The 144,179-nt window shown below is 40.9% G+C and overlaps 5 protein-coding genes, 1 non-coding gene and 2 pseudogenes across 12 annotated transcripts in view; 4 read left to right on the top strand and 4 right to left on the bottom strand.

The window, feature by feature from the left end:
- YES1 (YES proto-oncogene 1, Src family tyrosine kinase) overlaps positions 1-39,635 on the top strand; it is a 79,660-nt gene extending 40,025 nt beyond the window's left edge. For all 4 annotated transcript variants that reach the window (XM_032603205.1, XM_032603204.1, XM_032603206.1 and 1 more), the window contains exons 2-12: positions 11,623-11,895; positions 16,356-16,455; positions 20,398-20,496; positions 22,537-22,640; positions 22,728-22,877; positions 23,845-24,000; positions 24,169-24,348; positions 30,207-30,283; positions 31,477-31,630; positions 35,277-35,408; positions 36,244-39,635. In XM_032603205.1, coding sequence (XP_032459096.1) covers positions 11,631-11,895; positions 16,356-16,455; positions 20,398-20,496; positions 22,537-22,640; positions 22,728-22,877; positions 23,845-24,000; positions 24,169-24,348; positions 30,207-30,283; positions 31,477-31,630; positions 35,277-35,408; positions 36,244-36,452 — 1,626 coding nt within the window. In that variant the 5' untranslated portion in view covers positions 11,623-11,630 and the 3' untranslated portion in view covers positions 36,453-39,635. The remainder of the gene's footprint in view (positions 1-11,622; positions 11,896-16,355; positions 16,456-20,397; positions 20,497-22,536; positions 22,641-22,727; positions 22,878-23,844; positions 24,001-24,168; positions 24,349-30,206; positions 30,284-31,476; positions 31,631-35,276; positions 35,409-36,243) is intronic.
- Positions 25,623-26,080, bottom strand: LOC116739094 (annotated as a pseudogene).
- LOC116739093 (40S ribosomal protein S25-like) lies at positions 33,126-33,612 on the top strand. The gene has a single exon (XM_032603207.1). It carries the CDS (start codon positions 33,175-33,177, stop codon positions 33,550-33,552), a length of 378 nt encoding a protein of 125 aa, XP_032459098.1. The 5' UTR covers positions 33,126-33,174; the 3' UTR covers positions 33,553-33,612.
- An 11,356-nt stretch (positions 39,636-50,991) lies between the features above and the next one.
- ENOSF1 (enolase superfamily member 1) lies at positions 50,992-73,112 on the top strand. Of its 4 annotated transcripts, none has more exons than XM_032602838.1 (16): positions 50,992-51,163; positions 54,590-54,698; positions 58,597-58,712; positions 60,628-60,714; positions 61,043-61,069; positions 63,311-63,383; positions 63,493-63,531; positions 63,927-64,009; positions 64,790-64,824; positions 66,737-66,824; positions 68,284-68,418; positions 69,232-69,273; positions 70,081-70,210; positions 70,440-70,539; positions 72,056-72,137; positions 72,757-73,112. In XM_032602838.1, exons 1-16 carry the CDS (start codon positions 51,080-51,082, stop codon positions 72,856-72,858), a joined length of 1,332 nt encoding a protein of 443 aa, XP_032458729.1. In that variant the 5' UTR covers positions 50,992-51,079; the 3' UTR covers positions 72,859-73,112. The 4 variants fall into 4 exon arrangements, with proteins under 4 accessions (XP_032458729.1, XP_032458732.1, XP_032458731.1 ...); XM_032602840.1 differs by lacking the exons at positions 50,992-51,163; positions 54,590-54,698 and adding exons at positions 54,776-54,791; positions 59,088-59,258; XM_032602839.1 differs by lacking the exons at positions 50,992-51,163; positions 54,590-54,698 and adding exons at positions 54,776-54,791; positions 59,088-59,258 and having other exon boundaries at positions 60,628-60,841.
- Positions 73,113-73,614: 502 nt separating this feature from the next.
- TYMS (thymidylate synthetase) lies at positions 73,615-85,424 on the bottom strand. The gene is made up of 7 exons (XM_032602842.1): positions 85,158-85,424; positions 83,267-83,340; positions 80,712-80,886; positions 78,384-78,485; positions 77,511-77,686; positions 76,691-76,762; positions 73,615-74,155 (listed from the first exon to the last, which is right to left on the bottom strand). Exons 1-7 carry the CDS (start codon positions 85,369-85,371, stop codon positions 74,018-74,020), a joined length of 951 nt encoding a protein of 316 aa, XP_032458733.1. The 5' UTR covers positions 85,372-85,424; the 3' UTR covers positions 73,615-74,017.
- An 8,719-nt stretch (positions 85,425-94,143) lies between these two features.
- Positions 94,144-120,129, bottom strand: CLUL1 (clusterin like 1). The gene is made up of 7 exons (XM_032603393.1): positions 120,018-120,129; positions 118,717-118,865; positions 113,704-113,871; positions 111,357-111,789; positions 107,110-107,247; positions 98,321-98,535; positions 94,144-94,332 (listed from the first exon to the last, which is right to left on the bottom strand). The coding sequence occupies exons 1-7, from the start codon at positions 120,121-120,123 to the stop codon at positions 94,144-94,146; spliced, it is 1,398 nt and encodes a 465-aa protein (XP_032459284.1). The 5' UTR covers positions 120,124-120,129.
- Positions 120,130-121,233: 1,104 nt separating this feature from the next.
- On the bottom strand, positions 121,234-121,344 carry LOC116739396. Its single transcript, XR_004345571.1, has one exon. It is a non-coding gene; the product is annotated as a U6 spliceosomal RNA (small nuclear RNA).
- Positions 121,345-132,305: 10,961 nt separating this feature from the next.
- LOC116739229 lies at positions 132,306-132,746 on the top strand (annotated as a pseudogene).
- The last annotated feature ends 11,433 nt before the right edge of the window (positions 132,747-144,179 follow it).

Raw genomic sequence — 144,179 nt, 5'->3', positions numbered from 1 at the left:
TGGCTGGGGGAGTTTGAGGAAACCTGGAATAGACCATAAATGAATCAAAATTTATGAGTAAATAGGGGTTAGAAGTAGGGAACTGTTATCCCAGTAGAGAGTGAAATAGTTGGTTGAAGCATCAGGGGTATGGAAATAGAGATGCTGAATCCACGTTATAGAAGGGAAGCAATAAGCTCCTAACAATAAAGCAATGATTACCCAGTATCAAGACCTGCATTCAAACTTGAACACCATCAGCCTTTTGGGATTAATCTGTATAATTAGATTGTTCTGTAGTTTATGGTTTTTATGAGACTCTTGCCTCTTCCCTATTACCGTTTTTATGTTTAGAATAAAAACTTTCTGGAGTCCAAAAGAGCCTAACTCATTAAGCTGAGTATAAATTTTAGACTTAGCAAGTGGGTACATAAATGCTACCTTAAAAATTATTTCTTGAAATTAAAAATACTACAGAGCACTTCAATTATAGTAAAACACTTAAAATGTTAATTTGTTTGAAAGTGATGATGATGATGATGATGATGATTCTTTTGGCCATGTGGAGTGACATGTGGGATCTTAGTTTCCCGACCAGGGATCGAACCCACACCCCCTGCAGTGGAAGCGCAGAGTCTCAACCACTGGACCGCCAGGGAAGTCCCTGAAAGTGGTTATTGTTAAGGAATAAGGCCATTATCTGTTATATAAACTGACTTAATTTTATTTAGAAATAATACTCTCTGCACTTTAATGATATTAAAACCAAGGAATGAAATGTTTTTTTAGGGATTAATTTTAAGAACTTTTTTTTTTTTTGGCCGTGCCTCGCAGCATGTGGAACCCTAGTTTCCCGACCAGGGATCGAACCCATGCTCCCTGCATTGGAAGCGTGGAGTCTTAACCACTGGACTGCCAGGGAAGTCCCTTTTAAGAACATTTAAAGTGGCCATGATGGATTTACTGTGATGGATTTACCACTCCCCCCAAAACCAAAAACTGAAAATCTGGACAAAGTATATGAAACAATTGTTTTCAGACATTGAACAACAGCAATACAGGACTGTGATCCCTGAAAGACAGGAAACAAATGAGGTAAGCTGGACAGTCACCTAATCACCCCAGCTTTCTCTAGAGGTTTGGTCTGAATTGCAGAGCAGGGATAGGGATCTTGGACAAAGGAGGGTGGTTCTTTTTTTTTCTTTTCTTTTTTAAAAAATTAACTTTATTTATTTATTTTTGGCTGCATTGGGTCTTCATTGCTGTGCGTGGGCTTTCTCTAGTTGTGGCGAGCGGGGTGGGGGCTGCTCTTTGTTGCGGTGTGCAGGCTTCTCATTGCGGTGGCTTGTCTTGTTTCAGAGCACGGGCTCTAGGCGTGTGGGCTTCAGTAGTTGTGGCACGTGGGCTCAGTAGTCGTGGCTCACAGGCTCTAGAGCGCAGGCTCAGTAGTTGTAGCGCACAGGCTTAGTTGCTCCACAGCACGTGGGATCTTCCCAGACCAGGGCTTGAACCTGTGTCCCCTGAGTTGTCAGGTGGATTCTTAACTACTGCGCCACCAGGGAAGCCTGAGAGTAGTCTTAATAAGTCGAGGAGATCAGAATTCATGGAGGCCAAGGCAGCTGGAAATTGCAGGGGAGAATTCCAGCAGAAAGACCACTGTTTAGAAAAATAACGCTAACAATCTGCAAAGGAGTCTCTCTGATTTTTTGCTGAATTCTGGAAGGTACCTGCAGAGTGTGAAACTGTAAAGCCAGGCAAAGAGCAGTTTGTTGTTGTGAGCTGGTGGCCCTTTGAGATCACGGAGGGTTGGGAGACATTTGAGGTTTTACCAACTGGAGGGGAAAAAGTCCTTGTTGATTACTCTGGACTTCTAATAGAAACCTTGAAAGGGCTGTGGTGCTAGACTAGATTAATAAAGGAATATTATGAACAACTTTATGCTAATATAAATTTAATAACTTGGGTGAATTGGACAAATCTTGAAAAAGTTACCAAAGTAACACAAGAAAAATCAAATATGAGTAGCCCTGTATGTTAAATTTGTAATTGAAAACTCAAGGCCCAGATGGCTTCACTGGTGAATTCTTTTGAACATTTTAGAAGTAATACTAATTTTAACTCTTTAAAATAATAGAGGAGGAAGGGAGCATTTCCCAACTTATTTCATGAGGCCAAAATTATCCTGATACCAAACACAGACAAATTACAAGAGAATAAAAGAGCAATATCTCTTTGACTATAGACATAAAAATATTGAACAAAATATTAGCCTTTAGGAATATATTAAAAGGGTAATATATCATAACCAAATGGGTTTTATTCCAAGAATGCAGAGGTGCCAAGGTGGGGTTAACACTCAAAAATCAATTAGTTTAATCTACCATATCAGTTGAGTAAAGGAGAAAACCCATGTGATCATCTGAGTAGATATATAAAAATATCTGACAAAATTTAACACCCATTCATGACAAAAACTCTAGGCAAACACAGAATTAGAAGAGAATGTCCCTTAGCCTAATGAAGGTCAGCTACAGCCTTACAGCTAATATACTTAATGGTGATAGACTAAATGCTTTTCCCTTAAGATCAGGAACGAGGCAAAGATGTTCTCTCTCCTCACTTCTATTCAGCATTGTACTAGAGGTGCTAAAGGAGAGTAAAAGTGTTTATTTGTACACATGAGCTTTAATATAGAAAATCCTATGGAACTAAAAAAAAGCTATTAGAATTAAGATGTGAACTTATTATTATTAGGGTCACAGGATATGAGGTCAATATATAAGTATCAAGTATATACATTATTAATATATGTTTATATAAGTGATGAACAATTAGAAATAGAAATAAAGTAATACCATTTATAGTAATAACCAAAAACCATGAAATGCCTAGAGATAAGTTTAACAAAAATTGAACAAGACCTATCTATCTATACACTGAAAATTGCAAAACATTGCTGAGAGAAATTTTTAAAGTTCTCAATAAATGGAGTAATGTATTCTTGGATCAGGAGATCAATATTTTCAAGATGTCGGTTCTCCCCAAATTGATCTGTAGGTTCAATATCCCAGTCAACATTCCAGCAGGCATTTTTCTAGAGATTGACAAGCTGACTCTACAGTTTGTATGGAAATGAAAGACCCTAGTGCACAGGCAAACTGCAACTTCCAGGCCAAATCTGACCCGCTGCTTGTTTTTGGAAATAGTTTTATTACAACATTGCCACACTTAGCACTTATGTATTGTCTATGCACTAACGTGCTTTTGCACTAACATGGTGGAGTCAGGTAGTTGTGACAGAGACCATTTGGTTTGCAAAGTTTAAAATGTCTAAAATGTTCTTTGACCCCTTCCAGAAAAAGTTTGTTGACCCCTTCCATAGAGTATCCAAAATAATTTTGGAGAAGATAAAAAAACCCTGGAGGACTTATTTTATCTAATTTCAAGACTTACTGTAAAGCTATAGTGATGAAGACAGTGTGATAATTGACACAAGCATAGACATATAAAACAATGGAACTAATAGTATAGAAACAGACCCTTGCATTTATGATTAATTGATTTTTTTTTTTGTGGTATGCGGGCCTCTCACTGCCGTGGCCTCTCCCACTGCGGAGCACAGGCTCCGGATGCGCAGGCCCAGCGGCCATGGCCCACGGGCCCAGCTGCTCCGCGGCATGCGGGATCCTCCTGGACCGGGGCACGAACCTGTGTCCCCCGCATCGGCAGGCGGACTCTCAACCACTGCGCCACCAGCGAAGCCGTATGATTAATTGATTTTTGACAAAGGTATCAAGATAATTCAATGGGAAATGGATAGTCTTTTCAACAAATGGCAGTTGAAGAACTGTATATCCAATTTAAAAATATGGGATTGCAGACTTCACAACATATACAAAAATCCACTTAAAATGGCTCAGTAGGCCTGATATAAAGAGCTAAAACTTCTGGTGAAAACAGGAGAAATTCTTCTGGTGAAGAATTCTCAATTAGGACACAGCACAAACCATAAAATTAAAACTTCTTAATTGAGCATCAAAATTAAAAATCATGTTCAAGGATACTGCTATAAAAATGCAAAGGCAACCTATAGGTTGGGAAAAAATATTTGACAAAGAACTTGATTCTGGAATATTAAATAATATAATAAATAGTATTATATTAGTAAATATTCTTGTTTCCAGAATATATTAGAAAGAAGCCAACCCAATTAAAAAATTGAGTTGAACAGATACTTCACCAAAGTAGATATGAGTAGCAAATAAGCACATGAAAAGATGCTTAATATCAGGTGCTTAGTCATTAGGAAAATATAAATTAAAACCTTAACAATAGCACTACACACCTAAAAAAATCAACTGACGGATAACAAGTGTTGATGAGGATGTAGAGCAACTGGAATTCTCATTTTGATCAGGAGAATGCAGAATGTTAAAGCTGCTTTGGAAAAGTGTTTGCAGTTTTTTATAAAGTTATACTTCCCATACAGCCCAGCAGTTTCCCTCCTAAGTATTTACTCAAATGAAATGAAAACTTGTGTTCACAGAAAAACCTATGTGTATGTGGTCATAGTGGCTCTATTTGTGATTTTCAAAAACTGGAAACACGGTCTTCCCTGGTGGCGCAGTGGTTGAGAGTCCACCTGCCGATGCAGGGGACACGGGTTCATGCCCCGGTCCGGGAAGATCCCACATGCCACGAAGCGGCTGGGCCCGTGAGCCACGGCCGCTGAGCCTGCGCGTCCGGAGCCTGTGCTCCGCAACGGGAGAGGCCCGCATACCGCAAAAAAAAAAACACAAAAAACTGGAAACAACCCAGATCAACTGGGGAATGAATAAACAAACTGTGGTATATGCATACCACTCAGCGATAAAAAGGAATGAACTAAAAAAAGGGGGGTGGGGGAGGGGAATGAACTGATACCTGCAAAAACATGGGTGGATCTCAGATGCATTATGCTAACTGAAAAAAGCCAGAATCAAAAAGCTGCATGCTGTATGGTATCTGGAAAAAAAAAGGTGAAACTGTAAGAACAGAAAACAGATTAATGGTTGCCTGGGGTTGGAGGGGGAGGTTGACTACAAAAAGTGCATGGAGGTGTCATGGGATGGGGGTGGGGATGGAACTGTTCTTTATCTTCATTGAGGTGGCAGTTGCATGACTGTATGCATGTGTCAAAACTTGCAGACCTGTATACTAATATGAGTGGATTTTACACATTTATGCCTTAATTTTTAAAGATAGGGTTTTAAAAGTGAGAAACTGACCTATTGATGTAGTAAGGTATGAAGGAATCATCATTGCATCTTAGTAACCATGCCGTCTTAGATTGCCATTGGATCTAATCTGAGTGTAGAAATAATACTGGATTTTAGAGGGCATGTTTGAGATTAAAATGCTCTTGGTAGCATTGGCAAATTAAATGGTGTTAAGGGTGTTTGGCAGTTACCTAAGTCCTGACCATTGTTTATATCAGTGAACTAAAATCAGTGGTTAATCAACATTTCTAATGATTTTGGTAATGCTCATGTTGTAAATGTGTGTAACATCAATTCAGCCATATGCATTTTATATTGTCAGCTACCTTTGATATCAGTAGATTTCAATTGTCAAAGCTTTTTAGATAGAATAAAAAGTCAAAGAGCTGTGTAGACTATTTGGATCGTATCCAAACCCAAGTAAACATGTGATGGGTTTCTGAGAGGGGAAAGAAAGACTTAGAAGTGTTGTTGAGAATGTGGAGAATGAATTCACATTCACTGCTGGTGGGAATCCAAAATGGTACAGTCACTATGGAAACCAGTTTAGCAGCTTATTACAGTAACTTAAGTTTATATGACCAAGCAGTTCCATTCCTTAGGTATTTATGGGGAGAGGGGGGAGAGGCACATATCTACCCACCTGAAGACTTGTATGGGGATGTTTGTAGCTGTTTTATTTATAATAGCCCCAAACTGGAACAACCCAAATACCCATCAACAAGTGAATGGCTAAACAATTATGGTATATGATGGGGTTCTACTTAGCAATACAAATTAATGAACTACCTATATATGCAGCAATATGGAAGTATCTCAGGTACACAATGCCTAATTTAAAAAAATGGCAGACACGAAAAAGACTATAGTATTATTCTATTTATATGAAACTCTAGAAAAGATAAATCTATAGTTAGAGAAAACAAATCAGTGATTGCTTAGGGCTGGGGTTGGGGATTTTCCCTATTGGGAAAAGGGTACAACAGAATCTTTTGGGCGTGATTGGAATCTTCTATATTGTAATTATAGTATTGGTTGCATAGTTACAGACATTTGCCGAAACTCATTGAACTGTACATTTTAAATGGGTGCATTTTATTGTATGTAAATTACACCTCAAAGTTGTTTCTTTTTTTTTTTTGCGGTACGCGGGCCTCTCACTGTTGTGGCCTCTCCCGTTGTGGAGCACAGGCTCCGGACGCGCAGGCCCAGCGGCCATGGCTCTCGGGCCCAGCCGCTTTGTGGCATGCGGGATCCTCCCGGACCAGGGCACGAACCCATGTCCCCTGCATCGGCAGACGGACTCTCAACCACTGCGCCACCAGGGAAGCCCAAAGTTGATTTTTTTTTTTTCTTTTTTTGGCTGCGTTGGGTCTTCGTTGCTGCATGTAGGCTTTCTCTAGATACAACGCACGTGCTTCTCATTGCGGTGGCTTCTCTTGTTGCCGAGCATGGGCTCCAGGCGTGCGGGCTTCAGTAGTTGTGGCTCATGGGCTCTAGAGCGCAGGCTCGGTAGTTGTGACACACGAGCTTAGTTGCCTCACGGCATGCAGGATCTTCCTGGGCCAGGGATCGAACCTGTGTCCTCTGCATTGGCAGGTGGATTCTTTTTTTTTTTTTTTTTTTTTTTTTTTTTTTGCGATACGCGGGCCTCTCACTGCTGTGGCCTCTCCCGTTAAGGAGCATAGGCTCCAGACGCGCAGGCTTAGCGGCCATGGTTCACGGGCCCAGCCGCTCCGCGGCATGTGGGATCTTCCTGGACCGGGACACGAACCCGTGTCCCCTGAATCGGCAGGCGGACTCTCAACCACTGTGGCAGGTGGATTCTTAACCACTGCGCCACCAGGGAAGTCCCGAAGCTAATTTTTTTAAAAAAGAACATTTTAGGAAAGAATATCTGATAGTGTCTAAGGGAAGAAGTTTCTGTAATCTAAATTTTAAATTCATATTTCTCAGAAAATCTTAAAGTAACAGTAATATTCAAATTGAGGTAAAGCCTGTTTTTCAGCAAATATTCATGCACCTTATACTCAAGCAAATATCTATATGAAATCATTTGCTTAAAAATTGAATTTTACTTTTATAGACTATAAATTTTACAGTCTTAAGGGTAGCTCAGATTTATGTAAATACTTTGAGAGAAGATCTATTTTTTGTTAAGCTATTGATTCTTGATATGTTGAAAGGGATTTAATATATTAACCATTGTCATGTGATTTGAGTAGTTTATTATTTAAGATCCTTTCAGCTGCAAGTAACTGAAAACCAAACAAGAAAATTGACTTTTACAGTAGATATTTATCTCACATAGTAAGATTTCTGGAGCTAAATTGTGTTCTCGGGTTATTATAGGGTTATATAGTTCAGTAACTGAGCAGCAGCATCAGGGACCCAAGTTCCTTTCATCTTTCTGCCCTCCCCTTTTCAGTATGTTTGTGTCCTCCTTTCACATGGGTGCTTGGTAGTCTCAGATTTAGGCATCAACAACAATAACATCTAGGGAATGAAATGGAATATTTCTGTCTTGTATTCCTTTTTACAAGTGAGGAGAAACTTCCTAGAAGCCCGTGCTCATGGCTTACACAGTTAATGGCAAAGGGATAGGACCAAGAGTGGCTTAAATCAGTCATTATTTATTACCAGGAGCTGGACAAATGAAGGAAGGTGAACAAAATCAGGGTTCTTTTATCAAAGCAGGATGGCTGTTGAGTAACCCAAGTGTCTGCCGAATTAGATTACGCCAAGACTGTGAAGGAAAGGATCTGTGAAGTAGACAAAGAAATCATATAAAACGTTTTGATACAAAGTATATGTTCCCAGCTTATGAAGATGTTGCATTCCAGAATTCACCATATTTTTATGGCCTAGTCATTAATTTATTATTCAACTTAACTGTGCTCTAACTTCATGATGCTAAGAAATGCTCTTGTGAAAGTCATCAGTGAGCTCCTAATTACTAATCAGCTGGCCTTTTAAAATCAGTTTAAATGCCACTTGATTTCATGTTGGTCTTTACCATTATTAGTCATTTTCTTCTTGAAAGTCTATTTCTCTATTCCCACTGTATTATTCTACTTGTTAAAAATGTATTAAATACTCCAAACTAACAAAAAGAATATCTATTACCTACATTTAACACATTAACATTTTTCTCTATTTGCTTCATTTATCTTTTAAGAAAAAAAAAAAAGTGCCACAGATACGGTTGAAACTCTTCCCCAACCCTTTCCACTACCTTGAAGTTAATGATTATCCTTTCCACTTGTGTTTTTGTATTTATGAAAGCACTCCCAACTCTTAATTGCTGCTTCCTAATTTCCTTGCCCGTCTATCCCTTATCTGTAGGTGTCCTGCAACACTGTATTAATTTTTCACACCTCTCCAAATCTGTGCCTTGGTTGAGTTTTATTATCTCCAAAAGGTGTGGTAACACTGTGAAAAAAATTTTAACTTTTCTCTGGTTTCTACTCTTTCTGAGTTTTACACTTACTGTCATTCCCCACTAGACTTCTTAACATCATGCCCCACAGACCCCTAAAACTAACATCTGAAACTGAACTGGTTGGTCCAGAAAAACCTGTTTCTCTTTTCTCTACCTCATGGTGTTACTTTCCACTCAGTTCAAACTAGAAACTTTTGCGTCATCTAGCCCCTAGCATGCACATAGTAACTACTTTTAAGTGTTTGGTAAATTGTAGGGACTGAGTAAATGACTCCTTTTTCATGTCTCCTCCACCCATACCCAGCCGATCACCTAGAGTTGATTATTTTACTTGGTGTGTACCTCTCATTTCCCCTCATCTTTGGCCCCAGTATTCCTGCTTTTGTCCTGCCTCACATGGGTCATGGCAGTAGTTTTGTAACTTGACTAACTGCCGTCATTCTTTCTTTCTTTCCACTCTATAATTTGTCCTTTTACCACAGTTATTCTAAAACATATTTTCTGCTATTCACCTTTTTTTTTTTTTTTTTTTTTTTTTTTTTTTTTTTTTTTGCGGTACGTGGGCCTCTCACTCTTCTGGCCTCTCCTGTTGTGGAGCACAGGCTCCGGACACTCAGGCTCAGCGGCCATGGCTCACGGGCCCAGCTGCTCCATGGCATGTGGGATCTTCCCAGACCGGGGCACCAACCCGTGTCCTCTGCATCAGCAGGCGGACTCTCAGCAACTGCACCACCAGGGAAGCCCTATTCACCTTTTTAAGAATCTTAACTTTCCAATGCTCCCTGGATAAATCTAAAAGTTATTGCTTAGCAAATAATCCTCTTTGTGTGTAAATTCTCCTCGAACACTAGCCATCTGTCCCACCATTCTCAAAAACACCCCCTTATACTCCTGCCACAGGGTTTTCTGTTCCCGAAATACACCATGCTGTTCCAAACATCTGAACCATTCTTCCCACTTCATTCTTCCTGGAATATCCTAGTTCTTCTTCCTGAAATCTCCAACTCTTCAAGACCTAGCTCAGATGCCATTGTCTGCAAAATTTTCTTTCCCAAGAACTCAAGGCAGAGCTCATAACTTCTGTTGTATTCCCATGATGTTCTGTATGTACCTCTGCTCTAGCGTTTTTTTTTCACTCTGGCATTTTTCAAATTTTACAATACTGTATTTTTTTCCTTATGTGTGACCTTTTTAAAGAAAATGAACCATTCTTGCCATCCTTAGCTCCCTTTATAGTGTCTAATAAATATATGTTGTTAATATGTATCTGTAAGTTAGTAGCTTGGAACTTGAAAGAGGCTTTTCCCATGTAAATATTTTAAATAACGTTATGTTTCTAAGACAGTCCATTAAAATCGGTATAACTCATTGCACCTGAAGTTTACTTAAAAATGTAAATCACATCCTACATTTATAATAATGTTTCTAGGGAATTCCCTGGTAGTCCAGTGGTTAGGACTCAGTACTCTCACTGCCAGGGGCCCAGGTTCAATCCCTGGTTGGGAAACTAAGATCCCGTATGCCACGCGTCACAGCCAGGAAAAAAACAAAGTGAATTAATGAAATCACCATTAGTTCTTCTGCAGGAAGTGAATGGAATAATGCAGATTTTGTCATATCAGTAAACATACTATATGCAAGTCATGTTGGTAGGCTGTACAGTATATAAGAGGTGAGAAACTCTTGCTTTTTAAGAAGTGTGTTGCCAGTGACTTGAGGGTAGGCTGGGAATTAGCAGAAAACAATATGCAAGTAAGAGTCTCGTACAAAAATCTCTCCAAAAGTACATTAGAAGTTTTAAGGAAGAAGGTATTTTACCAGTTATGGAGACAGCCTGAATGGTAAACTAACATTTGTAATGACCCTCAGTGAATGGATAAATTTTAGAAGGTAGAGATGTGAGGAGAGTATTAACCGACAGAGGCACTTTTAGGAGGGAAAACACAAAAATGGGAAAGCACAGGGCATATGTATTGGAGAAACAGGAATTTATTTTTTCTCCGTGTGTGCATAAGGTAAGTGAGGAAATGATAAAATGGGAAAGATAAATTGAAGTCCAATTTGGCAAGCATTGGGAGTGCGTCCATTGGTAGGGAAGGGAAAAGATATAGAGCTGCATTGTCCTGTGTAGTAGCCACTACACAGCCACATACAGCTGTTGAGCACTTAAAATGTGCTTGGTCCAAATTGAGATGTACTGTAAGTTTAAAATGCACACCAGATTTCTAAGATTTAGTACAAGAGAATATAAAACATCTCATTAAATTTTTTCATATTGATGACATGTTGAAATAATTATATTTTAGATTTATTGAGTCAAATCAAATATATTATTAAAATTAATTTTACCTGTTTTTATTTTTTAATTGTATTTACTAGAAAATTTAGAATTATATGCATGGCTCAGATTATATTTCTGTTACACAGTGCTGGTATAGGTAGAAGGAAAACAACCAGAATTTGCTAGTACCCACTGTGTAGAACCAGAGATTGTCTAGAAGTTGTAAGAAATTTAATCCTTATAGAAAACCTTATGAAGTAGGTGATATTATTGTTCTCCTTTTTCAAGTAACTGAAGTGCAGAGAAGTTAAGCAACATACCTGCAGTCACTGCACTAGGAAGTAAGAAGCTAGGATTGAAACTCTGGCCTCTGGCATCAGAGCCCATGGTTTTCCCAATACACTGTGGCATGTTGTCATTGAACCTTTAAAGGAGATTGAGCTGGAGAATGACATGATTGGAATGATACATTAGCAGAATTGTAATAAAGATAAATGATGTGGAGAGACTTTATTTGCAGCTGTCTAGGTTCTTTTTGTTTTGTTACTGTTAACTTATTTGCAGGGGAAAAATGCCTCGTTTAAAGTCAACTATTGAATTGCACCTTTTGAAGTATGCTTTATGTTAACTGCTTCTCAAAATTTGTCTTACCACCTTTGTAGATTTGATAATGGGCTGCATTAAAAGTAAAGAGAACAAAAGTCCAGCCATTAAATACAGACCAGAAAACACTCCAGAACCGGTCAGTACAAGTGTCAGCCATTATGGAGCAGAGCACACTGCAGTGGCACCAACATCCTCCACAAAGAGCACATCTGTTAATTTCAGCAACCTTTCCATGACACCATTTGGAGGATCCTCAGGGGTGACACCTTTTGGAGGAACATCTTCCTCATTTTCAGTGGTGCCAACTTCATATCCTGCTGGTTTAACAGGTGAGCTTTAAATGGACAATCCTGTTGTTGGTTTGAGAATGTGACCTTGGGCAATACATAGTTTGCCTGCTATAACAGAAATAACTTACTGGGGGACTATTAAAATAAGTTTATGTAAAAATTAAAGTCTCCAACATAAATTCAAGTCTTATTGTGTACATCTGGGAAATTTGGTAGTAATCTGATGGTGATTATGTACTGGGAAATTTGGTTGTAATCTGATGGTGATTTGGTAGTAATCTGATGGTGATTATGTACTGGGTTCTATAATTTGGTAGTAATCTGATGGTGATTATGGGAAATTTGGTAGTAATCTGATGGTGATTATGTACTGGGTTATATAATTAATTATTTCACTAATTCATTTTTCAAATAATTATTGAGTGCTGACTGGCAGGCACTGGAAATATAAAGATTAAAAACGTATACCCCAAAGAGAACCCTCCTGCACTGTTGGTGGGAATGTAAATTGATACAGCCACTATGGAGAACAGTATGGAGGGTCCTTAAAAAACTAAAAATAGAACTACCATATGACCCAGCAATCCCACTACTGGGCAGATACCCTGAGAAAACTATAATTCAAAAAGAGTCATGTACCACAGTGTTCATTGCAGCTCTATTTACAATAGCCAGGACATGGAAGCAACCTAAATGTCCATTGACAGATGACTGGATAAAGAAGATGTGGCATATATATACAATGGAATATTACTCAGCCATAAAAAGAAATGAAATTGAGTTATTTGTAGTGAGGGGGATGGACCTAGATTCTGTCATATGCAGTGAAGTAAGTCAGAAAGAGAAAAATACTGTATGCTAACACATATATATGGAATCTTAAAGAGAAAAAAATGGTACTGATGGACCTACTTGCATGATAGGAATAAAGACATAGACATAGAGAATGGACTTGGGGACCGGTGGGGGAGGGGGAAGCTGGGTCGAGGTGAGAGTAGCATGGACATATATACACTACCAAACGTAAAATAGATAGCTAGTGGGAAGCAGCCTCATAGCACGGGGAGATCAGCTTGGTGCTTTGCGATGACCTAGAGGGGTGGGATAGGGAGGGTGGGAGGGAGGCTCAAGAGGGAGGGGATATGGGGATATATGTATATGTATAGCTGATTCACTTTGTTGTACAACAGAAACGAAGACAGTATTGTGAAGCAGTTATACTCCAATAAAGATCTATTTTAAAAAAAAGTATACCCCTCCCTCCTGGGGACTTCCCTGGCAGTCCAGTGGGCGCAGGTTCCATCCCTGGTTGGGGAACTTAGGATCCCACATGCTGTGCAGCACGGCCAAAAAACAACCACCCTGAAAAATGTATACCCCTCCCTCTAGAATATTACAACTTCTGAGGATTGTAAAGTGCTAGCCATTATTAAAGTATTATAGTAGTTACTTGATAAATGTTAGGTAAATGGCAGTTTTGTGATGATAATACAGTTTTTCGATTAGACACTACTGACTGAAAAAAGAAAAATCCTGAGGCTCAGTGTTTAAATGATTTTTTTTTCAGAGTCACAGATAATAAGCAGGAGGGCACAGATTTAATGCCCTATTCTACAACTTCATTTTTTACCCTACAATATCCTTTCAGAGAACAGCAAGAAGTGATGGCCAACAACCTTTCATGGAGTCAGAAATGCTCTAAAAACGTAGTCAGAAACTTCAAAAAGAGAGATGGTTCTTTTGTGAAGGGTCCCCTATCGGGATGCTTTTCCCTTGAGTAACAAAGCACAACTGGCTTTAAAAGGTAGGGTGAGCTCCAGGATTCCTTGATCCAGCAGTTCCTTGATGTCATCAAGGACTCGACTTTCTTTGGTGTCTCTCTTGGAGCCCTTGGAGTGTCCACTTCATCCTTAGGCTTGGCAAAACAGCTGCCGGCACCAAATTGAACAACATGAGGGGACAAAAGAAGAATCTCTTCTACAAGCATGGACTATAAATGCGTCTCTTCACTCTGCTCACCTCCAGACCAAAAATAGTGATTAGAGAATGTCATACACAAATTCTGTTAGACTGCTCATTTGAGAAGTTATGGACATCAAAGAGTCAATAATAGTCTTAATTCCAGTCCCCTAACTCTAAATACTTCAGTAATAGTTGGTCATGATGGTATTTCTCAGTCACCAGTAAAAGTTTATTTTCAGGATTATATGTTCTGGAAAGATATTAATCCAAAATGATTAACTGTTGAGAAGACACACTTGAGTTACCTAAAGCAGTTTATTTATGGGAAATAGTCCATTCATGGGTATTGATTTATTGATGAGTGTCTGTGTGCCAGGTATAGAGAGTTGTAAGCAAGAGAAACAAGATTTCTGCCCCAGTGGAGTTTACATTATAATGAGGGTTGGATAATAATTATAGAAACAACTAAACAGGATGATTAATGGTTCATAAATACTATGAAGGAACTAACTAGAATGATTGGCGAAGGCCCTTTAAATGATCAAGGAAAGCCATCTTGAGATGAAATTGTTTGAGCTGAGGTTTGATGAGAATGACCTAAATATGTGCATAACTGGGAAAAGAGCTTTCTGGGAAGAGAGAATAACAAATGCACTTTAGGAGGTACAGATGGGCTTGGCAGGTTTGAGGACTAGTATGGGCAGAGGGTAGAATTACATGATAATGCGTTTGAAGAGTCAGGATTTCTCAGGACCTCATAGACTATAGTAAGAAGTATGGGTTTTATTCAAAGCTAGAAGGAAGTTATTGAAGAGATTTCAGTAAAGAATTTGCACGATTGAATTCCCTTTCTAAAAACTTCCCTCTGGCAGCCGCGTGAAGGGTGGATGTAGGGAACCAGATATAGAAGTGAGTTAGGCTATTACTTTCCCAGTAAGAGAGAACAGGGACTTGGATTAGGGTGGAAGAGCTGGAAATGAAAAGGAAGTAGGTAAGGTACTTTAGAGGTAGAACTGACAGTGCTGGTAATGGACTTGGCTTGAATACCTGACTGGTAGTGTTTGCTGAGGTAGGGAAGACTTCAGGTTAGAGGAGAAAAGTCAGCACCTTTGTGTTTTTTTTTGTTTTTTGTTTTTTTTTTGCGGTACGCGGGCCTCTCACTGTTGTGGCCTCTCCCGTTGCGGAGCACAGGCTCCAGACGCGCAGGCTCAGCGGCCATGGCTCATGGGCCCAGCCGCTCCGGGGCATGTGGGATTTTCCCAGACCGGGGCACAAACCCATGTCCCCTGCATCGGCTGGCGGACTCTTAACCACTGCAGCACCAGGGAAGCCCAACACCTTTGTTTTGTACCTAATAAATTTTAAATGCTTGATAGACATTTGAGATGTCAAATAGGTAGTTAATATATGACCGGGCCTCAGGGGAGAAGCCAGACAAATGAGATTCTGTTCTTTCGCTTGCAGGTAATAGTTTGGTTATTTAAGTTGCTTATGTCTTAAGCAACTACATACAGTGCTTTATATGACAAAATTACTTTTGGAATTTATAATCCATATCAGCCATACCATTTAATTTCTAAGAAAAACATGCTGTTTTTATCTTTGTGTTAAATATAATAAATAATCTTAATAAAACCCTAGTTATTACTGTTAGTCTTTTTTTCAAATAATTTTTATTGGAGTATAGTTGATTTATAGTGTTGTGTTCTGCTGTACAGCAAAGTGAATCAGTTATACATATATCCACTCTTTTTTTAAATTCTGTTCCCATATGGGTCATTACAGAGTATTGAGTAGGGTTCCCTGTGCTATACAGTGAATGATTAGTCTTAAGGATGGGAATGTTCACTTAGTGTTTTTAGGAAATTGAGATGATCAATGCTAGTAGTTTATAATACTCGTTAATGCTTTTTCTGCTAAAGAATTGATTTGAACTTTGTCTTGTCAAGCTAGAGATGTTGCAGCTGTGAATCAAGATTAAAAATGTCTCTCTGGGTCTATAGAATTTTAGAATTTGTAGAGTACAGTAGTCTCATGGAAGGCCTTAAGATAGCATCTTAATTTGAAAACTTCAGCGACCCAAATCTCCAACTTGTTTTTTTTTTTAATTTTATTTATTTATTTATTTATGGCTGTGTTGGGTCTTCATTTCTGTGCGAGGGCTTTCTCTAGTTACGACAAGTGGGGGCCACTCTTCATCACAGTGCACGGGCCTCTCACTATCGCGGCCTCTCTTGTTGCGGAGCACAGGCTTCAGACGCGCAGGCTCAGTAGTTGTGGTGCACGGGCTTAGTTGCTCCGCGGCATGTGGGATATTCCCAGACCAGGGCTCAAACCCGTGACCCCTGCATCGGCAGGCAGACTCTCAACCACAGCGCCACCAGGGAAGCCCCTCCAACTTTTAAAAATAGATTCTGGAGACCAGGAAAAGAGCTATGCTTAATAAGCTTTTTTTGTTGTTGTTGGCAATGTTTTTAAATTTCTCTGTTGTTAATTTGTCTATATAATTTACCTTGGTCTTTTTTTCCCCCCAATAGGTGGTGTTACTGTATTTGTGGCCTTATATGATTATGAAGCTAGAACTACAGAAGACCTTTCATTTAAGAAGGGTGAAAGATTTCAAATAATTAATAATACGTAAGTGTTATGAACATTTTATGGGGGAGAGATACCAATGGCAGCCTACTTTACACTGAAACCACTGAGCTGGATGATGATTCAGAGACGAGAGTAGTGGGGCCTGGGTCTCTGCCCACTGGATTGGATGATACATTTGGTTTCTTTAGACATACGGCATAATACTACTGCCAGAGCCAGAAGTTATGATTTCTACAAATTGTGTTGCTGTGGTTCTGCCATAAACAGTAGAGATTTAAGAGTGAGGATTGAGGGAGTATATGTAAGTAAGTACCTTACTTAAAAAAAGCCTTTATAAAGATATTTCTATGCAGAAACGAAGACCCAACACAGCCAAATAAATAAATAAAATTTATTTAAAAAAAAGAAAAAAAAAAAAGATATTTCTATGATCCCATTTATCTAAGTACTAGATGATTTAAAGATCTTAATCTCTTTCTCTTTTTTTTTTTTTTTTTTGCCGTACGCGGGCCTCTCACTGTTGTGGCCTCTCCCACTGTGGAGCACAGGCTCTGGATGCACAGGCCCAGCAGCCATGGCCCACGGGCCCAGCCGCTCCGCGGCATGTGGGATCATCCCGGACCAGGGCACGAACCCGTGTCCCCTGCATCGGCAGGCAGACTCTCAACCACTGCGCCACCAGGGAAGCCCAATCTCTTTCTCTTAAAAAAAAAAAAAACTAAAAAGGCTAAGGAACTCCTGCAGTCCCAAACTGACCATGTTATGTTGCTGTTGCCTTATGTGACTCTCAGACTTGTTGTCATTTAGTGGGCCACCATAGAAAATTCAGCGCTTGTTACAGAAAATAGATCCCATAATTTCATTAGCAGGCACAGTGACCACTTTGTAACTTCTCAGAATAGACATTTATGGTCTCTTTGCATCCAGTCATGTTTCCTTCCATCTTTGTTCCCACTTGCTACCAGTTATTTTTTGAGAACATGAAATGTGATTCTGTCTCTCAGCTTTAAAATCCTTCAATAGCTACTGGCTGCTGTCAAGTTAAAACAGCAATAAGAGCAGGCGTCATTCATTGCGCTTTTTCCCCTTCCTCACTCCACTGCCCAGCCAGAGTGAATTACTTATTTATGATTCTGAATACACTGGGGATTCTCCCCTTCTCTGTGCTTTCACATATGCGATTTCTTTTTTCTGGAATGTAACTTCTTGTCCCTCCACTTTTCTTCCTTCATCTGGCCAACCCTATGCATCCGTCAAAGGGTATATTCCTGTGTCCTTTCTCAAGGAAGCCTTTCTTGATATTCTTTCTACCTTTGCTGCCTGGCCCAGTCCCCACCTCCTGCTGGATTTGGTGGTGTCTCTCTTACATGTTTACATCGCAACCTGTGCAAACCTCAATTATAGCAGTCATCACAGTTTTGAATTAAAATTTATCACTTGCCTATCATCCTTTTAGACCAGTGGTTCTCAGCATGGGGGCAGAATCAGCCAGGGGACATTTGACCATGTCTGGAGACATTTTTGTTTGTTACATCCATGGTGCTACAACTGGCATCTAGTGGATGGAGGCCAGGGATGCTGCTCAGCATCCTGCGGTGCACAGGACAGCCCCCCACCACAAAGCATTGTCCAGCCCAAAGTGTCAGTCGTGCCGAGGTTGAGAAATCCTGCTCTAGATGGAGTTACTTGAGACTAAGGACTTTTTACCTGTTTCTAGCACACTCTATTGTAAGGTCTGTTACTTAAAAGATACTCAGTGAATGTTTGAATGAATCAGTGAATGATTATCAGGATCAAAGTTTTCAGTTTGTATATCTGAACGTACTTAATGTACACTAGGAAGCTACAAGCCAAGTATATGAGTTTGTAAACATTTGAATTACAAAAGGATTTTCCATTTCATGTTTTAAAGATCAGATTCACCTCAAGAATTTATGAAATTTCAATGTAGACAAAATATTTTCAATACTTATTTCTGGTAAAGCAAAACATGCATTTAATCTATAGTAGCAGAACCCATATGTCTTCCTCATTGCAGATTGATAATATACTCTCCTTTCACATTAATTTTGGAAAAGTCAAGGCTTATCTATTACAAACTACATGTAGTTCTCATGTTCTGAATTGACTTTAGTCTTATTTGGATGTTCATGGATAACATTCTTGTAAATATACTTTATTCCAGGAATTAAATCTTTTTATTATTGCTCATTGCTAATATTTTGGTTACAGCAGTTCTAGGGCATCTGAATTTTTTCTCCTAATATGATAGAAAGAAACATTGTAATTTTATGCATTGTTAAAAAGAAAATCATTGGGACTTCCCTTGTGGCACAGTGGTTAAGAATCCGCCTGCCAGTGCAGGGGACACGGGTTCGATCCCTGGTCTGGGAAGATCCCACATGCCGCGGAGCAGCTAAGCCCGTGAGTCACAACTACTGAGCCTGCGTTCTAGAGCCTGCAAGTCACAACTCCTGAGCTCGCGAGCCACAACTACTGAAGCCCGTGCACCGCAACAAGAGAAGCCACTGCAACGAGAAGCACGCACACCACAACGAAGAGTAGCCCCTGCTCGCCGCAGCTACCGCTTACCACAACTAGAGAATGCCCTCGCACAGCAACGAAGACCCAATGCAGCCAAAAAAAAAAAAATAAAGAATAAAAAAAATTTTTTTTTAAAAGAAAATAATTTAGCAATAAAAAAAGAATGAGCAACTGATAAATGCTGGAAAAAATATGCTGAGTGAAGGAAGCCAGTCAAAAAGACCACGTGTTGTATTGTTCCATTTATATGAAATGCCCCACAATGGGCATATCCATAGAAATAGAAAGCAGATTAGTGGTTGGAAATGGTGGGGGAGGGGTGGGATGGGAAGTAACTCTTTTTTTTTTTTTTTGGTGGTACGAGGGCCTCTCACTGTTGTGGCCTCTCCCGTTGCGGAGCACAGGCTCCGGCTGCGCACGCTCAGCGGCCATGGCTCATGGGCCCAGCTGCTCCATGGCACGTGGGATCTTCCCGGACCGGGCCACAAACCCGTGTCCCCTGCATCGGCAGGCAGACTCTCAACCACTGCGCCACCAGGGAAGCTCAGGAAGTAACTCTTAATGGGTACAGGGTTTCTTTTGGGGGTGATGAAAATGTTCTAAAATTGATAGTGGTAATGGCCGCAAAACTCTTAAAAAATCTTAAATGGGGGAATTTTATGGTATACAAATTATCTCAGTAAAGCGTTTAAATGAGAAAACATTTCATCGAAACTGAGTAATCTGAAAGATTTACTTCCCAAATTGTTTTATTCAGCATAGTTTATTGTCTTAGGTTGAAATGTTAGGTTACGTAAAAAAGAGATTTTATAACTAAAATTAAAGTGGTTTTTTTTTGTTTGTTTTTTAGGGTTTTTGTTTTGTTTTTTTGGTTTGAAGCAGAAACAATGCAATTGTGATTTTGCTTGGCCTTATTCCCTTAATTCATGTAACCTTGTTTTTTTTGGCTGCGTTGGATCTTTGTTGCTGTGTGCGGGTTTTCTCTAGTTGCGGCGAGCAGGGGCTACCCTTCGTGGTGGTGTGCGGGCTTCTCATTGTGGTGGCTTCTCTTGTTGCCGGGCACAGGCTCTAGGCGCTCAGGCTTCAGTAGTTGCAGCACACGGGCTCAGGAGTTGTGGCTCACGGTTTTAGAGCGCAGGCTCAGTAGTTGTGGCGCATGGGCTTAGTTGCTCCATGACATGTGGGACCTTCCTGGACCAGGGATTAAACCCATGTCCCCTGGGTTGGCAGGCAGATTCTTAACCACTGCGCCACCAGTGATGTCCTCTAACCTATTTTTAAAATATTATTCTTGGAGTTTAATTCTTGATCAAATGAATGCATAAATAAAAATGGAAGTAATACTTCTTGTCTGTTTCAGATACAAGATGGCACTGCAATAGATCGTGTCCTGAGCTGTGGTCTACCTTGTGGTAATTGTTGTTTTATGTGTTGCAGGGAAGGAGACTGGTGGGAAGCAAGATCAATTGCTACAGGAAAGAATGGCTATATCCCTAGCAATTATGTAGCCCCTGCAGATTCCATTCAGGCAGAAGAGTATGGCACTGCTTCATATTTTATTAATTATTTTGATTTTTAAAATGTCTTAATGCACATTCTACTTAGCCACAACTTTACACACGTGCAATTACATACCAGTCTTAATACAGCTAATGTATCGTATAAATAGGAGATGTTACTTGAAAATTAATAATTAATGCCATAGTATTTGCTTACAGTAGGATCATAAATGAATCTGCATTTATAATACTGTATTATGCCTAGTCCCTAGCCTTTACTTTTTCACTTTAAAATAATTGCATTAACCCTTTTTATATTCTGCAGACTCTTTCACGTCAAAAATTTATCCTCCATTGATGTTATTGTATCAGTGTTAACTTCTTGACTTAGGTGCTTGCTCCATGGCTATGGAGAGAGAGTATCTTTGTCTTTTAGGATGTACACACTGAAGCATTTAGAGGTAACGATTCAGCATGTTTGCAACTATCATTCAGTTCAGAAGGAAATACACACACCCACACAAACACACATACACAGGGAAAAAGAGAATATGACAAAGCAAAATGTTAACAGGAAACCTGGGTGGAGTGTGTATGGGAGTTCTAAGTACCATTCTTACAGCTTTCAAAAAGTTAAAGTTCACCTTCAGTGACATATTACAGGCATACTCGGAGATATTGTGGATTTGGTTCTAGACAGCCATAATAAAGCAAATATTGCAGTAAAGTGAGTTGGTTTCCCAGTGCATAAAAGTTATGGTTACACTACACTGTGGTATATTAAGTGTGCAACAGTCTATGTCTAAAAAAACTATGTACATACCTTAATTAAAAATACTTTATTGCTAAAAAATGCTAACCATTGTCAGAGCTTTCAGCAAGCCATAGCTGTTTTGCTGTAGAGGGTCCTGCCTCCATGTTGGTGGCTGCTGATCGGAGTGGTGGCTGCTGATGGCTGGAGTGGCCGTGGCAGTTTCTTAAAATAAATAAAAAACAGAGTTTGCCATGTTGATCGACTCTTCCTTTCACTCAGAGAAAGGAACACTTAGACCATTGTAGGGTTATTACTTGGCCTAATTTCAACATTGTGTATCTCAGGGAGTTGGGAGGCATGAGGAGAGGGAGTTGGGGAAACAGCCAGTTGGTGGAGCAGTCAGATCACCCACAACATTTAGCAGTTAAGTTTGCTGTCTTATGTGGAAGAAAATGTTTGAAATACTGCAAGACTTAGCAAAATGTGACACAGAGATGCGAAGTTAGCAAATGCTATTGGAAAAATGACTCTGATAGACTTGCTTGACCAGGGTTGCCACAAACCTACAATTTTTTAAAAGACGCAGTAAAGTAAAACACAATAAAATGAGGTATGCCTGTACTTTTATGTCAAAGCAGGTTTATCTGGGATCCATAAATAATACATCATTTTCATATCATAGCACTTAACCCAGCATCTTGCACATAGTAGGTGCTCTATCAATATTTGTTTGCTTTTTTATTAGTGATGTGTAATTTGTCTCCATAACTCTCTGTTCTGCTTTGGGACTTGTTACTTTCCATTTTGTCCTTTGGTCTTTCTTCTCCACTATTCTGTGGCTCCTCCTCAGCAAAAATTGCATTTTTATTCACAAAACTGTATTAAATGAACCCACAGTAATTTAGAGTCTCTAATAATTTGGACATGGTTTACTTGCATCTTACTGAATACAAATGATCACACTGTTGCCAGAGAACCACTTTTACTCTTCCTACTATAATCTTAATATTTTCATCTGTCATTGACTAAAAGACTGTCATTGTTGCCTTTCCTTCTATATTTACGGTTCCTGTGACTGCCAGGTGGAGTTTAAGAGACTTGTTGAGTAGTTAATACATGAAAATACTATGACAATATATTCTGATAGTAATACTTGTACTATTTAAGAAAGATCTTTCATTCTGTTTTACTGTATTTTAAAGCTGTGTTCTGTTCTTTGTCATCCTCCCTATCCCACTCCGTTCTTACTAATATCTATGTATAATTTTTCTGATGCTTATTACACCCTTCTAACTCAGAACACTACTCATTTTTTTTTTCCAGATGGTATTTTGGCAAAATGGGGAGAAAAGATGCTGAAAGATTACTTCTGAATCCTGGGAATCAACGAGGTATTTTCTTAGTAAGAGAGAGTGAAACTACTAAAGGTATGAATATTGTTAATATAAGTATAAAAATTTTCTTGGGCAGTATTTTAAGAAAGGTATAGTAGAAGTGTTCATTTTCCCTTCTAGGTGCTTATTCCCTCTCTATTCGTGATTGGGATGAGGTAAGGGGTGACAATGTGAAACACTACAAAATTAGGAAACTTGACAATGGTGGATACTATATCACAACCAGAGCACAATTTGATACTCTGCAGAAATTGGTAAAACACTATACAGGTACGTGAATATTTCAAGGGTGAAAATTATTTCCTCATGTTCAATTTTATGAGGACAGCATCCATGTCTTCATGTCTCTTAAGGTCTAACATGCTACTTTATACACAGTATGTGCCCAATGTATTTTAGTTTTAAAATGAGGAACAGATAATACTTACTATTGAGTTGGGTTCATTTTTTTTTTTTTTTGGCTGCGTTGGGTCTTCGTTGCTGCACGTGGGCTTTCTCTAGTTGCGGAGAGCGGGGGCTACTCTTCATTGCAGTGCACGGGTTCCTCATTGCAGGGGCTTCTCTTGTGGACCAAGGGCTCTCGGCGTGCAGGCTTCAGTAGTTGTGGCATGCAGTCTCAGTAGTTGGGGCGCGCGGCCTCTAGAGCACAGGCTCAGTAGTTGTGGCGCACAGGCTTAGTTGCTCCGTGGCATGTGGGATCTTCCCAGACCAGGGATCGAACCTGTGTCCCCTGCATTGGCAGGCAGATTCTTAACCACTGCACCACCAGGGAAGTTCCTCACTTGCGGTTTTTAGAAATAACAATTAATGGTAACATTCTCTTTGGGAAGAAATGAAGCACAGTGGTCAAAAGCAGAACTTTGGAGGCAGTCAGATCTAGGGTTTGAAACCCATCTCTATCATGTATTTACTGGGTCACCTTGTGAAAGTTGCTTAAGTTTTCTAAGTCTCTTTTATTTATATGAGATATTTGTAAAGGGCTGAATTAGCACAATAGCTGGGACATAATGGAACATAATAAATAATAACTTTTAAAATGTATTTAATAAAATGTTTGACTTGTATGTTTTGCTTCTTTTATGCAACTCCCTTTCTGTGTTTGTGCTTTTGTAATAAAACTGATAGAACATTGTTTTTATTTCCTATAATTTAAACTTTTAAAAACACTGGTACAATTATATGTACCTTAATTTTTGTAAGTTATTCATTTTACAGTGTAGTTTATTCATTTATCTAGAACATGCTGATGGTTTATGCCATAAGTTAACAACTGTGTGTCCAACTGTGAAACCCCAGACTCAAGGTCTAGCAAAAGATGCTTGGGAAATCCCTCGAGAATCTTTGCGACTGGAGGTTAAACTAGGACAAGGATGTTTTGGTGAAGTATGGATGGGTAAGGAGCCTGAACTTTTGTTTTTTGTCATTGTTTAGCCATAGATGAAAATGCCCCAATTTATGACAAGATATGTTGCAATATTTGAGGTTACTGCTGCTCATTGAAGTTTGTTGTAAATCTCTTAAAATATAGATTAAAATAGTGAAATGTGGGTTGTTTCTCTAGGAACATGGAATGGAACCACAAAAGTTGCAATCAAAACACTAAAACCAGGTACAATGATGCCAGAAGCTTTTCTTCAAGAGGCTCAGATAATGAAAAAGTTAAGACATGATAAACTTGTTCCACTATACGCTGTTGTTTCTGAAGAGCCAATTTACATTGTCACTGAATTTATGTCAAAAGGTATGTGTATGTTAGTATTTCATGGGGTATTCATGTTATTAATAAATTTTAAGTCTTCATCTGTTTTTATGCATCCAGATTTTTACTGTATTTTCTAACTTAAGATTTTTTTATGTAGACATGTGAAAAGAGAAAACCTGACATTTTGTTTAATGGAAATTAGCTCCAGTTATTCCAAGTGATAGTACGGAGTTTAAAAAGGAAATAAAGCACTGAATTTATTTTGAAAGTAAATAGTCCTTCATTCCATTTGACTAAAGTCAGTGGAATAGCTGGGAAGGTGAAAAAGAAAAGAAGTATTCACACTAGTTGATTTAAAATAATGCAATCAGAAAGCTATTTATATCTTTAGTACTAAAGCAAAGAAATCAGGTAAAGTTAAGAAAATTAACTTTATCTAGTTTTAATATACTCTCACTCAAATCCTAGAAACTGCTTTTTGCCACTACTGTCAACTGAAATTTCTCTGTTTCTCCAAACCCCAGACCCCAAGGTGTGGGATCTTCAGTAACAGGGTTGGTTAGGGCCAGGGAAAGAAGGGAAGGCTGTCGCTCTTCTCTCTTTTTCCCTTTGCTGATGATGCATTAGAAGAGGAACTAGTAAGTCACCAAATATGCTTGCTGACAGGCCTGCTTTTTATCCTCTTGAATTTTATCTCCTTTTTTTAGTCTTAATGAGTCACTAGTCAGTTAGAGCCACTGATGGAGTCATCCCTCACCATTTGTCCATCTTGATCAGTGATGTAGTTCCATCTAGCGGTGACAGGACCAACTACAAGCTACACATTGACCATAAGAAAATATTTCCCCCCAAAAGAAACAGAAAACCAAAAGTTAAGAATTGATATAGCCTACTAATTGAGAGCCAAAACATTACCTAAAGCTCCCAAAGCACATGGCACTTTTGGGAAAGAATCTCTACTTCAAACAACTGCCAAATATCCCATGTCAGAGTACATTAGATGAACTAGAAGGGAGAAAAGGGACAAAGAGAAAGTTTAAATCAGGATATTGATAGCATAAGAATATAGTGGAGATAAAGCTAATGGTCCGTTTAGCTTTGTATATTGATTTCAAGAAGTATTTAATTGGGGAATATGGTAGAAGTCTATGTTGTCAGATTGCTGGGTTAGGATTATTTCTAGATGGGAGGTTTAGTATACAAGATCACAAATGCCCCTTCTAGTTTATTTTTTTATTTTTTTTAAAATATAATTTCCATTTTATTGTCTTTGCAGGGGACACTATTTCTTTAGTCTTTAAGGACTTAGCGTCTTACATGGGCTTTGGCGGAGGTCATGGGGCAGCACCCGCAGGTCTAAATCGGGGTGGAGGTGTTCGGTCCTTCTGGGCTTCCCGAGAACGATTCCTGACTACCTTGCTGTGAATGGCACAACTCACCCAGTAATGCAGTTTCACATACAGCTTGGGAAGCACACAGGCGTTGAAAACACTCGCTTCGGAAATGTCCCTGACGGCTGCAGCCTCTACGATGTTCCGAATGATGAGCTTCTTAAATGGCCTTGTCCTTGGGCACACATCGGGCACAGTTGGTGCAGCGAATAGGCTGCAGGTGGCCGCGGCCCTTTTTGGGGTGACCATTATTCCTTCTTTTCTTGGTCATCCTGGAAGCAGGGAGGCGAGAGAGGCCCTTCTAGTTTTAAACTCTGTAATTCCCCATCTTGCTATTCAGGCACTTAGAACTTGGCCCTCCATAATCTATCCAAACTCATTGCTTTGTGTGTTCTCTTTATAATCAGAATGCTCTAGAAATTGTTAACAATTAAAATGTATTGAATGCTTCTAATATATAAACAGTGTGCCAGTATTATAAGGTATCAAAGAAATAAAGCCATCTAACCAACTTACATTGAATTAAGAGAGAAAAGACCTAACCCGATAAGTTAATTTTCAGTATAAGATTAAATAACAGCTCGCTATCAACAAACAAGTTCAAAGCATAATGGATTTCTAGGTGTTTTGACACATTCAGTAAGTAACATAGAAATTGAGGAAGAGATAACATAGGTTGGAATAAAATGAGAAATATTAGTAGAAAAGACAAGTCTTGAAATACCCTTTAAGATTATGAAGGACATGAATAAGTAAAGTGAAGGGTACCAGTATTTTTCTGCAGAGCTATGAGGAAATGGGGAACAAAACCATGGGTAGTGGAAAGTATAGAAGGTAACTGGTTGGAAATAAGGCCAGAGAGGTATATGAGACCAACTTAAGGACTGCTCTGAATTGGTTTCATAATTACTTATCAAATACATGCTCTCTCTGCCATGAATGAGCTTCAGAGGGTCAGTGAACTTCCTCTGAAGTTCTCTGTCAATCTTTGCACAGTTATGTATGTTTTTCTAGAAAGAGAGTCCATAGACTCTCTCATTCATCAGATTCTCAGAATAACCCATGACCAAAAAAAGGTTAAGGACCCACTGATATGATCCAAAATGCTCTGATAAATGGATATAAGAAACTTTTAAGGGAGGGGGGGTTTGTTGTAATTAAAGATCAGAAAAAAAGAATTGTCAAAATAACACACATTCCAGTCCTGGATTTCTGTGCTCTGTAGCCTTTGTACTGTTCTAGCAATTATCATTACACTGAATGATGTTCTACATAGTGGATTGATCATGGCTCCTTATCTACATTCTAAATCCCGAAACAAACAACTGTAGCTTTTGCTTCTTTCTGTATATTCAACATTATCATGCAGCGTATTTATATAACATCAGTCTGTCTTGCAGGCTAAGAAAAAGAAGTGTTCCTTCCTCTGTTTAAGGACAGTTAAATCCTTCCTTTCGTTTAAAAAAGAAAACCCTCTCTTGGTCCCAACATCTGCTTTTCACCGACTTCTCTTTACCTTCTGCTTCCCTTCACAGCCAAGATTCTTTTTTTTTTTAAATTAATTTATTTATTTTGGGCTGCGTTGGGTCTTCATTGCTGTGCATGGGCTTTCTCTAGTTGCGGCAAGTGAGGGCTACTCTTCGTTGCGGTGTGTGGGCTTCTCATTGCGGTGGCTTCTCTTGTTGCGGAGCACAGGCTCTAGGCACGTGGGCTCCAGTAGTTATGGCTCGCGGGCTCTAGAACGCAGGCTCAGTAGTTGCGGCGCACGGGCTTAGTTGCTCTGTGGCATGTGGGATCTTCTGGGACCAGGGCTTGAACCCCTGTCCCCCTGCGTTGGCAGGTGGATTCTTAACCACTGCACCACCAGGGAAGCCCCAAGATTCTTTAAAGAAGACAGACAGTATTACATCTTTACTTCCTAACTAGCCATTTTACTCTTTTAAAATTACAGAATATTTCAAACATACAAAGAATGCCATAACACCCATGTCCCTACCATCCAAATTTAACTAATTTTTACATTTTGCCATATTTGCTTCAGATCTTTCTACTAAGGAAACAACACATTAAAGCTCTAACTTAATCCTTGTTTTTACCCCTCCTTGAGCCCATTCCCTTCAGAGGTAACCTCAGTTTTGAAGTTGTTGCTTTTCCCATCTCTGTTTTTCCTGTTGATATACTTCTACTAATATATAGTTACCTATTAACAGTATTTGTATGTTTTTAAATTACATAAATTTAACCAGCTTTATTTTCGTTCAACATTACGTTGTTGAGAGTTATTCATGTGGATAAGGGGAGATCTCATTTGTGTACTTTTAACTATTGAATGAAATTCTGTATGAGTGTTCCATTGTTTATTCGTTCCTTTCCCAATGAACATTTAGGTTGCTTTTAGTTTGCACCATCACAGACAGTGCTGCAGTGAATATTCTTGTACTTGCCATTTTTGGAAAGGGGAAGGAGACTCTGGAACATTGGGTGCGGCAGCAGTAGCATCACCTGGACACTTGTTAGAAACACAGACTCTGGCAATGAGGCCCCATAGTCTTCACTTTCCCACCCCCTTATGTAATAATAGTCCATTGTGGGCTGTTAATTCCATTTATTAAGTGCTTCTGGAAATGTTCCTCTTCTTACTCTTTCCTAGACTATTGCAGGAACTTTTAAACTTACTCCTTTTATGCAGTTTTAGTCCAATTTCATTCATCAGATTGGAGTGATTGCTTTTTCAACATAAATCTGATCATATTGCTTCTCTATAAAACTTCATATAAAAAAGATAAAGTCCATTTATGCATTGCCTTCTGTGTTCTGACTCCTGCAGCCTCTTTCTCATCAGTTCCCATCTTTGTGCCCATGTTCTTGCATAGGAAGGACCGTTTTCAGTTCCTTGAACTTACTGTGCCGTTTCATGAATTACTGCCTTTGTACTTGTTATTCTGTCTTCCCGGAATTCTCTGTCTGACCCCATTCTTCTTCAAGATGCATCTCCTCTGTGAAGCCTTTCCTGATTTTTCCATAGAATTAACCAGATCCATCGTGTCTCCACTGTAGTTTTTACAGTAACTTTTATAACACCTACTGGACAATATTTGTGTGCATATAGTTTCTAGATCTATATACTATACTTTCATATAGTATTTTAAGATCTTATTTATCTTTGTATCTTCTATGCCTTTTACAGTGCCTCACATGTAGTAGACCCTCAGTAAATATTTGAAAGGACAGATAAATGGACAAACACAGTAACATGTCCTCCCTGCCATAGACGGACCAGAGGAAGAGAGATATTCCCTGACTTTGAATCTCTATAAATGAAGAGACTAAGTCATGACTATGTCTTGCTTCATAGTCCTGTCAACATGGAAAGGGCTTTCTTTGTCTTGCCTTGTTTTTTGTTTTATTTTACTTTTATTTTGAAGTACTTTTAAACTTATAGAAAAGTTGCAAAAAATAATACAAAGAATTCCCATGTATGTTTCAGCCAGATTCGCCCAGTGCTATATATATGTATGAATAAATGTGAGGGTTTTTTCCCGAACCATTTGAGAGTACATTGCAGACGTTATGCCTTTACCTCTAAATACTTGAGTTTGTCTTCTGAAGACAAGAACATTGTCTTACATAACCACAGTACAATGATCAAGTTCAAGAAATGTAACATGGTTACAATTTTGTTGCCTAAAATACAGTTCATATTCAGATTTCACCGATTGTCCCAGTGACGATTATAGCAATTTCCCCCCCACCACCCCGATCTGGTATCCAGTCCGTGGTCGTGCATTGCTTTTAGTCATCCATCTCTTTAGTCTCCTTTAATCTGGAGCAGTCCTCAGCTTTTGTTGTCTTTCATAACATTGTTATTTTTTTGAGAGAACAAAGTTGCTTTATAAAATGTGCCTTAATTTGGGTTTGTCTGATATTTTCTCTTGATTAAATTCAGGTACATGGTTTTTAACCTGTAATAGAATAGCAATTAGACGTTTTCTTTCCAACCTTTATCTCTGCTGTAATGCATAGTACTTTGCTGTTGCATGGTATCTTCTGCTAAAATTGAGAGAAGTTGGTTGTACTAACACTTCACATCAACTCATTTATTTAGCCACCTAGCTTTAGTTTCAAGTACCCCAAGATGTCCTCAAGTTGTCTGAGCTCTTGTTACAGATTGACTTAAAAATATAAGTATCTAATACTACTTTTTGACTAAAAATTGGACTGATTTTGATCAAAGCAAACAAGGAAAGAATGTCTGTAATCTGGTGAGATGATTGCATTTTCCCTTTTTTTTCATGTTATCAGAAGTTTTAAAAAATTCAGTTTAGGGCCCTCTTCTAGAATCTTAAAGATAATTATTCAGAAATTCCAAAGCTGCAAAAAATATTGAAGAATAAAAAGCTGAAGTTTTGTATTGTGATATGATTTGTTTGGAGGTAGGGGAATGTTTGTTGCAATTCTGATTTAAGATTTGCTTATTTTTTATGAATGTCTTGCTGTCTGTTACAGGGAGCTTATTAGATTTCCTGAAGGAGGGAGATGGAAAGTACTTGAAGCTCCCACAACTGGTTGACATGGCTGCTCAGGTACTTGTGTGTTTATACATGTGTCCATTTGAATTGCAAGTGTACATTAAAAATGTAATCTTAGTAGATACTATTGTTCAAATAGTGAAATCATGGAATTTTATAGCTGGGAAGAACATTGCAGATAATCCAGTCTGAACTCCGTATGTTACAGATACTGTAGTATCTTGAGGACCCAGGTATCTAAAAGTCATATAACTTATTAGTATTAGAATCAGGTAAGTAACTCCCAGTACAGTGCTTTCCTGTATCATATGGCCTTTCAGAAACATATGCATCCACAAATATAAAAGCTATATGTATTTATATTTCAGTAGATAACTTTTAAGACAATGAATGATCGCTATTCCAAAGAAAATATTAGAAATCTAAAGTGTGTGCTGCAAAAGGCCCTGAACAAAGCTGGGAGTGGGATGCCGTAGATAGGCAGATATTAAGCAACATAGAATCATACTGATCCTACCAGGATAGAAGGTTGGAAGGTAATATACCTAAAATAATTAATAATATTCGTCTTTAAATAAATAAATAAATAAATAAAGATAAAGTATATGCTGAATTTCTTATTTAATATAGTCCAAAACAAGAATTAAGATGGCAGTATACAGTTAAAGATGGGATAGTTTTACTATTCTGGATTTTTGTTTTTAAATATAAATGAAAACTATTAAAAGTTATATTCAGGTGTGTGGTAGGTATTCAAGGGGCCTTTTATTGGCTTTGGTTGACACATTGGGTCTAAGACTCCTCTCTCAGTGAGTGTCCAAATGTCCATGGGATATAGCAATTTAGAGAAACTTTATACCAAGAAACCGTACTTGTGAGACTTTAGCATATGTCAAGCCTCGTCCACACACCTGAGCTCAAGGCTCTGAGCCCCTCTATACTAGGGGCCAGCAAACTGTTTCTGGAAAGGGCCAGGTAAATGCTTCAGGCTTTGTGGGCCTTTCTCCTACTCCCCTATCCCCTCTCCTTCTCTCCTTCCCTCTCTCTCCCTCTCTCCCTCCGTATCCTCCTCTCCCTCCCCCCACTCCATTAAAAGGTTTTCTGTTCTTATTATTATCTGCTAGACTATGCCCCGTTACCATCATTTCTTTTGAAGATATATGATTCTTCAGCGATCTGACTTAACATTAACCAGAATTGTCCTCTCCCTCCTTCCCTTTGTATCATATGTTTTTTTTCTTCCCAAGATTGCTGATGGTATGGCGTATATTGAAAGAATGAACTATATTCATCGAGATCTTCGGGCTGCTAACATTCTTGTAGGAGAAAACCTTGTGTGCAAAATAGCAGATTTTGGCTTAGCAAGGTTAATTGAAGACAATGAGTATACAGCTAGACAAGGTAAAATGGCTTTTTAATAAATGCTTGTAACCTCATTTTCGATGGATTTTTCTTACCATTCTTTTGAATATACAGGGTTTTACAGAATAAGAAGAACAGCTCTCGGTCTGCTCAGAAGAGTCATAGAAACATTAGCAACTGTACTCCAATAAAAAAGAAAGGAAAAGAAAAAAAAAGTCATAAAAACATTGATTTTTATTCATAAAATTATACACGGTGCATAGTACTGTGGCTTTCTGATAGTTATTTCCCCCAAGGAAGAATCTAACTGTGGGTGTTCTTTGCATTATAAATATAGCAAGCGGTATTCTCTTCACACTTCCTTTGGCATGCCAACAAATAAGAAACATTTTAAAATAACTTTTGTAACAAACTTCAGAACCATCCAGTTTTTACTACACTAAGGACTAGGAGTTAATGTATTAAGAAATAGCATACAATTTTATAAAGGCTTTGGAAACCAGTCCTGTGCCAGATTTACAATAATTCTTTATTATATATAAAATTGTAGTAAATAAAAACACTTATAAGATTGACACTGTAAACAGTGACGGAGGGGAGCTTACAGAAATTACAACAGGTCACTTCTTTTATTTGGTGTCTATCTCTCTGAGCTCTCATTCAGTATACATTTAAAGGACAAAATATATGCATACAGAAAGAGTATGGTTTTTTTTTTTTAAGTCAATGTTGTGTCTTCCCTCCCTCTTTATTTTTTTTATTTTAAAAATTTTTTTAACATCTTTATTGGAGTATAATTGCTTTACAATGGTGTGTTAGTTTCTGCTTTACAACAAAATGAATCAGTTATATATATACATATGTTCAAGAGTATGGGTTTTTGAGTTCCAGTTCCATTTCCTGTTAGCCCAGAGATTTCACCCAAGTTACCTAACCTTTTTGACTGGGCCTCAGTCTCCTCTCTTACAAATATTAGATGGTAATACTTACTTTTCAAAATTGTTGTGAAACTTAATGCATTAATAGATGTAGAGTGCCTGACATTACCTAACATAGTGGACGCTCAGTCCACTATGAAAAGAAAGAGTGTAACTTTGACAGGCAGAGAGTACGTAAGGTCGAGTGCAGATCAGCACATAGGTTGTTCATCCTGATGAAACCTTCAGGCCTCCACAGCTATAAAAAAGATACCTTGGCATTCATCATCTCCTACTGTCTAGGTCCAGCTTGTCTTTAACAAACATTTGAGTCCTTCCACGTGCTGGACTTCAGGGCACAGCTGTAAGAGGCATGATTTCTGCTGTCAGGGAGCTCACTGCCTAATGTCTGTCTGCAACTGAATTATAAACAGACTATTTCAATACAAACTAGTAAGACCAACGTAAAGGTTAGCAAAGATTTATTTAGTAGATATACCAAAAAAAACCTTTTCTCAGCTATCCACTATGACCATCATTTCATAAAAGAAAGCATTTTAACACTACACAAGCGGGAAGAATGTAATCTCAGAATAAAGAATATACCTATAGCTTTTCGTCCGACATCTTAGGCGAGGTGGTAGCAGTTGCTTTCCCGGCTTCGCTATGCCGCCCAAGGATGACAAGAAGAAGAAAGATGCCGGAAAGTTGGCCAAGAAAGACAAAGACCCAGTGAACAAGTCTGGGGGTAAAGCCAAAAAGAAGAAGTGGTCCAAAGGCAAAGTTTGGGACAAGCTCAATAACCTAGTCTTGTTTGACAAAGCAACATATGACAAACTCTGTAAAGAAGTTCCCAACTATAAGCTTATAACTCCAGCTGTCGTCTCTGAGAGACTGAAGATTCGTGGCTCCCTGGCCAGGGCAGCCTTGCAGGAGCTGCTTAGTAAAGGACTTATTAAACTGGTTTCAAAGCACAGAGCTCAAGTAATTTACACCAGAAATACTAAGGGTGGAGATGCTCCAGCTGCTGGTGAAGACGCATGAACAGGTCCCACCAGCTGTATATTTGGAAAAATAAAACTTTATTAAATCAAAAAAAAAAAAGAATATACCTATAAATTAGTGATTTTAGCTTTATGAATTGATATGTGATCTTTTTTTCTCTTTTTTTCATTGGACTGTATCTTTTTGTCACTGACCATATTGGTACGCAGACCACTGGGAACTGTTCCCTAAATCACAGTTCTCAAACAGGGGTGGTGGTACTGCTCACCAAGGGACATTTGGCGACCTCTTGAGACATTTTTATTTTTATTTTATTACTTTTTTTTTTGGCTGCGCCACGCACCATGAGGAGTCTTAGTTCTCCAATCAGGGATCGAACCTGTGCCCCCTGCAGTGGAAGTGCAGAGTCTTAACCACTAGACTGCCAGAGAAGTCCCTTTAGACATTTTTAGTTGTTACAACTGGGAGGCTGCTACTGTCATCTACTGGGGGCGGCCCAGCATACCACTAAACACCCTGCAAAGTACAAGCTAGCCCCGACCAAGCAGAGAATTATCCAGCCCCAAATGCCAGTAGTCCCGAGGTTGAGAAACCCTGTCTTCAACACAGTGCTTTCTTTTCAGTCTCCATATGTTTGTGCTGTTCCCTCCAGCTGAAATATCTTCCTATTGTTCTTTAATCTTTACCTGCAAAAATTCTAAGCATTCTTTAAGGCTAAACTTAGCCTCCACTTTTTAAATGAAACCTTTTGTGTGCTAATGAAAATTGATCTTCTGTTTGAACATCTAAAGAACTATTTTACAACATTATATACATATATAAGGAACTTCAAGTATTTAAGACACCTATAATCTCATTTTCACTATAAGTTTATAAACGTCACAAAGGCTATGGTTTTGTGTCTCCTATAACAATTAGCATAACGTCTTGTGCATAAAAAGTAAGTATACACTAAATGTTTGACTAAATATTTTTTAGTCTTTTAGGCTTTTAAAAATGATAGTACAATAAAATTTTCCAGAGAGATATCATAAAATATTTAGAAAGGAGATTGTGGTTGAAAACCAGTAGACGTTAGAACCGATAGAATAGCTTCTTGGCAACCAACAGTTAGAACTACTAGGAGCTAGACTGACTTAAAAGTTATAGATCCTATAACCCATGTACTTGGTTGCTTCTTACTAGAGTTTTTACCTCTCTTTTCTTTTTTTAAAAAATTTATTTTTGGCTGCGTTGGGTCTTCGTTGCTGTGCACGGGCTACTCTTTGTTGAGGTGCACGGGCTTCTCATTGCAGTGGCTTCTCTTGTCACGGAGCACGGGCTCTAGGAGCATGGGCTTCAGTAGTTGTGGCCTGCGGGCTCTAGAGCACAGGCTCAGTAGTTGTGGCGCACGGGCTTAGTTGCTTCATGGCATGTGGGATCTTCCTGGACCAGGGCTTGAACTCGTGTCCCCTGCATTGGCAGGCGGATTCTTGACCACTGCGCCACCAGGGACGCCCCCACCTCTATTTTCTTGAATAATTTTCTATCCCCATCAGCCATTCTGTCATTGAATATCTTATCAGGAAGAAATGTGATTTTTATTAATGCAAATTTTAAATAGTATTAAAGAAAATTTTCCCATATATCTTGTACTTTTGAAGAATTTGACACTGATGACATGTACAGTAGGGATAGTGACAAAAAATTAACCTTGCTTATGTCATATTTACACAAATAGAGAAAAGCAAGTTACTGAAGCAAGCTTGTCAATACTGTTTTAGGTGCAAAATTTCCAATCAAATGGACAGCTCCTGAGGCTGCACTATATGGTCGATTTACAATAAAGTCTGATGTATGGTCATTTGGAATTCTGCAGACGGAACTGGTAACAAAGGGCAGAGTGCCATATCCAGGTAAGTTTGCATTTCATGTAACTGGAGTTTATTATGAGCAAAAGTGTAAGGGGTTAGGGGAGACGTTTATTTTTCTCTCTCTGTCTCTTTTTTTTTTTTTGTCATTGGATGGGGAGCAGTCTATGAGAGCCACAGTCCTTGAGATAGGATAAGGTGTGCTCAGTTTTCTCCCTTTAGGGCATTTTCTAAAAGGGCCTTTTCGCTCTGCTGTTCTCTTAGGAAATGAGCATAAATATATCCTAGTCCTCTCCTTCCCCAGGTAATTGAGGGTATGCTTACCCTGTGATAACACAGGGTGCACTGCTGATGGGGTTGGTGGGGATTACAGAGGAATACAAGAAAGGAACTGTGTAATAACTTGAGGTAAGCCAAAGAGGTGACAGTTGATAAGGAAACTGTTTCAAGGAAGTGACTTGCTATAAAATAACATAATTAGTATATTTGGCAAAACCAGGACTAGCACTCTTTCTTCTGAATTCCTGTTTGAAAGTTCTTGGCCACTGTTCCTCATTAGCCCAAGTTTGGTCATTATTAACTGTTAGTATCAGAAAGTATCAGTACCTCAGAGTAGCACTCTGAATTCTCATTGAAGGCATTAGTATTAAAAGCCAGATTTTAGGTGGAATGAAGAAAGATATGTTGAAACAGATTAGCATTTTCTAAGCTCTTGTTGATGTACTTTGACATTTAAAATTTATTTCTTTGTTGAAAGAATCGCTTCAGTAAATAAACTCACTCGAATATACCTCCAATTAGTTAGTGGTTAGGGGATTTGTTCTTTTTGCTAGTAGAGTTTGGCGTCACTGTTTTTTGGTGTTTGAATCTTGCGTGATAGGTATGGTAAACCGCGAGGTGCTGGAACAGGTGGAACGAGGGTACAGGATGCCGTGCCCGCAGGGCTGTCCAGAGTCCCTACATGAATTGATGAATCTTTGTTGGAAGAAGGACCCTGATGAAAGACCAACGTTTGAATATATCCAGTCCTTCTTGGAAGACTACTTCACTGCTACAGAGCCACAGTACCAGCCAGGAGAAAATTTATAATCCAAGAAGCCAATTTTATATGCACAAATCTGCCAAAATGTAAAGAACTTGTGTAGACTTCCTCACGTACAGGAATCAAAAGAAGAAAATCTTCTTCACCCTGCATGTTTTTGATGGTAAACTGGAATTACAGATGTGGTTGCACAAAACCACTTTTTTTTTTCCTAAGTGTTAAACTCTAAAGTACCAATGATGAATTTTTCAGCTTATTTCAGGGTCCAAAGAAAGTATAGTTAAGATATTGATGACTGTGTGAGTGATAGCATGACAATGAAGAGCAACAAGGCTACTGTTTATGAATCACTACCTTTCTTTTATTCCCCAAACTCATAATTAAGAGAAATTTATCAATCAGTATAGACAAAACTTGGGAGATTAAAAAGTTATACCATAATAAAATCTAGAATTACAGAACTTTACGGGACCAAACAATTCCATTCCAATTTTTTAAAATTTCTTGCATTTATTATTCTTAGAAGTTTTTTCTAAATTGAACAGTTAATATGCAACCTTAATATATGCCTTTGTTTGCATGGAAGTGGGCCAGGTCTTTAGAAGCAAAAAGGAATATAAACAGCATCTAAAACTTGATTAAATGTTAGACAACAGCAGTGGAATTTGAAAGCATAATGCACTATGTTAATACTCAGTATACTCATGGAACTGGAAAGTAGAAGAAATTTTTCACTTTAATCATTTCTGAATAGCTCAGTTTAAAATAATGAAGGTAACTAGAATATGGGTTAATCTTTTATAAGGTTGCACTGATTTTTTTTAAAGGCAATATATAATTGAAATCATACTATCCAACCCAAGGGGAAATCTTTTAATCTTTAGATAGCATGAAAAAAAATAAACCCAGCATTTAAATAGTCCTTTCTGAAAAACAGACTGGTACTGTGAGATTGCTAATATGTACTTATGATGATGGGTGCCACAAATATAAAATATCACTAGATCAGGGACTTGAATGCACTTTTGCTCTTATTGAATATAGACTAACAGAGAGGAAAATGTATTTAAAGAAATATGAGAAAAGAAAATGTGAAAGTTTTACAGATAGAGAGATGGAATGTAATGTTTAATGTTGACGTTACAGTGACAAAATGGCTTTGCTGGCACTCAAAGCTCCTCACTTATTTTCTGAGATTTTAAGAGTTATAAGGTATGACTATAAAACTAATCTTTCTTAACATAAATACTAAATGAGTGCTATAGCCTCAAAATAGCTAAGTTAAGGCTTCCCACTAATTCCAGTGATACAGCTTTTATGCAAAACATTTTTAGAACTCCAGGTTTCAAATCCATGTTTGAATCTACATTCACTTTTTGAATATGCTTAATGATGATCATTTTTTCCCTTCTAGAATTTAGTTGATTTGAGGAGGAAAACATATTTGGAATAATAGCAGTGGTGAAAAGAGGGGGACAGATTTTGCCTATTTAAAGTACAGAAGTGAAACATACAGAATAATACTGATTTTTATGACTAACTCAAAAAGAAAATTCCAGAATACGAATTTGAATAGCAGCATCACTGGTTTAAGTGTCTAGCAAAGGGACTGAATCTGACAAAAGTCTGGTATTTACATTTTAAAATACTCTCTTTTATAGTCACACTTTAAATAAAGCAACACATCGGGTCCCAGTATTTTAGGAATATTATTACTGACCACCATCACATACCTGATTTGATCGTTAAATTTAAAATTCTGTGCTGTGGTATCTCTGTTGAGATTCAAACCATTTTAAAATGTGACAGATGAACTTCATGCAGGTTGGCAACAGTTCTGGTACTAAAAATTGTGGTGGCTTCTTATGTTTACGTAACCTGCTTAGTATTGAATCCCTCTTCCAAGAGGGTTTTCCCAAGAATTCTGCTGTCATCACTTACCTTTAACGTCTACAACCTGTGACATCAGAGTTTTAAAGGGCTTTGTGTGAACTATGATATTACAATTTTTCTAAGCATTTTAAAAAGGATAAAATTATATGTTTATGTACTAATTCTCTTCAGAAAAATAGGCCAGAAAAAGTTGATGGTATTCATTAGGTTTTAACTGAATGGAGCAGTTCTTTATAATATCGATTGTATAGTTAGGAAATAAAACACTAACTTAATGTGTATTCAGTTTAAATGGTTATGTATTTTTAAATTGCTGAGAAAAATAAACAACTTTGTACATTTGAAGATTTTTTCCAACAGCTTTTCTTCTTCAACCTCTTAATGTGTTTTCCTTACCAAAAGAGGAAGTTGGCAAAAACAGCCTTCTAGCACACTTTTTTAAATGAATAATGGTAGCCTAAAACTTAATATTTTTATAAAGTGTTATTATATTGTTTTGTGGATAATTGAAATAAAAATTTTCATTGAATGCACCGATTTATCTTTTTAGCCACTACTCATACTTTCTCATCAGTTTTTTAAGAATTGGTATTTAAAGCAAAGTATATTCTGTTTCTTCTTCCATTGGGGAAAAAAAGTGTTGTTATGACTCTTGAGTAGAGTTAAATCAGTTCTTTATGAAATTCAGAAAGAATATTATTGAACTCATTCTGTGTGGTTAATTTTCCATGTCAGGTGAGTGAGTGACATTATTTTTACAGGTTTTTTTTTTAAAATTATATCAGCAACTACAGTTTTAATGTATTATACAGAGAAACCTAAGTGATTTAAGTGAAGCTATTCACAGAAGAATCTGTGAAGGGTATAAAATAGAATAACTACTTTTGATCATAAAGGATTCAGTTTTCTAAAAATGAAAAATATGTGAGCCTTATTTCTATGTGTGTTTTATACTTCTATTATAGGTTTAATGAAAATAAGATACTAAATTATGAAATGGCCAATCAAAAGCATTTGTTATTTTCAATAAGGTAATAATATTAATTGCCGTTTACTGTTATATTATCAAAAATTATTAACTTTGTTTTTCCTTAATGATTTCAGAAAATTAACATTTAAATCAACAAACACATCATTTAGTAAGCATTTATTAAATATTTTTATACAGTACAGTAATAGTTTCTCAACTTAAGAATGTTTTCCTAGTTTGCTGTTTGCCTTTTAAGTTTGCATGTAACTTTTTTGACATTTAAGTTGTACATTTGTATGTTATCAAATCTTTTTTATGCCTAAACAGTTCTTTGCATCCCAAGATTAAATATTCATCTCATCTGTTACATTTTATGCTTTTGTGTTTTACATCACTCTTTAATTCGTTTGGAAGTTATTTGGGTATAAAATGTGACTTATGAGTCTAGCATGATTGTTTCCCATACAGTTAATTTTCCCAGCACCAATTATTGGTTAATCCATGCCGACTGTATTGGTTTTGTCCAGTTAACTGGCCATTCTGACGTCACTACTTTCAATGACTAATCACTTGATAATGCATTTTAATAGTTAAGCAAGTTGCCTTTGCGATTCCTTTTTTTTCCCTTCATCTTGGTATTCTGGCAAGTTCTTGATGAAGTTTAGACTTCATTTTTCATACTCCAAAAAAGTTCAGGTGAGATTTTGGTTAGGATTACATTATGTTTTATAAGTTAACTTGTAAGAAATAACATCTTTCCAATCAGTCTTCCCATCCTATCTATTCAAATGTTTATTCATCCCTTGATTTATTCTTTTAATCAAGATTTAAATCTCCTAGTAAAGTTCTCTGAGACTTTTCTCCATGGAGTTGGAAGATGAATCATCCTTTGTTTGATTATACTGCTCTGAAGATCTACTCCAATGCTCAATGCTCTTGGAGTCCAGGTCCCCACTTGGATACAAAACAAACAAGCATATGCAGAGATGAGGAGGAGAGTGTGTGCCTGAACAGCATTTATTTCCCTAAAATCAGCTCCTCCCCTGCCTTTCTTCCATTTTCTTTCTTTCTTTACTTTTTTTTTTTTAAGACATCAAGTTGAGTTTCCTTCAACAGCAGAGTCCCGATTAATTAACAAATTGTCGATACAGAAAGGAATATTTCTGATTAAAATAAGCAATGTGTGCCCGGTGTCTTCCATTTGTCCTTCCACAGCCATACTCTGCTGGAAGGCTGGCCTGTACTCACCAGTGGGTTCCCTTGCTCTGGATTCCTCTTGGGCTGAGCCAACGAGGAGCTCTAGCAGAAGACCGGAGGAAACCTGAAAGAGAGGTCAAGGTATTTATTCCCCTGGTTCACTCCCTGTGAGGTTGGGCTGGCTATGTCCTCCCACTGAAGGGACCTCCTCTCCTTTGGGGGACCTCCCATCCCCTATCTTATCTGCCTTAGGGGTGCTTCTGTTAATGTTGGTTGCTGCATTAATTCTTGTGGTTCCCTTATCCTGCCCTGCCGCCCCCCCCCCCCCCCCCCCCCCGCCGTTTGTAAATATCCTTGATTTATCTTAATTCGAGTGTGCCATTTGTTTCCAGCTGGGACCCTGACTGATGCTCATCATGCCACCACTAGATGTATCAGTAGAAAATTGGAAACTCTTATGTTATATGTCAAAGTGAGAGTTAATGCAAAACAGTAACATTTTTGGAACAGTAGCAATATACAATATTCTGTTAAATGTAAAGTTACCATAAGACCTTATTAAATGGAGAGAACACACCAAATGTTGAGCATATTCAAAACTCTTAATTTCTAAATTGGAACCTTTTAAGAATTTTTCAGTTAAATTTCTATTTTTCAAAAATTGGTAGCCATATATGTTAAAACTCCATTGAACAGACTAGTTAGATGTAACACTCCAAGAATGAATGAATCATTCAATTCATGAGTAGAATGAAAAATGAATAGGAATGAGGGGGTGGGAGTGCTGACCTAAGAAAAAGAGGAAATGGAAGAAAAAGGAGGTACCCAGAAAATTAGTAAAACAATAAAAGCCAAGTTAAATGGTGTGAGAACCCCACAGTAGCAGGAAAGGCCGACAGACCTTCAAGAAACAAGATGTCTAAGATGCTTGATCAGCTCTCCTCTGTTACCACAAACTTTCCTTCAGCTCTGCTACACACCCTGGGTGGGTGGCATTTGGGGAAGTAAAGGGATTAGGGGAATGTCCAGAGGGTTGACAAGGTACAAAAAAGGGGAGGGGTGGATTTCACATGTAAGGGTTTAAATGTTGTGACAAAATAAAAGTCCGCCAAGCGCTTCAGAGACCCTGGGAGGGACAGACACTAGGTTTCCCACATACACAGGGGAGCAGTTCAGTACAGCTTCAGTCACATCTTAAAGGTCAAGTTAGCATGAGGAAGCTGGAGGACTTCGAGAATCTGAAGTAAAAAATTGCCCCCAGCCCAAGTGGTAATAGGGACAAGAGAAATAAAAAGAAACAACTTTGCAGTTGGCCAGAAGGAGTGACAGTGATCCTAATAGAAAAACTGAATTATTTAAAGTGGTGTGTCCCTTAAATGTTATGAGAGTCCTTTTATTCACTTACAATTGCTATTTATAATCACTGTTTTCAAGGACAGCCTCAGCCTTGGTCTCCTAAAACATTGAGAAAATATACTGTGGAATTAGCAAACTACATGTATGCTTTTATGTCTCCCGATCTCAAACTCTTTTTTTTTTTTTTTTTATAAAGTTGTTTGTTTTTTCCCCCCCATAAATTTATTTATTTTTGACTGTGTTGGGTCTTTGTTTCTGCACGCAGGCTTTCTTTAGCTGCATCGAGCAGGGGCTACTCTTCGTTGTGGTGCGTGGGCTTCTCATTGCAGTGGCTTCTCTTGTTGCGTAGCAAGGGCTCTAGGCACGCAGGCTTCAGTAGTTGTGACACGCGGGCTCAGTAGCTGTGGCTCTCGGGCTCTAGAGCTCAGGCTCAGTAGTTGTGGCGCACTGGCTTAGTTGCTCTGCGGCATGTGGGATCTTCCCGGACCAGGGCTCGAACCCGTGTTCCCTGCATTGGCAGGCGGATTCTTAACCACTGTGCCACCAGGGAAGCCCCCCAAACTCTTTCAAAGGATCAAAGATCTTGGGTTGTTGGTTTGTCTGTTTTTGTAATCCTTACCACTGCTAGAAAATTAGAAAGATGACATCAATCCAGAAATTTTGAGAAACTCCTGGAACCAAAAGAAACCCAGTCCAAAATAAATACAAGAGAAAATTCTTGGAGAGTTTTAAGTGCAATTTCAGAGAATTCAAACTCAAAATTAACAAATAAAAAGAGGAGGAGGGAGCCCCAGCGCAACATTTTTTTGTTTGTTTTATTGAGGTATAATTGCATAAAATAAAATTCACCATTTTAAGTGTACAATTAGGTGAGTCTTGACAAACGTATACAGTCATGAAACTGCTGCCAGAATCATGATCTAGAACTTTTTCATCTTTCCAAAAAGTTCCCTCATGCCCCTTTACAGTCAGTCCTCTCCATTCACTCCTGACCCGTGGCAACCACTGAGGGCCTTCTGCCACTCCAGTTCTACATTTCTAGGTTTTCACATAAATGGAATCACACAGTATGTAGTCACTTGTGTCTGGCATCTTTCGCTTAGCACATGCTTTTGAGATTCATCTTTTTATGGCTTAGAAATTTCCCCTTGTATGAATATACTGCAATTTGATTTTGTCCATTTACCAAGTGATGGATGTTTGGGGCTATCATGAATAAGGCTGCTATATTAAAAAAGAGTCTTTTCATAAACTTATTTCAAATTCATATATCTTCTCTGGTGGAGGGTCTGTTTTGCCCATCTTTTGATACCAAGTTGTTTGTCTTATTACTGAGTTGTAATTCTTTCAATATTCTGGATACAAGGACTTTACCGGATACATGTTTTACAAATATTTTTCTCCCATTCTGCACCTTGCATTTTCATGTCCTAATGGTGTCTGTTGAAGAGAAAACATTTTCAATCTTGATGAAGTGCAATTTATCATTTTTTTTATGATTTACACTCTTTGTATCTTTTTTTTTTTTAATTTTTATTTATTTATTTATTTATTTATTTATTTATTTATATTTGGCTGTGTTGTGTCTTCGTTTCTGTGTGAGGGCTTTCTCCAGTTGCGGCAAGTGGGGGCCACTCTTCATCACGGTGCGCGGGCCTCTCACTATTGTGGACACTCTTGTTGCATAGCACAGGCTCCAGACACGCAGGCTCAGTAGTTGTGGCTCACGGGCTCAGTTGCTCCGTGGCATGTGGGATCTTCCCAGACCAGGGCTCAAACCCATGTCCCCTGCATCGGCAGGCAGATTCTCAACCACTGCGCCACCAGGGAAGCCCCACACTCTTTGTATCTTAAGAAAATTTGCCTTACCCAAGTTCACAAAGATTTTCTCCATTGTATTCTACAGAAGTTTTATAATTTTAGCTCTTATGTTTATGTCTGCATTCCAAGATGACTTTTGTATATGATATAAGGTAAAGGCCAAGGGTAGTGTTTTGTTTGTTTTTCCATACAAATATCCATTTGTTCTAGCACTATTTGTTGCAAAGACTTCTACCCATTGAATTTCCTTGGCATCTTTTTCAAATCAGTTTACTGTATATGTGTGGGTCTATTTCAGGACTCTTGTTTCATTGATCTACATGTATCATTATGCCAATATCACATTGTCTTTTTTTTTTTTTTTTTTTTTTTTTTGGGGTACACGGGCCTCTCACTGTTGTGGCCTCTCCCGTTGTGGAGCACAGGCTCCGGACGCACAGGCTCAGCAGCCATGGCTCACGGGCCCAGCCACTCTGCGGCATGTGGGATCTTCCCGGACTGGGGCACGAACCTGTGTCCCCTGCATCGGCAGGCGGACTCTCAACCACTGCGCCACCAGGGAAGCCCCACATTGTCTTAATTAATGTGGCTTTTATAATAGTTAAGTCTTAAAATCAAGTAGCTTAACTTGTTTGGCTTTGTTCTTCTTTTCAAGATTATTTTGGCTATTCTGGTTCTTTAAATTTCCATAGGGATTTTAGAATCAAGTCCTTAATAGCTACAAAAAATCCTGCTGGGATTCTGATTAGATTGCATCAGATCAGTAGTTCAGTTTGGGAAGAACTGATATCTCAACAATATTGAATTTTCCAATCCAAGATTATGAACTTTGTGTACATTTAGGTCTTAAGTTTTCAGTGTATAGATCTTGCTTTTTTGTTGTTGTTGTCGTTGTTAAATTTGTGTCTAAGTATTCCAGACTTTTAATACAAAGAGGCATTGTTTTCTAATTTTAATTTCCCATTTTTAGTTATATTAAATGTAATTGATTTTATATTTTTAATATTTAATTAATTAATTAATTTGGCTTCACTGGGTCTTAGTTGCGGCACACGGTATCTTTGTTGTGACACGCAGGCTATTTTAGTTGCGGCATGCAGGCTCTTAGTTGTGGCATATAGGAGCTAGTTCACCGACCAGGGATTGAACCAGGGCCCCCTGCATTGGGAGCGTGGAGTTTTAACCGCTGGACCACCAGGGAAATCCCTAATTGATTTTAAATTGACTTTGAATCCTAAAACTTGCTAAACTCGTTAATTCTAGAAGCTTTTTTTGGTAAATTCTACAAAGTTGATTTTCTTTTTTAAAGTTTTATTGGTGTATAGTTGATTTACAATGTTGTGTTAGTTTCTGGTATACAGCAAAGTGATTCAGTTATACACATATATATATATTCTTTTTCGTTATAGGTTATTACAAGATATTGAATAGAGTTCCCTGTACTCTACAGTAGGACTTTATTGCTTATCTGTTTTATATATAGTAGTTTGTATCTGCTAATCCCAAACCCCTAATTTATCCCTCCCCCCCACCCGCACTTTCCCCTTTGGTAACCGTAAGTTTGTTCTCTATGTCTGTGAGTCAAAGTTGATTTTCTACAAAAACCATCAATCATGTCGTCCAAGAATAAAGAGGTTTACTTTATTCTTTCCAATATGCCTTTTGTTTCTTTTTCTTGCCATATTACACTAACTAGGACTTTCAGAAGTATATTGAATAGAAGTGGTGAAAGCAGATATCCTTGCCTTGTTTCTTTTTTTTTTTTTGCGGTACGTGGACCTCTCACTGCTGTGGCCTCTCCCGCCGCGGAGCACAGGCTCTGGACGCGCAGGCCCAGCGGCCATGGCTTACGGGCCTAGCCGCTCGGCGGCATGTGGGATCCTCCCAGACTGGGGCACGAACCCGTGTCCCCCGCATCGGCAGGCGGACTCCGAACCACTGTGCTTGTTTCTAATCTTATGGGGAAAGCATTAATTTTTTACTATAAAGTCAGATGGTGGCAATAGTTTTTTCCAAATGTCCTTTATCAGGTTGAAGAAGTTTCTTCTTTTGCTACTTTGATAAGAGATTTTTTTAAAAATCATGAATCGTTGAATTTTGTCAAATACTTCTTCAGTCTGTATGAAGATCATATAGTTTCTCTTTTTTAGTCTATTATTAAGAAGAAGAATTACATTAATGATTTTTGAATGCTAAACTAACCTTGCATTACTGGGATAAATCTCACCCAGTCGTGATGTTTTGTCTTTTTTATATAGTGCTAATGTCAGATTTGCTATTTTTTAAAGATTTTTGTGTATATGTTCATGAGTGCTATTGTTCTGCAGTTTTGTTTTCTTATAATATCTTTGTTTTAGTGTCAAGATAATACTAACCTCTTTATTTAAAAGCTGGGAAATGTTTTCTCATATTTTTTTGAGGAGTTTACATAGAATTGCTATTGTTTCATAAATGTTTAGTAAACAGTGAAGCTGAGATGGCCTGGAATTTACTTTGAGGGAAAAATTTTCACTTTGAATTAAATTATTAAACTTTGTAATAGTTATAGGATTATTTATCTATTTTTTAAACATATTTATTGGAGTATAATTGCTTTACAATGGTGTGTTAGTTTCGGCTTTATAACAAAGTGAATCAGTTATACATATACATATGTTCCCATATCTCTTCCCTCTTGCGTCTCCCTCCCTCCTACCCTCTATTTCTTGAATGAACTTTGGTGGTTTGTACATAATCTTCCCTTATTATTGTTTAGTGTTTGTAGGATCTGTAGTGCTGCCTCCACTTTTATTTGTAGTCTTGGTAATTTGTGTCTTCTCTCCTTTGTTTTTCCTCATTAGTCTGGCTAGTGGTTTATCTGTTTTAGTGATTTGTCTCAAAGAACTAGCTTTTGGTTTCACTGATTTGCTCTATATGCGTGTATTTATGTGTGTGTATGTGTGCATGTGTGCACGATCACCCAGGTGCATGTGTGTTCTGTTTCACTGATTTCCTATCTTCACTTATTTCATCCTTTTGGGTTTTATTTGCTCTGTCATTTTGGAGTTTACTCTTCTTTTTCTAGTTTTTTTTAAGGTGGAAGTTCAGATCATTGATTTGAGACTTTCCTTCTTTTCTAATACAAACATTTAATGTTATAAATTTCCCTTTAAATACTACTTTAACTGCATTCCACATATTTTGATATGTTCTTACCATATCAAAATATTTTCTAATTTCCCTTCTGAGTTCTTTTTTTGACTCGTGGCTTATTTATATGTTTGCTATTTAATTGTTAATTATTTGGGGATTTTCCAGATATCTCTCTCTTACTCTAGTTTATTTCTGTTTTGGCCAGAGAACATATTTTGTATAATTTCAATCCTCTCAAATGTATGCCTGTATTAAAACTCTGTTTTATGGCCCAGAATATGTTCTACCTTGATATATGTTCTGTTTGTACTTGAAAATAATATGCATCCTGCTTTTGTCAGCTAGAGTGTTCTAGAAATGTCAGTTTGGTCAAATTAATTGATAGTATTGCTCAGTCTTCTATATTTTTATTGCTTTTCTGTTGGCTTTTCCTATCAATTACTGAAAGAGGAATGTTGAAATCCTCAACTATAATTGTAGATTTTTCTGTTTCTCCTTTTAATTCTATCTTTTTTGTTTCATGTGTAACTCTTATTAGGTGCATATACATTTATGATTATTGTGTCACAGGACAAATTGACTCCTTTATCATTATTAAATATTTCCCTTTATCCTTGGTAATATTCCTTTGCATAGATCCAGATTTCTTCTGATATCGTTTTCCTTCTCCATGAAGTGCTTCCTTTAATATTTCTTCTTGCACAGGTCTGATAGTACTACATTTTAAGTTTTTATTTGACTTCCTTTTTGAAATGTTTTAGTTGTTAAGAATTCTAGGTTGACAGGGGTTTTTTTTTCCTTTTAGTACTTTATAGATGTCTCTTCACTGTCTTCTAACTTGGTATTATTCCTGACAAAAAGTCTTCTGTTGTCCTCAATTTTATTTCTTTAAATGTAGAGTGTCTTTTTTTTTTTTTCAGAATGTTTTAAAAATAGTCTTTTATTCCTGGTTTTCAGCAATTTATTTATGATGTACCTTCACATGACTTTCTTAAAAGTTATTCTACTTAGAGTTTAAGATGCTTGATTCAGTGGATTATAGTTTTCATCAAAGTTGGGAATTTGGGGCCATTATTTTTCAATTTGTTTTCTGTATTCACTTCTGGAACTCTCCGTGTCTATTGGGCCATTTACTGTTGTCTCACAGGTCAATGATGCTCTCTTCTATTCTTTTTCTGTTTAATCCTTCTTTTTGCTTCATTATGGATACTTTCTTTTACTCTGTCTTCATATTCACTAATCTTTTCTTTTGAAGTGTCTTTTCTGCTTATAATCCCATACAGTGTATTTTTTTAATCTTAGAAATTGTAGCTTTCATTTTTTTCTTTTTTGTATCTTTCATACCTCTCCTCTGTATGCTTGTAGTTTCCATCTTGAAGGTCCTTGTCTGAATTTTAGCACTGTTGGGTCTGTTTCTATTCATTGACCTTTATCTTGTTCATGGGCTATATATTCCCGCTTTTGTATATGCCTAGTAAATTTGATTGGATGCTGGACACTATAAATTGTAATTTTTGGTTGCTAGAATTTGGAGGGGGGCATTCCTTTAAATAATGTTGAATTTTGATTCATGTGCACTTTCTACCCTGGCTCATGGGGACAGGAACTATTTTAAGCCCTGTGGAAACTCCAGGTATTATTTTGTCTAGTCTTAACTTGGAATCAGTTGAATCCTTCCAAGTTTTGCATTCAAGTTCTGTTAGATCCAAAACAATCTTTAGTCTTAGGAGACTTTTTCTGCCAGTAAGGCAATACCCCGTTGAGGATTCTACCTGATGCCCCATGTATTACTAAATCTTCTCACTCTGGCTGGCAGGAATAGGTACCATTCCCTACCTTGTGCAACCTCCAATAATTTTTTTGCCTATTCCTTTCTGGTGACTTTGCTCAAATTTGAATAGTTTCCTCTAATTCATATGCATATCCACACTCAGCCAAAGATTAGAAGAGATCCTTCTGTTTTCTGCCTCTCAAATTACAGCCACATTGGCCTCCTCAAACACTAATATTAGTCTTCTCAAGTCAGTAAGGCTGCTAGGCTCAGTTTGGGACCCCCTTTCCAGTAGCGTCCAGCCTCCAGACAGTAAGCTGGTGCAACTGTAGGGTGATTTGTTTTTCTTCTCTCCAAGATCACAGTTCTGCTCTCTTGTGGTCCAGTGTCTGAAGTCCTTTCTTCCAAATATTTTAACTGGTTTTCTTACTGTGTAAGATGGGAGTATAAATCCTGTCCCTTTTACTTTATTTTTCCTAGAAGTAATGGGGCTATTAATTATAGGGATTTGGATGGGGGGTGTGGTCAGCATTTGGAATAGCTGGGTAGCCAGGCCTCTCCCTGTATGATAAACTGATCCAGTCAGTAAGCTGGAATATTAAACCAAAGGATATGCCCAGAACTCAACAAAGAGTCAAAAAAATTGTGGATTTTTTGTTTTTGTTTAAGTTAAAGCATGGGTGACAGATTCAGATTTGAACTTAACAAACCAACATAAGTTCCATATGAAGAGGAAGAACCAATGAAAGGAACAGTAGAGAAAACTTTCCAGAGCAATACATTGCTTCTGGCTTGAAAGAATCCATCAGTTGTAGAGTAAGATTAATACTTAAGTTCATCCTAAACATATATTAGTAATATTTTTAAACCATAAAGAGAAAATCCAAACATTTTCCAGAGAGTGGAAAAAAAAACCAAAACTCAGCTTATTCTTTAAAGAATGAGACTTAACATTACTTTAAAAAGTATTCATTTGAACTAAGAATTCTATACAATAAAATCCTTCAGATCTGAAAGAAAAAGACATCTTCAGAACACAAAGTACTCGGAATATATCACCCAGGCCAGAGACCCATTCTGAAAAAAATAAATTGAGCATATATTCCAGCCACACACCCCCAACCCCAAAATCAAGAAAGCAAAAAATAGGGGTGAACAAATAGGTAACACAATTAAGTGTTAATAAATGTTGATCCATATGTAAAATTATCTCTATCTAAATGGCAAAGTGGGTAGGACAGGGAAAAGAAGGGCTATTTCCTATTAACATTCGAATTTCAGACTTCCCTTGGAAAATGTGAAGATGCAGCAGTCCGGGCTCTAATTCCCACAGGGCCACAATCAGCTCTGGAGCTAACTGGCTGTGCCTTAGCTGCAGTGACTGCCTCTTGCCTCACGCCCTGCCCCCGCCCACACCTTTGCTTCTTGGTGTCCACGCAGCCTCTGTAGGCGTTTGAGTTAACCATCTCAGTCTTTAGCCAAAGGAATTCATTCAACGGGGTTTGCATCTTTGAGCAGCAGAGGTGACCTGGGTATCCCTGAAAACATCTTTGCCATACCAACAGGAACATATATTAATGGACTATGTATACAGCACTGCTTCCCAAACATTTAATTTTCAAAACAGTCCCCAGAAGTAGGAACTGAAAGGTGGCCTGCTGTACTACAAGGCAAGGGGTCAGTGACCCCCACCCCCCCAAAATGGTATAAAAACTTACATGTGTACATTGGAGGGGGCGGTGCCCATAGCCTTCACCATGCTGTCAGAGGGATCCTATAGCTCTGAACCCCAGAGTCCCTGCAACCCAGAGGACAGAGCCCTGGGTTTGCAGCTAGAACTCTAAGCCACTTAACTAGCTTTGTGGCCTTGGGCAAGTCTCTTAAATCAATCTCTCCAAATCCCCATTCCTTCACCAGTAAAATGGACATGACCTGCCTACTTTGTAGAGTTGGGCGGATAAGCGGTCATGTATTTAAAGCACTCTGCATCAGCAAGGGTGTAATAAATCGTGACCCGCCTCTTAATTTATCAGGTGGTAAACAGGCTGAGGTCACTTAAAAGACCCTTAGGATCTTCTAGCCCAAGGCTATCCTGGCTGACTTTCCGACTGAGGGCAGGCGCTGAGCTGACCGGAATCTGCTGCTAGGCGATCTCACTCTGACCGGACTCGCACTCTGGGGCACCGCTCTGGTAAGGTCACTTTGCGTGTTTCTAGTCTGGGCGGAGCAGGGTCCTGCGGGGTTGCCGACGCCGAACGAGGTGGGTGGAGAACCGGAACGAGTCCGCCTGTGGTGCAGCTCCCCCAGTACGGGCGGAAACTTGGCGCGGAAAAACGTGGGAGTCATGGGACCCTGAACTGGGCTGGCCACTCCAGTCGGGCCAAGTTCACTGAGTTCGCCAAGTTCTCGAGCGCGGCCGTGTGGCCGCGCGGCCAATCAGCGTCCACTGCGCTGGGCTCTGCACATGTGCGTGGGCGCGCGCCTCCGTGCAGAGGGTGTCCCGCAGAGTTGGCAGCCCCCGGGGTGCGGACGACATGGTGCGCGGCAGGATCTCTCGGCTCTCGGTTCGCGACGTGCGCTTCCCCACGTCGCTCGGGGGCCACGGCTCGGACGCTATGGTAAGCGCTGCCTGACCGCCGGTGCCCTCCCGCCCCTCCGACGCTGGACCCTTTAGGCTCGGGGCACCCCACAGGCCCCAGGAAGGTTCCCAACCTTGGAACCGTTGCTTTTGTAAGTGGAGAGATCGGGAAGGGGAATGAAGGTATCTAGACACTCTCCACCCTCCTAGGTTTTTTTCTTTTTTCTTACTGTTCCTTTCTTTGCTGACATTTAGTATTAACTGTTTTTACATTTACAATTCTCATTTTGCTGGAAATGCGAATCGTATTTGCAAAACGATGTTGTTAGGTTCCTACCAGTGAAACCCTAAAACACACAGCGCTAGCTTCTCAACCAGAAGGAGACCAGGAAGCCCCGGGCAGGGTGTTAGGTGGTGATTCTGCTTCCGCCACAGCTTGCTGTGTGACCTGGGAAAGCTCCTAACCCAAGAGGCCCATCTGCGAAGTGAGGGAGTCACAGTCTGGCTGGAAAACCAGACGAACAAACTCGCAGTAACTGGGTCGTGTAAGAGGGGGCTCTCATGAAATTACCTGAAAACATGATTATAGAGGATGTGTCACATAAAGAGTTAAGTAGATGTCCGCCTTTGGAGATGCAGTAAAGTAAGCACTGAAGGGCATTTTTGCTCCCTGAGAGTGTTAGCAGGACAGCCCACGCCACCACCACCTTCTAGTGCAGTGGTTCCCAAATATGAGTCCTGTGCAGGGTCTCCTCCAGGCCTGTCCCCACTGGATCCTCACTGCCCCTCCCTGCCCACTCACACATGGCACACTGGAAAAACAAAGTTGCAGGGTATGTAATGAATGTGTGAAACATCCGTGTTAGGATAATGATTATCTGTTACTTGTATGGAGGGAGGGGAATTGGGTACCCAAGGACTTCCATTCACGCTGTAAAGTTTTGCCTCTTAAGCTGGGTGGAGGGCACCCTGATGTGTATTACATTCCCTATGCTCTTTGTGTACCTGAAATGACCTCTTGTTAAAAAGTGCTAAAGTTACTTAAAAGAATGTCCTTTATTCTGAGACTAGGTTCTTCCTGCTTTTAAAAACCCTTATTTGTCCTTTCTTATATGATGTTATGGTAAATGATAAAATACACCCACTGGGCAATCCTTTGTGCATCTCCAAACAAATATTTGAAATTTTACTGACTTGTAAAATTCAAATACCTGATCATGTGCTATCGTCTCTGCCCCTCTGAGGTGTAGCAGCTGTGGGGAAACCACACAATCTCTCCAGGCCTGGGTTTTCTCGTCTGTAAAATGGGTATAACAGTGTCTGCTTTATACATGTAAATGAGATGTGGGTAGAGAGCCTGACACAGAGAAGGCTGGCAATAACTGTGGCTGTAATTACTGTTGACATATGAAGAAACTGAAGCAGAAGAGTGCTGACCTCCATTTTTCTCTTCTTTGAATTTGTGAAGTGTTAAGGTTGCTGGCTTACCGTGGAATAATTTAGGAAATGGAATTTGTCTCTGGCCTGAGTGGTTTATGACCTCTGGGTCAGGAGAGATTATTATCTGACAGCTGTATTGCAAGCTCATAAATACTTAAGTATTATCTCCCAGAGATATGGTGTGTGTTGTATGCTGATTTCCAAGTGCCTTCCTTTTAATTAATTAATTAACTTATTTATTTGACCACCCCGAGGCATGCAGGATCTTAGGAGATCTAACTCATGCCCCCTGCAGTGGAAGCGCAGAGTCCTAACCACTGGACCACCAGGGAAGTTCCTTCTTAATCGCAAGTCTGCTTGTCAGTCCTCAGCAGTACTGCCATGACTGAGGATTGCTCCCTTAGCACTTAGCAGCAGAGCGAGTCTTCCTGATCACAAGTAGGGTATTTTCATGAAGGAGCCCTGAAACTGTTCCCCATATTCGTTCAAGCAGTGAGTTCCAGTTATGATTTCTTACCAGCCCTTTAAGAAACGTGGAGCCCTCGGGCCTGCAGTGCTCTTACCAGCACTTATCCAGGAGCTAACTACGGTTCCAGAGAGCCCAGCTCTAGCTGAGCCTGCCACTTCCCAGCCAGACTTTTTTTTTTCTTTTCCATTTTAGTTTATATTAGATATTGAATGTAGTTCCTTCTGCTATACAGTAAATACTTCTTGTTTATCTATTTTATATATAGTAGTTTGTATCTGTTAATTCTAAACTCCTAATTTATCCTTACCTGCCTTCTCCTTTGGTAAGCATAAGTTTGTTGTCTATGTCTGTGACTCTGTTTCTGTTTTGTAAAGTCCATTTGTGTGTCATATTTTAGATTCCACATATAAGTGATATCATACGGTATTTGTCTTTCTCTGTCTGACTGACTTCACTTAGTGTGATAATCTCTAGGTCCGTCCATGTTGCTGCAGATGACATTACTTCATTCTTTTTTTACAGCCGAGTAATATTCCATTGTATATATGTACCACATCTTCTTTATCCATTCATCTGTCAATGGACACTTAGGTTGCTTCCATGTCTTGTCCCAGCCATACTTTTCCTCTCCATTCCCTGTTGTCTGCTGAGCTCCCTGGAGCTGCTGTCCAGACCACTCTCTCCCGCCTCTGCCAGCCAGTCCTGTGCCACTGTGTCGCCACAAAGACTGAAGACCAATGTGCCCTTGGCCCCATCTCTGCACATCAGCCTCCAGCCGTCCCTCTCATCTTTCCCTTTATTCTGTAAGGCATGTCCTTCTCCAGAACTGATTTATGCCTGTGTCCCCATGCCCACCTTTTCTGACTGCCAGGGCCTGTTCCCTTTTCATTTTAAGTCTCTCCTTTTCTAGTGGCCCCTCTCCATCCCACATGGACAGGGCTTCCCACTTTGGAATAGTCTTTACTTGGCCTCTCCACCCCTTTTCTGTCCCTTCCCCACCGAACCCTAGATTACTGGTCCATGCCTGTTGCCTCCATCCGTACATCTACTTCCTCCTTAACCTGAAGTCGACCTGTGTTTCCTTCCTTCTCTTGGAACTGCCCTTTCTATTTCTGCTTCCAGTGTCCTTCACCCTGGTCTACATTTCTTGCTGTCTGCTGCCCACCCCTCCCTCGCTGACCACTTGCCTCTCTGGCTGCTCCTTCCTATACTGACCCCCTTCTTCCCTCTCAAGGCTCAGGCCTCAATGCCTTTCCTGTCTCATCACACACTCCCATTAAGACCCCCTCTGTGTTCATGGCTTCAGTGACCACTTTTATGCCAAAGACTCCCAGATCTCATTCCTGGATCTTCACTCTCACCTCAAGTCCAACTGCCATCCTTCAGGAGGACATTCCTTTTGTCCATTCAGAGCTCCTGTGTTTCCTTTGGGGAACATGAACAGTTCCCTCTGATGGGAACTCTTTTTGGTGTTTTCTGTTCTTACGTGACGTCATTCCCGGGTTTATTTGGGGATTTCTCACGTTTGCGGATTTGGGGGGATCATTTCCCCTCCAGCACACAGACCCTGATTACTCAGCTGCCTACGTTGTCTTGGAGACGGATGCGGAAGATGGACTCAAGGGCTACGGAATCACCTTCACTCTGGGGAAAGGCACTGAAGTTGGTGAGCTGAACATCCCTTGAGGTTCCAGAATGCTTAAGTTTCATTTACATTCCAGTTCTGACCTTATTTTCCTCCGTATTTACACTGCTTGAAGTGAGTAAAAACAATGTTTAATGGTTTATTTCATTGGGATAAATTTTTAAATAGCAGATTTTGGCTTCTCTCCTTGTAGTCATCCATAGACTACAGGTGAATCCTTGAACCTCAGCCGATTTCTGTGCAGAGCTTTGAGGACCTGAACTGTGTGAGTGAGTGAGGGACATGACGTAGGCAGGCACGCACTCACAGAATAAGGCTTATTGTTGTGTGCACAGAGCCTACTTGCTTTTCTGAATATTCCACACTGAGTTGGTTTCAAGTTCACTGCTCTTCTGGGCAGAGAAGGCTGTAGGTCCTTACCAGTTTCAGAACTCTTATCTGGAAGAGCAGATAGTGAAGAATACACATTGAGCTGTGAGCAAGCCTGTCTTTTCTCAGAGCTGGATGAGGGCTCAGCGGTCTTGAGCGTCCACATTTTTGGAGATAAGGAAACTGAGGCCCAGACAGCTACTCGGTTAGTCCTGACTGCCCGAAGTGCTTTCTCTCCGGAATATTTACATACAAATTATTTGCTTGTTTTTTTTTAAATGCATAATTGTTTTTTTTAATGCACGCACAGTGTACAAAATTCAATATGTACAAACAGAAGACCTCTGACAGATCAATTTCAATGGCTCATTAGGAGCTGAAGCCGAATTATGATAGGTTGAAGGGTGAGGGTCCAGGAAGGGAGGAAATAGATTCTCTAACTTTGGTGGTGATGCGATACTTCCCTCATGGATATTTGTACTGTCAGCCCTTGCCTAGTTGTAGAAGAAAACTCTTGACCCACCGAACGATTTTAGTATCATCGAACAGATAAAAGGTGTGTGTGTGTGTGTGTGTGTGTGTGTGTGTGTGTCTGTGTGTGTGTGTGGTGTGTGTGTGTGTGTGTGTGTGTGTAGGACAAGGGAACCTTTCTTGAGCGTTATGTGGATGCCATCAGGCTCTTCCAGCTCCTCCCAGGGCTGCCGTCCAGTCATCCGTCAGCTGGGCCTTCCGCAGACACCTCCTGTGTGCTAGGCGCTCTGCCAGGCACTGCAGAAATGACTTTACAAACAGAGAAAGAGAAAGGGGACAGAGTCCCACGTACAAGGAGAAGGAAATCACGAACTTCTCAGGGAGACAGACATAAAAGAATCAATAGTGCAGTGCGAGAAGGCCTTTTTTTTTTTTTTTTTTTTTTTTTTTTTTTGAGTACAAGCTACACAGAAAGAAGGTTAGTTCATTGTCCAGGAGGGTCAGGACGGTGAGGTTTTGAGATGAGCCTTGAGGGGTAACTAGGAATTGGCTGGGCAGAAGGAGGCACCTCGGCAATGATTCCCTGACCCCCTCCCCCTAAGTCAGCCATTCACTGTTGATGTTTTCTCCCAGGCAGTGACCGCTGACCCCCACAGTTTGCTGAGCTGTGTATCAGCTTCTCCTGCAACTTTAATTCTCTGGTGTAAGTTGAGCACTTTATGAAGCTGCTTTCTCCAGCCATACAGGGCGGCCCCCAAAGTTTGTACAAAACTCAGCAGGCTTACAAGATGTGTTCTGGGACAAGCCATGAGAACCACTCTGTTAACAGCCAGGACCTGGAACTGGGCCCGCAGTGGAGGGACGCTGCACTGTCACGTGGTCCCTGGGACAGATGTGTTGCTGAGTTCACTGTGTAGGGACCTCCCTGACCCCTCCCCTCCCCTCCCCACACTGTCCAAATGGATGCCTCGAGCAGGAGAAATCAATTTCCACCTCTCTGTGCCTGGAACAAATGGCTCTTTTGTGGTGATGGAGGTGGCTTCCACCTGTTTCAGACCACAGCATGACGGAACCCATTTTAATTTTAACCTTGTTGCATTTTTCACTGCCACTGCCGTCTCACTGAACGTGTTACATGGTGTTCAAATTAAAGTTGAAAAAAATTCCATTAGCTCATCACGGTTCTTCTGCAGCCTTTATCAGCCTACTTACCTAATCATCTTTTATGATCCAAGAAAACAGAAAGAAAACAATGCTTTCCTCATTACTGTGAAGAAAGCGCCTATATGTGAGAGAGCGGGGAAGTTATGGTTGATTTTTTATGTATAAATGAGACCAATATAGTTTCTTTTAATAGGAAAAGAAAAAGAGGTGAAAAAAAGCATAATTTTTAAAGATAAAAAAATGGCCATAAGCGTTCTTGCCAGCATGAGAGCTCAGACCCACGGTCCTCCATAGCCTTTACTGACTTGTCCCTCCCGGGCAGGAGGTCCCAGGAAGTGAGTCCTGGACAGATGTAGTCACAGGAGAGAACCCTGGCCTCAGTCAGCACGGAGCTGCCTTCAAGGCCGAGTGTTTCCAGACGGATTTCCCACCCATCGCTTCAGACGTGCACACCTGAAGCAGACTGTTCTCCACACTGGAGTCAGACCACCACCGCCCAAATTTCTGTGGAAGGCACCAAATTTTAGTAAACTTCCTGCAGTGGCCTCAGTTTGAGCGAGGAGAATCCACATCCTCTAGGTGAATGTATTAGTGTTGCTTGCGCTTCTCTTAGAGCTGTGAAAGATGAGCCCATCCTTAATATTTGTTAAATGTGTTTGCTTTGTGATGCGAACAGTCCATGGTTTTCAGCAACCATCTCAGTAGAACAGAGGTTTGATGCAGATAATGATACGGACTTTCTGAGTCGCTGACTTACTCTTCAGATGTCTTTAATCCAAGAGCACCAACCATCAAGGAGTGAGGAGCACTCAGGGACTGAGCACCTGAACTGGAATCAGTCTGCATTCCATTAACAAAAGCCCTAGAGAACACAGAAAGTGTGGATCAGCCCTAAATGCTGTATGTGAGAGCCAGTGCGAATCATCTGAGGGCTGCGTCACACAGAGGCCAAGCAGATCCTAAGAACATGTTTTAAATACTTTCAAAACATCTTTCTCCTAAGATCTGACTGATAGTAAAACTGTGCCTCTACAACTATCCTGTGAAATGATGTGAGAATTTTAATATTGAAGCAGTGGCTATACCAAACAAAAGTCGATCAAAATTTTTTATAATAAATTCATTGCTTTAGGGCTAAGTTGATGACTTTGTTTGATTATTTTGGCCTTTTACACATAGACTGTTTTATAGACTGAGCAAAGGATAGAAGGATCTTTCCCATACAGTTTGTTACTTTACTTGTTCATCTGAAATAACACAGTAAAGTCTTTTTTAAGTAGAACACCAAAAATAAGTAATTGATGGTAATGCTGACCCAAATGAAGATTAACTTTGAAATTAGTTATGAAAAATGTAGTCTATCACAAGTCAATGGTAAGAAATTTAATGTTTATGAAAAGTGTTTTCATGTAGTTTTAACATTTTACATGTAAGTATTAAGCCATTTGCAAATTCATTTCATTTTTAATAGAGTTATGCTGTGAATTCAAGATACTTTCTATACTTGACAATGATGAAAAGGCATTTTTAAAAAAAATTCTATAAGTCAGAGTCTTATTCCTTAGGAACAATGAATTAGCAAGGTTTGGTTTTGAAGCTGACATATGGACACTTTACAAAGTGAACAGGAAAATGATTTGGGAACATGATTTAAACTTTCAGATCTATGGCTCTGTCAATCAAAATGGGTTTGCTCTTTTCAGAAATTAAGCTCAGTATATAGATTAACAGTCGTTCTATTGTGTGCTATTAGTTATGACAACCATAGAAGACATATTTGGGGCAATTTTTAAAGGCATGTACCTTTTGTATTTAAAACTATTTTCATTAATGCCCACATTAGATTGTTTGTGGTGCTTGCGTGTCTTAATTTATTTACACCAAAACTAAACAAGAATTAAATCCCCTTTAATAGTTGTCTGTGCTGTGAATGCCCTGGCCCCCCACCTGCTTAACAAGGACCTCGGGGACATTGTTGGTGATTTCAGAGGCTTCTACAGACAGCTCACGAGCGACAGCCAGCTCAGATGGGTAAGGCACCTGTTTTGTAAAACACTTCTATAAATAACTCCGGTCTCATGTCCTTTGATTGCAGCATTTGTGAAAATAGAGACAGGTTTACAATTTTAAGGTAAAACATTTTATTCAGATAAATTAGGGCTTGAACCATTTGGACAATCAGTATTTTGAGGTAATCTGTTCCTTTCTGTAAGACTTGAATCTGGACATATTTGGATCCTGAGAGCTATCTCTGCCCTTATGGACCTCATCTCTGCTCTCTGGATGGGGAGAAGTGGTCTAGACTCTCTAGAGGATAAAGTGCTGAATGGGCAACATTTTTTTTTTTTTTTTTTTTTGCGGTACGGGGCCTCTCACTGTTGTGGCCTCTCCTGTCGTGGAGCACAGGCTCCGGACGTGCAGGCTCAGCGGCCATGGCTCACAGGTCCAGCCACTCCGCGGCATGTGGGATCCTCCCGGACCGGGGCACGAACCCGCGTCCCCTGCATCGGCAGGTGGACTCTCAACCACTGCGCAACCAGGGAAGCCCATGGGCAACCATTTTAAGGGAGACATAATGTGAGTAGAATTGAAGTTGTGGGAGGCACTTATTAAGGACAAACGTAAGAGAAGAACAAAGGTTAAGAAGAGAAAGACCAGAGCACCTTTATGTGTATAGGGCTATATTTGAACCCTAAGTTCAAAGCATGAAGAAAATGAGGTTCTAGAGAGGATTTTATCACAGTAAGTTCAGTCTAGCAGCGGAGACCTTGCCGATGTCTCCTGACATCAGCTCTGTCTTTTCCTAAGTGCTCAGTCTCCTGTCCATGCACAGAGAAAGGCATATTGTCCACATTGCCTTGAATTTCATTCTTAACTTCTGCCAACCAAGTGAAACTTGCTTTTAAAGCATCCCCTCGAAGGAGTTCCCACTGGTCGAATCTGGGACAATTCAAGCATCAAGAGAAATGTGGTGGTGATGTGTACAAGTCACTGAATAACAACCTAAGACTCCATGAGTCTGTTCAGATAGCAAACAACCAGCCAACAAGGGAAACTTTGTCATTACAATTGAATACACACTAATATAACAGGAATGGTAACATTAGAAAACCACCATATTACAACCATACCTGTAATTGATTGAAGGCAAGAATCACCAATGGATGCTAAAACTTGGGGGCAATATTAATCTCCTTACTTAGAAAGGGAAATGGTAACCACACAGTGGGGAAGCCTAAAGGATACTGCCTTACCCAAGTGCTAAAAGATAATAGCCCTAAATAAAAAAATGTGGTGGCAACGTTGCAATCTAATCATGATGGGGCTGCAGACCAACCCAGATGGAGGAACATTGTGTAAGTCAACTGGCCTGTACTCTTTGAGAATATTGGTATCATTTTTAAAAAGAAGAAAATTTGCTCCAGATAAAGAGAGACTAAAGTGAAATGTCAGCTAAATCTAATATGTGAATACAAGAAAGTACATTATTGGGACAGTTGGTGAGATTTGATTATGGACTGTCTTTGTAGGTAATAGCATTCTATCAATGTTATATTCCCTGAATTTGATCCTTGTTCTGTGGTCATGTAAGAGAATGTCCTTGTTTTTAGGAGCTACATTCTGAAGTATTTAGGGTTAAAGGGGCATGATATTTGCAACTTACTCTCAAATTACTCAGTAAAATAAGTTTATATTGTATATTTTATTTTTCTGTACATGTGTATATGTGTATATATGTATATACAAAGAGAGAGAGAGAAATATATAGGAGTTCTTTGCACTATTCTTGCAAATCTTCTATAGGTTAGAAACTATTGAAAAAGAGCTTACCCTCGAAGTGAGTTTCCATCGCTGCCTTTTAATTCATGAAACATGTCCCTGACTAGAAGACCTAAATATCTTTTTCTTTTCTAAGAAGTGCTGGTGTGTTTTGCTTCCTAACCAGATCGGTCCCGAGAAGGGTGTGGTGCATCTGGCCACGTCGGCCGTTCTCAATGCCGTGTGGGACCTGTGGGCCAAGCAGGAGGGAAAGGTAATCCTCCAGGCAGCACCTCTGTGACCCTGCAGCACAAACACTTCCTCTACGAGCAAAGGCAAACGCACAGCAGGTTCCCAAGTGACATACGGAGAATTGTTCGATTATTCGTCTCCGCTGAGAGGTACTGGCCACAGTCAGGTTGTTGTTGGAGTAGGTTAGAAAGGGCTGAGCAAGAAGGGGTGGCAGAGGTGAGGGGCTGGGAGGCAGGTGTTAGTCTGATAGTGGGAATTCGCCACTAGTGCATTTACTGTCAGAAGACAAGTGGGTACTTAACACGTTTTGGGTACTTCACACATTTTACAAATCTTCTCTTCTCTTCAAGCCTCTGTGGAAGTTACTTGTTGACATGGTAAGTAAATTCTTTAATATTCTCATTGTTTCTGTAAATGAAATGGATTTCATGGATTACTTGCCTTTTGATAATCAGTAAATACATTCAGCACTGTCTCTGGATCAATCACTATAGTGCTGATCCAGCAAAACCCAGTAAAGTCTAATATTCTTTTTTTTTTTTTTGGCTGCGTCGGGTCTTTAGTTGTGGCACACGGGATCTTTCTTTGCTGCGCGCGGGCTCTTCGTTGCGGCGTGTGGGCTTCTCGTTGTGGCGTGTGGGTTTTTTCTCTCTCCAGTTGTGGCGTGTGGGTCTTTTTTCTCTCCAGTTGTGGCATGCGGGCTTCTCTCTAGTTGTGGCTCGCGGGCTTCAGAGCGCGTGGGCTCAGTAGTTGTGGCACACGGGCTTAGTTGCCCCGCGGCATGTGGGATCTTAGTTCCCCAACTAGGGATTAAACCCACGTCCCCTGCATTGCAGGATGGATTCTATACCACTGGACCACCAGGGAAGTCCCAAGTCTAATATTCTTTTTCTGGTATTTGAAGTAACAAAGAGCTGTGCTCACGCAGGCAGGGAGGTCCGACGGTCCCACCTCCCCCACTGTGGCACTTGCTTCCACATGTAACACAAATTCTTGAGTTTCCGTTTGTTTCCTAACTGTGAAAAGGGGATAATCATAACTTCTCTAGAAACTCCATAGAATTGGTTTAAAGACCAATTGAGAAAAGTGCTTTACAAACTCTGACGAGCAAGATGTTATTATTAAAATATTATCTGGTCACTTTGACTCCAAGAGCAAATGGCAGATCAGACTCTTGAGCAAGGAGCCCACAGTGAATTCTAAAGATGTGCCCCTGCCGTTTCCTTTCTCCTTGACCTATTGATATCAGGGATGAGCACCTGGCTGCCAAGGAGGAAAAAACTCTGGGCAGGTTAAGGGGAGTGAACTTCAGACCCAGGCAGACCTGGCTTTGAATCTGGGGACTCCACCACTTCCTGGCTGTGTGACCTTGAGCATGCTGCTTAACCTCTCTGAGCATCATCTTGCTTGGGGTGATGCCTTAGATGGTTGCTGAAAATCTGGTGGTTAACAAACGAAGGTCCTGGGACTTCCCTGGTGGTGCAATGGTTGAGAATCCGCATGCCAGTACAGGGGACACGGGTTCGAGCCCTAGTCCAGGAAGATCCCACATGCCGCAGAGTAACTAAGCCTGTGTGCCACAACTACTGAGCCTGCACTCTGGAGCCCACGAGCCACAGCTACCGAGCCCGTGTGCCCTAGAGCCTGTGCTCTGCAACAAGAGAAACCACCGCGGACTTCCCTGGTGGTCCAGCGGCCAGGACTCTGCGCTCCCAATGCGGGGGGCCTGGGTTCGATCCCTGGTCGGGGAACTAGATCCCATATGCCACCACTGAAGATCCCACATGCCACAGCTAAGACCCAGCGCAGCCAAGTAAATAAGTAAATAAATAAATATAAAAAAAAAAGAGAAACCACCGCAATGAGAAGCCTGCGCACCGCAACGAAGAGTAGCCCCCACTCGCCGCAGGTAGAGAAAGCCCACGTGCAGCAACGAAGACCCAACGCAGCCAAAAATAAAATAAATAAATAAATTTACTAAAAAAAAAAAAGAAAAAAGAAAAAACAAAGAACCATGGCCTTGAAGACTGTTGGGCCGGCAGACGTTGTCTCTTCTCTGGAGGAAAGTGAAAATGAGAGGCTGTAACATCATCTCTCTGACGTGGTTGCGGGTGGCATGGGGGCGCCATCTGAAGGGGAAGGACGTGGACCTCTTGAGCCACCTGCAGGCTCAAGGTTGGCCTCTCAGAGGGGTGCTGGAGGTGGCCCCCAGAACTGAATGATTTGGGGCCACTAGGAAGGTGCCTGAAATCCCACCTGTGGACTTTTCATTCTTTTGGATCCTGTTCCCTGTTTCAATGCCAGTGGTCTTAAAAGAAGCAGAATCTCAGCATTGAAAGCTTTTATGATATTTAAGGGTTACAGCGGAGTACTATTGGTCACAGTACAACCTGCTTCCAAACTGACTGACTTAGATTGGGGTGGGGAGGTCTCGCCAGAGACCCAGCCTAGAATGTGGGCCTCCCCAGTGAGGCCAAAGCCCCGACTTCGGGGAGGGAGGAGAAGGGCACCCAAAGGTCCTTTCCCGGTCAGAATAAGCCCATGTCCAGCAGATTCTTAGAAACATAATCCACTTGTGAATTGATGTGGGCCTTTCCTACCTGCTGTCTTGCTGCCAGGACCCCAGGAAGCTGGTATCCTGCCTAGATTTTAGGTACATCACTGACGTCCTGACAGAGGAGGAAGCCTATGGTGAGTCATCCCCAGGAACTGGGAGCTTTCTGGTCCATTCTTATATGGAAGCAACAGGGCCAAGTGCTTTGTTGTCTAAAAGAGTGATAATGCTTTTTATTTTTTCCAGAAATCCTGCAGAAAGGTCAAGTTGGGAAAAAAGAGCGAGGTGGGTTGTGAGGAAATTCTCTTCATTATTTTTGCTATCATTGTGCACTTCCGAGTGTCCCCGTCCTTGAGTGTCCAGGGGTTCGCATCATCCCCCTGCAGCAGGCCCACAGACAGATGGTTGAGTCTAGATGCAGCGGCCTCCTGGTGTGACCTCTTAGGTCAGAGTTCACTTCGGCCACTGCTGGGAGCAAGGCTGTTTTTAGGGTTACACCACACGCCACGGGCAAGGCCTTGGCCAGCAGGGCGTCCCAGAGGGTATCTCGGGACCTGGGTGTGACATCCTTGGGATCCACACCGCCATCAGGTGCCTGTGCAGGGCGGGCAGCCACGGGCAAGTCTAAAGCTGAAGGTCCCGCAAACACAAAAATGTTGACGAGCGTTGTGTTTCCACAGAAGAGCAAATGCTGGCGCACGGCTACCCCGCCTACACCACGTCGTGTGCCTGGCTGGGCTACTCGGACACCACGCTGAAGCAAGTGGGTGCTTGAACCTGGTTTTCTAGACAGGCTTTCTGGAGGGACGTCATGTTTTCCTCTTAGCCTTTCTGAATCGTTAGGGATCCCAGGCCTTGCCCTGGAGGTCCTTGGACGTGAGCAAAAGGAAAGCCGTTTCTGTTGTGGACGCTGGGCCCGTGAGCTGGTGAGCCCCACCTCGGCCCTGGAGGGGGAAGCTGATTCCCGGGCAGAGGCAGCAGCATAACATGGTGTAATGTGAGCCCTAACCGTGCTCTGCCTCAGTTTCCTCACTGCGAAGTGGGGAAATAATAGCTGTCCGGGGTGGAGGGGGTTTGAGGATTCCGATGAATGCTGCCGTGGTGTGATGCTCGCAGCACATGGTGGCACCTGATGGGTGGTCAGCGCCTGCCTGCTTTACTGCCCTTTCCCATCACCCTGTGCTCACCTGCCGCTGAGAGCGAGAGAGAGGGGAGACTAGCTTCTGTTCGTTACTCTTTATCCACTCTTCCTGTGGATGCCACAGAACATCCTGGCTTTAAAAAGAGGGACAGAAATGCTCCATTCCCCAACCAGGAATGTTGTGACCATTAATGAAATGGTTCCCATAGAGATGAGGAAAGAAAGTCACCAAGCGGTCATGCTCTGTTGGCTAAGCTGTTTCTGCTCTGAATTTCAACACATGGTGATTCTTCTGGTTCATGGTACAGCCATAGCATTTGTGAAGCCAAATCAGAGATGGCCACGGTGCTGCTTAGATCTAGGAGTGTGTGTATGGTGATGGCTCTGCTCCTCTCCCCACAGCTCTGCAGCAAGGCGCTGGAGGACGGCTGGACCAGGTAACTTATTTGGGTGAACTTGACTCTCCAGTTAGCGAGAGAGGCTGGTCGGTGGAGAGAGCCAGGATCCAAAGGTACCAAGGAGGCCAGGATTCGCCCGGGGCAGTCTGGTGTGTAAGGACACACCAGGGAAATTTCAGCTGAAGCTCTTTCTCCAAAGACGAGCTATGAGTCTAGTTAGAATCCTGGAACATCAGAGTTGAAAAAGATAATTGATTTCTAGCCCCGATCTAGAAATCTACTCTTTATTGTAGTAACAAGCGTTGATTCAGCTTCTATGTGAAAACCTCCAGAGGCAGCGAGCTTGTAGGGCGCTTGTGCATTGTTGGAAGGCTCTGAGTGTTAGAAGAGCTTCAATGTAGCAGACCCTTTGCTTCCCTGTAACTTCCAGCCACTGGTCGCAATAATTATCTTCGGAGTTCTTCTCCCAAGAGCCTGGCCCCCCTCTTCCCCAGGCCACCTCCTCTCCAGACCAAGCCTCTGCCTTCTCTTCTGTCCTTCTCCCTCGTGGTTATGGACCCCTGGGCATCCTGGGGTTTCCTTGGGGTAAACTATGGTGGGCAGTGGCCCCGAATCCCGAAGCTGTGCAGGACACAGGGACCATCACCTTTTGATCTGGTCACTGAGCCCATCCATGCGGCTCAAGGTGGACATTGTGCCTGTGAGCCGTCACCAGGCTCTCTGTGCGAGTCTGGCCACCCGCCTCCTGTCGCTCCAGGTGTGGTCTGTGGAGCAGCAGCACTAGCGTGCCCTGCTGCTCGCGGTAGATTTAGAAAACCATTTGTATAGGTTGCTTAATAAGTAAGGACCAAAAACAAGATCTCCCATCAACTTTAAAAAGCAAGTGCAGAATCTTGGGCCTCACCCCAGACCTGCTCCATCAGAACCTGCATTCTAACAAGATCCCTGGGTGATCTGCGTACCCACTGACCTGTGAGAGGCAGAGTTATGGTTGAATCCTCAGCTAAGTAAAGGGTTGGGGACTGAGAACTTGATGGAGGCAGCATGAAGCAGTGGAGAGGCTTGGGATGTGGTGGATTTGGAATCAACTTCACGCCTTTTCCCTTCATCTCCTGCAGTGCCTGCCTGCTGTGTGACAATGGGCAAATTGTTCAACCTCTCTGAACCTCATTTTCTCTCTATAAAATGGGAATCATAATATCTCATGGTTCTCCTCAAGGTTGCTGTCTCTGAGAAGGACCAGCACAGCCGGGATTGGTAGCAGGTACTCAGTAAGTGCTGGCACCTTCCCTCCCTCCATGTACCCAGGAAAGGCTGGAGCAGACACCGCTAGGAGTCAGAGAAGGCCGAGGAGAGATTCCTAGGCCCCTGAGCATGGGAAGCCCAGCATCCAGAAGCTAAGGCTTCCACCCAGGATAGAAAGGTCATCTTTAGTGTGTTTGGTGTTGAGCACAGGGGAGAGAACAGCACAGGCTGTGAGAGGGGCTTTTTTGTCAGCACAGAGGGTGGGTGTTGTGGAGAGGAGGACCTTGGGCCATCCTGGCTCCAAAGCGGCAGCCTGATGTCCGTGTGTAGGACAGAGAGGCTGGTGAGTGAGGGAGAGGATGCCAGCTCACCCACCAAGTCTGACTATGCCTTTTCCGTTCTTAACTCTTCTTCATGGCACAGCAAAAAACTCATTTAATGTTATTAAAGATCTAGCTGCTCTGTCCATTGCTGGACTTCAGGACAGCAGGTAATTTAGAGTTACTGCCCCGATACTGAGTAAAAAGATACACTTACAGGGTTATTTTTGAGTGGCTTGTCTGAAGATTGATTGGGAAAGGGAAGAGTTTACTAGAAAATGTGACCTGTGAATTATTGACAGAAACAGTCACTTCTGCAGAAAAGCCACGTGTCTTTGCCAAGTCAGGGGACAGATCTAAATTACGAGACCAAACTTATTTTATAGGTTTAAGGTAAAAGTTGGTGCTGATCTCCAGGATGACATCCGTAGATGCCGACTCATCAGAAACATGATCGGCCCTGAGAAGACGCTGGTAAGTAACCTCCCTGCCACTGAGAAGTAAGCAGCTGTGTGTGAGAAGCCTTGTCCAGGGCCAAAATACAACTTGTTTCAAGCAAGGATTAAAGAACACTGGGAATTTTAACACCGTATGTCAGAAGTACAGCTTTGAGCTCTTGGAGTAGGCGAATTGTTTAAAAAACCAAAAAACTGAGGGGGCTGATTGATAGTTTTTTATTCTACGGAACTAATTCAGTAAGATCAGGTTTAGGGATTGTTCCTTTGTGCTAGGACAGATGCACTTGAGCAAACAGGTCTCCCATTGGCGCCCCTGGTATGTCAATCATTCAACCCCCCCCTTCTTAAATCTGCCAACCCGCCTTCAGGTAGGTGGGTCTCAGGGAGCCATTGCTCAAGAAATGCTGGAACTTTTGCCGAGATAAATGTTAAGGATCAGTCATTCCTACATATTTTTATAAAACATTTCTTCCTATGTGTAAAATATTTTCATAAAATAGTCACAATAAGATGTTTTTATGTCTTTTTGGAGGCATGTTTCATATATTAAAATAGAAGTTTGAGTCCTGGACCTAAGATCAAAAGTCCCATTATTTATACATGAATTAATGCTACTTTCGTCTTGTGAGGTCATGCTCATCTAAATAATTTATGACAGGAATAGATTCTGGGCACACTATCCTCTGGTTCCCACAGAGTCCCACAAGGGACCTCTGACCACTCAGCACATTCTACTGAAGAATTCCATCTCTGTGTCTGGCTTCTCCAAGTGTGATGATATCAGGGATGGAGGGGCCCTTTCTTGTCTCTGCACACCCAGCACCTGGCTTCCTGGCAGTCTCACTGCACACAGAGGGCCCAGGCCTTAGAGTGAGAGGCCTGGATTTGAACTCACCATTTACTTATCATCCTTGAGCAAGTTACTTCTCTGCTTATGTTTTCTTGTCTGTAAGATGGGTTAATGTGAACTGCCTCATAGAGTTATTATAAATATTAAATGGAACAAAATCCATTAAATGCCTAGTGGAGTAGATGCCTAATTAATGGTAGAGTTTGGGTTATTTATTATTGTGCCAAACACATAGTAGGTAATAGCCAATAAGTGACTATTGAACAAACTCAGTATTAACTGTGCATGATTCAGAATGTGATAAAACAGTTCCTACAAATGATGAACCCTGCAAGACAAATGTACTTGGGTGGTTTCTAAATGTAGATCAGGCTGGAGCTCCAGGGCCAGCAAGCACTCCTGGACCTCACAGTGGCTCCCTGAGCAACTTGCATCTCCTCTGAGACAGTATCTGGAGCCAGAGTTCGTCTTGGTGGCTGCTCTCGGGCTCCCTTTGTTAGGGGTGTGTGCTGGGCCCCAGCAGTCAGGGGCACCAAGTGACAGTGTTTCCTCCCTGGGAGCCACAGCCTGCAGCAAGGTCAGCAGCGGGCACACCTCCCCACGAAGGGTCTCTCCCTCCTTTCAGATGATGGATGCCAACCAGCGCTGGGATGTGCCCGAGGCCATGGAGTGGGTGGCGAAGCTGGCGGAGTTCAAGCCCCTGTGGATTGAGGAGCCCACCTCCCCTGATGACATTCTGGGGCATGCCACCATTTCCAAGGTAAAAAACCTGCTGCTGCTGCTAGAGTGCTGGTCACAGATCCTAAGATTCCTGGGCTTATTCCCTTTCACAGTTCTATTTTAGAGAAAGTAAATTGCTACCAGTTGAAAGGCTACCAGCAATCCAAAGGTTAACAGACCTGATTCCCATACTTTATAAATACAGAAATCTGACTGATACTCAAATATTTTACTCACCCAGATTGAAACAAAGTGTAGATTCCTCTGGCTGATTCACAAGCAAATGTTTGCTTAGCTAATGTCAAGGTCAGGCCTCCCCACGAGAAGCCTGCCCATCCGTTTCCAGAGCCCTTTAACCAGGGCGCTTCCTGGGCAAACTCACCTGAATTTGGGCCAGCTTTCTCTCCCTTTCATATGTAAGAATATGTGAGAAATATCCTGTCTCTCAGGGAGTCTCCCATTAGCCGGGTTCACAGCACAGATCTATAAGCCAGAGCGCCAGGTGGGTCACTCATAAGGAGAAAGTGTAACTTCTGGGAGCCCTATATTTTTGCATCCTCTGACAGAGCGAGCTCCATGAGCAGCCCTATTTAAACCAAAGGCTGCCAGATGGGTGAGAAATCAGGAACTGGTTGTGGGATGGAACACGTGCTGGCGTCAGACAGAGATGGCCCAGCGCACCTCCCCCACCCGCTCTACCACTTTCTGCGGCTCCTTAAACTTCACACGGCTCGAGGGCAGGGCTGTTTCCTTCTTCAGCTCTAAATAGCTGAACAGCTCTAAATATTTTTAAACATTAGGAGTCTCAGTTCAAAAACAGGAAAATAACATCAGATTGCCTTATATTTTACAGGCACTGGTCCCCCTGGGAATTGGCGTTGCCACCGGAGAACAGGTAAGAGATGTCTCCTCAGGGTCAGCACACACTGGCCGCTGACTGGGGACACTGGCATACGCTAGGCTATATCACCTGTGTTGTTGTTCTGAGTTGGGAGATTTTCATCATCTTAGAAATTGGGTCACCTTAGACCACTTCATAGTGTGGAGTAAGACATATATATAGTCGAGTTTGCATGTTCTTCTACAATTCCTATGACTAAGGTCATTTATCTTTTTCAAAGTAGCTCATCGGAATTTACAAGGCAGCAATTTAAAGCTGCAGGGGCCTAATGTGCACCATGTGGTTTTAAGAAAGCCAGCTTCCAAACTGGGTAAACATGATTGCGTTCCCTTTTCGTGCTTATAAACGAAGCACAAGCGCCTGCCAAAGCCCACGGCAGGCGGCCCACGAGTAGAGCTGTGTGAGCGAACAGATTCTCGGCTCTCCCAGCAAAAGGAGCAGTGCCGCTCTGCCACGCTTCTGTTTTGTCGCCCGTGCCACCTGCTTATCGCCATCCCCTTGTTTCATCCTGATGCTGTATCTCCCACTTAGAGGTGGCGGTTATGCACTGATAGATGGCGAGTGGTGTGACTTTTCCATGACACACACGTGGTTCCGCCAGCAAATCTGTAACAAAGTGATCAGAAGGTCCCCGCCTGGCCTGTCAGGGCTCACCTCATGCCAAGTGAGAACAAAAATGAATACAGTCCGGGCTTCCAGGAGGCCACCAATGAGAGACTTGGAATGGGGGCAGTGCCAGGTATATAGATCCTGAAGGCTGAGGCTGACTCTTCTGTTGGTGTATTTTAATTCTATTTCCAGTGCCACAATAGAGTGATATTTAAGCAACTCCTACAGGCAAAAGCCCTGCAGTTTCTCCAGATCGACAGCTGCAGGCTGGGGAGTGTAAACGAGAACCTCTCAGTGCTGCTGATGGCCAAAAAGTTTGACAGTAAGGGCACCGCGGGGTCGCGGACCAAACACCATTTCCCTGCCTGGTTCCCTCTGGAGTTTCCCATTTTGACTTTTTTTTTGGCTTAATCAGGGAATCCTTGATGATTTTCATTCCTAAATATTAACGATTTAATCACCTGCAGGCAACAAGAAAAGCCACAGGTTCTCCTTCACTTCTCCCTCGCTGCCCTACTTAGCACTCAGTGGAAATCTGTCTTCACTTTTAGTTCCTGTGTGCCCGCATGCTGGTGGAGTTGGCCTCTGTGAACTGGTGCAGCACCTGATTATATTTGACTTCATATCAGTCTCTGCAAGCCTCAAAGACAGGTCAGTGATGTGGCATTAACTTCAGTACTGTGTCTCAATCCAGGCCAGACCCCTGGCCACTGGCACATCCCATAACTCAAAGGCAGTTTGAGACCCACTACTGAATAGTCTTTTTTCTTCTAGAGGGTGGTTTCCTGGTAGCTGACTTACTGTTTTCTAGGTACATAAGGGGGATGGGGAGAGTCTGCAACCAAATGGAAACCAGAAACAGCTCCTGTTTCTGACTTTCTAAAGCCCCGCTTTCATATGTATACTCTCTGCTTCTGTCCAATTTCTTCCCAACACTGGAGTCTTCAGGATCTGGCTGCATCTTTTAGTTCCATCTTATTTCTCAACATGTGCCAGGTGAGCTTTAAATTAGGACAGTCTCCTTACAGTCACCTGCAGACATGCAACTTTATTATGCCTTTCTCTTCTCCAAGACTTAAATGCGATGGTGCAGAAAGATCACTAGGAGTATACAGTGAAAGCATGAGGACATGCACGGGAAAGGTGAACATCAAGTTCAGGACTGAGAAGTGGGACCTGTGAGGGTCTATGGGGACTTCAACTATAAAGTAATGGTTCTTTCTGCAGCTGGGTATTTAAACCTGAGCTATTTTAAACTAGACAAACGAACACTCCTAACCAACCTTGACAGGTCCTGCAAAGTTCTGAGGAATACAAAAGAGGGTCAGCTCTGACCCACTGGGCACTATGCCCGCCTATGAGTGGGTGAGAACCTTATGCCACCCCCTGAAAGCAGACCTCACTGCTTGGGAATGCCACCATGCAGGAGGGACAGCCACCAGACACAGATGCCATGTGCTGTCACCTGCTTTGTAACCCTGTGTGTGGAGCACTGCTTCTATTCATTCTTCAAAGCCCACTGTCCTCTCCCAAGGGGCCGGTTCTTCATCTGTAGCCTGTTCTAGATTATACACAGTACATATTATAGTCAACAACTTGGTATCTACAGCCATTGAAACCACAAGGCCCTCTCTTACCAGTTCCTTTGTGTCCCCAGCACTGGACACACGGCCTGCTCATCTCAGCTGTTCATTAACCAATGGCTGAAGTAAGGCAGTAGAGTTAGGTCACTTGCCCCAAGTCACAAAACTAGACAGTGGCTGACACCAAATTTGAACAGATTGGTCTGATCCTGAAACCTGTGCTCTTCTAAGTCATTCGTGTAGCTGGAAGGGACCTCATTTGGTGACTTTAATCTGTTCACCTTTTGGCTAGAGGCACCCAAATAATCCCAGATACGTCTAAGTCTAAATTGATGCCTTTTGGTTCACAAAACCTTAAGTTAAAAGATACTTCACAGTTCATTTCATCCAATCCCCCATACTGCTTTACCTTAGAGAAGAACCTCAAGTCCAGAGGCTGAGGGACTTACATAGAAAACATGGTATCAGCCAAGCCTTGGCAGAGTCCATCCTTTCTTAGTGGTGCTCGCCCCTTTGCCCTAACAGCACCACATGAACTACCTAACTGAAGGCATTTTTACCCCAACCCGATTCCTTCCTCCCAGGATGTGTGAATACGTCGACCACCTGCACGAGCACTTCAAGTACCCCGTGATAATCAAGAAGGCTTCCTACATGCCTCCTAAGGTGAGTTTGGCCAGGGAGGCCCCACCCCCACCCCCGAGGAGGCACTGCCAGCCCTGCCCTACTCTTCTCAGGAGCTAGACCCCAGAGCACAAAGCTTTGTCTCCTTCAAGTCTGTTTTCAATATCTAGAAACATATGGCTCTTTAGTCAAATTCCCCAGGCCTGAAGGTCAGGATGCCCCTGACAAGGCTTCTCTCACGCCAGCCTTTCCTCACCAGCTGGACCTGAAAACATGCACTCCTTGGGTCCTTCCTGCCCCAGACAAAACAAAACTAAAAAAAAAAAGCCCCGGCACCATCTAGCAAGTTAGTGAAAGGTTTTGACTGCAGTTGTGTTATCTGCGCCATTTATCCGTCTGTTCAAGAGATCGGGGCTCATTTTCACCAACAGAGGTTGAACTATCAAAGGAAGTGTGAATAGTTCACTAATCCTGAGAAGCAGCCAATAAAGTACGTCCCTCTCCCCCATTTCAAACAACCTGCAAACTTATTTTTAAAACATTAATTCAGTTGCCTCTGACTTAGATTTAAAAGCATTTCTAGGAACAGCAGAAATAAGTAAAATAAATGACTTTTGTTCTAGGTGGTTATTAACATGATTCCATTTTTTGTCTTTGATAGGATGCTGGTTATTCAACAGAAATGAAGGAGGAATCTGTAAAGAAACACCAGTATCCAGATGGCGAAGTTTGGGAGAAGCTCCTTGCTGCTCAAGGGAATTAGAGCTGAATGCTTAACAGCTTTTGCTTTAAGTGAAAAGGCTTAAAAAAATTCATCCTACCAATCAGAACAAGTTCAGCTGAAAGTCATACTAACCTCAGGCATCAGCTTAGTCATCATTACTTGATTCTTTCAGCCAAAAACTTTCTCCTATGTAATCTTTAAACAAAAGTAGATCCAACTGTCTCAAAGTCCAGGAAGATGTGAAAATTTCTATCAAGTGCTGGTACCTAGACATTAAACTTTGAAAATAAGCAGCATGTTGGAATAATTCCTTAATCTTTTTAAAAACACACTTGTCATAAATTAGCATAATAAAACAGTCGTGCAGCACTATGGGGTATCTGATATGCAGCAAAGGTAAAAACATTCACTGATCAGCCCTGAGGTGGTTTAGCATCTTTCTCTTGCTCAGTCTAAGCACGTTATTAGAGAATTCATGCTGAAGCTAATGAGGGTAAAGGGATATTTCATAGACTATTTTTATAACCCTTAAAGCCTTTATCCCAAATAATCATTGTATTTTAATGATAAAATGCAGCTAGAATTAGATGAATCATAGAAAAATAGGGTGAAATATAGCTTAGTCAGCATTTCTAAAATATACCTTACCCATCTAAGCAGCATCCAAAAGAGAACACAGCACAGGTATGTTTGTTTAGGAGGGTTCAGTTAAATCTGTTTTAGGCAGGAACTGAGCAGATAAATGGCAACATGGAATTAAAAAACAAAACATGAATGCAGAACATTACAGCAAGATATAAAACAAATATAACTTTTATATGTTCATAACCACACTAGGCATTATGACTGATGGTGTTATCCAGCTTGCTCCAATTTGGGCAGTAGTTATACATAATTCTTGAAATTCACTGACCATTTTCATAAAAACAAAGTTTGAATTAAGAGTATATATATTTTCTCTTTCCTGTCTGTATTCACAATCTCTACATTTACATACATCCTCAGTGAGTTACCCTAACTCCAGGTCTTTTATTACTAAGAGAACCAGCACAGTTCTATTTGCCAGTGGCAACATCCTTAAAAGTTAATAATAACTGATAGATCACCAACAGGTTTTGACCTAGTTCCTTCTCCTTTAGAGCAAAATGAACTTTCACCTAGGTGTAAATATCCTTCAAACAACTCCTTCCAAAGCACTCTAAACAGCCATTTCCATTTTAATGGTCGGGTGAGGATTGTAGCCTTCAATCTGAAAGTCTTCAGCCTTGAAGTCATCAATTTTCTCAACTTTTCGAAGGATTTTGAGCTTGGGGAAAGCCCTTGGTTCTCGCTGGAGCTAAAAACACATAAGGCCATTATTTTGCCAGATCCATACAACCTGCTTTAATTTTGCTCCCTGTGTCCCTTCATGAAACAAATAACAGTATTTTACCAATAAAGTATCAATATTTTTCAGGGGTGGAATACTACAGATACCTTGTCCCTGGTTATTCAATGCTGCTGACCAATTCTCTCGCCCACATGGAGAGTGAAGGGTGTTCAGTAGAATCACATGGTGTCAGGAGCCTTGGTGGCTCACCAGGTTTAAGTTCTTATAATCGACTGCTCTTGGTAAATTTGTTAAAGACAGGGCCTAGTCTTCTACTTTAATAAAAAGTAGCTACAGAATGGTTACTTGAGTCCCTTGAACCCTAGCCCAACTGTCCCTGGCAGAAAGGGCAAAGAAGATGACACGTGTTGACAACAGAAAGGGATGCAAGCCAGGACTCCTGGGATGAACAGACAGCAGCAATGAGGACATGGACACAGGTCACGACCACACATAGCATTCCGTCCAGCATGACTGGAGCAGACTGCCAGAGAGGAGCATTTGGATGAGCCCTGGGTCACCCTCTAATCACAGCAGCCAAGCTCCTCAAAGACTTGCCAAACCCAGACCTAATCCAGAAGGGGCTAAAGGTTTGAATTTTTTTCCTTGAGGTTCATTAAGCACACTCATATTTTTATTGCCATCTTAAATCATCCTTTGTTGGAAATACATAAGACATGACACCATAAAACACGTAGAAGAGAACATAGGTAAAATATTCTGACATAAATTGCATCAATGTTCTTAGGTCAGTCTCCCAAAGCAATGGAAATAAAAACAAAAATAAACAAATGGGACCTAAACTAACTACAAACTTTTGCATAGCAAAGGAAACCATAAACAACACCAAAAGACATTTCTCCACAGAAGAAACACAGATAGCCAATAGGCACATGAAAAGATGCTCAATATTGCTGATTATTACAGAAATGCAAATCAAAACTAAAATGAAGTACTATCTCACACCAGTTAGAATGGCCATCATTAAAAAGTCTACGGGCTTCCCTGGTGGCGCAGTGGTTGAGAGTCCACCTGCCGATGCAGGGGACACGGGTTCGTGCCTCGGTCTGGGAGGATCCCACGTGCCGCAGAGCGGCTGGGCCCGTGGGCCATGGCCGCTGAGCCTGCGCGTCCAGAGCCTGTGCTCCACAGCGGGAGAGGCCACAACAGTGAGAGGCCCGCAAACCACAAAAAAAATTAATTTTTAAAAAGTCTACAAATAAATGCTGGAGAGGGTGTGGAGAAAAGGGAAACCTCCTACACTGTTGGTGGGAATGTAAGTTGGTGCAGCCACTGTGGAAAATATGGAGGTTCCTCAGAAAATGGAAAATAATATTACCATATAATCCAGCAATCCCACTCCTGGGCATATATCCAGACAAAACTGTAATTCAAGGATACATGCACCTCTATGTTCACAGCAGCACTATTCACAATAGCCAAGACATGGAAACAAGCTAAATGTCGGACAGATGAATGGATAAAGAAGATGTGATACATCTATACATACAATGGACTACTACTCAGCCATAAAAAAGAATGAAATAATGCCACTTGCAGCAACATGGATGCAACTGGAGATTATCATACTAAGTGAAGTCAGAAAGGGAAAGGCAAATACCATGAGATATCACTCATGTGAAATCTAAAATATGACAGAAATGAACCTATCTATGAAACAGAAACACGAACAGAGAGAATAGACTGGTGGTTGCCAAGGTGGGGAAGGGGTGGGAGTTCAGGATTAACAGATGCAAACTAGTGTATATAAATGGATAAACAAGGTCCTACTGTATAGTACAGAGAAGTATATTCAATATCCTGTGAAACCATAATGGAAAAGAATATGAAAAAAATGTATATACATGTATAACTGAGTTTGCTGTACAACAGTAATTAATACAACACTGTAAATCAACTATACTTCAATTAAAAAAACAACAACAAAAAACATCCCCAAAACAAATCCTTTGTTGGCTGCTGTAAATTATGGAAGTGAACACAGACTTTTCAAAGTTCAGACCTAAATACTGTATGTTAGCATAAAACTAAGGGAAAATATTTGCATTTAAACACTCTTCCAAGTAAAAGAATGAATTAAAATGCCACCTCTGGGAAGGTCCTAAACCTTCTGGTCCAAAGATGGCTCCTCCTCTGGTACTGGTACCTCTGGCACTGGTACCTCCGGTACTGGTACCTCCTGGTACTGGTACTTAATACCTCACAGCACGTGAGTGTCTGTGGCCTCCTCCTCTGGTACTGGTACCTCCTGGTACTGGTACTTAATACCTCACAGCACGTGTCATGTAAAGTGTCTGTGGCCATTGAGGCCTGTCTGCCTTGTCCCTGCCTGCCCACCACCACCCGCAAACCTGGAAGCAGGTCCTCTTATCTCTGTCAGAGCACTGAGGAGAACACTTATTACAGGAGGGATGTTTTCCATATCGACCTTTTATCAAGAGAAGGTACCAAACCCCAAAGTGTGACAGATACATTTCTTACCTGAATTTTCAGCGGCTCAATGTGATTCAGGTAAATGTGTGCATCTCCCAAAGTGTGTACAAAGTCACCTGGCTAAACCCCATGGGAGAAAGCAGAACAGTAAATGCTTTAGTTTGAATTCCTTTAAAACACATCATGTAAAAACACATGATACAGAGTATGCAGACATCCCAAAGCTTTTCACAAGGAATTTAACCAGCGTCAATTTTGAGAAAAGTTGATTCATCAAAGTTATAATAAATAACCTATACGATCCCGTTAGTTTATACAGAGCAAAAGGATGGGAAAGCTCCAAGGAGGTTACAGAGTAAGCCAGTTCCTCATTTCCATCTATCATATTTAAAGACTAATTGGAGACGAAATTCTCTGCAATTAGTTCTTCCACGTTACAGGATCTAAGAGCTCAGTGCTTGGGACTTCCCTGGTGGCACAATGGTTAAGAATCTGCCTGCCGATGCAGGGGACACAGGTTTGAGCCCTGGCCTGGGAAGATCCCACATGCTACGGAGCAACTAAGCCCGTATGCCACAACTACTGAGCCTGCGCTCTAGAGGCCGTGAGCCACAACTACTGAGCCCACGTGCCACAACTACTGAAGCCCATGCGCCTAGAGCCCACGCTCCACAAAAGAGAAGCCACCACAATGAGAAGCCCACGCACCGCAACAAAGAGTAGTCCCCGCTCGCCACAACTAGAGAAAGCCCAGGCACAGCAACGCAGACCCAATGCAGCCAAAAATAAATTAAAAAAAAAAATCATTAAAAATAAGAGCTCAGTGCTTTAGGCTGGCAACAGCCGTTCCTCCCTGAGAGGAGCCCACCTTCAGGCCCGTGATGTGTGCGATCATGTAGGTGAGCAGGGCGTAGCTGGCGATGTTGAAGGGCACACCCAGGCCCATGTCTCCTGACCTCTGGTACAGCTGGCAGGACAGCTCACCGTTCACTACGTAGAACTGGCAAAGGGCATGGCACGGGGGTAGGGCCATGAGAGGGAGATCTGAGGAGATGGCAGAGGAAAGTCAGGAGGGGCAGTGGTTTTAAAGAACACAGCTCTAGGCAAAGCGAAACAGAACCAACTCATACAGCGGAGATGGTGAGAAAGAGCCACTGGGCCAGCGACCCCCGTGACCCTCACAGACCGTTCCAACCCCAGGGATGGCATACGGTCGACAACAGAGACCTGTCCATCAACGTGAGACTTCTGTGGATGCATGCTGACAACTGAAGCCATGCTCTTCTACCCGAGCTGAAATGAATTACTTGTGCTACCACCATGGCACCAAACCACAAGTATAGGAGGAATGAATTCATTTGCAGGGGCCACAGGATATTGGCCACTCAGGCACACCTTCCCGTATTCAAAATCTCTATCATAAATGCAAATATTCCACTCTGGGTATTTAGTACACCTTGGTAGAATTTAGTTTTACAATATAATTGTTTAAAATGTTCATAATAGTGAGGGGGAGGTGATCTGAAATTCCATCTGCCTCAATTTAAAATGTTAAAATTTTCATGTGTATTTTTATAGGCAATTTAAAGCCCATAAAATACAAATTTCATCTGGGCCCAACCTCACCCTCTGAAGGTGAAAATGGGACCACGTGCGACATGGCCAGGGTCACAGGGGCAGCCGGGCAGCCTCTGCAGGAGGTACAGTTAAGACATGGCAGGGTGACTGGGATGCAATCAACCTTTTGGATTCCAAGCACACAGGATGATTCTTCTGTCGTCAGGGTTGGTTTTGATTGTGTCAATCACTTTTTGCAGTTGATCTACTCCTTGATCTGAATAATCTGCAGAATTGGCAAAAAGAACACGTCACACGTGAATCACAGCATCCCATGAGAGGGTCTCGGAGGTCATCGACCACACTGTCCTCCCACGGCCTCCCCTGGCGCACAGTTACACGACAGCCAACGAACAATACAAATGTCTTATATTTTGTCGGGTTATATTGAGTCTTGGCTCCTAGGTCTGTCCTCTGGAACCATAACAATGTCTATTTCTTACCTACTTAAGAGTCCTTTAAATACTTGGCCGTGGTGCCCCTCCTCCCCCTTCTCCTATCACTAACCTTCTTCAGCCTCAACAATCTGTTTCTTCCAGTGGTCCCCACAGGACGTAGTCTCTATACCATCAACCAATCTTGTCACGCTCCACTGCCAGGCACAGGGCTGGATCTTCACTAATTTACCCTACAATACACGGTCCAACTAACAGAGGATGAGAATTCCTTTTTGTCATCTAGACACTATCCTTCCAACACTCCCACCTAAAATTACAATTTAACAGCCCAATACCTACTGACTGTAAATATCAGGAAACCTCTAATTATTATACCACCTTATACTTTTGTCCCATTTCTGGTCTCTGGACTTTTAAGTCCCTGCCTCCTTCTGAAATGAACTGGAAGCCGAGATGTGCAGAGTTTCACATCCCTCTGGTTAAACTTCCACTTATTGGAGTCAGACTATGCTCAAGTCCAGTAGTTCTAAATTTGGGGAAGAAAGTCCTATCACCATCACAGTTCCAGAAAAGTAACATCAAAGATTTAAAAAAAGATGAACTGTGAAGGAACAGTTCTGTATCTTGATTGTGGTGGTGGTTACATAAATCTATAGGTGCTAAAATTGCACACAAATCTATAAAGCTGGAGAAATCTGGTAAGTGCTGTGGGTTTTACAAATGTTAATTTATGTGAGAGGTTACATTTTCTTGGGCAATTTCCTGTGAACCTATAATTATTTCAGGGTAAAAATTAAAAACAAAACAAAACAAAAACTCTTGTACTGAAATCCAACAGCTAAGCGTTCATACAACTCTAAACTAAGGCCATAATTTCATCAGGTTCCTCAAGGAAGAATAAATAATTGAACATGAGGCAGGATTTAAGGCACAATTAAGCCAGGGGTGTAGCCTCACATCCTGAGGATGTCCTAGGACGGGGGCTACATTCTAACAACAGAAAGACCACTCACCTGCAGAGAAACCGGCCCACAGAGCATTTTTTTTGGTGTGTGGCAAAATTTATATAACATTAAGTTGACCATTTTAACCATTTCAAGGTGTGCAGTCGGTGGCGTTAAGTACATTCCCAATGTTGTGCAACCATCACCACTACCCATTCTAAATCTTCTTCATTTTCCTAAACTGAAATTCTGTACCCATTAAACAACTCCCCATCCACTTTTGGTCTCTGTGAATTTGCCTATTTCAGGTTGGCATAGCATTTTGAACTTACCAAAGTTGCCACCATTCCAAAGACTTAGCCATTTATTGAAAAACCCAACATCAGGCCCAAATCCCTCCAGCTGGCTAGAGCTGAGGTGTGACTGTCCCCTTTAGATGGCACAGGCCTTCCAGGTAACTGGTTTTTGCCCAGCCAGCAAACTGTTACTTCCTGTGTGTATGCACATGCACGGCGTGCCCGCACACACACACCCACCCCGAGGTAGGCATTTGCTTTTGCAACTCCTGACCTAGGGATGGGGGGACAGGAAGGGTCAAAGGACCTGGACTGGATTCTGTGACAGTCAGCAAGTGGAGCCACTAAGTGACAGAGGGTGGGCGCCCAGGGGTGAGATGTTTCACCTTCCTCCATCTCACCAGGACGGGGAAGAGAGGGTGACCAGAGACCGGTCCCCAGCACCACTACAGTGTGCTGGGCAGCTCAGTCTTTAAAAGGGAAGATCAAGGCCGCCACAGGGCAATCCCTGACACTCTTGTCCCCCAGATGAACTTCCAACCCTACACCCAACACACTGACCAACCACCAACCGGGTCACTATCTGCTGATGAACAAGGTATGGAAGGTGCTAAGACCCAGCAAGTGCTAACCACCCTGCTATGATCTGACCTGATCCTCCACCTGAATCTGAAGCGCCCCTCACAAGGTCCAAGTTATACATCCACTTCCCCATCTCCGGTTTCCTATCCCCCAGGCTTCACTTGCAACAATGGAACAAACTCAGGCTGTGAGAGGCACTCAGGAAATCTGAGGCCCCACTCTGTCTCCTCACCTGAATCCATCTCTTTGTATTCAGCCCCAAAATGCCTCCACTGAAAGCCATAAACTGGGCCTAAATCCCCTTCTGCTCTGGTGGAGAATCCCAGGCTGTCCAAGAAGTCTCGGGACCCATTTGCATCCCAGATTTTCACTCCCTTGGAAGACAGCTCCTTAGCGTTTGTGGATCCCTGGAAGAGATGGGAGAGAGCAGCATCCAGTGAATTCTGTGCCATCAGTCGATCCCCCAAAAGCCTCCCCCTAAGTGGGCCTGTGCTGACAAACAGGGGACAGCACCTGACACATCCCATCATTAAGCAGGCTGGTCCCAGTCCAAACTTTCTGAGGGCCCCCAGGATGGTCCAATCCTTCTTTGCAATCACGATCTCCAATCTTTTTTCCTATTCCCCTCAACTAAAATTCGAAACACCTCCAAGTCCTTTAACTACTTCCATCTCATCTAACAGTTTTGTGTTTCTTAACTAAATGTGTTCTGTGTCTAAGTGTGATACCCCAGGATGAATCTAATGCCTCATGTGCAATCTGTTTGGTGTATCTTAGACCTGGTATATCAGATATTTCCGCTGATTGGCCTAATCAGTCTTAGCTTTTCTGGCAAATATGTCAGTCATACATCTTACAAGTGCCACTATCAAGTCATGTTTACCCCCAACCTATATTCGCAAAGTTAAGGTGTGGGTTTTGGGGGGTTATTATTTTTTTTTTTTTTGGTGCCAAGTACAAGCTTTATTTTCCTCATGTATTTTACCTCATTAGATTTGGCCCATGTCATCCTAGCCTTTATCCTGATGGTGCATCCAGGTCAAGGACAGACCCCACCAGCCTCTGGGTATGATACGCTGTAAGGTTCCAAGCAAGGCTATGAGGCCACACACACCTGGGCCCCATGCCTCTCTTCCTCCCTTCTCTGACCACCTTCTGTCCCCTCTAGCCTCACCATCTGCACCCAAAAAAGAGCACAGCAGTAGTAACCACCACCCATATTACTGTGAGTAGAAAATACAAGCAAAACGCTTGGCACTCGACCCAATATTAACTATTGCACAGACCATACATCTCCATATTGCCCAAAGATCCCAGCTGAAGTGCAGGTAAGCTCTGACTGCCGTATTTTTTTTTTTTTTTTTTTTTGCACCACACAGCACGTGGAACTTCCTCGACCAAGGGTCAAACCCGTGCCCCCTGCAGTGGAAGCACGGAGTCTTAACCACTGGACTGCCAGGGAAATCCCTAACTCCTGTATTTTTGAGTCACCCATGGAGTGATGATCAGAGGTTGAGTCTGATGTGTTCCTGACAAGGATTTATTAGAATCCTGCACTCAAGCTTTAAGATAAAACAAGCGAATACATTTTATTTCTGAGCATCTCAGTTCCTCCCTTTCTGTCACTGAGTTTGTACTAATTTTTTTCACTTCCAACAACTCATTTCTCAACCCTTCGCATGTGGCTTCAAAAGTCTCCCTTCCCATCTATTCAGACTGGGCTCTAGCTGCTTTACAAATGTCCTCTTCTGAGATTTGCGCTGATGTATTTGGAAGTAGAAGTTCGCTGTCAGTTGAGATAGGCCAATGCAGAAGAAAATACCCCGAGAATACAGAACTAAGGGAGACTGGATTGAATCCAAATCTAAACCTTTTCTAAAAGGTGTTAAGAGGTCTTGGGCCTGCTTTGGCCCAAGACAATACAAGCCACATAAGTGCCCTGTAGAAGGGATCCCAACCTCTAGCCCAGCCCAGAACAGAGCCCATTTCCTCAGGTACCCTGTGACCAGCACTGGCCAGAATATCACTGGTCTGAACCAGATGGAGCGAGGGGAAGCCCAGGTGTGGCTGCTGCCATCACGGCACTCTAGCTTGTTACTCAAGAGACCCTTCCAGCTTATCCCAACACGAGAGCACAGTTGGGATCTATATTCAGTGATCACTCATGCTGAGTGCCTACTGTGTGGCAGGCTGTGTCTCAGGGGATGCAACAGTGGACAAGAGAAATTCTCTGCCCTCATGGAGCTTCTAACACTTTTCTAAATTTAAAAAAAAAAAAAATTTTTTTATTGATTTATTTTATTTCATTGATTGTCTGCCTTCACCCTTGAAGGGGGTAAAGGGGGAGGGCAGACCTTATACATAAGGTATTTCTCTGTAGAGAAAACAAAGGAGGGGTGGGAGGAGAGGGTGGGGAGGTAATCACAGTTTTAGATCCGAGGCAGGGAAAGCTCACTGAACAGAGACTTCAGGGTGAGGGAGCGAGTCATGCTACATGGAGCAGAAGGTTCCAGGGAGCAGGACCAGCGGGTGCCTGGGCCCTAGGTGGGAATGTCCTGGTGTGCTCGAAGATTAGCAAGGAGGCCAGGATGGGAGGGGCAGAGTGAGCGGGACTCTCGCGGAGGCCAGAGCTGAGACAGGATGGTAAGGACCTTGGCTCCTACTAAGTGAAATTGGAGCCATTAAGGGCTTTAGGCCGAGGAGTGACATGGTGTGACTTTTAAAAGGATCTAGCTGATGCTGTACTGAGAACAGATTATTGATTTCCAATAGCAGCAATTTCTTTACCTTGATAAACCACAGCAACTCCTCCAAAACACCCTTCCAGAAAACACGTTTGGTTGTCAGCAGAGGAAATTCATCTGGAAAACAAAGTTTATTGTATAATTTCAAGATGGGAAAACAGAACATGCCATCCAACTTTCTCTGTAAAAGCAAACTGCTCCAGGACACAAGGTCCTGGAGTGACCACAGAGCAGCTGGAAAACTGCAACCTCTGCTACGTGGGCACCCCCGGATCAGAGTGGAGCTCCCAAGGCTGCAGCCCCAAGTCAGTGACACAATTCAGACCGAGACCACCCTCCTGTGCCCCTTGACCACCAGACACAGGAATTCCACACAGTGATTTGGGGCAGGGAACAGGCAGGGATGCACATGTACACAGGGAAAGAGCTACCACCCACTACCTGGTTAGCGTGAACCCTTCATCACAGAGGTGCGAAGACAACACATAGAATGTGACCTAGGACAAACCCTGAAGGCTCCTATTCCATGATTATCCTGCCAGGGATAACTTGCTCAAGACCACGGGATAGTAGATACTGCCCTGGCCCAAAATGAATAGTTTCTAGATAGTCGCAAAGAAAATTAACCTCTGTTCTTTTAAGTGTAATAAAAATAGTTAACTGTTTAAACACTTGATATGCATGATCCTATTTGATCCTCAAAACAGCCTTCCTTGAGGCTCCATTATGACCTCCCTTTTTACAGACACCAGGAGGTAATACGTAAGTTTGCGTCAAGCAATAGAGAAAACAGTAAAAGCTTCTCTCTAAATTTGGTACCTATTCAGTCATTATCACTTGTACAGGTGCTACTCATGTAACAAGAACAGATTCTTTCAAGCACCTGCTTCCCTCCATTTTGAGGATGATTTCCTTCATTTTGAGCACATGGGGACGCTGAAGATGGGAGAAGTTAAGCCACTTGCCAAAGGTCTAAGCAGAGGGGCGGGGGTAGAAACGAGGTCTGTGGCTCCCCGGACGCCACTGCGCTGGAGCTGCAGGAAGGTGGATCCCTCTGCTCAGACAAAACTCCCTAGGCTGTCCAAGCCACATCGGCCACTGCAGCCCCGTATTTTCCAGTCTCTCCAATGGGTGGGCGGCGGAGGGTTTCTCCCCTGACCTGGGTCAATCTGCTTCACCAACAGTTGGTCTCCCCACTCACAACCGCCCTCCACGCCTGTTTCAACTTTCGTCCGGTGCCGACCCCCACCCCGCCCCTCTGTCCCCTGAAAGCCTGACCCTAACAGCCCCCTAGACACACTTCTTCCCAGGAGCCACCCTGTTTTAAAGACAAAGACAAATAAATATGAACTCCTACTCGGACTCTGCGTTCCTGTTTCAAGGTTTAAGAGGAAAGCTGGTTCGCGGGTCCAGATGGCAAAACTGTAGTGAACCACAAGTTCCCGCCCCTGCTTTTCGGCTCGCTCCTCCCAACGCGGCCTCGCCCACGTCATCTTCGCTCCAATTTTTTAAAACTTTGCAAGGCGGAACAGCAGACGCGGAGGGAAGAGGAGGGGCAGAAAAGGGGCCCTCCAGCCAAGGCCCCGGTCAAGCCCGAGCAGATCCTCTCCCACCCTCTAATCTGGGGCAAACGCTGCAGGATCGCGCCCGCTTTGGGGAGACAGCATAACTGCGTGATTAAGAGCCAGAGGACCCGGTTTTACCTCCCAGCTCTGTCCCTCCAGTCCGTGTGACCCTACGCAAGTCATCTCTCTAATCCGAGCCTCCCTTTCGGCGTCTGCAAAGTGGGGCCAAGGCCGCTTCCCCTCCTCGCGGGGTTGAGGTTGAATAAACGCCCGCCGCGGGGCCCGGCCTGTCCGGAACGCTCTCTCCACCGCAGCTCCGTGCACACCCGGCGCGCCCGCCCTCCCACCCCCGTGGCGCGTCAGCCTCACCTCTCAGGCTGTAGCGCGCCTGCATGCCGAACACCGACAGGGTGCCGGTGCCCGTGCGGTCATCCTTCCGAAAGCCGCAGCGGAGGATGTGCTCGATCTGCCCCAAGTACTGCAGCTCCCCGTGCGGCGGCGGCGGCGGCCGCGACTCGGCGCCCTGCTCCTGCGCGGCAGGCGGCGACATCGGGCGCGGAAGCTCTGAGCCGGCGGCGGGCATGGCGCGGCAGCGGGCGAGGCGACCCACCGCTTTCAACGGTCCTCTTTTCCCGCCACCGCTCATGAGACTCCGCCTCTTCCTGTGACGTCGGCCCCGCCCCGACCCCCTCGGGCCCCGCCCCTCGCGTCCCCTGGGCGCGCTGGGCCGCCAGCTGGGACCGCGCGCTTTCCCGAATCACGTAACCTTTATGGCATTTTAAAAGTCAAGAACCTTTGGCCTAGAAGGAAATCCTAAAGCTGTATCTTGGTGCGTTGCCTGAGACAGGCCGCCCTCGTTGGAAAGATTCAGGGTCGACCGCACCTTTCGGTGATCAAGGGGACCCTGAAACAATTTACACGTGTTCGCGCAATCGAAAAACAAACAAAACCCTGTTATCTGAGGTGTTTCCTACAACTGAGGGAGGCTGCTGCAAGTGATTTGCATTTCCATTTTCCCCCATCCTCACTCAAGGCCGGCAGCTGGAGCAAATAGAATAAGGCAGCTTTTTTACTTGATTAATAACAGCCAGCCGTTTTCAGTTTTGAATACCAAATTTTTCAGTTTTAGCGTAACGTTTATAATATAAACACTGGTGGGTAGAAAATATTTGATAATGAGTTTAAAAGGTACTAATACATGTACATGCAACAGCAGTCTTTTGAATCACCTGTTTATTGAGCACATAGTAGATGCTCAATAAATTTCTTGATGTCGCTGTGTCTAGGGTTACCAAGGAGATGTGGGCTCTCTCTGAAACATACTAAACACAATTTCTTTCCATTCAATAAAGTCGATGGTTTTTCCTTTTTCTCCCCTCTCCTCCCCCCATCTCAACTTTATTGCCTGTGGAAGATTCTCGAATCTTTCTGCTAAAGGGCACTTCTCAAACTCAAGGTTAAAATTTTTGTAACAGGAAAACATTCTGGGAGGAGATAAATATCTTTCACCTGCAGCTCTGCCTAATCTGCTCGGCAAAAACAATGTTGTGTTTTTGTGTTTTCTTTTGGGTGGAATGTTCTTGCTCTTTGGTTGTATGAGTGCTCACAAAGGGTAAACTGAAATGCACTGGATAGCAGATGTTTTAGATATATTTAATCTATTAAACCTATCTAATCCGTCACCTGCTAGGCTGGCCTTTCCCAGGTCAACTAGATTCATCCTTCCCCTCCCCCAGCACCTTCCTCATCCCACCCCCCACGCCCACACCAGTGTAATGATAGTATTAAAAAGTCACCTGTATCTGCTTTGGGGATGATGGCCGTCCTGTGTTGCGCTGTACTGCTTGGATGGATGGGGTGGACGTGGTGGCTGTCTCCAGACGCGGCGGGCTTTTTTTCTGATGGTCATTTGGGCAGAGACTGCTCTGTGGGAAACCTGAACTCAGAAAACAGGCTTTAGACAGGGATGGGGACTCATGTTGTCTGCCTTAGCTTGAGAGCGCCCCTGGGTGTGAGAAGCTCAAATGCGATGTGGAGGTGCAGTCTTCGCTGCGAGGGATCGTCCCACACATTAATTACCGCAGGGCTGTAGGTGCCTGTGCAAGGCCAACTAAATGCAGATAGATATTCCCCCAATCCCACGGCGAGCAAAAGTGTCTCCACACATTTCCAACCATGTGCCTGGTCCCAGGCTGAAAATCTCCCAGATTACCTAGTTGCAGTTACTCTCTGTGTTTATTTCCCTTTTGTTATTTTGAGCTGAGTTTAATTGTTCCAATTGAATATCACTTGTACCACAGGGTTAATCTTGGGACACAAGTGTAGACTCCTCCACCTGTGTGGAGACTCCTCTTCCATTGTAGTACTTGGAGGACCTTGGTTTGATGATAATGGAGAGAGAACGGTTTCCTTCCCGGTTGCTGCTCTATAAACAAATGATCCTCTCAGACAAGCTTATTATTCATTCATTCATCCAACAGCGTTTACATCATAGTGCCTACCACAAGTCACCAAGGAGCAAGATAGACAAGGTCACTCTCACAGAACTGACACTCTAGCCTAGAGGAGCAATTTCTAAATCTGAGAACAAGACATCTGCAGAGAGCGACAAGTGCTATGATGATTACATAACTGGGTTCAGAGAGAGCACTTTAGATCCCACCATCAGGTGAGGCCTCCCTGAGGAGGTCACATTTGAGCTGAGATCTAAATAGTGAGAAGAAACCAGCAGGGGATGATCTGGGGAAAGAGCATTCTAACCTCAAATGCATTACAGCAGCTTTCACAGCACTCACATCTATAAAAACGCAAAATAAGGATGATATTGATGCTGAATCCTATCTCATTCTAGGAAGAAATAATAATTATTAATGGATCCATTAACTTACTGGAGGAAAAAAAGCTTTTTCTTCTCATTAAGAGATCTATTTCTGTTAAAAATTTCACTGTTTATGTTTAATAGCCATAGAAATGTGTAATATATTTATTTTGATCAATTATGTACAAGTAATAAATTACAATGATAACTCAATCCAGAATGAATATTTGATACCTAGATTTTTGTGTCCCAGGAAATTTTTAATTTTCAAAATTTAAAAATATTTATATTTTATTGATCAATAAAGATGTTTAAGCATAAAATATATTACATTAGAATAAAATTCTCTGGAGAAAATAGAATGAAAATATAAGAGTTTAAGGAGAAAATGGAATGAGATAAAATTTCTTACTGATAAAAACTTGTGTATTTGTTTAAATGGATGATACTGGATCTCAAATTGCCATGATATGTAGATTCCATTGGGCACATTTCAAAAAAGGATGAGATATTTTTAAAGATGCTACTATTTACAATACATGGGAAAATTAAAATTCCCTATTCTTTCAACTTATATTGAAAAATCATGTGCAAGAGCATATATACATTTTTCAATTTCCTTTTCAGTGTGTAGGAGAGCAAGAACATTTGAATATTATTGGTCTGGATATTGATTCTTCTTTACACGACAAATTCTCAAAAATGTTGGCACAATTAGGTAAAGGAAAGCAGGAAACTAAAATTTTTGAGAGCCAACTATGAGTCAGATACTAAATAATAGTATTATTTATATAGTCAAAGCTACCATCGATTGATGCTTATCATTATGGATTATTTACTGTAGTTCTCACAACTACCTAATAAAACAAAAACTATTACTTTTATCATTTTATAGATTAAAAACACAGAGGTTCAGAGAGATTAAGGATCTTGCCTAGTCAAACACCTATGAAATCTGGCAGCCAGGATTAAAATCCAGGTCAGCCTGCATGGGAAGGCTTTTCTCTGCCAGGTGCTTTGAGGCCAGTATCTTCCTTTCTTTTCTTTACTCTACAAGGTTTTGATGGCACATTGGCTATAAAATAGTCAGGTTCCCTTTATAACTTATTTTTTGGCACCTTCTCTGACAAATATATCAAATGTATGGCTGAATAGGCTCTATTTATTTGAGATTTACTGTACATTAAGGTATCCAGGATTCTATCAATAGTATCCTTTCTTTTAAATATAGCCTTCAGTTATGATAAAAACAGCTTTGTCTTCATTTGGAATTGACTATTTTCGATGGGCTGCCTTTGAACTCTAAGTCTGTCCGACAAGCTTTCCTACCAAATAGCTCAACTGGGTGAAAAATGCTTTAAAGGTTTCAAGTCCTCTCTTTATATTTCTTTTTATGATTTGAAAGACTGACTATAAATATATCCCCAGTGTAATCCTTAGTGAGATATACTGGCAAAAGATTCTCCTTTTGTATTGCACCAAGGTCCAAATTCTGAGGTTAAGTAAGAGTCAGTCAAAAACACTTTGTGTTTTATGTAAAATCTGTATGGCCTTGTTAAAAAAGAGCACTGTTGTGTTAATTTTTAAAAGAAACTATGCAGTACACGCATATGCATGGCAGCACTCTCCACTATGGCCAAAAGAAGGAAGCCACCCAAGTGTCCAACTCCAGATGAATGGATAAACAAAATGTGATACTCACATACAATGGAGTAGTATTCAGCCTTAAAAAGAAAAGGAATTCCAGCATATGCTACCACGTGGATGAACCTTGAGGACACTACCCTAAGCCAGTTGCAAAAGGACAAATACTGTATGATTCCACTTATCTGAGGTCCCTAAAGTAGTCAGAGTTGGACAGATCATGGCTGTCAAGGGCTGGGGGACAGGGGAGAAATGGGAGTTATTGCTTAATGGGGACAGAGTTTCAGTTTAGGAAGATGAAAAAAGTTCTGCAGATGGTTAATGGTGATAGTTGCATAACATTGTGAATTTACTTAATGCTACTGAACTGTGCACTTAAAAATGATTAAAATAGTAAATTTTGTTATGCATATTTTACCACAAAAAAAAATCTATGCAGAAGCTATAGATCTTTACTAAACAAAGGAATGAATTACAGATTTTTTTCAAGAAGTCAAATATTTTATATTGTAAAAGCAAATTGAAAAAAAGAATCTTTGTTAATTAGAAAGTGGCACATTTGTAGTAGAAGTGATAGAACACAGACCCCTTGGTGATTTAATATTTAATATACAAACTATGAATATACCATAGAATACAGTAATATTTACATTTGAGTTTTTAAAAAGGAATTTTCATTTTAACTCAATTTGAAGTTACTAAACTGCCATTCAACGTAAGACAATTAACAGTACTTTACAATATATAACTGACATACTCTCCTGCAGCTACATTTCCTGCATTATCTTATGTATTTCTGGATTTTCAGGTCTCAGCTGAAGAGGTAATTCTACTTGCCGCATATAGGATGCATCAGTTCTTACCTTAAAAAAGCATCAATAATCAAAATATTAATAAATTACTTATAGGCTGAGTGCATTTTTCTTGGAATAAAGTCCGGAATGAGTGACAGAATAAATACCCTTGGCTTTTGAAAAAGTTAATACATAGCAAAATAACAGAAAACTCAACTGTATGGATATTTTTAATAACACTATTCAAAGGGATCTTCTCAGTAACCCTGGATTATTAAACCTCTACAATGGTCCCTGCCTCTGATGTGAAGATACTCATTCTGTATTCTACATGCACATAGTACTTGTTCGATAAATTTCTACTGTTTACGACACATTACTTTATTTAAGGTGTTTCTTCCCTTTGTGTGCCTTTCATTCTGGTAACTACAGTAAGAACCAATCACCAAATGCTTATTGGATACTTGGGATGTGCAAGACATTCTGTTACAGCCTGTAACTGTGGATGCCAACCACAGTTACAGCTGTGAAAGTCTGGAATAGGGAAATAAACACATCCCAAACCAATCAATAAAGTTAGGCATTTAGGATGCTAGATGACTAGATGAGAATTCCAGAGGGTTCTTAATGTATGTTCTACCCTATAAAATTGGGATTCATGTTTTAACGATCTACATTCTTGGAGTAAGGGCCTAACAAATATTCATATATTTGAATGGAAATGACAGGGTGATTCTTTTCCCCCATCTTTCCTGTTATTTTCCTTAGTATGTTGCTATTTCACTGTTGGCAGGTTTGAGAGCTTGGTATGTTGATCTAATCAAAACACACAAAGTCTTACCCACTGAATTAAATAGGATGCACAAAAGAAGAAATTCAGGTAGTAAGCAAATTGGAAAAATGTACATTATAATCAAAAACATAAAAGTTGTAATAGTAAGAAAATTTTTCATTTATTAGTAAAGATTTTTTTAAATTGAAATGTTAGGATATGAGAAAGTAGTACTTTAGACATTGCTGCTATCAAATTTGGCAATATATATCAATAAAATGTTAACCTTTAAACAAATAATTCAAGTTTTTGGAATCCATCTAAGAAAATAAGTGGAAAATGTGAATAAGAAAAAATAGTAAGATGATAACAGTTTTGTGAAGATGGTGGGACTATGGATAATCGTTGTCTTCTAAATTTTGGGGGGAATTCCCTGGCAGTTCAGTGGTTAGGACTCCGTGCTCTCATTGCTGGGGCCTGGGTTTGATCCCTGATGGGGGAACTAAGATCCTGCAAGCTGGGTGGCACGGCAAAAAAAAAAAATAATTAAAAGAAAAATAAATAAAGTTTTGGAATTTGTGATTTTGTTATTTTTAGAATTAAAGAACTATAAATTAAAAAGAAAAAAATTAATACTGCCTTTATGAAAGATCATTTTGTGAGCCATATTAGTAAATAATTTGTTCACTATCTCAATTTTTCAACATATTTTCCATTGTCATTGCAGCCTCTTCAGTCCAAAATCTGTGAAAAGATTTTATTGAAAATATATTTATTATTCAGTCATAAATAAATCATCAATACCCATTTGAACACTAGCACACTGTTTCTTCCCTCAAAATCCTGCAGTGTCTCACTGTGGCCCACTGAGTTTGGGGCCTAGGCACAGCTGCCCAGCTTCCCCACTCATTTTGTGAGGCAGACAGTATCCTTCCATGTCTTTTTATATATATATATATATATATATATATATATATAATATTGGAAGGTGTTTAAGCCCTTCCTATATTCTTTTTTTTAAATAAATTTATTTATGTTTTGTTTATTTATTTGTGGCTGTGTTGTGTCTTCGTTGCTGCACACGGGCTTTCTCTAGTTATGGTGAGCGAGGGCTACTCTTCATCGCGGTGTGCGGGCTTCTCACTGCAGTGGCTTCTCTTTGTTGCGGAGCATGGGCTCTAGGCACATGGGCTTCAGTAGTTGTGGCTTGTGGGCTCAGTGGTTGTGGCTCACAGGCTCTAGAGCTCAGGCTCAGTAGTTGTGGTGCATGGGCTTAGTTGCTCTGCGGCATGTGGGATCTTCCCGGACCAGGGCTCAAACCTGTATCCCCTGCATTGGGAGGCGGATTCTTAACCACTGCACCACCAGGGAAGCCCCCTTCCATGCTTACAAGTGAAGAAAGAACACAAACTCATATGGGGGAGGTTCCTGGATAGAGGGAGGTGCAAAGGGCCCTGGTGGGAGTAGATTCGTTTAATAGGACTTCTCAGCATCCCTAGTATCTAGACACTCCTGTCTTTCTGGCCCCATTTGCTCACATTTTCCCCTATTTTTGGAATCTTTTTTGAAATATTCTCACCTTTATATTTTGACCATATATATATATGCACATATGATCAAATATATTATTTGATCATATATATATGATCAAACATATATATGATATATATCATATATATTTTGGTGGGGGATGAAGGGAGAAGAGCCGGGGGGAGGGAGGGAAGGAGGGAGGGAAAGAGAAAAGAAGAGGAAAATATGAGGGGGATAGAAGACCGATGGAAAAGGAAGAGGAAAAAAATGGAAATGTACCACACTGAGAAGTTTCTCCTCCATGGTAAAGTAAAGACACTCCCCTCAACTCCTAGAGGGCCCCCTTGGGCACTCACTAAATGCTGTCTCCTATTACTGTTCTGTGTGTCTTGTATGTCTCAAATTCATCATTTTCTCCTCCACCGTACCTTGGTCTTGTGCCTTCACTTAGTAGATGCTAAAAAGATATTGGTTGATTGATGTAACTTGAACAGAAACTTCTCCAAAATTCAGAGGTAAAGGGAGTGGCAGCAAATCCAGTAATATCCAGCTTAATTATACACTGATGGTGACCTACTAACAAGATCCCTTATGAATAATAACTTAGAATTAAAAATTATTCTTTTAAGATTGATCATGTTACCAAAGGAGATTATTATGTACAGTTTTAATTGTGCCACTAATTTAGATCATCCTAAGTTTAACAGAGATGGTGACTAATGTATGCCTGAAATGTCATTCATTTATTTTCTCTGCAGACTTAATAGATTTACATTTTATCTCAATGTAGGATTATCATGGAATGGAAGTACTTATACTAAGGTTTAGAGATGCGGAACACATTGATACGGTTCAATCTACATTTACCTAGCTATTTTAGCAAAATAACATCTTCTAATTTGAAATCTTAAAATTATTTATTCACTACAGAAAATTGTAAAAATATCAGAAAATGGAAAGTTTTTAAAATAAATCATCCATTTCCCATTGTAATTCCTGACAATCCTTTTTATTTTTAATGCAGATTTTAGATTTTTTTGATCATTACATTTATAGAGTTTTGTACTTTTTTTTTTTTTTTGACCAAATGTCCTAACAGGAACCAGTATAATGTGGCAATTTTGAGTCAGAGAGAACTGAGTTAAAATTTGGCTCTACCACGTGCTGACTTGAATAATTCATTTAACCTTGGATCCTGAGTCTCAAGTTCCCTTTCTGGAAAATGGTAATAATAATATCTACCTCACAGATAGGCTTAGAATAAACCCTTGTTCCAGTAGTTGTCCTGTTATGATTTAAATTTTATAAATATCTTTAATGGTTTCATAAGACTTACTGAGCATATTTAGCCATAATCTTTTAACCATTTTCTTATTTTTAGATGTTCAGATTGTTTTTAACATTTTAAATAATTTTGCAAATATGGATCTTGGGGTAGGAACTTTTATTCAAATTTAGATTTATTCCTTCTGATTGATTCCAGAAGTGGAATTAATGCATCAAAAAGAAATTTTATGACTCTTGATATGTATAATTGAATAGCTTTTCAAAAAGGCAAAAACAGTTTATGTTCCCGGCAATAACATATGGGAATTCTCATTTCATCACATCCTATCAGGGTTTTTTTTAATTTGCAAATTTAATAGGCAAAAATTGCTATCTTGTCTTAGTTTTCATGTCTTTGATTATTAATGAGGTTGAATATATTTTCAAGGTATTTTAAAACTAGTTTTGTCATTTTTCCCTTTTATGAATCATCTATTCCTGTTGACAAGCATTCCTAATCAAGCACTCTGCTTACCAAGATTTAAAATGTTCCTTAAAATGCTGTACAGCTTTGGCCAGCATGTAGCTAATGAAGTTAGAACTCTCAGCACTTTCTTCATGAGGGATGGTGAGTGTGAAATTAGGGGAAGGCAGAATGCTTACCTCTGTCATCGTTACATCTCGTTTGGAAAAATTTCCTTCATGAACACCTGGAACTACCTAAGAAGAAGGATTATACAACAAAAGATTACTAAATTCCAGCACACACTCAGCATTAATTTAATACCACATTAGTCAGGATAGGCTAAGTTGTGCTGAGGTAACAAATTAGCCCCAGCATTCCAGTGGCTTCTTATAATTTATTTTTCACTCATGTTACATGCCCATTACAAGGGCTGTGAACCACCTAGATGCTCAGGACCCTGGCTGAGAAAGGAACATCATCTCACATGTGCTGTAGCACATGTAATAACGCATGGCTTTCTTTACATCCTCATCAGAGAAAGAGAATGGATAATCACACACAGGCTCTTCTCTATCTCAGTCTAGAAATTTTTGTTCCCATTTCATTGGCCAGAACTTAACACATGGCACCACTTAACTGCAAGAGGAGCAAGAAAGTGTGAGTGAGAGGATGGGATATTTGGTGAGCGCTACTGTCTGTGTCACAAATATTAATGTGATGTACCAAGTTTTGTACTGAGTTTCCACAGGAAATTTACAATTTATGGTTGTATGTGCGATTTTTGTAAGAACCAGTCATCTGAAATGCATGTCGTTTACTTTCTTAATAAGTTCTCAAGGGCATATACTTTGATTTTAATAATTTAAATGAAACTGTAATGACATGCAACTTGATGTAACCTTAAGAGAACTATTTTGGGGCTTCCCTGGTGGCACAGTGGTTAAGAATCTGCCTGCCAGAGAGACTTCCCTGGCGGTCCAGTGGTTAAGACTCTGCACTTCCACGGCAGGCGGCGCAGGTTCAATCCCTAGTTGGGGAACTAAGATCCTGCATGCCCCATGGTGTGGCCAAAACATTAATAAAATAAAATAAAAATAGGAGAAGAATCTGCCTGCCAATGCAGGGGACATGGGTTTGAGCCCTGGTCCGGGAAGATCTCATATGCCGCAGAGCAACTAAGCCCGTGTGCCACAACTACTGAGCCTGTGCTCTGGAGCCTGTGAGTCACAACTACTGAGCCCATGTGCCACAATTACCGAAGCCCGTGTGCCTAGAGCCTGTGCTCCACAAGAGAAGCCACTGCAATGAGAAGCCCGCACACCGTAAAAAAGAGCAGTCCCTGCTCGCCGCAACTAGAGAAAGCCTGCGCACAGCAACAAAGACCCAACGCAGCCAAAAATAAAATAAATAAATTTATGTAAAAAAAGAACTATTTTGAAAATGTGTTCAAATAAATTTCCCTATCAAAAAAACTAAAGCAGAATATTAAAAAGCCAAATCAACACTGGTGATTTCTTAATTCTAGTTTATAAAGCTAACATAACTTTCCCCCTTTTCCTTTTGATACATGTAACACACATAAAAACTGCATAAAGCGTTTACGTCTAGTTGAATAAACAATTATAACACTAACATGTAACTACAACCTAAAAAGCATAACTTTTTTCACCTGCTGGAATTTGTATATTATTTTACAAAAGATTCCTCTTCAGTATGTGCTGTTTTACAAATTTGCACTTTCCATTACATGATGAAATAAGAGCCGTTTAAAGAAAAATAAGTTTTACAAGCGGTTCAGCAAAGTGGTTAAGTCCAAGGATTCTGAAGAAAAGCTGTTTGGCCTTGAATCTCAGTTCTACCATTTACTAGCTGTGCGACCTCAGACAAGTTGTTTAACTTCTCTGTACCTCATCTGAAAAATCTGTGAAACAATCATACTCACCTTATAGGAACACAGAGTATTAGATGATCTAATACACGGGAAAAGTTCTTAGAACATTGCCAGACAAATTTGAGTGCTCTTTAGCAGTGATTATTATTAGAAAAATATACCATTGAAAACCATAATTTTATTTTCTATGGAGTTTTTTGTATAGAAGTGTCTTTGTTATCAATATCAAAAATTTTAGTTAAATCAATTAATGTTACTCAGAGCCACTAGAATGGAAGCAAATTGAAGCATAGAATGGAAATCCTGACGATGATAAAAAGTTAAATATTGGCTCTACTTTTCTAAAGATTGAAAGCATTGCTAAAATTTTTCTTAAAATTTTATTCTTTCCCTCATTCCTTACAAGAATTTTTCCTCTTTAAACTAAAAGTCTATATTTGTGAGAATGATCAAATATATCACATTATTTTACTCTCCTAGGGAATGATCTATCTAATGAAGTAATAGAGAGTCAGCAAGAATTGATAGTGGCTTTCAAAACCTTTTGACTATGGTCTACAGTTATAAACACATTTGTCATCATGACTCAAAAACACACATTTCTTAGAAAACAAACTTAGGGTTACCAAAGGGGAAAGGCGGCAGAGGGATAAATTAGGAGTTTGGGATTAACAGATACATACCACTATATATAAAATAGATAAACAACAAGGACCCTGTATAGCACAGGGAACTACATTCAATATCTTGTAATAACTTATAATGGCAAAGAATCTGAAAAAGAATGTATATATAAAAGAATATATTGACATATATATAACTGAATAACTTTGTTGTACACCTGAAACTAATGCAACATTAGTTGCATTATACTCAAATAGAAATACTATTGAGTATTTCTCGATTATACTCAAATAGAAATCGATTATACTCAATTAGAAATCGATTATACTCAAATAGAAAAAGAAATCGATTATACTCAAATAGAAAAAGAAAATAAACCACATCTTACATATAAGTTATACACATATATAAACACACATCATGGAAATGAAAGTTCCGTGACATACGCATCTGACTTATTAAATGCAATGCACTCTAATATTTTTTCTTCTGGTGTGTTCTATTTTGCTTTTGTTTGTTTGTTTAATGTGCTGGTTGTGACTCTCTAAACTTATTTCTCAAACCACAACCTTGTACCTTGAAAGAGAGTGAATCACTAGGATACAGAATGTCTTAGGTCAGACTGCCTAGAAGCAGAGCCTGAGATTCTGACACAGTTATTTATTAAGGGTGCTTTCAGTAAAACTTTTAGGGGGATGAGGCGAGCAAGATAGGGAAGAGGGAGATGCTAATCTGGGAGGTGGCCTTCAGGTGACCTCCAGCCTCAGCCTGATCCTGCAGGGAGCTCTGGAGCATAAGTGGCCCCAAGGACAACCCTTTGGAGAAGATTTCAGTGGTGAGCAGTTAGCAGCAGCACCAGCTGGAGTTGGTAAAGGGATCCCGGGGGATTGTTAACATTACATGCTACACAAAATATTGTACCTTCAATTGCTCTGCTGGTGATTTTTGTATCTGGGTCTTTTTAGGAGCCCACCAATACCAACCTCATCAGAAATCACTGCCTGGTGCATCGTATATTAATGTAATATGGTGTGTGAAGGGGGTGCATCAGGGAAGAAATTCAATCACTATTTTATGTTATGCAACAGGAGTTGTTGATTGCAAGTGGGAGACATGGTATAAGTGCAACTTAAGATAGCAATGTTTATATGTGAATATTAATATATAACTGTGTTTAATTTTCAAGGTAAGTCAGTAGCTTGTTGTGTCAAAAGCTAATGAGAGCTATAATTTACAGAGCTCTTGTTTTGGATAAGGAACTTATACTCATTGTTTTACAGACATTAATTTTAAGGTAGCTATTATTATTCCCATTTTCCAGATGGAAAAACTGAGGCCTAGAAAGATTCTGAAACTTTCCCAAACTTATTCAGCTGGTAAGTTTCAGAGTCAGCCTTTGATCTCAAGTTGCTTTACCTGAAAGTCTTCTCCCTTAAAAACGACATTGGCCAGGTTTCTTCATGGTTACTTGTATCAGCACTATAGCTCTAAGCAGAATTAGCCACCTCTGGATTAGAAAGTATTTTGTGTTTTAAATTGATTTTCTTTATAGAGTTTCTTGTTTTCTAAAGACCATGCACAAGTCAGCCTGAGTACAATCACAGTGGAAGTACGAATATCCTTCTAGAGCCTGTTTTCAAATTCAGACATAATTAATAAGTAAATTAACAGAAAAATCAATGTATGCACACTTAGTCTCCATAACTGCTCTTGAGTCTCTCCATTACCTTTATGAAATTGAAGATGTTCTTGGTTCCTAGGGTCTGGTTTGCCAGTTCTGTCACCCAGCCAAACTGCTCTCTCATCTTCTCCATCAGGTATGTAGTGTTCTCCAAGTGATGCTGGGTCATCTGGAGAACCTGGGCATACTGCTGATTGGATATGTTGACCAACTCAAGGGCCTCATCTACTTTTGTGTATAGTTTAGGAACATCAGGACAGTCTAGCAAAGAAGAAAGTAACATGGTAAAGAAAAAGGTATGTGGGACTTGGAGTTGGGTGTTGTGGATTTAAGTCCCAGCCCTTAAGCTTTCTACTTCCAGTCTTTTGACTTTGAGTGAGTTTTCAGCCAGGTATGATCGTCATGAATGAAATGACACTGCAGAATGCCTGCTCACAGAGCCAGCACACACTGAAGATTTAAAATGTTCCTTTTCCTTGTCTTCCTTTCCATAGTGTCTCTGAAGGTCATTAGGGCTGCTCACTTATACTCTGATCAGGACACAAGGGAGATTGCACTTTTCTGCCACCTGGAAGTTGAGCATGGCCATATTCAAAGTGATGTGTCTTACTGCTGGAGGAATCCTTTAAGAATGGTTTAGGATTTATCACCCTCCCTCCCCTGACAGTGGAACTAGTTTTGCTCCATATGGTGGAGGCTCCATCAACCTGAGTGAGGAGATGTGCAGCAGAGCTCCCATGCAAGCTGTAATTGACAAGACAGAGAGAGAGAAAGAAACCTTTGTGCTCACAAGTCACTAAGATTCTGCAGCTCTGTGTTATTATTGCACAACAGTCCTTCTGAACTGAAACAGGGTTAAAGGAATTTATAGAGCTGCGTTGATGAGCATCTTGATACTCTGTAAAGATTATTTATCTGCAAACTACAGAAGTGTCTATGTGTTAGGGCATCTGGGATCATAAAAGATTGTTATTGTAGAAAAAGATCACAGGCTCTTTCGACTATGTCTTCTGCTGTTTACTAAGAAACCATGCCTTCAGGAAGATAGGGGTTGGGGAGAATCCACCAACCAGAAGCTAGGTGACTACCTCATCTCAAGTCTTAAAAATTGGTTATTGTTTCTTTTTGATATGTAGATATAATGCAAGATCCTCCAGCCTTCACACTTTTCCAAAATTTGTGTTGGGATCTTCAGGAAAGGGAGAACTTTGTACTTGCAGGTGAAAAAAATTGCAATAGTGTACATTTGAAAAGTAATTCAAGAAAATATTTTGAAAACAAAGAGAGTCACAGTTAACAAGATACATTATACATTTGAAAGGAGATCCAGATATTCTTTTAAAATGTCTTCATTTGCAAGTTTAGAGTTGTTAACTTTTAGAATAGTGGTGTAGTTTTTTTTTTTTTTTAATTATGGGGGAAGAAGGTGGTGAGCTACCTCATGATCTTAGGCAAGGAGAATTCTACAAGGGACACTCATTTACTCTTTTAGAGAGTGGAAAAAGATTTCCCTAAAATAAAGGTGAAACTTTGTGCAAAACAAAATTGCATGAGAAAGGAAAAAGTAAAACTATCTCTATTCATAGACGACATAGTCTTGTATACAAAAAATCCTAAGGAATACATACACACACACACACACACACACACACACACAAAACTATTAAAGGTAATAAGTCAGGGCTTCCCTGGTGGTGCAGTGGTTAAGAATCTGCCTGCCAGTGCAGGTGACATGAGTTCGAGCCCTGGTCCGGGAAGATCCAACATGCCGTGGAGCAACTAAGTCTGTGTGCCACAACTACTGATGCCCGTGTGCCCTAAAGCTTGTGCTCTGCAACAAGAGAAGCCACCAGAATGAGAAGCCTGCGCACCTCAATGAAGAGCAGTCCCGCTCACCGCAACTAGAGAAAGCCCGCCTGCAGCAACAGAGACCCAATGCAGCCAAAAATAAATAAATTTTGTTTTTAAAAAAGTAATAAATCCGCAAGGTTGCAGAACACAAGATCAATATACACATATCAGTTGTATTTCTATACACTAACAATGAACAAACCAAAAATGAAATTAAGAAAATTCCACTCACAATAGCATAAAAAGAACCATATGTTTATGAACAAATGTTTTAAACGAACTGTAAGACTTGTATTGAAAACTAAAACACGCTGTGAGAAAAATTAAAGATGACTTAAATAAATGGAAAAACATCTATTTTCATGAATGGGAAGACTTAATATTGTCAAGAAGGCCATACTCCACAAATTGACCTATAGATTTAATGCAATCCCTATCAAAATCTTAACTGCCCTTTTTGTAGAAACTGACAATCTGATCCCAAAATTGACATGGAAATGCAAAGGATCCATAATAGCCAAAACAATCTTGAAAACAAAGAACAACATTGGAGCATTCACACTTCCCAATTTCAAAACTTACTACAAAGTACAATAATCAAGACAGTATGGAATTGGCATAGGATAGATATATGGACAAATGGAAGAGAATTGGGAGTCCAGAAATAAGCCCTTACTTTTGCTGTCCATGGATTTTCAACAAGAGTGCCAAGACAGTTCTACACAAGAAAGAATAGAGTTTTTTAACAAGTGAAACTGAGACAACGGGATATCCAATTGTAAAAGAAAGAAGCTGGATCCTTACCTCATACCATATACAAAAATTAACTCAAAATGCATCACAGACTTAAACGCAAGAACTAAATATATAAAACTTTTAGAAGAAAGCATAAGCATAAACCTGTGTGACCTTGGATTGGGCAATGGTTTCTTAGATATGACACCAAAATAAAAAAAGAAAAGAAGAAATAAAGTAGACTTCATAAAAATAAAAAACTTCCATGCTTCAAAGGACACCATCAAGAAAGTGAAAAGACAGCACATAGAATGGGAGAAAATATTTTCAAATAATATATCTGATGAGCATTTGGTATCTAGAATATGTAAAAAAAAAAAAACTCTTACAACTCAACAATAAAAAGACAAATAACAAAATTAAAATATGGACAAAGAATTTGAATAGACATTTCTCCAAGGAAGACATGCAAATGGCCAATAAAAACATGAAAAGATGCTTGATATTATTAGTGATTAGAGAAATACAAGACAAAATCACAATGAGATACCACTTCACATCCACTCGGTTGGCTAAGATAAAAACGATGGGCAATAACAAGTGTTGACAAGGATGTGGAGAAATTAGAACCCTCATACATTTCTGTGAGAATGCAAATGGTACATCCACTTTGGAAGAGAGTTTAGTAGTTCCTCAAAATGTTAAACATAGAGTTACCATATGACCCATATATATTTCATGGTATATACCCAAGAAAATTGAAAACATATGTCCAAACAAAAACTTGTACACAAATGTTCATAGCAACATTACTCACAATAGCCAAAAAGTAGAAACAAACCAAATATCCATCAGCTAACGAACGAATAAACAGAATGTGGTATATTCATACAATGGAATATTAAGCAGCCATAAAAAGGAATGAAGTTCTGAGAGATGCTACAGTATGGATAAACCTTGAAAAAATTATGCCAAGTTAAAGAAGTCAGTCACAAAAGACCACAAATTGTATAATTTCATTTATATGACATACCCCGAATAGGCAAAATCAGAGACAGAAAGCAGATTATTGGTTGCCAGGGGCTGGGTAGGGGAAAGGGGCGGGGAATGGGAAATGACAGCCAATGAGTATGGAGTTGCTTTTTGGGGTGAAAATGTTCTGGAATTAGATAGTGCTGATGGTTATACAACTTTGTGAGTATACTAAAAAACACTGAATTGTATACTTTATGGTATATGAACTGTATCTTAATGCTGTTACTTAAAAAAATACACTCACATAATCAGTACCTTAGGGCATTTTTTTAGTCACCGTATAGACATGAGAATGAGTGTTTCAAGAAAAGGAAGAAAGAAAACCCACATTTAGCAGGTGTCTCTTATGAAATGTGACAATATGCATCCATTAGCTTTTGTTGCACAACAAACAAATATTTATTATTTCTCATGTTTTTGTGGGTTGGTTGGATTATTCTTATGTCTGAGCTAGCTCAGCTGGGGCTGGATGGTCTAGAGCCTCACATTTTGAGGGTCTCAGCTGGCATGGCTGGGACCTCTCATCTTCCAGAAGGCTAGCCTGGGCTTGATCATGCAGTGGTGGATAGGCTTCCAGTAGCAAGAGAGGACAACTTTAATTCACAAACACATTTCAAGCCGCTCACATTTGCCAATATCTTGTTGCTTAAGGACAGACCCATGGCCGAGCCCAGATTCTCAGGTTGAAAAAACAGACTCCAGCTTTTGATGGGAGGAGCTGCAAAATATTGTGGCTGTTTTGTCTTTAATCTAGTGTGCATGTATCACCTTCTGCCTGTGAGAGTTTTCAGTTTATACCTGTGGTTGCCAAGCAATTATTAACATTGCCTACATCACTTTCAAAAGAGATTCAGTTTAACTGATAATTATATGATCTCATGTAACAGAAACTGGGCTGGAGACAGACATTCCTTGGTATAAATTCCATGTGCCTACCTCCTATATTAAGAAATAAAATATAACCCAAACAGATGAACCCCCACTGTGACCATTCCACATCAAACTCCTTTATCTTGAAACTACTATTTTGAATTTAGGTGTATACATCGAGTACCAGTAACTGGTATGGGAAAAGAGCTACTTACAGTAAGTCCATTTAAAATTGGGACCAAAAATGCATGGTAAATAATGAAAAAAAAAAGATTTATAATGTTTTGGAACATATTTCGTTTATCTTATATTTTTCAAATATAAGATTATAATTACAGCTGTATGCTTAGTCTTAGAACAAAGAATGAGTTAAATGTTGATAAAAGAGACAAAATCATTGTTTGACAAAACATACAAGAGTTGTTTGTAAAATACTGGAAGCAACTTAAATGTGCTTCAGCAGGAGAATGGATAAATAAATTGTAATGTGCTTCCACAGACTAACATACAACAATGAATTCGTGAAATTAGAAACACACGCATTCACATGACTAAATCTCCCAAACTCTACTGAGTGAAACACGAAGGTGCAAAAGAATACATAAGCGATAACATTTATACTATTAAGAAATATTATCCAAAACTTGGAAACAATGCAGAAGAATGGCTGTGTGTCCTTTCAATGTCACATAAAGTATTGTCTAAGAGGTCCACCCAAAGATTACCTAATTCTCTAGGGAAATGATCCTTTGTCGGATTTACTAGTCACTGTTGATTTGGGCCAGACTCCACGAAATTAGATGTAAATTACAGATTGAAAAGTTGCAAATAATTTTTGTCCAGTAGAGACATAAATTATTTTGGTCTGATAGAAATCATAACTGCAAAAGTTACAGTTTTATTACCCTTCGGTACATCAACTAGTTTTATATCTAACTTTGCAATCTTACTTCAACATTCTGTCCTTGACTGTAAATACTTCAGTCTCTCCTGTACTCATTTAAACCAGCTTAATCATTCTGCTTGTTCCCTTATTAATGGAATCAATCAATCTTTTGAATTTTTTTTTTTTTTTTTTTGCGGTACGGGGGCCTCTCACTGCTGTGGCCTCTCCCGTTGCGGAGCACAGGCTCCAGACGCGCAGGCTCAGCGGCCATGGCTCACGGGCCTAGCCGCTCCAAGGCATGTGGGATCTTCCCGGACCGGGGCACGAACCCGCGTCCCCTGCATCGGCAGGCGGACTCTCAACCACTGCGCCACCAGGGAAGCCCTAAATCAATCTTAACACGCTCATTTTGTACTTGTATGAGTCATATTTTTAAGCTTAAAAGTTATACTTTGACAATATAAAAACTAAAAACATGTAAAACATTGCTATGTATGGTATATGTGTGTATGTGTGCTATATATAAACACATGATAAAAGTATAAAGAAACACAGGGAAAACAACAAGGTCCTTCTGTATAGCACAGGGAACTATATTCAACATCCTGTGATAAACTATAATGGAAGAGAATATGAAAAACTAATGTATGTATATATGTGTATAACTGAATCACTTTGCTGTACAGTAGAAATTAACACATTGTAAATCAACTATATTTCAATAAAATAAATTTTTAAAAAAGAAATACAAGGAAATAATAAGCACCAAACTCAAAATAGAAGTTTCCTACAGTGTGGGGAATATAGTCAGTGATGGTGACAAAGGTGGTTAAAAGTTACAAACTTCAAGTTATAAAATGTTAGTACTAGGGATGTAATATACAACATGATTAATATAATTAACACTGGTATATGTTATATATGAAAATTGTTAAGAGAGTAAATCCTAAGAGTTCTCATCACAAGGAAAAAATGTTTTTCTCTTTTAAAAATTTTTTTACACGAGATGATGAATGTTTACTAAACTTACTGTGTTAATCACTTCACGATGTCAAATCATTAAATTTATAAGTGCTGTATGTCAATTATATCTCAATAAAACTGGAAGGAAAAAAAAAACCCAAAACGATTTCCTTATAAGGGGATAAAGAGGATGTGATGTGGAAGGGGCACCAGCGGGGGCTTCATCTATTTTGGTAATGTTTTATTTCTTCATCTAGTATTAGGCACATGTGTTTCTATTATTTTATTCTATATACATTTATCATAAAATATAAAAGTTTAAATTGTATGGGAGGGCTTTCCTGGTGGCACAGTGGTTAAGAATCCGCCTGCCAATGCAGGGCACACGGGTTCGAGCCCTGGGCCGGGAAGATCCCACATGCCACAGAGCAACTAAGCCCGTGCGCCATAACTACTGAGCCTGTGCTCTAGAGCCCGCGAGCCACAACTACTGAAGTCCATGTGCCTAGAGCCTGTGCTCCGCAACAAGAGAAGCCACCGCAATGAGAAGCCCACGCACCGCAACAAAGAGTAGTCCCTGCTCAGCGCAACTAGAGAAAGCCTGCGCGCAGCAATGAAGACCCAAAGCAGCCAAAAAAAAAAAAAAATTGTTTGGGAGCACATTAGGACAGCCTCTCCTCTGTGTTTTTCCTTTGCAGCAATCAATTTATACTGCATGTATACTGTGTGACTTGATGTATACTGATTATTTGATGTGTTTATATTGTATTATCTGATTTCTTATATATTGTCTTTCTTTTTCCAGTTTTGTTGAGAAATAATTGACATACATCACTGTATAAGTTTTAGGTATACAACATGATAGTTTGGCTTACATATTCACAATATATTCTGAATTGATTACTGTTGTGGGTTTAGTTAACATGCATCATCTCATACAGATACAATAAAAAGAAAAAAAAATTCTCCTTGTGATGAGAACTCTTAGGATCTACTCTCTTAACAACGTTCCTATATATCACACAGTAGCTTTAGCTATAGTCATCATCTTGTACCTTACAGCCCTAGTACTTATTTCGTAACTGAAGTTTGTACCTTTCAATCACCTTCTTCCAATCACTTCCCACACACACACACCCCATCTTCTCTATTATCTTATGACAATCAGGGAGAGATTATTCTTCAAAGCTTTTAACTGGAAGTTAAAGGAAGTTAATGATACATAGGTGGCATGTTTGAGTGGGACTATTTTTGTAAGAGGTCAGTATATTCGTGTATATTTTTCTCTTGTAAAAACTTCTGTTGTCTGTATGCAACCTTGTAACTGTGACTTGAAAAACAAACGCTTGAATAATGAGAATCATGAGTACTTCAGACATTTTATTTAATCCTCAAAACACCTGTGTGAAGTAGCTATATTAATTTCATTTTCCAAATGATGAAACAGAGCTGCAGAAAGTCACCCAGGGAGCAATTCTGAAGAAATAAGACCCTCATCTGCTCTAATAAAAAGGTCCAGGGCTTCCCTGGTGGCGCAGTGGTTGAGAGTCCGCCTGCCGATGCAGGGGACACGGGTTCGTGCCCCGGTCCGGGAAGATCCCACATGCCGCGGAGCGGCTAGGCCCGTGAGCCATGGCCGCTGAGCCTGCGCGTCCGGAGCCTGTGCTCCGCAACGGGAGAGGCCACAACATTGAGAGGCCCGCGTAACGCAAAAAAAAAAAAAAAAAAAAAAAAAAGGTCCAGTTTATATTCAATCTCTTGCTTCAAATCTTAGCCACATTTTTTAGAATTTCCTTCCCTTAGGGCTTTGGCAAGGTAAAAAGCAGAAGCACAGGAATCAAAAGCTCTTCTTGGATTTTGCAAGAAAATTTGCGTTCAGACCCTAGTGGTTGGGAAGTGACTTCAGCTGGGGAGGAGAAGGGACATGAAGGTCGGAGGAAAGAGGGAAGGGCCGGTGGAGAGACTTTTTCACCTGGGGAAGGAATGAAAGCTGCTCTTGGTCAGATCTGGGAGGACGCGAAACGTGCTGCTCAGGGCTTGGGAGGAGAAGCTACTATCTGTATTTAAATACTAATTAGTAATTAACCCACCATCTGGAAAGAGTTAATGCCATTTGAAAAAAAACTTATTTGGCAAAAAATTTGCTTACACATTTTGAAGATTTCTTCATTGGTGGTTTTCTTTCTCTGCAGTAAGAAGAAAGAAGTTACCCTAATTTGCTGAGTTCTCTTTCGCACACAAGAGTGTTCGCTTGGTCTTTAACCATAAAAATTTTTCACGGGAATAATGAGGGAATTTTTAAAAGGGGAAAAGTAAGTTGACCTACTTTTGAATAATAAATGTTTATAAACCTGCCCTGAGCACCCCCAGACGGCAATGAGCACGCCAAAAAGAGCTTGAAGGGAAGCAAATGAATCCACGATGCCTGTAAAAGTGAGATTTGTGACCTCTGACCAGAATACAATCGAAACCCTGAGAACATAATAATCATTTACCTTCCCGCAGGTAATCCTGACATTTTTGGCATCTTGCGTGAAATTGGAGACATTCCGACGAGTTCTGGCGAAGCTCTCCGCACAGCCCTCGGCCCCGCACAGGCAATGCCGTCCTACTCAGGCCGCCCTGGGCGGAGTCTACAAGTAACAGCATTTTCACATCAGTGTCGTTAGAGAGTTTGAACTTTAAAGGCATGGATAGAATGTCATTTCTCTTTCTAATCAGCACTTGCAAAATCTTTGTTCTGTATTCAATCGTAAGAGTGCATACTGGTGCAACCAGTTACTAGGACAATTTGGCATCTATTAAAAAGTGCATGTATCGGGCTTCCCTGGTGGCGCAGTGGTTGAGAGTCCGCCTGCGAAGGCAGGAGACACAGGTTCGTGCCCCGGTCCAGGAGGATCCCACATACCGCGGAGCGGCTGGGCCCGTGAGCCATGGCCGTTGAGCCTGCGCGTCCAGAGCACAGCGGGAGAGGCCACAACAGTGAGAGGCCCGCGTACCGCAAAAAAAAAAAAAAAAAAAGTGCATGTATCCTTTAATCCAGCAGTCTCATTACTGTCATTATTACTCATCATTACTATTATTACTACTTGCTTCCCCCAAACCCCACTCCCCACACAGATGTTAATGCATATAATTTTATTTTCAGGAAGGAATCATGAGGAATTATTCATAGTAACTCTATTGGAAGAGAGACTTGATGGGGTGGGAGAAGGCAGCTTTCATTTCTTTTGTTCCTTTGTATATTTAAGTTATTTTAAATTTAGTGTGTCTTATTTTTATCATTATTATTTCTGATATCATTGGGGTTAACTAGATAGGGAATTGTAAGCCACTTTTCTCTTTGGGCTTCTATTAAAATTTTTTCTAGTAATTATTTTAATTTTTTCAAGCTGTAATTCAAATGTGTATTGGAGTTCCAAAGATATTGGAAATGTCTGTTTTTTAAACTGGGTAGTAGGTATTTATTACTATTCTTTTTTGCATTTCACATATATAATGTTATAAACAGTAAGTCAAAGATTTAGGAAAACATCTAAAGCAGATCAACTTTTAAGAAACTTTTTTTTTCCTGGAATAATTAACCATCCATATAAAAATGATGTAAAAAGAAATCGTCCAACAGCAAATTGACAATTCCCAATTGAGTGTTTCACATTAGGAAAAATTTGTTATTAATTTTTAACCTGATGATATTCTGTTATATTAAATCTTTGATGTTAAAAAAATGAAACATTTCGAGATAAATTGTGAAGTTTACTGGGACTTCCCTGGCAGTCCAGTGGTTAAGACTCTGTGCTTCTACAGCAGGGGGGCAGGGGTTCAATCCCTGCTCAGGGAACTAGGATCCCGCAGGCCGCGTGGCACAGCCAAAAGCAACAAACAAAAAATTGAAGTTTATTGTTAAAAAACCTACGAGGCATTTGCTAGATCATCTGGTGGGTAAGGCAGCCATCCACTTGGTTGAATAGGAGTCATTTTCTCCCATTCCCTATAGATTTAGTGGCATCTCCTCTCACCCCAGAGAACCCCTGTGAGTTCTACTGTAGAGCAATTCTGCATTATGTGCTGTTAATTTTGTCTTCTCTATTAGACTCCGAGTCCTTTGAGAGAGGGGATTTTGTCTTGTCATTTTAATCTTGTCATTCTTCCCTAACTTCCTCTGTCATTTCACTTAAGATATGGTAGTGCAACTGTTCACTGACCTGTTTTTCTTTCTCTGGACTAAACTCCTAAAAGTTAGGGGCTGTGTCATCTCTGTCATAATCATTGCTTATTCACAGCATCTAGATGAATACTTGGTATATTCAAGGATGGCAAATTGAGGGCTATCTGAACCAATTCCCCATGCTATACTCATGAGAGTAGCCCATCGCCTACCTTCGGCCATGCCAGAACAGAGCCTGAGGGCCCTTCTAGGCAGTTACTTCTAGTAAATCATCTACCCTCCCAACTTGCCTGTTTCCCCCATGGGAAAATTAAGGACAGCAAAATTCTCCAGGGCAGGATTAAAACCCAGAACTCCCAGCTCCCAGCACCCAGCACTGTGTGAAGCTACTACACCACAGTTTTACCGAATGGATCTCATCTATTCTCTCTAGGGATTTGTAAGCCAAGTGAGGATAACTGCAAAAGCTATCTTATTCTGTTTCAACAGATTCAGCAACTGAAGTCTAGAAAGAACAAAGTAGGAAAGAAATTCTTTCATATGGAGACTAAAATGAAACAACACTCAATAAAATTAAAAAATATATTAAACAAGATATTTCATATTTTTATCACCTTTTTCCTTTTAACAGTGTTCATTATTCAATTTTAGCTACTTTTCTAATTTTGGCTCTTGGGATGATGATGACAAATAAAGCCTATCTGTGAAGGCTGCCAGATACGTAGTTTACACTCAGAAGATATTAACCACTGTAATTGACAGGAGGCAGCTTTCCTATTGATATTGTAACAGATTCCACAGATTTAGTGGTTTGAACAACATAGATTATTTTACAGTGCTATAGGTCAGAAGTCTGAAGTGGGCTAAATGAAGGTGTTGGCAAGGCTGTTCTTTTCTGGAGGCTCTAGGGCAGAATCCATCTCCATGCCTTTCCAGGGTCTGGAGGCCACCCCCGCCCTTGCCTCCTGTTCCCCTTCCTCTATCTTCTAAGCTGGCAAAGTAGGGACAAGTTCCTCTCGTGAGGCTGTCTCTATTGATTCTTTTCTGCCTCCTTCTTCTACTTTTAGGAGCCCTTGTGATTTCACTGGAGCCACCTGGACAACCCCAAATACTCTCCCTACTTTAAGGTCAGCTGATTAGCAACCTCAATTCCATCTGCAACCTTACTTTCCCCTGCTGTGTAACCTAACATTTTCACAGGTTCTGGGGATTAGGATTTGGGTATCTTTGGAAAGCTATTATATTATTCTGCCTACCGCAAGGGGCAAAGGTTTATTCTCATTAGGTGGATTTTCTAGGGGCAATAGGTTTATTCCTCACCTACCACCAGTCCAGAAAAGTGATGGAAACTACATGCAAATACCCCACAGCCCCTGCCTGCCTATTTTTGATAAACTGTCCTCATGTGCTCATCTGGGAAGAGAATCACTCCTCTGTTGAGCTTGCTATCTGGTTAGGGTAGGGACACTGGAGAGAGAAGAGTATAAAGGTGTAACAAAGGCTTTTTTTGTTTGCTGTTTTGTTTTTGTTTTAACTTTCTGCACTTGCAGGGGACCCTGGATCTCTAGATTATCACTGAGGTGATGGTGGTGCAAGGAAGGAATTGACTAGTTTAGATTCCTCACGTAAGTGGGATATAATATTTGTCCTTCTGTGTCTGGCTTATTTCACATAGCATAATGTCCTCAAGGTTCATCCATGTTGTCACAACTGGCGGGATTTCTAGAAGGAGCCTGTTGCATTTTTTGTTAGAGAAAAGCATCCCTGTCCTTGACTTAATGTTCCATAGAGATATGTCCAAGGAAACACAGATTCTACCTGTGGCCCACACGGCAACTCTCGTTTCTGAGATGCTGCCTCCCAGGCTCTCCACAGAAGCCCAAAGAAGTTACCTCCTCTGCCTTAACAACATAAAGCAGCATTGCTTTTTCCAATATGGAATATCAGAGTGGTATTGGTAGAAGGCGATTATTATCATTTACAGAAATTTCTACAGTCTTGGGTTTGTCTCTGAGTATTTTCTCTGGTTTTGTGCATAAATGATGTGATCTAAGGGATTACAGTAGCGATGCAGAGGAGGTCATGGAAGGCACTAAATGTGACCTGGTTTTACATGGCACTAACTTTCTCCCCAAACTGGAAGTTGAGGAGCCTGGACTGATTTTAAAGAAACCCCATGGTGTTCAAGCAGAATAGAGCCAAGCATCTGCCTGAGTTTTAATAAAGGAGGCAACTGTCTTTTTCAAGTTCTCACCTTACCAGGGTTTTCTTTCTCAGCTTTGAAAATTTGCTTTAGAAATAGAGAACAGCCCCACAGAGCTCTTGACAAAGACGGGAGAAGGCTAGTGTTTGGCAGACCTCAAAGCTTTTTCTAAGACGCTGTGAGACTTTGATTATCCATAAACCATCACTCTCAGGAACATTGTACAATGACTTAGAAATGGCTACCAGTTCCAAAGTTAAATAAAACTCAACCTTTAGTACAGATATCTAAATAATCTTTTAAGCAATTATACCCCAATAAAGATGATAAAAATAAATAAATAAATAAATAAATAATCTTTTAATACTTGCCTTTGTCTTGTTTTGATAAATCCTCGATTGCCCTCAGCATCTCAGTAACTGTTGCACTGACACTTTGATAAATAGAGAGACTGAAATTACAAAACAGCTGGAAGAAGCTGGGAATGTCCCAGCTTTGCACAGGATGTGCTTTTTTTGCTGGCTCTTTGGAAAAAGCTGGAAAAAAGTAAGGCTCCATGAAGTCTGTATCTGACATGAAATATGATTGAAAAGCCTGGTCAAATTCTTGCTGCATCTGTTTGAAGACGTCAAAACTCCTGTTATAGAGAAATCCCACATCCACAGTCAGTTGGCTGAACATGTTCTCTATCTGGGTCAGTTGTGCATCTCCCTCAACGAACTTCTCACCGACGGGAAGGTCTTTTTCATTATCTTCATGGAAAGGAAACAGAAACTGATATATCTTCCTGAAAAAATGTTCAAGCTGTGGGGTGGGATGGGGGACAGAAATGAAATAAATTAATTTTCTTTTGGACTATTTTTTTACTGTGAATTTTTATGTCAACTTACAAGTAGTCATTCCAAATCAAGAACAGTTCTGGGCAAACTAGGAAAACGTGATCCACTTTAAGATAATTTATTAACATTCATGTACCTGGCTTTGACATTGACTATGGAAATAGGGTCTGAAGTTCCTCCTGGTTTCTGTTTGTCTACCAAGGCCTAAGAAGGCCAAGTTTTCAATATTATTGACAAGCCACAGTCCTGATGTACTGGTGGTGGTTGGCATGCATGGTTTTAGACCGTGCAGCCTGAAAACTGTGAAGAAGGCTCTTGTCTTTCACCTCTGCCTTAGTTCTTCTTTTTTTTTTTCCTTCAGTGGCATGCTATTCGTGTCTTTATGCTCTCCTCTCTCTCATCTCATAAATTAGTCCAGGGAAAAGATCAATACATTCACACTGAACTATAGATGCTTAATACAGCTAAATAGGTTACTTCAAGATGTTACATATTACCCGTGATCAAAGCCCTCCTTGGCTGTAGTCAAAGGAATGAAGCTCTAATTATAGAATTTCCTATTCAGGGGGAGATCTTCCAGCAGTCATACCATGTTCTACTTCATCTATGTGACACATAAGTTCGTGCCAGAACACAGTTGCCCTTGTATGATAGTGATATGACCCTGTTGTATGTTTTGGAATGTAGCAACCATCAAACATCACTGTGGGAGCACTCCCCACCCCTGCTCAAGGGCTGTTCAAAGAATTCTCCAGGGATTCTTAGAAGACTCATGCCTTTCTCAAAAAGTAATCTGGGTGGATCATCTGCCTCTCCCTCTGCCAGCTTCTGTTTACCTGAACCCAGCCACAAAAATGAAACTTTAAAGGCCCAAGAAATTGTCATAAGGTCACACAAAAGGTGCAGATAGGAATGGTCTCCAAAGCTCCTGACTTCCAGCCAGTGCTCATTCCAGTATACTCTGGTATGTTAGAGAGTGGTTATAAAAATAGAGCAGATGCAATTAACAGTGGAGGCAAATTAACTTGGCATATGAATTATCCTAGGGGTTGTTCCTTCTGTAATTGGGGAAGGCACTGCCAAGCCAGGCGCAGACTCTGATTACTGCATGCTCTGATATGTAGAGGGGAATTTCTCTGCATTGCCTACTCAGCCCACTTCTTGAAGGGGAAGGGAAATTCAGGCCAAGAGAAGAGGAGCCTTTTATGGGTCAGAGCTCATCCTAATCAGGTCACCACCCTCTGTGATTCCCTCTGCCCAGAAGAGAGCCAAAGAGGACAAAAAAGAAAACATGCCAGTCCTACAGGATGTGCATGGATTGGGGTAAAGGGGACGTGAATGTGGGGACGTGTGTGCACGGGCATGTGTGTGCTGCCACAAGAGGGCAAGCCCGTTGAAGGAGAGACTCAGGAGGCAGAGGATGCCTTCAAAGGCTTGGCCTCCAGAGAAAACACTAAAGCAGGTTGAAATCAGAGACTATAATGCTATTATTCAGAATGCAATTCAGCAAACATTTATTGAATGCCTACAATGCTTAAATGAAGGCAGATAAGATATGGTTCCTGCCCTCAAAGAGCTTACAATCTAGTGGGAATGTGTTCATAAATAACAAATACAAGGCAGAAAGAGTCAGGGTGTTTCTGAGAGATACACACAGTGTCCTGAAAGGGAGGGCAAGCACTGGATGGCTGTTCTAACTTAAAAATTATATATCCACAAGTGATTCATACATAAACATGAATGCTAGATTCTAGGTTGCAAAAGGCCAACATCAGATCATCCATATCTATTCTAAATATTAACATAAGTTAATTTTTAAAAGTAAGCTGAAGCACATACCTTAAGAACTTAGAAACCTTGAGCTCTATTTTTCCCTTACCTTGTTTTTCATAGAGGACCAACTGTTTTGGCAGGTTGTATAAACTCTCATGCAGTTACTTTCCAGGCAAGATTTGCATTCATCCCAGGAACCTGTCAAAGACACCTGGCATAGCCTTTCTTCCTCTTCTAGATGTTCTTGAACTTCATTCATAAGTTTCAGAGCCTCCTAATTAAAAAGTAGAAACACACACCCTATTTCCATTTCATGACTCTATGTGTTGTACCTTAGTTGATTTCACTCTTTACAAAATGTGCGTATTCTAAACTAAACTTCTGGGAATTCCCTGGTGGTCCAGTGGTTAGGACTCAGCACTCTCACTGCCAAGGGCCTGGGTTCCACGATCCCTGGCCAGGGAACTAACATCCCACAAGCCCTGTGGGGCAGCCAAAAATTAAAACAAAAACAAAAAATACTAAACCTCATTCCTTCTTCAAGCCCTTAGTGTCTGACAGATCCACCCTGAAGCTTTCTGTTAACTTAAGAGCACTGCTTGATCTCTATTGAAGACCGGGCAGTTCTTATTCACCTGTTAATTTGTACAGTCAACAGCTATTTATTGAGTGCTTGCTATGGGATGGACATTCACTGCCTGTGGGTGAAGCAACAATGAAGACACAGCCCCTACTCTGCTGAATGACTGTAACTGATCTGTTTACTTGTCTGTCTTCACTTCTAGTCCTTGAAGGATGTGGAAGATGGGTTTTTAAGGCTTACAAAGTTGACACATTTATTTCCTTCATTTATGCTGCTTTTAATTTTTGTGTGTTCTTAAACACTGCAAGAAAGCACAATTCTTGTGTATCAAGTCAAATCTTGTATATCAAATTCCTGTGTACTGTATATCACAATTCTTGTAGTGAGTTGCATCCTAATAGCAAAGATGCTGTATTCTGAGGGGCTTCATTCTTCTCATCCACATTCCAAGTACTCCCCCTTGTGGTGCCTGCTGTACTCGGCCAGGTCCCGCCCAGCAGAAGCGACACCTGTCCCTGAGAACGTCAACCCTGCCCCCAGAGCTCCCCCCAGGCCAGCCCCACGTAGACCCCCCCACCCCCGTCTCCCTGCAAGTGTGGGCTTCTGCAGACCGGCTCCCTCCAGGCCTGAGAAGTAGTTCAGGGGATTTAGGGGATATAATGGACCTGTCCATAAGGAGAAAGCCTCAGAGCGGATGAAGACTCCCTTAAGTGAAAAAAAACACGAGGGAGCACAGTTTCTAACATCAATGTAGTATGCACTTTTACCTATGGGAAAGGAAAAAGAAATCACCCTTTCCTGGCATATTAAGTCCAAAGAAACACCTGGGCACTGACAATCCCCGCACATTTCCTCTGCAGGGCTCGGATTTTTCAGCTGCCCTCATGGCAGAATCCTGGGGCTAAGCTGGGTGTCATTTGCTACGTCCTACATAAGAAACCTGGCAGGGCTCCAGTCTGCCAAATGCACCTCGTGATCCAGACAGGTTTAACTTGTCTCTTTGGGCTTTGCAGAACAATTTTGGAATCCTCCAACTTCTCAAGAAATGTTGCCTCACCAGGACAGGCAACAGTACTGCCCAGATTTTCTCAATCAGTCTTTTAAATATTCTGCCCATTGTCACTATAAACTGAAATCTCAATATTTCCAATTACAAACTACACTCACTGTGGACCCTTGGGCAAATTATTTAACATCTCTGAGCCCATGTCTCCTTCTTAGCAAATAGGAATAACTGTAGAATCTACCTCTTAAGGTTTCGTATTAAGTGAGATGAGCAAGCAAGGCACATAGTCCGTGATCATCTGATTTCCTTCCACTCACCTCCAAGAGTGTAACAAGAACCAATGACCAAATCACATGGCCCAAGTTTTGGTACTGAAATGTTGCCATGGAGGAAGAAGGTCTCTGGTTTAGGAATGCCTTGTCCATGCCTTCTGCTTCTCCCTAAATGTCCCACCCAGCGATAGATTCCATACTTAGAACTCTCTTCCTGCAGTTCAAAGTCCCACACAAACCTGGATGGGGGTGTGGGGCGTGGGGAATCACTTGAAGCTGCTTTAGGGTTTCCCACTTTAGTAAGAGCAAGTTTCAGATGCTCCCACTAAATATAAATAGGGAGAACCTGATGAGGAGGATCGAGATTACACTGGATCACCTGAGGATGGGATGTGTTTTGTTCTGGGAGACTCGGGGGCACCCACCCCATATTTGTCAATTCGTGATTTGTGTGAAGTATCCTTTAGTTTAGATTGAAAATAATTTTAGGGAGGGAAACTCAGGGTTAAACAGGTGTTTCCTTTTTTTTTGCGGTACACGGGCCTCTCACTGCTGTGGCCTCTCCCGTTGCGGAGCACAGGCTCTGGACGCGCAGGCTCAGCGGCCATGGCTCACGGGCCTAGCCGCTCTGTGGCATGTGGGATCCTTCTGGACTGGGGCACGAACCTGTGTCCCCTGCATCAGCAGGCGGACTCTCAACTACTGCGCCACCAGGGAAGCCCGGTTTTTCCTTTTTTAAATGAATTTTTAAATGAGTACCCAAACCTTGAGTATAATTCAATGATTTTTAAAAAAAATAAAATAAGTACATCTTAAGAAATAATAAAAATTCTACTAGCTCCTGGGATTCTTCAGGGTCAGAAATGGAACTAACACTTGCTAACCTGACTTACACCAAGCATTCTTTCCATAGCATGTGCTCCCTCCTTGGCTTGCCAGGAGGCCTGGGAAAGGGAGAAAAACAGAAAGTCACTGGGTCTTCCACAGGCACAGCGCCAGTGGACTTTCTCCTGGGTCAGTCATGACAGGGTCACAACATTGTAAAGCAACCATACTCCAATAAAAATTTAAAACAACAACAACACCACATTAATTAACATCTCAAAACTCAGTTTCCTTAGCTGTAAAATGAAAGTGATGGTTTACTCAGATGTTGGAAGGACTGCAGGTGATAATGTGTTTTATAAAGGGCCTGTGAATGATATCTAGTGTGGTTATTCCTGGTGGCCAGACTCACAAGCCCACCAGGGAAGAACACAGCTAGAGGGGCTTCCACATTTTCCTCATGAGGAGCTGGTTTTCATTTCCTCAAGGTCTTTTGATCTCTGCCAAAAGAGAGGAGGGCTTCCAGCTGCTGGTCAAGCAATCTCCTTTCCTCGACAGGGACCCTGTGTGGTGCAGGGAGAGGGACGGCTGCAAAATCAACCAGCTGTTGACAGGCTGACTACAGCTCTGGGGTCCCAGCCTGTGATGTAGCCCTGCTCCAATGGATCAGGGGACACCCAGTGGCCACCGTGAATTCCAGCAGCTCCAGAGCTTTGTAACCCCCAGCTTTATAGGTCTACAGGTCTAGGTGTAGATCAAGGTCTAGAGAAGAGATATTAGAACTTGTATTTGTGTTTTTTAAATTTAAAAATCAACTATGGAAAGGAGAAATGGGGAGTTGTTTAATGGGTATAGAGTTTCAGTTTTGCAAAATGGGATGAATTCTGGAGATCGGTTGTCCAATAATGTGAGTGCATTTAAAAATATATATTTCTTAATTTATTTGGTTGAGCCGGGTCTTAGTTGCAGCTCGCTGGTCTTAGTTGCGGCATGCATGCAGGATCTAGTTGCCTGACCAGGGATCAAAGCCGGGACCCCTGCATTGGGAGCATGAGTCTTAACCACTGCGCCACCGGGGAAGTACTGTGAATGTATTTAATACTGTTGAACTGTGCTCATAAAAGTGGTTAAGATGGCGAATTTTATGTTATGCATATTTTACCACAATTAAAAATGTTTTCATGAAAATAAAATTTAAAAGTAATTTACTCCCAATTTTAAAATTTAAAATATTCTCCAAATTATTTTTATAGTTTTGATATTCTCTATAAGGGTATGTTGGAAAATAAATTTAAAAAAATTTTTAACTGTTCTGAGTGTTATGTTAATGGTTAATGATATTAAACTATGAGCCATGCAATGTCTATAATTTAGAAATGTATTGAGCTTTATACTGTAACATATGAAGAGTTTTTAATATGGCCCATAGACATTTGAATATAATGTATATTCTCCATTGATAAGATACATAGTTTGGACAACAACTATTAAGTAAAGGTATTTGAATTTTAAAAGTTGATGAGGCTGATGTACTATTTCACATGCGCTGGTGCTTGTGTCAGGCCACTGTGTGTGGCCAGCTGTGTGTGAGGACCCTGCGGAAGAGACACTGGTTGCCTCTCTCTGTTCACTTGGAGCCAATTGCAATGACTTGCCATTTAAGAGAACTCAGGTAAATGATGTTTTTTAACTACTTTTAACTAAACTAGCCCTCACAAAATGAACAGGAGGCTTTAAAAGTTTCTTGAAAAAAAACCCCAGCAGATTAAAAAATATGAATAACTTAAGCTCAAGTAGATAAGAAGCAAATGGCAGGGCTGCCACTTTTTCATTATAAGCTCTTTGGCCTTGTGTCAGTAAAAATATGATGATCTAATCAGATTTGTCAATAAGCTAAAATATTTTCAAAATATCTAGATGATCTGAAATATGGACTTACATCTACCCAAGCTAATGATGATCCCTAAGTGCATTCTGTGCCTTGAGATAATAACGGTAGCAATTCATGTGTCTAATTTAATGAATAAATTAAAATGCATATATTCAGGAGTGGATGCTAACAATAATTATGGTAATAGGGATGGCAAAGAAAAAAACTTTGGAGGCCACTGATGTAGCCAAAAACTCCCAGACACTTTTGACACAATATCCCAACTCAAAAGGCACCAGTAAAGCATTTTTAAGAAAGCAGCACTTCCCAAACAAAGCCGAATCCCCCAAATTCCCGAGTTTGGAGGCCATCGAAGGCCTAATCTACAAGGAATATGTTCTTTGAAGAAATTTGAAATTTTCTTCAAACTCTTCCTCCAATAAGGGCTGCTCTCCAGAAAATCTATGATTAGGGTAAATAAGTAATTCCTCCAGTGCACTCAGACATGCACTTTTTATGGTCCAGATATAGTTAAGGACAGGTGTGATTTTCAATGACTGTACCTGCTTTTCTTCTCTGCATTTCTTCAGGGTTCTCATTAGGTTGCTATGTTCCTCCTCTCTTCTTTCCATCAGGATTTTCATTTGCTTCATGCCAGTCAAAGCCTTCTTCACCTCTTCATCTATATCTATCTCCCCAGCCTTGGAAAAACCTAAAAGATTACGATGTAGTTTTTTCCTTTGAGATCTGATCAGATTACAACGTATCAGAACACAATGAGTTCACCAACTTTTCATGTTCCCCCAGCAGAGGCTTAATTGTTTTTTTTTTTTAACAGCATCAAACTTTGAAAGCAGATCACAATGATTTGGGCTGTCAGCTGCCACATGGACATGGCTACCACCCGGGTGATATCTTCTGTTCCTCACTTCTGAACTGCTAGCCAAGTCAGAGTTCATTGAACCCTATTCTTATCATTTTCCTCAGGGCCTGTTTTCATTTATCCAATTGTTTTTCTTTCCCTTAAAACTCAAGTGTGTTTATATTAGAAGAAAACATTGAATTTTCTTCACAGACAATTTATATTAAATGCCCAACTGGGAATCTTAAACAGAGTGAACAATTTCCTTTTCTTTCAGCTTCAGTTGCCTTCCCAGGAGGCATAAAACCTAGAAAGCATCTTGTATAATGCAAGATTCTTTAATAACCTACTGGACATCTCTTACACCCCTTTAATAAGCCTTTAGCGAGTATGAAATTCATGGTTTGTCATTGTCTCTTCACAATAGCAAATGTGGCCACCAAAGGAGCTTAATCTGGCCTCCAAATTTAATTACAGATCCCCAAAAAAGAAACGTTTAAACTAATTTATTTTCCTGTTAAGTACTCAAAGCATATCTCATCAAGCAAAGGCCACAAGTTAATGAGCACAGACCAACCAGATTCAATGTCATTATAACCCATTCCTTCACTATCTCAAGAATAACTGCATGGATTACTTTAATTGTTTAAATTTTTCAAATGCTAGAAAAGAATTTCACTGTTCATTAAAACTGTGCTCAGAGGACACCAAACATCTGGATGAGACCAAGCAATGCAACTCAAAACGTTGGCAAGTTTTATCTCTGTGATGGCAAACATCTGGATATGTGGACCATTCTCAGAGACGCATTTGGAATTTTCTATTTTTATCCAGATGCTTGGCGTCTTGTCTACTTGGCTTAAGTGCCTGGAGAACATCTCACCGTGAAACTAGAGGGCATCCTGAATACGGTTATCTCTCAACTGTAAATCACCATAAATGCCAGCAGGACATGCAAACAGGAAAACGGGACACAGTGCAGATAAAAAAACCAAACATTACCCTTCAGGCCTCCATGGATAGCAGTCTTGTCCTTCCACGTAGGTGCACAATGACAATCTTTCAACCACAGCAGATACACAATAAACACCAAGAGTGGCAGCTTCATGTTTCCGTTGTGACTGCAAAGGAAAAATAAACCTGCATCAAATGCCTTAGGTTAAGTTAGTTTCTACTGGCATCAATTGAAAACACATGGTGATCCAAAGCATTTTGCTGTCAGTTTTTCTTTATGACTTTAGACAATGTATGCTGATATGGCTGAGACATAAGGAAACCTGAAATCTAAATAAATTTTTTAAAAAGACGACCCAAGTCCCTATTTTGTTTACATTCTTCCTGACAGTTAAATAAGGTCATCATCTGAAGCATTTGAAATTTAGGGCAACCAATAGCATGGATAACAGCCCCATAGAATCCAAACTACATTTTATTTCCTTGTCAACAGTAAATATTCCCAAACACAGAATTAGGTATGTCAAAGGGACTGTTTTTTCCAAAATTCAGAGTCCACAAGTAAGTTTTAACCTAAATGGCTTACTACTTATTTTTTTATGAAATTAAAAACCCCTCAGATTTTTCTCATACATCTTATAAAGTCCATCAGGATGTATGAATCATGCACAGTTAAATTTGTTTCTTCTCAGATAATAAATTTCCTTTTAAATTTAATTTGATAAATATTAGTTGCAAACATTCCAAGTAAAAATGTATGCTTTCATAAAGTTATATCTATAAAATAACTTAGATTATCTTTCCTCCCAAAGGGGATATTTATCTGCTTTATGTATATTTTTTATTAAAAAAACTCCATTATTTAATCAACATTTGGAATAGCTTTTAAAAATACTAGTATTTACAAAGCTATCACATTTTATATCTACGGTTATCATTTGGACTAATTCTCTTTCTATTAAGACCCTATTTACCAAATGAAGTTTTAATATATTTACCACCAACTTTGCAGGCTCTGCCCAGTGAGGTTGTCACCAGCTTCTGGAAGGACCTTCACTTTTCTCTGATTTAATTTTTGTCTGTGTCAGGGATTTTGCCTTGTTCTATTAATTTGATGACACAGTTCTTAATCCTATTAACCTAGCATTTTGAGATTATGGTTTAAAATGTGGTAGGGTTTAGAAAGGAACACTAGAGGGCGGGCTGTCTACACGATCTGGAACAATGACCTTGAGTTACTTTTATCTTACGCAGATTTTTTTTTTTTAATATGGAATGCTTCATGAATTTGCATATCATCCTTGTGCAGGGCCCAAGCTAATCTTCTCTGTATCATTCCAATTTGAGTATTTATATGTGCTGCCGAAGTGAGCACACACAATATTTTTTTTAAGATTTTTTTTGATGTGGATCATTTTTAAAGTCTTTATTGAATTTGTCACAATATTGCTTCTGTTTTATGTTTTGGCTTTTTGGCCTCGAGGCATGTCTCACGAGGCATGTGGGATCTTAGCTCCCTGATCAGGGATTGAACCCACACCCGCTGGAAGGCGAAGTCTTAACCATTGGACTGCCAGGGAAGTCCCCACAAATATGTTTTTATAGGACTCATTAAAGCCTTAAAAATATATATATATATATATTTAAATTTGAAATTTATGGGACTTCTCTGGTGGTCCAGTGGTCAAGAATCCACCTTCCAATGCAGAGGATGCAGGTTCAATCCTTTGTTGGACAACTAAGCCTACCTGCCACACCTACTGAGCCCACATGCTCTGGAGCCTGCGTGCCACAACAAGAGAGCCTGCCTGCTGCAACGAAAGATCCCACATGCTGCAACTAAGACTGGATGCAGCCAAAAAAAGAATAATAATAATATAAAATAAATAGAATAGAAATTTATTCTATGTATATTCTTTTATAGGCCCAATAAATTTCTTTGATTGAAAGTATAAGCAACAATATGAAATAAAGTAAATGCTTAGTTAAAACATTTTGAGATAACTAATAAGGACCTACTACATAGCACAGGGAACTCTACTCAATACTCTATAATGACCTATGTGGAAATAGAATCTAAAAAAGAGTAGATATACATATATGTATAACTGATTCACTTTGCTGTACAGCAAAAACTAACACAACATTGTAAATCAACTATACTCAATAAAAATTAATTAAAAAACATTTTGAAGATTATTTACATAGTCATTTGGCATTTTTAAAAATACATGCAAACACATTTTAACTAAAGTGATAACATTGAGCATATAACTGAGTATTTTACTACAATTTGATAATTGATTAGCTGAACTGAAAATTCAGCGAATGATTCATTTAAAAGCAATTTAGAGAGTCACCATAGCCAGGTGTTGTCTGGGTCTCTCTGGCTACTGAAATCTCAAGATTGTCTTGGGCCCCCTTTGCAATTTTTGAAGGATTAGCCAATCAATACTTATTAGATACTCAATACTTTCTAAGCAGGTCACACTGTTTTGAACTGGTTCACCTGCCTTTCAGTGCCCTTAGAAGTTGATCCTTGTGTCTGAGTAACCTGCAGTCTGGAGTTTATCTCTGCTCTGCTTGGACGTAGGGATGGGCAATTACAGGACACACGTGAAGTCCTGCCTACACCTCATTTCAGCTGTTTTGACTACCTGCTGAATCTCTGATTTAGTGGAAAACCTCTTAGCTCTGTTGGAAAACAGATCAGCTCAAAGCAAATTGACCTATTATTATTTTAAGAAGCCTCACGTCATTTTTGAGCAACTACAATCCACAGCTACAAACAGATGTGTCCTGTCCTGAGAGGTGATTGGTTGGCCAAAGGAAGAAGCAGTACTTTGGGTATTTTTCTCAGGAAGAGGAGAGCACAGTTCTGGGAAAGTCAATCATAGGAAATTGTGCAGCATCAGTGCAAACTCTGACCCTGAGAACCTTTCTTGTTAGTTTGCTGTCGTCCAAGTTTGGACCCATTTGAAGTCCTGGCTGGCATCTACATGCTCTTTTTCAACAACCCACATTTTGTTGAAAGTGGAACCAATGTTTAGGAAGACTGGTGGTTCTCTCTAGTGGTAGATTTTTTCTGCATTCCATGTTCCCCCTTTAAGTGTAATTTCCTAGAAGAGAACTTTATTCTTAACTAGTACTAATTACTTTAAAAATAGCCTGAAGCAGGGCTTCCCTGGTGGTGCAGTGGTTGAGAGTCCGCCTGCCGATGCAGGGGACACGGGTTCATGCCCCGGTCCGGGAAGATCCCACGTGCCGCGGAGCGGCTGGGCCCGTGAGCCATGGCCGCTGAGCCTGCACGTCCGGAGCCTGTGCTCCGCAACGGGAGAGGCCACAACAATGAGAGGCCCGTGTACTGCCAAAAAAAAAAAAAAAAAAATCCTGAAGCTTCCAAAAACTTTCTTCCTCTAATTGTTTCAGCTGTTTTCACAGATGCCATTCTGTTCTTAAGATTAGGCAACACTTCACGTGAATCTGGTTACTTTCATAATTATGACATCATTACATTCAAGGTTTAAGTGGGTTGTAAAATATTATAGCTAGTCAGTAACTAAGGACACCTAGAAGCAAGGTCATCTTAATTAAGAAGGACAACAAAAAGAGGCACAGGGTATTAACTGAGAAATAGAGAAGTCAGACAGATGGACTTCAAAATGTCAGGTTTATTGTTGGTAAGTTTGGGCTTGGACAGGGCATCTTAGATGTGTGCCCATAATGGACTTGCTACTATGTCACCCCTAATTAGATCGGCCCACCCTGCCACTGGCATAGCCAGACAACCTCTGGGCTTCCCTTCGGGTAACCACTTGGCACAGAGCAGGCCAGGAAGCCTGTGCCACTTGTGCTGTTTCTTCTGTGGAGCCCAACTCCAGGATACAATGTCCGTGGTCCGTGGAGCTGTGTAACCCGGCAGCCCTGCATGTGTCCTGTGGATAAGTTGGGATTTGCTGTCTTGCACCAGTGAGGTCAGAAAGGGGAGGAAAGAGAGCGAAGCCTTAATGCTTTTGCCACAACTTGGATTCTCCCGTGTGTCAAATAACCCATTCCTGCTTGGGAGGGAGTGTTACTCTGGTAGAAGTCCCTTCCCTTCCCACCAAAAAAAAAAAAAAAAAAAAAAAAAAAAAGGAGAGAATGCATAAGAGAAGTAAGTAAAAGACAAGAGCATAAAGATCCAAATAAATGACTTATGTAGATTATAATTAAACTGTGGGTAATTATTAGTCAAATCCATTTTACCTGCTTTTGCTAATCAAGGTCATTTTAAGACTTGCACATCCTCCAAGCAGCAGGCAGCTGAAGCAATAAGATGTTTGCCCAAGTTATTTTCCAGGTACTTGGAGTCAGCTATGTCTAGTTGGAGATGAGCTGGATAGGACCAAGCTGAAGTGGTTAACACTGGTTAGGACCACCAGCCCTCCAACTGGGCATGTGTGAGTGTCCAGTCAGTGACGTTTCGATGTCAGAGGGCCAAAAACTCCACCCTCAGACCATGTTAAGTACCTCCAGTTTTGAATGTGCAGAGGCCTTCATAGAACGATGATGATTACCACACCTTTTCCCAAGCACTTTCCTCATGCTCCCCATGTTCATTACCCCTCAGACCATCCTGCTTCTTTATTCTTTATCTCCCAAATACCCCAAGGCCTTTGCACCCCAAAGGGGGAGGATGGTCTGAGACTTGTTCTCCCATGTCCTCACTTGACTGCCTTGTGAATAAACCTTCTCTTTGCTGCAAAACTTGGCAACTCAGTGTTTTGGCTTGCTGAGTGTCAGGCAAAGTGAACCTGGTTCAGTAACAATAGTAATAATTTCCCTAGCTCTGCTTCCTCCCTCCCTCCCTCCTTTTCTTCCCTTCTTCTTTCTTTATCTTCATCTATTCAGCCATTGATTTAATAAAATTAAAGATATAATTCACATCAAAAAGCAAAATTTTGAAGTAGACTGTAAATACTCTTTTTGGGCAAATGTTGGCCACCTCTAACAGAGAGGACCAATGGTGAAGTATAAAGTTCACTGATTTAAGAATCAGTTTCTGTCAAAATCCTTGCCTCATGGTGGGCTCTGGATTTCTGTGTCCTCATCTAAAAATGAGAAATTATTGGAAGAAATAATCTCAACTCTTACTCCCAGCTCTAAATATCTGTGATTATTATTCATGTATTCTCATCAAGCTTCAACATAGTTTGAGTCCATCGGTAAAATAACACAGCCACCTTATCTCTTGTATAGAGTTACTGAACAGGTCAAATTAGTTAATACAAATGAAAATGATTTATTGAGCCATAGAGCACAATGTAATTGGAAGGTAGACCAACAACCTCTTTTAAAAAATTCAGACTAAACTAAAATGATTGTTTTAGGCTCATATAACATAGGCAGCAAAAGTAGACATTGAATCCAGATTTCAAAATCTTTCATGAAAAAGACCAACCTTGAATATAATAAGAAGAATTCATATCCCATTTAACTTCATCATGAAATCAGAATTTATCAGAACAGACCAGCACCACAAAAATTTAATTATTGATCAGGATGTATATAAATACCAAATGCATTCTAGAATTTCCATGACACCAAACATGGTTCTTCTCTTGTGTCCAGGGAGTTCAGTCTTGGAACAGCTCATTTATCAGCAAATGTATGTTGGGCAGCCTTGTGTTCCACACACTGAGGTTCTATGGACATTGGGGTGAGACAGAATAGATGGTTCCTGCCCTGTAGGAGCTCCTGTTACATTCCAGGGGGAGGGAAGTGGACACCACGCAAATAAGTACCTAAGCAAGAACGTATCAGAGCGTGAAAGCTGTTACAAAGAAAATAAAACGGGATAAGGGGATTGCCTGTGTTTTGGAAAGTGGGGGCAGCTTTAGTCTGGGAAGCCAAGGGAGGCCTCTCTGAGGAGGGGACATCTATCTAACACGATCCCTGAGAGCAGAGCCCAGTGCAAAATGGAAAGGTGAGGCCCCTCAGTTCAAAAATGAAGAATTTCAAGATGCTAACAGCGGAGCATTAAACCAATACGGGGCCATAGGGATGAGGGGGTGCAGGACTCATGCGCAAGAAGCAAGCCCTGCCTGAAAGATGGAATAGCAAGTGCAAGGGTAGGAACAAACCCTGCCTGTTTGAGGAATTGAAAATAGGCGCACGTGGCGGAGGGCAGCGAGAGGAAGGGGAAGTAGGATGCTAAGAGGCAGAAAGTGCGGATCATGTAGTATGGCAGGCTCAGACATGAACAATTATTTTTAATAACAGGATCACTGTGGAGGATTTACAAAGGGCAATGATATGGTCTGATTGACTGGTTTTAACAGACCCATGTGGCCACTGTGAAGGACCGATTATGGGACAGTCAGGTGGGAGGGGAACCAGGGGGGAGGGAGTTTCCATCACCCAGACAGATGGCCACACAAGGGTGGCTCCTTGGGTGGAGTGAGAAGTGGTCAGACTTGGGACTTATTTTGGAGGCAGGACTGGATTGTGAGCTGAGGGAAGGAGCAGAATCACTGGGGACTGCTGGGGTTGTGATGCTCTAAGGGTGTCCAGCGATGCCCTGCCCTGGATGAGAAAGCCTGGGGTGTGTAGCCCTCCCTCACTTCCCACAACTCCTGACCTGCAGCCTGGATTTCACTCTCTGCCAGTGGGAAGTTTTGTTGTTAAACGCATCACGGAGCTACTGATCACCAAATCCATGGCTTACTTTTTGTCCTCTTTCTTGTCCTCCACGTGGCATTTGGCACAGTTGACTAGCAGCTACTTTTTTTTTTTTTTTATAAATTTGTTTATTTATTTTTGGCTACATTGGATCTTCGTTGCTGTGCACGGGCTTCTCATTGCGGTGGCTTCTCTTGTTGCAGAGCATGGGCTCTAGGTGCACGGGCTTCAATAGTGGTGGCTCGCGGGCTCCAGAGCGCAGGCTCAGTAGTTGTGGCTCACGGGCCCAGCTGCTCTGCAGCATGTGGGATCCTCCTGGACCAGGGCTCGAACCCATGTCCCCTGCATTGGCAGGCGGATTCTTAATCACTGCACCACCAGGGAAGTCCTGCAACTATTTTTTAAAGCAGCTGGTCTTTGGTATTACTGAACCATTCTCTCTGGGTTCTCCTCTTATTCCTCAGACTGTTCCTTTTATTTGTAGCAGGATGGGGTTCACCTTCCCCTTCATTCTTTTAATTCCACCTAGTCTCACTGGGTTCTCCATCTTCTAAATCTCCTTTATCTCATCCATCCCAACCCCTCCGCAGGAAGAGTGTCTTTTAGGATAATAACAAACCGCAATTATGCTGTGAGAGGCAATGTATACTGCTCCCCCCACAAGGGTGTGATGACACAGGCAGGCGGGAAGAGATCCCTGGGGTGAACCAAGCCAGGACCCCAGAGAAATGGAGAAGAGGCACATGTAAGGGAGACCAAGGGCACGTGACGTGGACGCAGCACTGACCAGAAGTGATCTGAGAAGAGTGGTTGACACGTTACATGAACCTCTGGGTCCAGGCACATTTCTTTTTTTAAAAAATAATTCTACAGCATTTCTATTTATTGATTGATTGGCTGTGTTGGGTCTTCGTTTCTGTGCGAGGGCTTTCTCTAGTTGCGGCGAGTGGGGGCCACTCTTCATCGCAGTGCGCGGGCCTCTAAATATCGCGGCCTCTCTTGCTGCGGAGCACAGGCTCCAGACGCGCAGGCTCAGTAGTTGTGGCTCACGGGCCCAGTTGCTCCGCGGCGTGTGGGATCTTCCCAGACCGGTGCTCAAACCCGTGTCCCCTGCACCGGCAAGCAGACTCTCAACCACTGCACCACCAGGGAAGCCCCAGGCACATTTCTGACTAGTTGCAGGTAAGCGTGAGCTGAGCCAGTTTGCCCAACCATCCTGCTGTAGATCCCCATGGCTGCGTTCTGTATTCTTTCACAGTATTTGCAGAGTGCCGGCTGTGTGTCAGGCACTTTATCAGACATTAGACACCTGCTCGGTCTTTTTCCTGACCTTCTTCCTCTGTCCCAGCCTTAGATGTTTATATTCCCCAGGATTCTCTTCTTGGGGAAAATGCCAAGCCACCCTCTTTGGCTGATGTGACCTGGAACCTCAGACACTCATAGCCAGTCTTCTACTGGCTGCCTCTCGGACTGCATGGTCCACAGGGATTTCAGACTCAACAGTTCCTAATCCAGCTTTTTCTCCTCAAACTTGCCTTACCATGGGATCCCAGTCACCAGATCCAGACATTTGGGAATTATCCCAGACTTCCCTCTCTTCTTCAATCCAGGGGCCAACCCAAGCACACTGCCAGACGATGTGTTGAATCTGGGCTCATGGAATGTCAAGACCCATGTGAGTTAATGGCTCGAGAAGCTTTATTATTATTGATAAGCTAAAGCACTTAGAAGTCAACAGACTGTCAGAGCAAACAAGCAAAATTATATATAACTGCAAATCAAGTTTTTCTTTAAATTCTGGCTACATTATTATGACCCTGGCAAATGTGTTTTAATTTGGTTCTTGATCTCCATGGCAACAGGATAGGTAAAATACCATACGTATTTGGTGACAACTGTAGCCTATACCAATGACCTGTGGAGGAATAAATCATTCTATCAGTTGGATAGTACATTTCAGCCTCACTTTCTGATCCATAACTGCCTAAGTAGTTTCAAGTCCAAATTAAATAATAAAATATGAACAGGAGCATATAAATAATAGAATATATCACCTGGCTTGTTGGGTTTTTCTGAGCAAACTGGACTTTTTTGTTTAAGGTCGTTTACTTTTTTTTAAATTTTTTGGCTGCGTTGGGTCTTCGTTGCTGTGCGTGGGCTTTCTCTAGTTGCAGCGAGCGGGGGCTACTTTTTGTTGTGGTGCACGGGCTTCTTGTTGCGGTGGCTTCTCTTGTTGTGGAGCACAGGCTCTAGGGCGAGTGGGCTTCAGTAGTTGTGGCACATGAGCTTAGTTGCTCCACAGTATGTGGGATCTTCCTGGATCAGGGATCAAACCCATGTCCCCTGCATTGGCAGGCAGATTCTTAACCATTGCGCCACCAGGGAAGTCCAAACTAGACTTTTTCTACATGGCAAAAAAGAATTCTTCATGGGTACTGACTGCAAATTTTTACAAGAAGGCAACACACCTAAAATATTAAAATGGGCAAAGAAATTATACACGTATCTTGTAGATAGATCAGGAGCCCTTACGAATGCTCTTTGGCTTATTGCCAGATTTTTACCCAAAAGGAGGCAACAGACTTGCCAGGATGAATTATCCTTACTTGAGTATTGAAGGAAATTGTGACTCTGGAAGGCAAAAAAACTAGGGAACATTTTGGGTTATTTGTAAATTCATTAAAAAGTAGAATAAATAAAACAAAAGTAAAAGAAACTATCCTGGAATTATTCTAAAGTAGGTGATGTAAAATACCATGTGCGTTTTCCTGAAATGTGTCCTTCATCATTTTTATTTTTGAACCTTCTATGGGTAGAATGTTCTTTCTTCAAATTAGAATTAATTTTAAAACTCTTTCAGGAGCATGGATACAATCCTGCATAATAATAATAGCACATTGCAGAATAGGAACTCAAGCAACTAACAAAACAGAATTTGTAAAGCATCAGAATTTTAAAAATGCCAGATCACAACAAAGATCCTTTAAAATTTACTTAAATATTTAAAATGATTGTACTGAGAGCTGTTGTCTCTTGACAACATAAATATGTTGTCAAGTTTTACTTTAGAGTTTTAAATTCAGTTTGCTTATCTTAAATTGTTTTATTTTAAAAGATACCATTTGATTATTAATAAAGTATATGTGTAAGACGCATACATATGTGAAACAAAGTAAACCCTTTTTGTAGTACTTGGTGGCTGCACATGCTTTGGGGTTCATTTTTTACTAACAATGTCAGGCTTCATCCCCTACAGCTGGTCACTGCATTCTATGCATTTTATCTCATTCATTCACTCAAAAAGTATCTAGGCTGTATACAATTCTTCATAGCAGCTTTGTTCATAATAACCCCACACTGGAAACTACCCACATGTCCTTCGGTGGGTTCAGTGGGTTGAACAAACACTGGTACATCCATGGAATACTACTCAGCAAGAAAAAGGAGTGAAATATTGATACACACAACTTAGATGAGTCACAAGCAAATTATGCTGAGTGAAAAAAGCCAATCCCCAAAGGATCCATGATACATGATTCCATTTATGTAACATTCATGAAATACCATAATTATAGAGATGAAGAACAGATTAGTAGTTTTCAGGGGTTAGGGATGGCAGATGGATGTGGCTATCAAGAGGTAACATGATGGCTTGAGCATGTTGATTATGGTGGCGATGCTACACATACACACGAGTGTGTGTATAACTGATGAGATCTGAAAACACTGTGATTATATTAATGACAATTTCTTGGTTTTGATATTTTACTATAATTGTATAAGATGTGAACATTGCAGGAGGCTGGGTGAAGTGTACATGGGGTTTCCCTATACATTTCCTTGTAACCTCCTGGGAATCTATAATTATTTCAAAATTAAAAATTTAAAAAAAATCTCAGATTTGTCTGCACTGTCCTGGGCATTGTCTTCCTTTTTGATCTCCTTTACAATATTTGTCCCCTCTTTTGCATCTCAATTGATGCCCTGTTTTAGATCCCCTAAGAGCAGGGATTGTTGTTTTATGGTCTAATGAATCTCCAGTGCCTAGAACAGTGTTTGGCAGAGAGAGAGAGAGAGAGAGAGAGAGGCAGGCAGTGTGCGTGTGAAATGAACAGAATTGCTTAACATCCTTACATGTCCTGAACCCAGTCTATTTCTCCACACTATCTCCCTCTGCTGCCTTCCCTATACTTAGTGCTCCAGCTGTCCTAATCTGCTAACAGTTGCATGAATACATCCTGGTTAGTTTTCTCTCCATGCTAGACATTGCCCCTTCCAGGTCTTTCTCCCACTTATTATTTATCCTTCAGTGTTCAGATCAAGAAGCATTTACTCATTCCCATTCTCTGTGCATTCTTGAGCATGCCCTCCTGTATCACACCATTCTACTTGTGTATATATACCTCTATTACTTCACTTACCTCCTTTAATTCAGTAGTTTATTTACCTGTTGAATCAGTCAGGGTTTGTACAGGAAACAGAAGGCACACTCAGATGAAATCATGAAACTAAATTTATGAAGGGACTATTCACAGAAGTGGGCAGAGGTAAGGAAATTGATTATTGGCTAAGGGAGCCCTGCAAGTGCTGGAGGCTTGGAGGAGAGAATTACAATCACAGAGCAATGGTCAGAGCTTCAAGCCAAAACAATGCCTCCCATTGGCTGAACTCAACCAGAAGCCACAGAGCAAGACAGCCCCGGAGATGCAGCTCATAGAGATCAATCCTTGAGGTGTGGAGCAAGGCAGAGAGGGGGCGAGAATGGATCTGGGGGAGACAGTGGCAAATAGAGACCAAGTGACACATGTTTCTCTCCCCATTAGATGGAAGGTTCCTGAGGGCAGGACCATCTCTCATTCGTTCTTGTAGTCCCAGCACCTAGCACAGGGCTTGACCCAGGATAATCATCCAATAAATCCTCGTGGAAGTGAATTACAATGTTAGGGCATATACTATATTTAACTTAATATTTATAGGAAAGTAGGCGGGAAGGCAGGCAAGCTGTTTACAATCTATCTTTGGCCCATTTTAATTTGCTTTCACATGGAACTGTTTTTATACGTTTCTTGATATCATATCTAACTTAGATGACAACAGCACAACCAAGACAGAATCCACTGGAAAGGCTAATTTAGGTCATCTTGCTTTGCTGAGTTCAGTCTAATAGCTCCAAAAGCAACACGAACCTGGAAATAGTTGTATCTACATGGGGCAATCAGCATAAGACACAGGGCGTGAGACACACAAAATATTTCAGTTAGGGATGCCTGTCTACTAATTGTACAACATCATCTCCAGATCTTGGCCCCCAGCAGGCAATGAATAAAAGCTTGCTAACTGTCTAGAGTCAGGCAAGCCATGTAGATTTTTGAAGCATGAAAGAATCCAGATACTCTATCTAATGATATACATCAGGCCATTGGGTAGGGAGACCAACCAACCTGGTTTGCCTGGGACTGTCCTGGTTTTAGCACTGAAATCCTTCAGCCTGAGAAATCTTCTGTCTCAGGTCAGCTGGGACAGTTGGTCACCCTACAATTAGGGTTAATTAAAAAATATAGATTTAGGGGGCGGGGCCACGGCGGGCACCGGAAGCGGCCGAGCGACAAGGGGACGTCGCGTCTCCGGGTCTCAAGCAGCTGCCTCGGAGCCGCCGGACGGACCACTTGCCCCACCATGGCTGAGAGTGACTGGCCCAAAAAGGGCCCCATGGCCGCCCAGGCCAAGGCCAAGTCCTCCTCTCTAGCAGCTCAGAGAGCAGGAGAATATGTGGAGGCTTCCAAGAAATGGGCCGCCGGCCAGAACAAACAGCATTGGATCACCAAGAACACAGCCAAGCTGGTCCTGGGGGACTGAGGAGCTGCATCAGGACCGGGTGAGCCTGGAGGTGGGCAAGGTGATCCCGCAGGGCCGGCAGAGCAAAGGGCTGACGCAGAAGGCCCTGGCGACGAAAATCAACGAAAAGCCACAGGTTGTCGCTGACCGTGAGAGGGGCCGGGCCATTTCTAACAACCAGGTTCTGGGCAAAATCGAGAGAGCCATCGGCCTTAAGCTCCGGGGGAAAGACATTGGGAAGCCGATCGAGAAGGGGCGGAGGGCGAAATGAACACAAAGCTTCGAAATCAGCGCGTTCCAGCTGATCTTGTCTGGCTGGTTCCGCGTGACCACCAGCGCCAGCGTGGGTCTCTTCACGCGGCCACGCGGAACACGGGGCGGTAGCCCTGCCCGGGAGCCCCCTCTACCCCTACCTGCTGTCAGACTAACAAACAAAACCTTGCAAAGTGTTTGCTTCTCCTGATTATTTTCCTCCTTGTCCCCGTCCCTCACGTGGGGTGCGGAACGCTGCCTTCCTCTCCCCTGGGGTCTGCCCCGTCACCGGGGTGGCTCCAGGGAGCTCGGAGGGGGACCACCTCGCACAGGGTGGGCAGCCACCGTCTGGGAGAGGAGCTGCGTCTCCAGCCCGGCTCATAGAGAAGCTAATAAACATTTGTTTCCCTTCCAAAAAAAAAAATACATATAGATAGATTCCTCACGATATAGCTTCATTGAGGCATTATTCAGAGGCGCTAAAGCTATTCTAGCTCTTTGACAGTTATCTTGAGTTTTGTAAAACTTAGAATCTTCTTTGACTGGGATCTGGTAACTTTGCTGATGAATCAATTAAGAAGTCCTAAGAAAAACCCTCCACTGACAGTATTTTCTTAACCCAAAACCTTACAAACATACCTAATCTAATTGGTTCCTCAGGTGTAAAATCAAAATGTACTCTAGCATATTTACAGAAATAACAAGCCTCTCTTTCCACCAATTTCCTCAGGTTTCTGGATATATTTCCGAACACCTTGCCAGCCTTGTCTGTAAACTGCAAGTCTCTTCTGATATTCTACGGGAGGAGTATGCACCCACAGCTATCATACCAGTGGCCATTTCTAACTTTTGTATTTATATGCCAAGTGAGAAAGCAGTTGAGAACTAGTTAAGGCTTTTTGCAGCAAGTCTTTATCCTCAAACTTTTGGCTGAACTGTGGAAACTCAGTATTGCAATAAAACTGCCTGGTTCTGGAACCAGATACACTCCTTTTATTAGTGAGAAACATCATATAGTACTGATTTATGTCCTATATGGAAGTACAGGAAAGATTTAGCCTGTGTATAGTATTTATAATTTATGAGAGATTTTTAGAAAAAAAATTGGCAAATGGATTGCCTTGAATCTTGGTGGGAGAGGCTAAAGCTACTGAAGTAAATTAAAAACAAAAATCCAACTGCTGTATATACAGTAACAACAAGTGATAGTTTGCAAATAAGAGGAATAGTTACCCCTATTCCAGTCACCAAAATTAAGATTTGCCTCTGTGATGTGACACTAAGGGAAATAATTTCATTAATACTTTAATTAAATTATTTATTAAATTAAAGTCAATTTAGATCAGCAGTCCCCAACCTTTTTGGCACCAGGGACCGGCTTCGTGGAAGACAATTCTTCCACGGACCGGGGTGTGGGGAGGGTAGTTCAGGCGGTAATGCAAGCGATGGGGAGTGGCAGGTGAAGCTTCGCTCACTTGTCTGTCACTCACCTCCTGTTGTGCTGCCCGGTTCCCAGCAGGCGGCGGACCGGTACCAGTCTGCTGTGGCCCGGGGGTTGGGGACCCCTGATTTAAATCATTATTAATTTTTATAATTGTGACAATATGACAGTTCCATGATAGTGACAAAAATGTCACTGACATTTTTGGTGCTAAAAATAAATCCTTTAAATAGTTTTGGGGAGTATACTTTATTTAATTAATTAATTTATTTATTTGCGGTACGCGGGCCTCTCACTGTTGTGGCCTCTCCCGTTGCGGAGCGCAGGCTCCAGACGCGCAGGCTCAGCGGCCATGGCTCACAGGCCCAGCCGCTCCGCGGCATGTGGGATCCTCCCGGACCGGGGCACGAAGCTGTGTCCCCTGCATCGGCAGGCGGACTCTCAACCACTGCGCCACCAGGAAAGCCCCTTGGGCGGTATACTTTAAATGAAGGAATTGTGTGATATGTGAGTTATATCCTTTTTTCTTCCAGTTTTGTTGAGATATAATTCACATACAGCACTGTATAGTTTAAAGTACAGCATAATGATTTGTCTTACATCCATCACTACCACAAGAAGTAATGATTACCACGAGAAGTTTAGTGGAAATCTATCATCTCATATAGACACGAAATTAAAGAAATAGAAAAAAATTTTTTCTTGTGATGAAAACTCTTAGGATTTACTCTCTTAATAACTTTCATATATAACATGCCGCAGTGTTAGTTATATTTATCATGTTGTACATCACATCCCTAGTACTTATTTACCTTGTAACTGGAAGTCTGTACCTTTTGACCACCTTCATCCAATTCAGCCTCTGGTAACCACAAATCTGATCTCTTTTTCTATGAGTTTGTTTGTGTTTTTTTTTGGAAGTATTGACATAATTGACCTGCAACACTATGTTATTTCCTAGTGTACAACCTAGTGATTTGATACTTCTGTATATTATAAAATGATCACCACATCATTTAAATAATTTGAAAAATCAACTATTTCTAAAGCTTTAAAAAAATTTACTTAAGCATCTGAAGTCACCATCACCTGAGAAAACTACAAATAATGAGAGTTACCTTAATTGAACATCTTACACTGTGTCAGGCACCGTTAGACATTTTACTCAGAATCTCATTTAATCCTTTCAACCCTGTTATATGAGTATTACCAACTCCACCTCACAGTTTAATAAAACGAGGATCAGAGAAGTTAAGTAGTTTGCCCAATGTCACAAAACTGTTAAGGCAGAGAACTAAAATTCTATCTAAACCAGATCTTTTTGTTCTCTCCACTATATCACACAATTCCCTTAAAAACAAAACCAAAATCACTTAAAAGTGTGTAAAAATACTATTCCAGTGACTATATTATTTTTCTTCTCTCTATATAATTTTCACTGTATGTTGCTAATTAAGAGTGAAGTTAAATAAGAAACCTTATATAGCATTATAAGATCTATACTGATGCTTTTTGTGTATTGTAGAAGAATTCGTACCTTGAATGCTTGCTGAATGGTACTGGCTAATTGTACTCATTTACTAATTTGCTCATATATTTCCATTTCTGAAAATGTTGCCGAAAGCTGTTAAAAGGGAACAATGGGCATATTTTTAAAGTTTAGTAAATCAAAACAACATGGGCACATGCTAAAGATTAATTTGGGATCATTTACATATATGGCATTCTAAAACAAAAAAAGAGGAGGTACTGTTTTTTTGAGTGCAGAAAAAGGAATGCAACCTATTTCTTGCAAGGGCATAGGAGCGGGTCTCATATTCTCACACATGGCTTTGTTTTCAAATTCTTGAAAGTGCAGAAATTCTTTTAATTTAAAGGTGAGCCCATGGAAAATCTGGAACAGCTGTAGAAAACCGTAGAGGAACACAGTGCCACAGCCACTTTTCCAGTTTGTGACACCACCCCAGGGAGATCTGACCCTCTCCTCAGCACTGTTCTAAATTATCAAAGAGGCACCCCCGTCCCCATTGCTACAAACAAGATGCTTCCATGGAATTGATAGTCTCATTAACTGCTCCTGCCTAAAGGTTGTAAAGTGCAGAGAGGAACTCAGATAACCCTTTAGACACGAGAGAGACTCCAGGCTGTCCAAGGAATAAGGCTCAGAGCGGGTCTAAACACAGCCTACTAGATAGTAAGTCTTGGGAAACAGCCATATCTCAATCCACTCTCCCAGGGACCTGGCAGAACATCACCACGACTTTCTGCAAGGTCATGCAAAGTTTAAGTGATTTTTACTATCCCACATTCCGACGTGTCCTTCTCTGTCGATTCATTTCCCATGGTGGTTCATCATTCTTTATTTATGGCACCTTTATTAGTTAACAACATCTCATCTCTCCTAGTAATTGTGCTGCTGCATATTTTTGGAAGCTTCTGCGGTCACTGTCAGGGACTGAGGGATTTTCATCAATGTTGAAGGGAGAGTTTGAAAATCCTGTCCTCAAATGAGACAGGTAAAAAACGGTCTTATTAGGATTCCTGTTTCCAATGTCCAGAGAAAAGTCCCAGGGAGAGAAAAACAGATAACAGAGCCTTGCATTGTCCACTGGTGAGATTTGTACATTGAAAGTAGGCTAAGCTAGAGTAATCGGCTTAATCTAGCCATAAATAGTGTATGCAGCTCTTCATTTCATTAACATCATTAACCAGGGCCCATCAGGAATGTGGATTGAAATCACTGGGCCCTTTCACGGTTTCCTCTGACGCTGAATTTAGCCACCTGTGCGGAGAATGCCATGAACTGCCTGACACTGATACACAAGTGTCAGAGTGATTCTTCCGCTGGTTTTTTTTTTTTTTTTTTTTTTTTGCCAATAGATTTGTAGGGATGGGTTGTCTCCTAGCATCTACGTCCTCCTCCCGGCTGTTTTGATAAAGAGAAGAAATGTCCTGGAATAGCCCAGGAGGTGGCCTGAGTTTTGCTGGCAGCCTCTGAAGTAGCCACCACTGTTTGCACGTTCCCCAGGAAAAAGAACAGGGGGTGGCTTTGTTCTGCCCACACCGGAGAGGCTCCATATCCACGGGGTTTGCCTGACCAGACAGTGCCTTTCTCTGGCTTTTGGTAAGGAGAGAAATTTCTTCCTCCTAAAGGACATCATGCCTCACCTATCACTCATATGCGGGCACGTGCTGCCCCCTGAAGACGTTCACCAGCTGTGCCACTAGCTGGAAATCAGACCTGTTAGCCCAGAGCGTTCGTTTCCCCTCCACCCCCAGCCCCACCCGCGACCCCCCAACCCCTCTCAACCCCCGGTTGCGGGGGGAACCTAGGAGTCTCCCTGGCCTGCGGAGAACCAGCCGTCTGGGTCTGCAGCGAGCAGTGGCCATCTGGCTCCAGCTAAAATGTTGTCAGGAAGGAATATGGGCCTACTGTGGAAAGAACATCCCGTTTTCCGAAAGAAGCTTGGAATATAGAATCTTACGTGAAATCCCTGACTTTTCAAACTTGGCAAGCTAACTTGGTTAAAAAAGAAAAACAAAGAGACCACTCTGATGGCAGGCCCATGCGTAATATATACAATGCTTTGTGCAAATTAGAAAAAAAGCACCCCTCTGGGCAGATAAAGTAGAGGAAAAAAAAAAAGCAGTCAGTGCATGTGTGCCAAGTAAAAGGTACTTCTGGGCAGTTGTTCCCTGTGCCAGGCGCTGGGTTTAACGAGAGCGTCCTGGCCAGGGTTCAGCCTCCACTTGCCTGCTGGCTGCGCGCTGCGCGAGGTACACCGTGCATAGCTGCAGGCAGCTCTCCTTCAGCCGCCAAGTCAGTCTCTACACGCCAGATTCTGTCCCTGGGCCTCCGCGGGGGGCGGGCAGATTCACAAACTCTGGGTGATGGAGCAAGTGAGCCAGGAAGCCAACAGAAATTGCAGGCCTATACTTGCTAAGGAGCCATAAAATTTTTAAATAGTTTTTCTACACTGTGTCCCAAACTTGCTCTCAGTGGTCCTGGGGGGGGTGAACGGTGAATCAGTAGGAGAGTTTATTTTAGACAGCATTTTTCTGAGGTTATTGTACTCTGTATGTGAAGAGGATGTACTCGTTTATCTACTTTGCCTTTCTTAGTACACTTCATCTACAATTATTTTTAACATGTTCCCTCTATTGGTCTAGTATGGATCAGATCCCTTTATAGAAATTATTTCTAACTCTGACAACATCCTGAAAGGATGTTGTTTTACAGATAAAGATACTACGGCTCAGAGAAGTAATTTTTCTGCCAAAACCAGTAGGAACTGGCTCTGTTCTGGGCTTCAAACTTAGGTCTGTCACTAGGAAGCTATTGCTGCCCAAGATGATATGATGACTCTGTTACTTCTAACTGAGATTCCAAAGGCTTTAGCTTTTCTCCCTAATGGCACCTAATCAAGATCTGTGTTATTCAAGTACATGATGCATGGAAATCTCCTATTTGGTGTCTTCTCCCTTCTCCTTTTTATTTCTTGATAAATGCAAGAACAGGGACTTCCTTGGAGATCCAGTGGTTAAGACTCTGCGATTCCAATGCCGGGGGTGCGGGTTCGATCCCTGGTTGGGGAACTAGGATCCCACATGCTACATGGCCAAAAAAAAGAAAAAAGCAAGAACAGTTCTTTTACCAAGCAAAGGATGCATCTGTGTAGTGTATAACTTTGAAAATAACAACATCACCAGATGGACATATTCCAGTGAGTGTTGTTCTTTCAAAACACTGGGTTGCTATGGTGATTAGAGACTTATTCCAGCCATACTGTCATCAGTCACCACCTTTCTTCTCTTTTGGAAGAAACTTCAAAGCCAGTTTACAAACCATTCAGAGAAATTAGGCTCATCATTTCAGTGGCATTGATGGTTTTAAATGTCAAATGATAACATCCAGCTTTTCCAGCCACTCTGTCCATCAGATTTGACTACAAATCACTTGAGGCTATTTCCAAAGCTTAAGTCCAGTCTCAGTGGAGTTAGATTTGCCTCTTGAGAATGTTCCAGAGAATATGCTGGAGGTGTTTAGATTGTATCCAAAAGAGAACTTCCAAAAATATTCTGAGCCCAGCAGTACCATTGGTTAAGCATGACTTTTGAAAGGGACACATGCATTGGGGAGTAGACAGATCCTGACAAGCTGATTAAATTAAAGAGTTAGGGTGGTGGGCAATGTATACATTTCAAGTCTAGACTTAGGAGTCAGACAGACAGGATTCAAATCTTCCTTTTACCACTTACTAGCTGTGTAACCTTGCACAGATTACTTAATCTCTTCGTGTCTCAGTTAATGCTTTTGTAAAGTGGAGATAATTATTGAATATGTAGAAGCTGCTCGAACAGTGGGTGGTACAGAGTAAGTGCTATTTAAGTGTTGGCTATTGTTAAAATCACACATAGCACTTTACAGCATCACCTCGAATTATAAATGTATCAGGCAAGATCCATAACAGGGCAGACATTTTCTATAAGTGTCATCACCAACTGTAGTAATAAAATGTTCTTATGTAGGATAAATAATTTTGTTTGGTTGTTAAAATCAAAGCGGAATTTGCCACGTCTAAAGGTTCTCTATCTAAATACATTGCATTTCAGATATAATCTGTAAAAAACTCGAAGCACTATGCTGTACACCTGAAACTAACACAATATTGTAAATCAACTATACTTCAATAAAATATATAAATAAATAAATACACTCCATTTCATTTTACATCCAGGAATCCCAAATGAAAATAGAGATGCTTGGTAAGGTATCACAATATCAATAGCTTGAAATACCTGTGGCATACTGGCAAAATATTCATCCAACCCATACCTCTGAACCTTTATGACAGGAACATAATCTTTATGCAGTGCAGTCCATCTTTGTGCAGCTTTGGTTGCTGAAAATTCTTCCTGATACGAAATTGAAATCTCTTTCCCTTATCATTCCTTCTCTGAAACCCCTTGGAGCCCTGTGGAACAAGTCCTATTTCTTTGGAAGTCATATTCCTCGAGAGAATTTTCTTTTCAGGAGAAACAGCCTTACTTATTTTAAGCCATTTCTCTTAGGATGTGGTTTTGTATCCCCTCACCCTATTTATCTCACTGCTGTCAACAGGCCTTGATTTCTTCAGTTCCTTTTAAGATGTAAAACCTACAAGTGAGCACCGTCCTCCAGACCATAGAAATGGGTCTCCCTCCTCATTTGGTGAATTGCGCTTTTATGAACGTAGCCTGGGAACACATTCATTTTTATTTTAGTTTAGTCCTTACTTTGACAGCATACTGCACACTAAAGTGCCAAAAGAAAAGAACTGATTACCCAGAATCCTGTATCCTGTGAAGGTGTCCTTCAGGATGAAGGGGGAAATGAAGTTATTCTCAGAGAAACAGAAAATAACTAAGAGAATTTGTCATTAGCAGATCTACACTAAAAGAATGGGCCTAAATAAACTGATTAAAAGACAGATATTGATAGAGTGGATTAAAACTAAATACAGTCTACAAGAAATTCAATCCAAATATAATGGTATAGGCAAGTTGAAAGTAAAAGGATGTAAAATGATATATCTTGCAAACATTAATCAAAGGAAGCAGAAGTGATATATTTATATCATATAACATAGGCTTCAGAGCTCATAAAATTATCAGGGACTGAGACAAATGTTATATAATAGTAAAAGGGTCAATCTCCTGAGAAGTCACAGCAATCCTACATGCCTGTGCACCAAACAACAGAGTGGCAAAATACGTGAGGCAAAAACTAATAGAACTGAAAGGCGAAATAGACAGATCCTGAATTATAACTGGAGACTTCAATATCTCTCTCTCAACAGATTGATAGAATAAGTGGACAGAAAGTCAGCAGGGTTGTAGAAAAACTCAACATCACCAACAACCAACAGGACTTAATCATCATTTAAATAACAGATATGCTAAGGGCACTAATGGAAAAAGTAGACATTATGAAAGAACAGATGTGTATGTAAGTAGAGAGATGGAAACTCTAGAAAATAGTCAAAAGGAAATGCTAGAAATCAAAAACACTGAAACAGAAATGAAGAATGCCTTTTTTGGGCTCATTAATAACCAAGGAAAGAATCAGTGAGCTTGAAGATATGTCAATAGAAACTTCAGAAACTGAAATGTAAAGAGAAGAAAGAATGAAAAAGATAGATCAGAATGTGTAAGCGGACTTGCTTGATGGCGCAGTGGTTAAGAATCCTCCTGCCAATGCAGGGGACACGGGTTCAAGCCCTGGTCTGGGAAGATCCCACATGCTGCGGAGCAACAAGGCCCGCGTGCCACAGCTACTGAAGCCTGCACACCCTAAAGCCCGTGCTCCGCAATGAGAGAAGCCACCGCAATAACATATGTATAAAGGGAATACCAGAAGGAGAAGAAAGAAAGGAAAAGAATAAATATTGAAAATGATGATGGCTGAGAATTTTCCAAAATTAATGATGGACACAAACCACAGATCCAGGAATCTCAGACAACACCAAAAATCTGCATGTAATTATCAAACTGTAGAAGTGGTGATCCTTTTGTAATGTATAGAAATGTTGAGTCACTGTGTTGTGCACCTGGAACAAAGAGTGTTGTAGGTCAATTACACTTTAATTAATAAAATAATAAATAAACAAATAAATACCATACTATGTTACCATAAATGATAAAATAGGGTGTATTTACAGACCCTATGTTTAAAACATCTTTTTATTTTTATGAATCTCCTTTATACTTTTAAATACACATTAGCTAAACACCATGGTATTTTAAATGCTTCCTATTTGGTTAAAAAATGTCCGGGCTTCCCTGGTGGCACAGTGGTTGAGAGTCTGCCTGCCGATGCAGGGGACACAGGTTCGTGCCCCAGTTTGGGAAGATCCCACATGCTGCGGAGCGGCTGGGCCCATGAGCCATGGCCGCTGAGCCTGTGTGCCCGGAGCCTGTGCTCCGCAGCGGGAAAGGCCACAACAGTGAGAGGCCCGAGTACCGCAAAAAAAAAAAAAAATATGTCCAAGTATCTCTTAATATTTAAACTTAAGTTGTGAAACTATAAAGCAATGACATGTGCCAATGACATTACAATTAAAGCCTTTCATTATCAAATTAAAAAAACTGCAGAAAATCAAAGACAAAGAGAAATTCCCCAAAGAGGCCAGAGGCGGAGTGGGGGAAACACCTTACTTTTAGGGAAACCAGGATAAGAATTGTACTGACTTCTCTTCAGAAACCAGGCAAGGAAGAAGAAAGTGGAGTGAAACATTTAAAGTGCTGAAAATAAAAAACATTAACTTAGAATTCTGGGTTCAGTGAAGTAATCCTTCAAAAGTGAAGGAAAGGGCTTCCCTGGTGGCGCAGTGGTTAGGAATCCACCTGCCAAAGCAGGGGACACGGGTTTGAGCCCTGGTCCGGGAAGATCCCACATGCCGTGGAGCAACTAAGCCCATGTGCCACAACTACTGAGCCTGCGCTCTAGAGCCCGGGAGCCACAACTACTGAAGCCTGTGTGCCTAGAGCCCATTCTCTGCAATGAGAAGCCACGGCTCTGAGAAGCCCGCGCACCTCAACAATGAGTAACCCCGCTCACCGCAACTAGAGAAAGCCCGCGTGCAGCAATGAAGACCCAATGCAGCCAAAAATAAATAAATTTATACAAGACAATATAAAAACAAACAGACAAACAAACTCATAGGAAAAGGACCAGAGGCAGGGGGTGGTGGGGGGCGAATTGGATGAAGGTGGTCAAAATATATAAGTTCCAGCTATAAGATAAAAAGTACTAGGTTTGTAATGTATAACATGATTAATATATACTTAACACTTCCGTATGTTATGAAAGTTAAGAGAGTAAATCCCAAGTGTTCTCATCACAAGGAAAAATATTATTTTTCTTTTTCCTTTATTTTGCATCTATATGAGATGGTGATGTTCACTAAACTTCTTGTGATAATCATGTCATGATGTATGTAAGTCAAATCATTATGCTGTACACCTTAAACTTATGCAGTGCTACGTGTCAATTATAGCTCAATAAAACTGGAAGAACAAAAAGAAGAGCACTAGAGAAGGAATAAGTGAAGGTAAAATAAAATCTTTTATTTTTCTTGTTCTTAAGTGATCTAACACCAATTAAAAGACAGAAACTGACAGAGTGGATAAAAAAAAAACAATACCCAACTATATGTTGTCTATAAGAAACCTACCTGAAATATAAAGACACTGGTTGATATTCCATGCTAATAGTAATCAAAAGAAAGCTGAAGTCATAACATTAATTTCAGATAAGGCAGACTTCAGAGCAAGGAAAATTATCCGGGATCTAGAGGGACATCAAATAGTGATGAAAATGTCAATTCTCCAAGAAGACATAAAATTCTTATGCACCTAAAAACAGAGCATCAAAATATGAGGCAAAAACTGATCCATGTGTGAAGAGAAATAGATGAATCCACTATTACAACTGGAGACGTTAACACCCCTGTATCAGAAATGGACAGATCCAGGAGGCGGAAATTCAGTGAGGACATAGCTAAACTCAACAGCACCATCCATCTACTGGATATAATTGACATCGATAGACGACTGCATCTGAGAACAGCAGATGACATATTCTTCTCAAGCTCACGCAGAACTTTCACCAAGATGGACTACATTACGGGGCATAAAACACACCTTAACCCATTAAAAAGAATAAATCTCAAAAAGCATGCTCTCAAGCCACCGCAATGAGAAGCCTGCGCACCGCAACGAAGAGTAGCCGCCGCTCACCGCAACTAGAGAAAGCCCGCGCGCAGCAATGAAGACCCAACACAGCCAAAAATAAATTTTAAAAACCCACAAAAACAAACAAACAAACAAACAAAAAAACACAGTGCTTTAAAAAAAAAAAAAGCATGCTCTCAGACCACAGAGAATTAAATTAGAAAAGATAGAAAAATAGCAGGAAAATTGCAAAATATTTGAGATCAAACAATAATACATGGGTCAAAGAAGATGTCTCAAGAGAAATT

The sequence above is a fragment of the Phocoena sinus genome, chromosome 14 (assembly GCF_008692025.1).
Source record: "Phocoena sinus isolate mPhoSin1 chromosome 14, mPhoSin1.pri, whole genome shotgun sequence".
NCBI classification, from domain to species: Eukaryota; Metazoa; Chordata; class Mammalia; order Artiodactyla; family Phocoenidae; genus Phocoena; species Phocoena sinus.
The sequence above is the reverse complement of the archived record's forward strand: the minus strand, read 5'-3'. Positions and strand labels throughout refer to the sequence as shown.

Excerpts from the sequence above, each read along its gene's own strand:
- LOC116739093 (XM_032603207.1), top strand. The coding sequence starts at position 33,175 with ATGCCGCCCAAGGATGACAAGAAGAAGAAAGATGCCGGAAAGTTGGCC.
- ENOSF1 (XM_032602838.1), top strand. The coding sequence starts at position 51,080 with ATGGTGCGCGGCAGGATCTCTCGGCTCTCGGTTCGCGACGTGCGCTTC. Across the intron at positions 63,532-63,926 it reads AGTTGGGAAAAAAGAGCGAG|AAGAGCAAATGCTGGCGCAC; the intron begins GTGGGTTGTGAG and ends GTGTTTCCACAG. Across the intron at positions 66,825-68,283 it reads TCGGCCCTGAGAAGACGCTG|ATGATGGATGCCAACCAGCG; the intron begins GTAAGTAACCTC and ends CCCTCCTTTCAG.
- TYMS (XM_032602842.1), bottom strand. The coding sequence starts at position 85,371 with ATGCCCGCCGCCGGCTCAGAGCTTCCGCGCCCGATGTCGCCGCCTGCC. Across the intron at positions 83,341-85,157 it reads GGCGCGCTACAGCCTGAGAG|ATGAATTTCCTCTGCTGACA; the intron begins GTGAGGCTGACG and ends TTTGTTTTCCAG. Across the intron at positions 78,486-80,711 it reads ATACAAAGAGATGGATTCAG|ATTATTCAGATCAAGGAGTA; the intron begins GTGAGGAGACAG and ends CCAATTCTGCAG.
- CLUL1 (XM_032603393.1), bottom strand. The coding sequence starts at position 120,123 with ATGAAGCTGCCACTCTTGGTGTTTATTGTGTATCTGCTGTGGTTGAAA. Across the intron at positions 111,790-113,703 it reads GGTCCTCTATGAAAAACAAG|CTTGAACATTTTTTCAGGAA; the intron begins GTAAGGGAAAAA and ends CCCACCCCACAG. Across the intron at positions 98,536-107,109 it reads TCAGGATTACCTGCGGGAAG|ACTGTCCTGATGTTCCTAAA; the intron begins GTAAATGATTAT and ends CTTCTTTGCTAG.